This window comes from Pipistrellus hanaki, assembly GCF_964339955.1.
Source record: "Pipistrellus hanaki genome assembly, chromosome: 17".
In the NCBI taxonomy this organism is placed as follows: Eukaryota; Metazoa; Chordata; class Mammalia; order Chiroptera; family Vespertilionidae; genus Pipistrellus; species Pipistrellus hanaki.
Window position 1 is genome coordinate 43,451,249 of NC_140519.1, and position 144,179 is coordinate 43,595,427.

The following is a 144,179-nucleotide window of genomic DNA, read 5'->3' on the forward strand; positions in this document are numbered from 1 at the left end:
GCAAAAAACAAAAAAAACAAAAAAAACACAATCACAACAGATACATTTTTTATCAAAATATTGTCTTCCCTGATGTCATTGCCACAAATGTATAGAGCCAGATAAAGAATAGGTAACATGAACAGTAAAATGTATATTGAAGAGTATTTATCAATTTTGCTCAATAAAGTACTATTATAACAGTACAATAATGATTATCTTTAGATGTTCTTATAGTCACACCTATCATCTGAATAAAAACAACCTTCATCTCCTCTGAGCAATAATGTCTTTGTATTTTGAATTATAATATCAGTAATTACGGAGCATCACTTTTTAAATGTCTCACTTTTACTGCATGCGTGTGCATATTCACACATGCATACAGATCATGTGTCCTCACTTAAAAGCTGTGGCTTCTATAAAATTTAATTACATCTCCGTGCAGCTTTAAATTGTAAGTGGCTTTAAATCAAATGTGTGTCTTCAAAATGGGGGGTGGCTCCTACTACATTTGTTTCCCTGAATATTGCTCATGGAGGTGTCACTCCTCACCGAGGGCCTCTTAAAGGGGCAGCGGGAAGGTAGGGCAAGCAGGAGGCCCTCCTGCCCCTGAGATGGATACAATCCAGTTGTCTTGCCATCGTCCAAGCTCTCTGGAAGCAGCATTAGTAACGCAAGACAAAGCCAAGGAGATTGAATTTGCATGCTTTTTTCCACGTGGTATATGGACATTTTTGAAAAATACCATCTATGTCGATGTTCCAATACATTAAGTATGAATTCAAATGATTAAAATGTAGACAGTCTTTTGCATTATATTTGAATTTCAGAACCATATGCGTCACTAAGTTCAAATCGTACAAAAAGAATTAAAGAGGCAAAGCAGCTTGAAATGATAACTTTCTTCAGTTAAAAAAAAAAAAAAAAGAAAGAAAACTAGGGAATTTTTTTTTTTAAAATCTCCAAATATAACTTTTCTTTTTAAAATAAAAAATTATTTGACATCTCTTTATACTTGTTTGATTTATAAGATTAACTTTTATGAGGGTACATATTTGATCATTTATGTGTTAAATATTGAAAACTGGCTTTTTAAAAATTGGTATAAACAGAGACCTAATGAATGGATCATCTATAAAATGAAATTGGCCCACTGCCTGAGTTTTTAAGCACTTAAGGATTGATATTGTAAACCGGTGTAAATATATATTGCTTAAACTAGGTCTATACAGGTGGAAGCTGAATAAAATGGATAATTATATCTATACTAGAGGCTGAGGCACAAAATTTATGAAAGAGGAGGCCGTCCTTCTATGGCTGCAGGCACCCATTTTCCTCTAGCACCCGGGACCCAGGCTTCCCTCACAGCCCGGCTTTGTTCGAAAGGTCCTCTGGAAGGCTGTCTGGTCTAATTAGCATATTACACTTTTATTATTATAGACTAGAGGCCTGTTGCAGGATGATTCCTGCAATAGGGCTTCCTGCGGTGATCTCCGCTGCCCTGCCTGCTTCCCTCCCTTCTCCGAGCCCCACCTGCTTCCCCAGTATTCTGAGCCCTGCCTGCTTCCCTCTAGTCTCTCTGCAGCTTTGCTCCCTTCTGCAGCACTCGGCTTCCATCTATGCTGTCTTCAGTCTTTGCTCTGCACCTGGATATGCACATTAACCAACATCTTTGTTGGGTTAATTTGCGTATCTGGTCCTGATTGGCTGGTGGGCATGGCTGTCGGGTGTGGCTTGTTGGCTAGTGGAGGTATGGTCAATTTGCATGTCTGTCTTTTATTAGATAGGATGTGTTTTACAATATCTAATAATACATTATTAGATAATTCATCATAAAATTGCTTTTGGGAGAGTGGCAGAAAATTATCTCAATCTTCCTCTCAGTTACGGAATTTTAGAATATGTTACCATTTTGGAATTATAAAACTTAGAGAAGGAGGCCCAATCAGATTGGACATTACTGAAGGTCACGTTGCCAAACTCACTTGATGTAATCTTTTTGTTTTTTTACATTTCCTTCTTATCAGCTGGGATCCTTTCTTAGAATGAAAGCAAAACTAGCTTTTTTTTTTTTTTTTCAATAGCCTTGAATGAAGTAAAATCTCGGCCAAACATTTTTCAAACTTGTCTAGAAATGAAAAGAACTCAATGGGCATTTCTTTTGACACACAGACCTCTGGTCTTGAGAGAGTGCATGCATTGGAGCAGACATGTTTACATGTGCAGCAAGCACAACCCGTGGTAATAGCGGGATTACTCTCACAGCTTCCCTGTTTCCTGAACTGTACAGAAATGTATTGAAGACAAACACTACAAGTGAAAATGATGATTTCAAGCCATCTTGCCATGTATTGGAGATGAGCCTGTCATAACCATACAGAAGTGAGAATTTGAAATGATCATCTAATGTCAGTCATCTTTAGGGTCACATTTTTATTATTGCCTGCTTTCCCTGGATGAAAATAGGATAAAGTGTGATTTTTCAACTCTAGAGATTCTATATGCAACATTACTAGTTCAGGTCGAGAATTCTCAGGGAATTTACACTGAATCCATTGATCCTGTATTATTTGGAATGCATATTTACCAGGACCCCTCACAGGCCATTCTATTTTCTGTTAAGTTTGTCAACACATCACTGCTTAATAAACATTGCTTGCAAAAATCACTTTTAGGTTATTTGTTTAAAGTATGGCCACTGGGCAGGTGGCTAGTTGTTCTGAGAACCAAATAGGTTATAAACTGAGATTTTGTTAGTAAATTGGGGTGGGGGTGGGGGTAGGAGAGGTAAAAACCAGCTAGGTGTATAGAGCTTAGCTGAGTACGGATGCAGTCAGGTAGCAACATCTGTTGGCTACTCCTCAGTCTTTAATGAGGAATCTTGCTTCACTAAATAGCAGTAGAAAAGGTTCCATTTTATGTCATGCGAGACTGTGCTATATGCATCGTGCTGTATATAGGCATTAAACTGCAAAGCTTTCCTCATTCAATTCCCACTATCCCTAAATACTGTAGAAAATAAAATGATTACAATGTCAGTGAAGCCACATGTATTCCATTTCTGTAATAAACGTTTCTCTCCACACACACACAAAAAATGCTGTTTAATTTCAATGTGATTGTGAATTTTGTAAAATGAGGATGTAATAGCATTTTACTTAAACTTACAGTATCTTCTGTTCATATTGTGTTTCAGAATAGTTCCTTCATAATTAAAGTGTCAAAAAACATTTGCAGCAAGAACGATGAAATTCATTCTGAATTAATCCGTCAGCAAATAATAACCTGCATTTCCTACTCTCAAGCAGAATCATTTAATACCTTTCAATCATTTGGTTCTTCTTCTTTTTTTTTTCTTCTCCCCTTTTCTTGTTGTTCTTAGAAAATAACTTCTTATAAAAGCTTGAAAACTATTTTATGGGCTTAATGGAGGTTTGCCTTTAGCTAGAATGTTCTGTTGTTGCAAATGTTTCCATAAATATGCAAGCTCTTCTCTAAGACCCCCCCCCCCCCCCTTATTCCTTCCAATTAGAGCAGTTCCAAAACAATAAACAAGACAAACAAAGAATTCTTCAAAATGACCACAACTTCCGGTTCATTTTACCAATGAAAACAGGTCACACCGAGTGGAGTGTTCCCGTTCACTTGGAGATAAAGTCAGCTTGGTGTTTGCATGCCACACATGCCATGTTTCTGAAAGATTGAAGGAGTAGGTCAGATTATTCAAGTGGGTTTTCTCCATGTAAGATATCTTGTTTCTATTGTTGCCTATATATACAATATATATATATATATATATATATATATATATATATATATATATATATGTGTGTGTGTGTGTGTGTGTGTGTGTGTGTGTGTGTGTGTGTGTTTTTATTTTTTTATTTTATTTTATTTTTTTTAGAGAGGAAGGGAGAGGGATCGAGAATTAGAAACATTGATGGGAGAGAAACATCGATCAGTCGCCTCCTGCACACCTCCTACCGGGGATGTGCCTGCAACCAAGGTACATGCCCTTGACCAGAATCGAACCCAGGACCCCTCAGTCCACAGGCCGACACTCTATCCACTGAGCCAAACCGGTTTAGGCTCTATTGTTGCCTTTTTAAAATGGCATTCATTTTCTATTCATGACTTTAAAAAGATATAAACGAAAACACATCCTATTTGTGTCCTGTATGTGTAGATATATCTGCCAGGGGTTGTAATAAAATGCAAATATGAATAAGCAAGTCATGTCCAAGTAAATAATTTAGCTGATAGTATGAGGACCTGTGCTCTGGTTGGTTTAATATTTTCATACTACACACTTTCAGAGAATTATTGGCTTAGCACTCTTTGTCAGGATGATAAACATACAGTCCATACATCCTGAGTTTTCACAGCTCTCTCGTTCGCATGAAGTTCAGCACAATATTCAGAGTAGGGAAGGCACTGAACCATAAATTACTTGATAACGCAGCTTACAATTTCACCCAACACAGGTCAAGCATGATCCTGGGCGGGAAAACAACAACAAAAAAAATCTTTTAAAATCATTGATTCTTTTAAAGATTCTTGTGCCATCAGCTGCAGCTGCAGAACCATAATGCTTTCATTAAGGACCACATCTGGTCTGAATTAAAACAGGAGCCTTTCCCAGCCCTCAAGTGCTTGTCAGGTTGAAAGTCTTTTTCATTGCTCCTGAAGTCTTTCCAAAACCGAGCGCGGAGACAGAGAGCAGGCCTTGTCACAAGCTGGTACCAGGCCCTCGGTACATTCCTGCTCCGTTATTCACCGTCTGGCTCTCATTTGAGGTACATCTCCCTTGTGTTCACTTTATTAACTTGCATATGAGTAGCTCTTTTGTTTCATACGGAAATAAAGAAAGTAGGGTGTTTTTTTTTTTTTTGAAGAATAGTGCCATAGACTGAGACATATCTATTCACACACTTGTGGGCTTGGGGTTATATGGTTGCTCTTTTAAAACATATATATATATATATATTGTATTTCAACCACTTGCATAATAAAAAGGTAGATAATTAAAGGAACTCAGATAGACTTGGCTTTCTCCTGCGTGTTTTGGAAAGGGAGGGAAAATCTGCACAGACAGTAATGTGTTGAATTTTTTTTATGTTTGCCATCTATTTTAGGACTGCAAAGAAAACAAGTCTATTAGCGTTATCCATAAGCACAGTGGCATAAAAGCAAAATTACCTGAATTTTGGAGGAATTATTTCAATAATACATGTATTGAATAGAATGTCAGCTAAATGTCAAGAAAATCCCGAGGTATATAAAGATGAAATAAGTCATCAACCAAAGAGAAAAAGAGCTTGAACACATTGGTTGAGAATGTTTTACTGATGGCCGGAAAACATGACTGTTCCAGATAATTAATATACAATAACTTATCAATTTAGAGAGCACACACACACACTTTTACAAAACCCCAAATATAGGGGCAAAAGAAACATATAAACTCTGTATAAGCTCAACATATCAAAAGGGAAACAGGTGAACAAATAATGGGCATGCAGTGTGAGAGGTACTGACATACAGGGAAAGGCATGAAGGTGGTAGTAATGAACTCTGCCTGAGGAGGTCACCTTTGAGCTGGTCTTTGAAGGATGAATAGAAGTTCACCAGACTTTAGAAGACTCACAAATTTTAGTCAGTTTTCAACATTTGTTTGTTACCTGACATGACCAATTGATATCCTTTTGGGATAAAGAATGCTCCCCACTATTGCATTAATTTATTTTCCATCCTTTTTATGGATGCCCAAACTGTCATTATTCTGACAAATCATTTTCTTAAGTTCCTAAATAGTATTATAAATCATAAATGTGTTTTTAAGACTTGGCTCAAACTAGTTTTCTTTTTCAGCATATTAATATAATATTTCAGGGTATAATTAAAGGTATATGATTATCTACTTGAGCAAATGAGTGCAGGTTGTTTGACAATTACCTTGGAGTAAAATAGATTAATGGAAAAACACAAATAACAAAGCCTCCTTTAATTTCACTAGCTGCATTTAAATGATTTGTGCATTCCAATGACATTTTTCTCTCGGTGAAAAATCTTGTAAGCTTTCCTAAGAGCAAGGGTTACCTCTTCCATGTAGTTAACAGACTCTCTCTTAGTCCTAGGAAAATATTCTATCCAAGTCTAGGTGTTCAATATGTGTCTGTTGCTTAGACAAAGCCAGAGAGTGTGAGCATAGTTTTGTCTAGTAGGAAAGATGCAGACAGAGCATCTAAGTTGAGTCACTTGCATAAAGACAGAATATGCAAATTGACCATAGCTCTGTAACAAAAATGGCGGTGCCCACAGCCAATAAGGAGGGAATATGCAAATTGACGTGACAAGGCGAGAAGCGGAAGGCTGCTCTGGCCAGAGCAAAGGCAGAAAGGTGGCTCTGGGCTGGAGCGAAAGCAGTGTCGGCAGCCAGGGGACAGAGGGTCCGTTCTTGCATGAAATCTTTGTGCATCAGGTCTCTGGTGGTTTATAAAATGTTAAGCCAATGAACAGAAATTATCAAATGGAAAGCAAATTAAATGCTACAGCATCACTGAGTGTCTCTATGAAATGATGTGATAAGCCTCCCAGTTACATAAAATATAATAAACACTGAGGAGAGGCTTTAGGTTGGAAAGCAGGTTCCTTCGTTCCCATTCGCCGTTCTTTCGTTGCACTTCTTTATTAGACTCTGAAGGCAAAATGACCTGTTTTACTTAACAAAGCCAGCCAGCTGTTTTTATGAAAATTCTTTCTCAGTTTATAACTCATGTGCATGTCAATGTCAAAGTAACAACTGTACCACAGGGATGAAATGGATAAAAGACTCCTGGTCAGGTATAGTTCTCTTTCCATTAAAATGTACCCTTTATGTTTTCCATTAAGTATTGTCAGCTCAGCTTTCTTCATTGGAAGTGGTCAGCTGATGGATGCTTGTGTATAATGTGGTGCAAGATAAAAAAAAAATACTTCTATGTGCTTTTAAAATCCTTTTATGAAGAACAAAATTTGACAGTATTTTTTGACACTATTTTTAATATGTGGATTGTGAGAAGTCTCATATACTTATCTGTAATTTTGGATGCTGTATGTGTGTATGTACACCCACAATAACATTTTAATCTTTCAAACCTTTCAACCTTCTTCATCTTTAACTTGTGTGAAGTGTTGTTCTGTAAGACTAGATATATTTCATAGACTAATAAACCCAGGTGCAGGAGATACATTTTAAGGTGATTCAAATTTGGATTTAATGCACTGATTAATGAGTGAGTGAATTCATAAGCAATGGTAAGAAAATATAAGTCGCCCTAACTGGTTTGGCTCTGTGGATAGAGCGTCAGCCTGTGGACTGAAAGGTCCCAGGTTCAATTCTGGTCAAGGGCATGTACCTTGGTTGTGGGTACATCCCCAGTAGCGGCTGTGCAAGAGGCAGCTGATTGATGATTCTCTTTCATTGATGTTTCCTTCCTCTCTGTAAAAAATCAATAATATATATATATATATATATATATATATATATATATATATATATGTTTTAAAGGAAAGAAAATATAAGTCAGATATATTGTGTCTATACTTTTGATTTTCTTCCTGGGGCCTGCAGGCAGTACTGAGTGCCTAAGTCAGGGGTCCTCAAACTTTTTAAAGTGGGGGCCAGATCACGGTCCCTCAGAGAGCTGGAGGGCCGGACTATATGAACTACTAATTCCTACTGTAACACCTCGGCTGCGTTCACTGCCCAAAAAACCTGGCGGGCCGGATCAGACTCCTCTGCGGGCCGCATGTGGCCCGCGGGCCGTAGTTTGAAGACCCCTGGCCTAAGTGTTCAACATTCAGTGTTATGAACAAACATGTATTTTGGAGACACAAGTTAGTTCCACGTGGCATTTTCAGTTTAAAACTTTGAATTTGATATTTTAAAAAAAAGTCCCATTTGTGCTGTGACTAGCCTTTTCATTTATTAAGTTGTTGTGAGAATGCCACTTAATTGTTTAGGGCTTTATAACTTCCTTTGTGGAAGAGTATACTAATAGTTTCAGATCTCTATTTTGTTAAAATAATGATTAACCAATTAGGCAGTCTGGTTTTCTGAGAAAAAATTAGAATAAAACATCTTTATATATTTTTATAAAATATTTACATAGAATGAAATACCAAAGTAATTACCTTATTTTCTGTCTTGCATATAATACTTGAGGATTTCAGTCAATTTTGATTGACTCTCAGTGCTTTCCATTTTAGTAAAGAGCACAATGAAACATCAAATTGTCCTTCCAGACATGATTATTTATTCTTCTCTTTCATCATCTCTATATTTATTCCCCAAATCTTTGTCTCATGTCCTAAACCATGCCTGTTACCGACTCCCTAAGCTAGGCACCATCAGTTCTCCACGGGACTGACTCATGCTCTCTTCTAAAATATCCTTGAAGCTGTAGTCAGAATGATTCTCCAATGCTCACCCCTCTACCATGTTACTTCGCTACATACAGCCACTCAACGAGGGGGATGGCTTTTGATTTCTACCGAGAGAAATCTCCAGCTCCACCAGTCTAAGCCTCATTCCGGCATCTCATTGTGTACTCCACATTTTTATGACATAAAGCTTCCTTTTGTTCCTTGAACTTTCCATCTTCCTTGGGGAGTGAATTTGGGAAGATGTTGTTTCTTTATTCTGGTGGTGTCCTCTTTCCCGGTCTCTTCATGGAGCAAACTTCTCCTTACTCTTTAATTAGCAATTTAAACTTTACTTCTTCGATAAGGCCTGCCTAGTTCCTAGAACTTAGCCACCCAATATCAGTAAACATCATACTCTCGTTTTTAACATAGAACCTACTTCATTGTAGTTGCTTGCTTGATTTCTCTCTCCCTCCAGGTAAATAACAAGGCACATAAGAACAATGCTCTTTGCAAAAGGCCTGAGACAAGGAGTATGAATCTATCTATCTATCTATCTATCTATCTATCTATCTAAGCCTAAGTTACCATTAAGACCAAATGACTGAACTATTGGTTGACCAGAGGCTGTTGACGTGCACTGACCACCAGGCGGCAAACACTCAATGCAGTAGCTGCCCCCTGGAGGTCAGTGCACTCCCACAGGCAACCTTCTGGGGTGGTCCAACCTCCTGCCATTCCCCTCACTCCCGGGTGGCTAGTCCTGATCGCCCCTCCCACCTCCAGCCGGCCAGCCCCAGTCGCCTCAATAAGGACTGGGTGAGACCCCAATTGGCCCCAATCACCAGCCAGGCCAAAGGACCCCATCTGTGCACAAATTCATGCACACGGCCTCTAGTACTCAATAAAGATTTGTGGGCTACAGTAAATTGACTTCATATACAAATGAGATTCTCTTTTTGGATTTAATAAGTCAATCTAAGCACTTTTTCTTCAGATGATATTATTTACTTGAAATGTAAGAAACGGAAATTTTATTTAATCAAGTATCTGCAAAATTCTTGGTTTTTCAGTAGGAATAATATAGAAAACTGTGAAATAATTAAGAATCTTTGAGTCCCTGTTGCTTAAGATAATAATGAAAAAATGGTACTCAAGACAACAAAAAAGGCATAAATATTATTGTAACTTTACCATTGACTCAGCCCTCAGACAACTTAGAAGATGAGTTTTCTACCTAAAAAGCAATTACGCTTCTGATTTTAAGACTAGCCTGCTCTTTCTCACTAACTTTTAAAAAAATATGTATTTTATTAATTTTTTACAGAGGGGGAGAGAGATAGTTAGAAACATCGATGAGAGAGAAACATTGATCAGCTGCCTCCTGCACACCCCCCACTGGGGATGTGCCCACAACCAAGGCACATGCCCCTGACCGGAATTGAACCCGGGACCCTTCAGTCCACAGGCGGACTCTCTATCCACTGAGCCAAACCGGTTTTGGCTCTTACTAACTTTTTAATCTCACCTCAGTGACCTTGTTACTTTTCCTGAGTTTTGCTTACCCATGATTTTAAAAATGTCAGGTTGCCGTGTTGTGTCTGAATGCTTTCCAGCCGTCCCCCTTAAAATTCTTTTCTTACCAGGTTGCAATCTTGTTACAATCCCTTTGACTGGAGTGATTGCAAATTGCAGTTTGAAAACAACTGACCTCTCGGTCTCCCCTAATATTGTTAGCAAGAAGCTACCATGCCACCTCTCAGGATAACCGCATTAGAACAGCCCACAGAGGGCAGACTCCCGTATACGTAAGTACATGTTTGTACCAAATACATCCTTCCCTGGGAAAATGACAGCCACTCAGATAAAAACGCTTTTGTTATTTACCTGCAACAAGTCTCTGTAAGCGGTGGCCTGACCGTGGTTGAATCATTTTGGTAATTTTGTTATGGGAATAAAAGGACCGGCCTCCTGATGCCTCCTGAGGGGCTGCATGACGGTGATATGTAGATCACGTTTCCGTTCAAACACGCGAGAAAATCGCCAGACATGGCCATCCTAGTCTCTCTTTCTTCAAAGCCCTGATGTGGGCTCGACAAACAAGGCAGGAGGTGTGGAGGGGCACCCTAGCCAGTAGGGACAGCAGTGGGTGCTGTGTAGCATGTTAAGAAGATGAAAGCACCCTTGGAAAAGCTTGATCCTTACCAAAATAAAATAAAATGACTTCTGCAAAGATTGTATCTTCTAACTGTCAGCAAGCACTGATGAGTAATGGTGCTTGGAAACAGAAAAGGACTCTAATTTTTAAACCTCACAGTTTATAGGTATGTTTTGCCATTCAAGGCCCAACATGTAAGTCGTGCAGAAGTATTATATCTACTTAGTATTTGTTACTATTCTTACTAAAGTTATTGTGGGAATTTGAATTCTAATCACATTGACTTCAAACCGATTCTTATTGTTGGTGTTACGAGGGGAAGATGGTTCTTGAGGTGCCGCCGGAATAAGCATTTCCGAAGACCCCCCTCTGGAGGACGCGATGTGGTGGAAAGCTTTATTCCCATGCAGTTACACATCTGGGTTTTCAAAGTCCCATTTCCCTGGGTCCAGTCATAGGACAAGTCAGGGGGTTCCAGCGGAGCTGGGAGCAAAGCCAGGGTCCAGAGTTCCCTTTCCATGTTGGATGGAGATGGGTCCAGTTTGGTGTCAGGCTACTGACAGTCCATTAGTCCACTGTGTGTGGGGTCCCCCAGGCTGTGGGCCACGGGGCGAATGCAGAGAAGCAGGAGCAACAGAGCACCATCAGCCCAGAGTCACACAAGTCCCAAGAGAGCCAGGAGAGGGAATTTATTTGTTCAGGCAATTGAGTACAGTAAACCCTCAAGTTTTTGAACTTCGATTTAATGGACTTCAGATTTAATGACACTGTCGCTCGGATTAGTCCATTATATTAAAGTCTTGCTGTATCCCAAATCTTTTTTTTTTTAATGTATATTTTATTGATTTTTTACAGAGAGGAGGAGAAAGGGATAGAGAGCTAGAAACGTCGATGAGAGAGAAACATTGACCAGCTGCCTCTTGCACACCCCCTACCGGGGATGTGCCAGCAACTAATGTACATGCCCTCGACCGGAATCGAACCTGGGACCTTTCAGTCCGCAGACCAATGCTCTACCACTGAGCCAAACCGGTTTCGGCTGTATCCCCAAAATTTTTTTAAAAAAATATATTTTATTGATTTTTTTACAGAGAGGGAGAGGGATAGAGAGAGTTAGAAACATTGATGAGAGAGAGTCATCGATCAGCTGCCTCTTGCACACCCCCTACCGAGGATGTGCCCGCAACCAAGGTACATGCCCTTGACCGGAATCGAACCCAGGACCTCTCAGTCCGCAGACCAACACTCTACCACTGAGCCAAACCGGTTTCGGCTGTATCCCAAATCTTTGAGTGCTGCAGTGGACATGCCCATTCTGGCCAGCATTTCTGTCTTCAGGTGTGATGGACAGGCAAGTATCTTCCTTCTGTCATCCCAGCTTTCCTGGGCATGTGTCTATCTCCCCTTTGTTGGACCCTGGGAAGTGTAAAGTTGTAGCTTCCTGGTGAAGTTGCTCAAATTGCCATGCCTATAATATCTGGCCTTCTCTTTGCTCCTTGCCTGTCATTAGTTATTAGTTAAGTACAAAGTAACAATAGGATGGGAGGCTCCAAAAACAAGAAGAGATTAAGGTTGACTGAACATACCATTGTTCTATAGAACTGTGGTAGTTGCTGTAGTTCCCATGTATTTCTCACAATATCCTCCTGATGTAGATGTTTTCCCCCTTTATTGATTGGGGAAGAAACCAAGTTCTGGAATATTCAATGGCTTCCCTAATCATTGATATAGCAATCAGCAGAGTCACGTTTGGGCCTATCTCAGGCTGTTTTCTAGATAATAGCAATTCAATTAGTTGGTATAAAGTAGCATGAAATAAGATGGGTTTCGGTAAAAGAGGCACATGGACAGACTTCATTGTGATTATATACATATGTATATATTTGATGGTACATTTATATATACATAAAACTAAAATACTCAACACACCTAATATAGTTAGAAAAATAGCTTATTATGTATACCTGTTACTGAGAATTGTTAACATAGCTTGTTATGATTCAATTATACTGAAAGTAAGGCAAGAGATATTTAAGCTTTCTCTTAGTAATCTCTTAAATCTTTAAGTGACCTCATGATGAAGCGGGGTAATATATATGAGGAACAAATTGTTTTATTTGATTTGAAACATATTGGGTAAATGATTTGTGGCGTAGTTGGAGCCTTGAGGATATTGTTTGGCTCATGGCAATTTTCTTAGAAGGTGCTGTGGCTTTTCAATAGAGTAGCAAGGAAATTTATCAAATTCATATCCTGATCTCATCTGTCTTTCTCTAGGTCATAGATATAGTACTTATCCAAAAATTAGGAAACACAGCCATACAATTTAAGTATAGGGTAGATTATTTAAGTTAGACCATTCCTAATGAATGAAATAAAATCGCTTTCAGCCATCTTCATGTATTTATAGAAGACTGTAATTTCCCCTTGTTGAGAACGTTCAGTATACATTTTCCTAGCAGACTTCCTGACAATACAGGTTGGAAGTGAAGGCTGGCTGAGAATTCTGCAGGTGATGCAATTAGGGTTGGGGGCACTGTGGAATCCTAGCAGAACTGCCAATTAGCATTTAAAAAAATTATTTGCTTCTGGTACAAAAACCAAAGGATAGAACTTACATTTGGGAAAAGGCTGTTGTTACATTTGAGAATCTCATGTTTTTAGATGTTTTGAAGCTCTCAGTGTTGGTCCTACTGTCATATTATTTAATCAAGTCTATGGTGTACATTTGCATGGAATTTATTGAATGTCAAGGTGTGGTTCTCTTTATAGATTATTTTCAAAACTCTTTATGTGGGCTAACTATGATTTTAACCAATTATATAATATGAAATCAAACCTGTAATGATTTCAAGTAGCCACAGATATATCTTCTGATATGCAAATTAATCATTTTGGTCCCTTTTATGACATCCTCTCTCCTAAATACATATATTTTTCCTCTTCTCAAGAAAACATTAAAAAGCTGAACCATTCATGCTCCTAAAAATCTGCTATCCATGATACATTCAAATATAAAATTGAGGCTATGTAGTCCCTGGATCTATCAGTGACTGAAGTGTAGATCTGAAAGTCAGATATAAGGACCGGCTCATTATTTGGTCTCATTATGTGCTTTGGAGGGATTCTGAGACTTGCACATAAGAGTCAGCTTTGACAACTTCTCCCAGAGGAAGGAGTTCACGGGGGCCTTTTCCATTGGTTGGAAACGTGCTAATGAGGTTAGGGTCATTGATTTGATCTCACCTGAGTGCAAGTACGCTTTGTTCTAGCTCTCGGCTCCTAATGGCCTCCGTAGCCAAAGGCAGCCATTTATAAACGTGTGCTGCTGGTTGTACAGGAAGAGTGAGAGAGAGTTCACATTTATCAGAAAGCACTGTCAATAGTAAAACAAAACTCACGCAAAGAACATGTCTGACTAGTAGTAGGTTGATGGTATTGTCTTCTTTCTGAAGCATGCGTAGCTCGTAAACCTCCAAAGCGGGACACAACTGCATGTAAAGCTTAACTGATAATCCAGGATAAGCTTCTCCTCTCAAGCTCTTTAACACAATGATATCTTTCACCCTATAAGGTAGTGTTCACTCCTGCTGTATATGGAAATATTCAAGTGTTCTGGGGATTAGCAATGTTAACATCTCTGTTAAGGGGGCCACCATTGAGACCACTACGCCAGCCTCAAAAAGTTTTGAAAAAAATCCAAGCGCCCACATTACAGTTCAGTAAACAGTTATAAAACCATACTAAGCACCACCATGCATACTGTACAAATTCCCTCACACACCCAAATAAGAATTCAAAACCTACACACACACACGCACACACAATAGTATTCTCTTCTTGCAACCACATGTGGGAATGAAAGCAGAGCCTGTCAGAAGGAGATAGATGGACAGGGCAGGAGAGACAGAGACAGAAGGAGGGAAGCAAAGGCTGCTTCTTGTTCCTCAGGCTGACACTCATCCTTCCTATATAATAAAGAGCTAATATGCTGATTAGATCAAACAGCAGAACGGCGGTCCAGATGAAGCCAGGGCTGCAGGGGCAGGCCGAGGCTGTGAATTTTGTGCATTGGGCCTCTAGTCCTATATAATAAAAGGGTAATATGCAAATAGATTGAACAGCAGAATGACCGATCACTATGACACGCACTGACCACCAGAGGGCAGACGCTCAATGCAGGATCTGCCCCCTGGTGGCAGCGTTAAGGATGTCCTTCAGTCGGACATCCCCCGAGGGCTCCCAGGCTGAGGGATTTTTGTGCACCAGGCTTCTGGTTTATTATAAGCACGGGGTACAGATTATCTCGGTTATCAGAGTGATACATACCCTGTTTCCCCAAAAATAAGACAGTGTCTTGTATTAATTTTTTCTCCCAAAGTTGCGCTAGGTCTTATTTTCAGGGGATGTCTTATCTTTCCATGCGCTAGGTCTTATTTTCGGAGGATGTCTTATTTTCGGGGAAACATGGTACTTCAGAACTGTTTTGGTTTTAAAAAATGGCGACACTATTAACCCACGTGGACAATACATGTACATGTGGGAATCCCATGGATTTGTGAGTAGAGCCTCCTTCACATATTCGGTATTATAGCCTGGTCATTCATTAAACATGTTTTTGACAACTGGTTGTAAATCAGAGCAAGGACCGTGCATCATCAGTGTGGAAGCTGATGTTCTGGAAATTGAAAAGAAGGTTTGTTCATTCTGCCTATAAGAACTATGTTCAGAAAAACACAGCTTTTCTTCTCCTTCTTCGGAAGAGAGCAGGGAAAACTGGCAAAGTTACAACAGTGTGATGGAGTTGATTTCGAGGCCATCCAGCTGCCTAATTCCTGGCAGCATCTCTGTCTCCGAAGAATTTTACTGCATGCCTCTTGAGACACCAGCCTTTGTGAAGCAATAACCCTGCATTGTAACAAAAACAAACAAATTACCACCCCCCCCCCAAAAAAGATAATAGCCAGCAACTTTAAAAACACACACACACACATACACAAAACAAAAAACCTTTTTAAAAGATGCTTTCTTAATTGAACCCACACAAAAAAATCCTAAACTTTCTAAATGGTATAATTCAGCCAAGGATTTTAAGTCATGAAAGACAAAGCAAAAGAATGAGTAGTTACTTTGCAATTTCCTCCTCTAGTGTAGTGTCTTTGAAAAGCCTATTCCATGTGTTAAGATGAAACACTGCTTTTAGACGGTAAACTTATTACAATTTAATCCGGCGAGATGAAAGCTTTAAACGTGCAATTCTCTCCCACGTTCCATTTTGAAGAACAATAGCAGCGCCATGTACATTGTCTCATACAAAACAAAGACACAAAACAAAAGGAAAAAGCAGTGGTCTGATGCAGCCACACACTAAAGATGTTTAAGCAGAACTGCTGTGAAGTTATTTAGCAATTCCCCTAAGTCCGTGGTTTGCAAACTCATTAGTCAACAGAGCCAAATATCAACAGTACAATGATTGAAATTGCTTTTGAGAGCCAATTTTTTTAAACTTAAACTTCTTCTAATGCCACCTCTTCAAAATAGACTCTCCCAGGCCGTGGTATTTTGTGGAAGAGCCACACTCGGGGCCAAAGAGCTGCACGTGGCTCTCGAGCCGCAGTTTGCCAACCACTGCCATAAGTGTTCTCAGCTACTTCTTGTCGAGGATTCCTTAAACAATACGATTAAACCCAAAGAGGAGGTGAATGGGCGATAGCTGTGTCCGAGAAGACACAAATGTGCACTGAGAGACTTATACTGAAATGTTTATTGTACCATATTTTATTTTTAATGTCTTATTATTTTAAAATATATTTTTATTGATTTCAGAGAGGACCAGAGAGAGAGTGAGAGAGAGAAACATCCATGATGAGAGAGAATCATTGATCAGCCGCCTCCTATCCACCCCTTCTGGGTATCGAGTCCACAACCCGGGCCCCGACTGAAATCAAATCATGACCTTCTGGTTCATAGGTCGATGCTCAACCACTGAGCCACACTGGCCAGGTGATTGTACCATATTTTATAATAGCTAAAATCTAGAAAAAGTCCAAACATTCAATACAATAAAAAGAGTACCCAAATTGTGTTATATTCTCAAGTATTTGCGAAATGACAGGTTTCATTTTTTAGATTTCTTGTCTTATCTATTGTACAAATCTATAGGATTTTGTCACTGTAGTGATGAACATTCGTGGCTGAGTATCATTTGGCTTAGGAGCTTGGGTCCATATAGTAACTGCAGATGTCCTCCTCTGTCTGGATAGGTTTCATTTTCATGTAATCTGGCAAAAATCTGAAGGGCAGAATTTCATAACTCACAATTTTTACATCTCTGGTAAGTATTAAATTCAGGACAATCTTATTCCTGGGCGATATCCTTCTTTCCAGATAAAATATCATGTAAATGTTGTTCTCCTTGAGTTAAACTAGCATGAATTCTAATCTTCATAGCTAGGGCACTTTCTAGGATATCAATGTTCTTATTGTGGTTATTGTAGGTGAGCCATCTCTCCAGCATCACATATGCTTTTCAGACTTCGAAGAGCTCATGCTATTAGACTTTTAAGATGTCCACTTACACTTTGAAACAAGGTGTAGTCGGGAAGAGGATTATACTCCTGCCTGAAACAATGAAGGAAACAAACAGAACAAAGAATATTGAATGTGGAGAGGCAGGAAACGACAGAGGTGACCCTCTGATCATCCAGCTTATGGTCCTAAGAGAGTTTCCCAGCTGTGGCAGGGGAAGAGAGAGCCAGGTTGAACTTGGCGTCTTCGTTGAGGAGATGAAATAGGCTTTAGTGACACCAAAGTGGCTATAGTACTTAGGACAGAACATAAGTGAGAAAGAACTATTGAAATATGCAACGGTTCCCCTTGAGTATTCAGCAGCGCACTGATTAGTACATGTATGTGAAAAACTAACCAAAAGAAGAATAACAAATAGAATGGTTAAAGGAACATGTACAGGAAGCTCGAGCAGGGCTGGGATAATGCCTGTTTCCACTAGCCAGACTGGAAAAACCAATAATTCACAGGACGTTGTGTAGAGTCCTCAGATAGCCCATGCATCTGCAGTAGGAAATAATTAGCCCCAGACTAAACACTGCTCTGATTCCACCTATAAATCTTAAAAGCAAGGATGAAAAAACGTTTCCAAGTAACTTAACCGCATATCAAAACCAAAACTCAAGATATTTTCAGAAATACAAAATGCTCAGCTCTCAAAAAGGCAAAGCTCACCACATATGACATCTAACCAAATATTACAGGTATGCAAAGAAGCAGGAAAATAAAACCTGCATTGAAGAGAAGTATTAATATATGCAAACCAACACAAACTAACACAGATGTTAGAATGAGCAAACAACCTTGAAATGGTTATTAAAGTGTATTCCAAATATTTAGAAAGCTAAAGAAAAGATTTAACAGGAATACATATATATATATATATATATATATATATATATATATATATATATAGTAGGGTGGTTTGGTGATATTGTAGGGTGGTTTGGTGATTATATATATATATATATATATATATATATATATATATATAAAATCACCAAACCACCCTACAATATCTGAGATTCAAACTTTAACTGGTTAAGATTAATGACACATTAGACATTGTAGAAAAAAATTAGTAACCTGAGGACATAGGAATTGAAACTACCTAAATTAAACACATAGAAAGGAATAAACGTGAGAGCTTAGAGACTTCACAGTCTAAAACACATGTGATTCAACTTCCTGATGGGGTGTGTAGGGGAAAATACATTAAAAAATGATGGCCAAAAAATTTGATGAAAACTATAAACACAATCTTAAGAAGCTCATTGAATCTCAAGCACAGTAAAAATGAAGAAAACTATAGGAAAGCACTTAATAATCAGGTGATGAAAAGAAAAATCTAAAAAGTGGCCAGAGAAAAAAAGCACATTGCATACTAAAAGAAAAGAGATAAGCAAACAAAAGACACTAGAACAATATCTTTATAGTATTAAAAGAGGTAAAATTCTTTGCCTATTCATTATAATTGTAAAGGTGAAAGTGTTATGGGGACTTCTTGAAACCTATAAACTCTCTAAGAATTCATTACCATAATTCATTTACATAAGAAACTCAAGGTCCGGTGCATGAATTTGTGCACGGGTGGGGTCCCTCGGCCTAGCCGGCAATAGGGGCGATTGGGGCTGATTGAGACCAGCCAGCAGGAGGTTGGCTGTGGGAGCACAACTGACCACCAGGGGGCAGCTCCTGTATTGAGCATCTGTCTACTGGTGGCAGTGCGTTGTCAAAGTGACTGGTTGACTGGTTGTTCAGTTGACCAGTCTTAATGGTCACTAAGGCTTTTATATATAGAGATGTTAAAAGTAATTTCTCAGAAAAAAAAAGGATAATTATACTGGATTAAATATGAATGTACACAACAAAATGAAAAGTCCTGGAAATATTAACTATGGGTAAATATTTATTTTACTATTATCTAAAACCCATTGAAAGATAATTGACCATTTAAACAAGAATAGTAATCATATAGTGTGATTTATATTATATGTAGAAGTAAAGTGTATGACAACAATAACATATGGATGGAAAAGATAAAATGAAAGATTAACAGATAAGTTATATAAAAGCTATATTGATGACCAATAAATACATGCAATGTGCTTAATGTCATTAGTTACTGGGGAAGTACAAATTGAGACAAAAATGTAATACTATGACATACCTATTAGAATGGCTAAAATTAAAAACATTAATCATGCTAAGTGTTGGTAAGAATGGCAATTGGGATTCTCACACACTACATAAAATGGAACAATTACTTTAGAAAAAAAAATTGGCAGTTTATTAAAAATTAGCATATGTCTACCATATGATCCAGACATTTTATTTCTAGAGAAAGAAAAGCATATGTTCACATAATGATCATCTATACATGTTTATAACCACTTTTATTTTATTTATTTTTCCTGTCAGTCTTTTTTTTAATTTAAATTCTTTATTGTTTAAAGTATTACATATGTCTCCCTTTTCCTCCATTGACCTCTCCCTGGCCATTCCCACCTTTCAGCACATGCCTTCACCCCTCTACTGTCTGTGTCCAGGGGTTATTCTTGTATGCATGCCCAGAAGTCCTTTGGTGGATCTCTGATCCCTCTCCCCACTTTCCTGCCTTCCCTCTGAGGTAGGACGGTCTGTTTGATGCTGCTATGTCCCTGGATCTACGTCTGTTCATCTGTTTATGTTGTTCATTATACTCCACAAATGAGTGAGATCATGTGGTGTTTATCTTTCTCCGACTGGCTTATTTTGCTTAGCATAATGCTCTCCAGGTCCACCTATGCAGTTGCAAATGGACCGGATGAGAAATAGTACATATTGTATAATTTCATTTATTGAAAATTCTAGAAAATGTAAACTAACTGATAGTAACGAAAAGCAGACCAGTGGCTGCTTGGTGTTTGGGGATGTGGTGGTAGTGGGGCGGGATTATTGGGAAAGGGAGAAAAAAGAGGCCTTTGGGGCAATGGATATGTTCACGACCTTGAGGTGATGGTTTAAAAGTGTAGCGTATGTCAGACTTATCTAATATTACACTTTAAATATCTTCAGTTTATTATGTTAATTAGATCTCAATTCAGCTGATAAATAAAAAAAGTGAAAATGCTTATGTGGTGGTCCAGAACGGATGGACTCGGATGTGCCCCTATGGTATGCAGGTTGCTTGGAGCTAAAGGCAGGATTGAGAGAAACTCCTGTCCCTTGACTTAACTTGAATGAGGGGCCTTGCCCATAATAAGGACTTGTCAGTTATAACCTTTTGGCCCACCTATAATATATGGCAGGAAAAGCTTTTATTTACTAAAATCTGCTCTTAGCATCCTGTAATGACCTTCTGAAGCCCGCCAGGTGTGTTACCTCCTTCCCAGCTCTGAATGTCCCATAATCCCTCAATCCCCACTTCTGTCTCAGAACCTCTAGTGCATGTGGGTGGTCTTTGACTCTCATGTATGTGGGGTTTGCATACACATATATGTATTGCATTTATTTTCTCTTTATAATCTGACTAGTATCTATTTGATTATTTGACCAACCAGAAAAACCTTGGGTGTAGAGGAAAGTTTATTTCTCCCCGACATGTAATTGAGATAAGTTTGAATTTTAATGTCAATGACCTCTAAAATGAATACATGTAATGCTTAATAATATGCTTGTTCTAGCATTTGATTTTTGTCAAAAATAGACTCTTGCTGGTGTCGCTGGGAATAGAGTGGATTGAGAAAACAGATTTACCTTGAGATCCCACGTATTTTTTTAAGAAATGTATTGGCATCCTAAAAATAGGTGGGGGATGAGATGATACGATAGTTGCTATGGAAACGGCACATTTGAGGCAGAATCACAGTGTGTCAAAGTTGTAAGTTATAAACACTTTATTGAAACGGGTGCCCTGCAGCTCCCGGCACCCATCCTCCTGTTTTGGGAAAGGCAAATCGATTCTTAATTAACTTAAGCATTCTTAAAAGCACCTTGGAAAAAATTTTTATCTGTTAACTGTGACCCTTCCTAGCATTTCCTTAGGCACTGGAGAGGGATCAGAGATCAACTGGTGGCATTTTAAGTGACAGATGACGAAGATTTTGTAATCTAGGACTGTTTACAGGGAGCTAGAGTGGAAAAGTGCAAGCAGCCTTTGCTTAGACATGACCAACAAGTGCAAGACAATTCTTTGGTCGGTCCATTTGTTCGCATGAATAGGAAGGAGATGGGAAAACATTTGAGGGGGTCCATGAGTTTTACTGTTAACTCTACTAAGTTGAATTATGTTCAGCAGAGGTTGAAGAACTAGTTTCCTGGATAGTTTACATGATATATGTAGGAGAGCACATGGGTTTGAGCTACTTAGCGTTGGGAAGAAATTATTTTGGAAAAATTTAACTAATCTTTGCTTTATGACAAATGCTTTTTAATTTTTATTGTTTATTTTTCTTATTTTATTTTGTAATTTGCTTTTTTTTTTTTTTTTAAAGAATCTCACTATTTACTTGGAAATATAAATTATGGATCGACGTAGTCATGTTCATATTTTTTTCTTGTGGCAAGGTTTATGAAACTGGAAGTGGTGAACAAGTCACCATTAATGACGTCTTTATCTATACATGTCCACACAGTTCAATGGCCAGAAAGGGTCAAAAGGATAAAATCAGAGCAGCACCAGTTATATTTTTTAGGCCCGAAATGGCTCGTCTGCTGAAAATGGCGCTTCCACTCCTGAGAGTCCATCAGGGATCTCACTGAAAAAGAAAGAATTCTCTGAGGCCCAATAAAAAGTCCATTGAATTCGAAGCCTGTTGTGGCCAGCAGAGCCCACACACTGACTGTGCTGCCCAACAGGTCTAGTTTTCACCGCTTCTTCCTTGGAGGAATGCAGGGGGCGGGCAGGAGGAAGGGGGAGTCCCCATCGGGCATGTGCAGTAGCTCAGGACAGACCAGGATGGACAGCAAGCAAGGATGACCTGGACTGACACAGGAAGAGTTCCAAATCCCAAAGAGTGAACAAGGCAAGTCTCCTGTTTTTTAAATTTCTCTGAATGGAGAAAAAAAAGTATTTTTAGCATTGACGACCACACACCCATCTTCACCACGTTTGTGGGCAGAATTCACCGTCGTACATGGTTGACTGAAGAACCGCGTATTCCTTATGCTCCAATGGGGTCCGCTTGCTCTCTGCTTCTAGAGCCTGGCTTTATTACTCTGCCCCTCCTCCCCCCTTCTTCTGTGTCTTAGCCCCCAGAGCCTCCTCTTTCCTGGGTTGCTCTCTCATTCCTGTTCTTGAAAAGTGAGCACTGAAAGAATGTTTTGGAGTTCTTGTAGGGCAGAGACTGGTAGCCATTCACCAAAGTCCTTCTCCTTCTTTCTAGGCATAGGGTGGGTGAGATTTCTCTGGTCCCATGAAACTGAATTATGACCAGCGGAATAGGAGGATGGATATATGCCACTTTCAGGCCTTGCTTGCATAAATCTGCCACGTATGGTCCTCCCAGTTTTCCTCCAGGCTGTGTAACTGGGAGAGAGAAGCCATGGTCACCTGGGAGGCACTGGTTTATGATGGCAGGGACTTCTAAGCTCTGTTTCCTGAATGACTGCAGAGTTATGCCTATGAGCGCTGATACGACTGTGTCTGTTAGAAGAACAAGGAAGAATAATCAATTATATATGCAAGCTATCTTATTTTTAGCCTGTGGTTATACCCTGAGACAGTGGTCGGCAAACTCATTAGTCCACAGAGCCAAATATCAACAGTACAATGATTTAAATCTCTTTTGAGAGCCAAATTTTTTAAACTAAAACTTCTAACGCCACTTCTTCAAAATAAACTCTCCCAGGCCGAGGTATTTTGTGGAAGAGCCACACTCAAGGGGTCAAAGAGCCGCATGTGGCTCGCGAGCTGCGGTTTGCTGACCACTGCCCTAAGAGAATACCTAATACAATGTACTATGTATGCTTGTAAATATCTTCCTTTTACCTCCACACTGAGTGATCTGTGTACAGAATTAACTTTTTCCTCAGAAGGTTGACGACATGGCTGCATTGTCTTCTAGGATCCATATTTCTCTTGAGGACTTGATGCTATTTTGGTTCCTGTTCTATAGGTCTAGTAATAATTAATGTCGTTTTCTAATACTTTTTTAAATCGAATTTATTTAAACAATACAACAAAATTTAATCAACAATATAGTTGCCGTTGTTTTCTACTACTTGTGCCCAACGCTCAGGAAGCATTTTAATCCCTCTGTTGTAAAATTCTTGTGATTTTGATGCAAAAAATTCGGTCAATGCATTTTTGAGGCATTCTTCATTATTAAATTTTTTTCCAAGAAGAAAGTTTTGCAAAGAGCGAAACAAATGGTAATCGGAAGGGGCAATATCAGGAGAATATGCAGGTTGAGGGAGAACTTCCCATTCCAACTGGCGCAGTTTTTCAGCAGTGATTCTTGCAGTATGCGGTCGTGCGTTATCGTGGTGAAGAATTACGCCCTTCCGATTAATCAGCGCGGGTTCTTTTTCTCTTAAAGCTTGGGCTAACCTTTCCAATTGGGCACTATACACTGCACTTGTAATGGTTTGGGTAGATGGTAAAAGTTCATAATGAAGAATTCCTTTAAAATTCCACCAAACACACAACATCACTTTTTCGCATGCAAGTCAGGTTTTGGCGTGGGCTGCGGAGCCTCATTTTTGTCCAACCATTGAGGCCGCCTTTTCAAATTAACATACAGCACCCATTCTTCATCTCCGGTAACAATTTGCTCTAAAAACGGCAAACGGTTTTGACGAGAGAGGAGCGAACTGCAAATTGTGACTCTTTGATTACGGTTGTTGTCGGTCAACTCATGAGGAACCCATTTTCCAAACTTTTGGACTTTGCCAAGTGCACGCAATTGATTGGAAATTGTTTGTTGTGAACAATTTAAAGTTGTCGCAAGCTCTTGTTGGGTAATTTGAGGATTTTACACCAAAAGAGCTTGAAGAGCTTCTTGATCAAAATTGGACACAGGGCCTCGACCACTCTTGTCATCTAACGAAAAATTTCCCTCGTGAAATTTCTCAAACCAACGCTGGCATTTTCTGGCGCTAACTGCATCTTGACCAAGAGCACTACAGATGTTTTTTGCAGCCTCACTTGCTTTTCTTCCTAATTGGAACTCAAGCATGCAGTGCCGAATATGCTCTTCATCCGCCATCTTCTTAGCCCTAGTTCTGCAACAAAAACCAAACCAAACACAAACTTTTTCAAGCAAAACTTGTTAATTGTACTTTACATGTTCTGTAGATACCACGTGTTTGAAGGTTATGTCAATACAAGTCAACGCCAAGCAAGATTTTAAAAGAATGTAAAAAAACGACATTAATTATTACTAGACCCAATACTTAGAAGACTTTCTTTTCTTTTCTTTTCTTTTCTTTTTTCTTTTTTTTAAAAACACCTTTATTATGTTGAAAGTATTACATATGATTCCTGTTACCCGCACTGACCCCTTCTGACATGCCCCCCTGCCCCACCACCCCATTGTCTGTGCCCCTGGGTTGTGCAGATATGCACACAAGTCCTTTGGTTGATCTTTTCCCACCCACCAACTCACCCCGGCTTTCCCTCTGAGATTCCAGTCTGTTCGATGCTAGAAGACTTCTTTCTTTTCTTTGGGAGCTTTGCTTTTAGTTCCCAGCATTCGGAAACTTCAAGACAGTCTGGGAGTTTGAGGGGGGGATGGGGTTGGGGGTGGTGGCCCATCTTTTTTTTTTTTTTTTTTTTTTTAATCAGTTTATTGAATACTCAATGAGGATTTTCAGTCTAAAACTGTGTCTTTTACTTTAGATATGTAGTTCTCTCCCATCTATTTTCTCTGTTCTTTTTCTAGAATAATTATTAGAAGGATATTGAAAAAATGTTATTACCGCCGAAACCGGTTTGGCTCAGTGGTAGAGCGTTGGTCTGTGGACTGAAAGGTCCCAGGTTTGATTCCGGTCAGGGGCATGTATGTTGGTTGAGGCCACATCCCTGGTAGGGGGTGTGCAAGAGGCAGCTGGTCGGTGTTTCTCTCTCATCGACATTTCTAGCTCTCTATCTCTCTCCCTTCCTCTCTGTAAAAAATCAATAAAAATATATTTTAAAAAAATGTTATTACCTATTTCTGTTATACTTTTCTTATTTTTGTCTTTTTTCCCCCTATAGTTGGGGAGATTTATTTTTTTCAAATACAATTTTATGTATGATGTATCAATTTTCGTATTTTTTAATTTGTTGTTGTTGTTAATCCTTACCTGAGGGTATTTTTTCCATTGATTTTTAGAGAGAGTGGAAGGGAGGGTGGGGGAAAGAGAGAGAGAGAGAAACACCTTTGTCAGAGAGACACATCAATTGGTTGCCTTCCACACACACCCTAATGGGGGCTGGGAATCGAACCTGCAATCCAGGTACCTGCCCTTGACTGGGAATCAAACCTAAGACCTTTCAGTGTGCAGCCTGACGCTCTAACCACAGAACAGCACTGGCCAGGACATATTTTGTAATTTTTAAAGTCATTTTTTTTCGATTAAAGCATCCACTTCTGTTGCATCTCCTCCTGTCTTGTTGTCCTTCTGAGTTAGTAGCATTTAAAACACATTTACTGTTCTTTCAGCAGGGTTTTTAATAGCGGGAAGAAAAATGCATAATTAATTTGACATTTTGGGAAATGGGGTCTTTATGAGTCCAGTTTAAAGCACAATGCAATTAGGTATTATTTGTACGTGAAGCCCGGTGACAGGCAGGTATTTGTATCCAGGTGATTTCGGTATTTATATTGCCGAGTGCCATTAAGCCATTAAGCCAGACAGATCCCGGCTACGGGAAGAGCCGCCGCCAAGCTGCAGATCATTTCTCTCCGTGTCCCCAACTTTCGGTTTGACATTCGTTAGGCACAAATGACATGTATCAAGTTAAGAGAAGCCGGCCCTGGTGTACTCTGGCATTTTAAAATACAAGCTTTAGAGTCATAACGAAGTAGATGGAAATGCTGCTCCAGACTTATGTTTCTTAATTTTTCTGAGCTGCTGCTCCTCACCTGTAAAATGGTGATTAATTATTACCTCTAGTTTGTAGGCGCCTTGTGAGGACGCGTTGAGATAATGTATGTAATGTGTTTAGCGCAGCCCCAGGTACAGGAGGTGCTGAGGGAGTGGCAGCTGTTGTTTTAATCGTACAGAATTACACATTAACAAAAGCATAACATCCTGCATATGAAGATGGCCTGCAATGAGCCCAGGCGCGCACACACTCCTGAAATAAAGAAATAAAACAGTTATATAAAATATTTAGTTGTTTGTTAAACTAAGTATTTAATTTGTAGTAAAAGAATGTATCAGGGGGGAAAAAAAGAGCATTGAAAGATTTGTTTAAATTTGTAGGTGTGGAAAAAAAGTAAAATGAAATAAATTTATAGGTGTGCCAAAGGTTTCTGGAGAGAAGCCAAAGGCCTTTTACTATATATATATATATATATATATATATATATAATTTATATAACATAAAGACTAAACCTATTGCAAATAAATCATGTTTTGGTAAATCGTTTTTTGTTCCCTTTTATTTTAATTCTTATTAAGCCTCGTTTCATTTCTTAACCATTCAATTAACAGAAGTAAGCAAATAATTCCCTGTAATTTAGATTATTTAAACAAAAGTTTAAAATGTATGTAACTTTTCTCTATTATAAAACTGAAGTAAGTAATCCATTGTATTAAGGGCCTCTGAGTATAACAAACTTAGAATATTTTATTATATTATTATGCCTTAATATATTTTCTCACTTTAACCCCATATTAAAATAAATAAGATACATGTGTATTTTATTTTTTCCCCTTTTATTGAATGTATTGGGGTGGCTCTGGTTAACAGAATTATACAGGGTTCAGATACACAGTTCTGCAACACACCATCTGTACATGGTTTGGTGTGTTAACTGTCCTAAGTCAAGTCTCAGTCCATCGTCATTTACCCCCATACCCTCCTTCATTTCACCCACCCATCCCTCCCCCAGCAATCACCACACAGTAGTTAGTGTTCATGAGTTTTCTCTCTCTTTTGTGTTCCCCCTCAATCCCTCATACCCCCACAAAGTGGTCAGCCTGTTCTCTCTGAGCCTGTCTGTTTTTTGCTTGTTCATTGGTTCATTAGATCCCACATATGAGTGAAATCATATCATACTTGTCTTTCTCTGACTGGCTTATTTCACTTAGCGTAATGCACTCCGGTCATCCATGCTCTCCCAGAGGGTAAGATTGCCTTCTTTTTATGGCCCATCCGTATTCCATTGTGTAAATGCACCACAGCTTTTTTATCAGCTCATCATCTCTGTTCCCTGTACCCATGCCTCTGGTTCTGTTTTGTTTGTCCGCTTATTTTGTTCACTAGATTCCACATATATAAGTGAGATCAAACAGTATCTGTCTGGGGAGCACCTGGCACCACTGGTTTCCATGGGATATTTCCAACAAATCTTTCCCCAACCCCCAACTCCATGGCTTCCACTGTGAAGGAAGGGTTTCAAGGGTGAGGGATCTGTGGCTAAATTATTGATTCATTCGGCCTTGTGGCCTCATACCTCTTGTGGAATGCAGACTTTCTTTTACATGGATTTTATGGTTGCAACTTCTAACCTGCTAGCCAGTTGTAATTTTCCGTCTCCCCCTCAACCATAAACTTCATAAAGGCAGGGACCATTTCCGCTCCGATTCGTCTTATACCTTCTGCAGCAAGCACAGCGCCTGGGAGATTCCAGGCACTCCACAAAATCTTGTGGGTGGAACAGAGTGGATGAAGCCGTTGGCCAGGACTCTTGTAGAGCACACGTAAAAGTGACAAGCTTTTTGGTATAGTTTATCATTTGTCCGTAGCAATATATGTATATTCTTACTTTGTGATACTGATGATGTTATGAATGCAGAGTTGATTATAAAAGATGTGGAAAAAAGAATGGGGTTTTGCAAAAAAAAAAAAAAGATCAGCTAGAAATATTTAACGAGGACATGAAGGCTTGTTTATAGTCTCAGAGTCAGAACATGAAACTCTTCAGACACCGGCACCAGAGTGGCTGGTGGCGGGCTTGCACTACACCCTGGAGCAGCCCCCGCACCCCTCGATCCTGAAACGCTAACCCTCACTCTCTGTGGACTCCCTTGGCTGGAAACCAACAGCAACTGTACAAACACGACGAACACCTGCACACAGGAAAAACGTCACGGTGCCAGCACCGAATAGTTCTTCCAGTTTATCTCCAGGAATGTTCCCAGCTAATCCTCGCGTGGGGACTCAGATTAAACACTCCGAAGCTAACATAGTCTTCACATAAATTAAAAATAATGCAGGAAAGACGTTTTTGTGCACACAGCATTCTGTTACCTTTGGGTTTCTGTTGCCGTTTTGAAGTCTCCTTGTTGAAGAGAAAGCGTTTCTGTACGATTATCCCGAAGAGGCCGGTTACCCCCGCACCACACGCGGTGGGCGATCTCGGCACCTCTTCCTCCCTCAGGAGCAGTGTGGAAACCCAGATGCTAAGCTCTGGAAGGGGTCCCCGCCCCGCACCTGGCTTCTTGGCAGCCAGCAGGTAGCTGGGCTGGTAACTGCTTTTCCATATGGGTTTTTAAAAGTTGGTTGTAGATCAGAGATCTACTTGTGTGAATGTATTTTTTTAAATTCTCCAATGGCCGTCGCCATGTAATATGATATTCGTTTCAGGTGTACAGCACAGTGATTAGACATTATATAACTTACACAGTGATCACCCCGATGAATGCAGTACTCCTCTGAAGCCACACAGAGTTATTATGATGTTATTGACCATGTTCCCTAAGCTGACATCCCCAGCAGCCTTTACATGACTGTTCGGCAACCACCCATTTGTACTTTTGAATCCCTTCACCTTTTCCTCTCGTCCTCCAACCCCCCTTCCATTTGACAAAGGTACAGATGTTCTCTGTATGTGTCTGTTCCTCTCCTTTATTGATTTTCAGATCCTGCATATAAGTGAAATCATATGTCATTTGTTTTTCTCTGACTTATTTCACTCAGCGCAATACCCTCTGGATCCATCCATGTGGTTGCAAATGGCAAGATTTCTTTTCTTTCTTTCTTTCTTTCTTTTTTTTAACTGGGTTGTTCCATTGTACATGTGCATCACTTCTTTTATATCCTCTAGTTCACTTAGGTTGCTTCCATATCTTGACTATTATGTTGCAATGACCGTATGGATTATTTATGTCTTTCTGATTTAGTGGTTTGGGTTTCTTTGGATAAATACCCAGAAAACATCTTTCACAATGTTATTACACATCCATTGTGTCTCAATCACATGTTAAAGTTCAAAGTGACTTAAATAATATCTTCACTTTGATGATGAAATGAAATGTTTTAACATTTCGTTACCTAATTTTTTCGTTACCTAATGTTACCTAATTTTCAGAGTATTGTTTTACTCTCTCAATAGGTAATTGAAGATGGAGAATAGATGTGTCCCCTCCTACCACTAGTGGCCTAGTTTTCATACTAAAAGTTTTGCCATTTAATACTCTCTTTAAACTTGATGTGTTAGCAAGACCCCAGACAAGGCATAATTTTGTGAATAGAAGAGCGGAATCTTTCCAAAAATTGGGACTTTTTTAAAACTCCGCAGGACTCGGGACAAATTGTTAAAAGTCGGCACTGTCCCACCAAAAGCAGGATGTCTGGTCACCTTATATTAATCATAACTTAAAAGTAGAAGAAAAGTAGATATAATTTATACAAGTATGTTACTCTCATTTAATATTTAGTTTTGATGTTTTATTGCTATTATAAATAACATATTGGTGAACACTGACTTACCCAGAGCCCTTTTCTATGTAAGGATTTCTCATTAAAATAGAATCCCAGAAGTGGTATTACTGAGTCAAAGGGTATAACATTTTAAGGCTCCAGGTATATTCCATCAGGTTATTTTCCAAAATATTATAGTAATTTACTTTATCACCAACACTTTATGTCTTTTAAAACATAGTTAATGAAGCATAAATCTGTACTTATAGTTATTATTTTGAGTATCCATTCTTGCACTGTAATACCAGGGATAATTTCAGGACTTCTTGAGGACTATAGAAAGCTGTTTCTTCTTTCTTCAGTGGCACTAATATGCCCCGCTACCCCGGTTTTAGTTTATTTTTTATTGTCTGATATCTTTTTTTTTTTTTCTTTCTTCTTCTTCTTCAGGCCTGATGGTAAAAATGGCAATCCCCAGTTTGGAGAAAATAGTTTCTGATGCACTGGGAATTCACATATGCTGTTGATTAGAATGTAAATGGGGACATTTTGGGGTCACTGCTATAGATTACATGCTTGTGTCCCCCCAAAAGTCATATGTTGAAACCGAATCTTTCATATGATGGTGTTTTGAGGTGGGGCTACTGAGAGGTTATCAGGTCATGAGTATGGGGACCTCATGAATGGGATTAGTGGCCTTGTCCCATCCACTGTGGGAGGACACCACACCTTCTGGCACCATGATCTTGGACTTCCCAGCCTTCAGAACTCTGAGAAATCAATGTTTGTGATTTATAAGCCATCCAGTCATAGCAACCAGAACAGAGTAAGACGGAGGCCTTTCCAAAACAGCTATTCAAAGTCTTAAAACTATGCTTATTATTTAAACTGGAAATCCCCACTTCCAGTGCTTTATAGTGTATTTTCATCCATATACTACAGTCAGAATATAATCATGACTATAGAGGGAAAACTTCATCTTCAAGGATGTTTATTAAATAATATGAAGAATAATAAAAATAATTAGGAAAAGATAGACCAAATAAATTGTATTGCCACTACATGGTGGAATACTACAGTTATTTAGAAAAATCATGAAGAAGAAAATATAATAACAAGGAGGAAATGAAGGATGCACTATTGAGAATAAATGTTATAAAAGGTATGTAGTATGCATACAGTAGTATGTAATATTAATTTTTAAATTTGCATGCAGTTGCCTAAAAACACCAGGAGACTCTGTAGTATAACGTAAAGAGTGTTCTATATGATAGTTTTATGGACTATTAGTAGAAACTTTGTTGCTCTTTCTAAGTTGTCTGCATGCGTGATCTAAAATAAGAGAAAACAATGTTGAATTAGGGTTTAGAATACTCAAGAGTTAAGTCCATTGTTTCTGTTACATGAATTTTATGCCATATAGTTAGACATCTCCAATTTTTCTTTGTCTCCCTTCCTCATTCTAGGTACTTATTGAGGTTGACAGATACATTTACCTTCTAAAAGCTCCACTATTACTCTTGGGTGATCATTGAATAATTCTCTTGAAGTTTTTCTACTGGTCCTCTGTAGTGAATAGAATTGCCAGTTAAAATACAAGCTTTCTTACTACTCATAGTTGATATATAATTTATTGTGTCTCAAACTTAATGCCCTCAAGGGCCAATGAGGTTATGCAAAATAAATAAAGCAGATTAACCAACAGTCAGGTGCAAAGGGAACAGCTGCTCATCACCAATGACTGCAGACATACCTTGTATGTATTGTAGGTATTATAGGTTCAGTTCCAGATCACTCCCATTAAGCAAGTATCTCACTAAATTAAAATGAGTTGTAATTTTTTTTTTTTTGCTAGTGAGGGTCTTACTTTCCCTTTGTAAGAAAGGCAAAACCTAGGAAGTGCAATAAAGCGAAGCTCAATAAAACGAGTTGTGATGGTGTTGCCCAAAAGCAACATTGGCTTTACAGTGTCAGCTCTAGTGATTTTTTTTTTCCCAAGGGAAGCTATGGATCCACTTTTTAAAGTTATCTCTCTATTTTTTATTTCCCAGATATTATTTCCAACATGTTTAAACTTTATAAGGCAGAGAAACATGCTGGCAAGTTGCATTCACCCTACAAGAAGCCTGTTTCTGATTTCTCACATGCCGACATGTCAGCTTGTCAAATCCATGGCCTCCCCAAGTAAATAATTCTGATCTAAAGACCCATAATTTTGCGGTGAATAATCAACTCATTTATTAAGTAGGTGTCAGGGCAAATTGGGACTGCAAGTTGTCAAGGTGAATGAAATGACAAGTCATCCAGTGTTTTTCCGTCTTACACCCAGGATCTTTACAGGAAGGGTTTTAGTTTTCTTACAGATGTGCTTTGTACTAGAGCGGTGTCAACATTCATCGTCCACTTCCAGAATGAATGGGCACCCTAAAGGACTCTGGGAAAAGAAAGGTTTCCCCAATCAGAGCAAAGGATAACCTGATTTAGGATTACTGGGTGTGAGGCTACACATAGAGTGAGTCTGTGTTCCAGAGCAGGGATCTTCCTCTGTCATGATTTCTAAGCTTGACAGGGACACACAGATGACTTGGACAGCAGGAAGCCCAAGTTCTCGGGCTCCGGTCATTGGTAGGCATTGTATAGTAATGAAGGGAGATCATACCTGGACACGCGAGGCTTCGGGGAAAAGTATAACTCCTCTTGGAGTGAGATTCTATGGAAAGCTGAGTGTGGGTGCAATCCCTACATTGGATTAAAGGGTGTGGGGGTCAATTTCATATCATTTCCCCCAGTGAGGGGGCTTGGGAACAATTCCCATTGCATGACAGTCGTAGACCTCATTGCAGATATGGTGGGACTAGAACTCACTGCATCTTAAGAAACATGAAAAGCAAACTGTCATTGAGGATGGGTAGGCTGTCTGTCAAGCAATGTTAGTCCACACCCAGATGATGCTGTCCCTGGAAGCGGCCCACAGACCACACTTTGAGAGATGACCACAGCCTGAGATGAGGCCTATTCTTAAAGGACCCACGGTTGCTGGTTGTTGCTGAAACTGGGTAGAGCTGGTGTGATTAGATGCCTAGTTTTATGAAAGGATTGAGAAAGGCGAGCTCTGGGAGGTCAAGGAAGGTCAAGGAAGGTAAAGATAATGCAACCCAGGCTGGAGGAAAGAGGAGAGCAGAATCTTGTGAATGTCTTCGTCCACACTCCTCGGTGTATGGCGGGGGCGGTCTGTCTGTCTGTAAGGGACAGGTCTGGAGTGAGGTGCTGGACTGAGAAAGGACAACACCTCACTTGGTATTGGGCTTCTACGCTTTTTAAAAAATATATATTTTATTGATTTTAACAGAGAGGAAGAGAGAGGGATAGAGAGCCAGAAACATCGATGAGAGAGAAACATCAATCAGCTGCCTCCTGCACACTGGGGATGTGCCCGCAACCAAGGTACATGCCCTTGACCGGAATTGAACCTGGGACCTTTCAGTCTGCAGGCCAGCTCTCTATCCACTGAGCCAAACCGGTTCGGCATGGGCTTCTACGCTTTATCAGACCCTCAGTCCTGCCATCTCAGGAAGCTGCCACTGAGTGACCTTTAACCTCCTCCCGTGAATCTCAGTCAAGAGGATTTTCCATGGAGATTTAAATTCTGAACGGATTCCAAGTTGCAAGGCCTACCTGACTGCAGATGAGAACGGTGGCCACTGAGAACCCAAATGTGCTGACGCAGGCTCCTGAGGCGCCAGCCCATTGACCTGGCAGCTCTGGTGTGAGGTGAGGTGGAACTTAAATATGCAAATTGGTTCTTTCTCAGGTCTCCGCCATGGGGAGTCGGGCTTGCCTGAAGAGGAGAGTCTTGCCCACCCCTTTTCGGTTGACAAAAGTGTTTGGACCATGGCTGGCCATAGGGAACGATGATCATGTTTATAAGAAGTCACCTTCCATTTGTGTCGCACGCCACACTGAACAACGCAGTGTCGTATCCATTCCTGTACGGGGTCCCTGAAGCAATGCAGTGAACTAGAAACATGACCACAGCCTGACATGAGGCACAGTCTTAAAAAACTCGTGGTCGATAGCATGCATTTAGAATGTGTGCATCTGTGCTCGGACATGAAAATGACCTCCTTTTCATCTGACGTGTATATATGTTCTGCTCTTTAAAGTTTACTTTTTAATATTGCATTTGCCTTTTAAAAATCTCCCTGTTCTCTGACCTTTTGCATCTGTTCTAACATCGCAAAAGCATTAGCAAAACTAATTATTGAGAAGAAACACACATGTGACTGAACTCATCTCGGAATTTTCTGCACTCATTCCCTCCCTCTCTCCCTCCCTCCTTCCTTCCCTCCTTTCCTTCCTTCCATTGCTAGGATAAAGTGTGTGTGTGTGTGTGTGTGTGTGTGTGTGTGTGTGTGTGTGTGTGTACTGGAGAAGGATAGGAATTAAAGGTAAGAATTGAGTTAACAAAGTAAAGAAAACCATGAAGTTCCAAAAGAGATCCTTTCGAGGTTAAAGGCAGAATCTAGATAGGCAGCATTTACACTATGATTTCACGGGACATATTTTTTTGGTGAGACAATGCTAACAGACTCTGGATTGTGCTACTTAAACTATTTCACTCTATACAGTGACAGCTAAAATCAGTGATAATTCATGTTTTTAAATAATTTTATGCTTAGGGATGTATTCCATTCCTAGCTTTGATTTTTTTGGTTTACCAGGTGAATTAAAATTCTCAAATATATGTGTGATAAATATTGCACTGAAATGATCATAATCCTTTCCCTAAACGATTCTGCCTCATATTTTAAGGTCTTTATTTTGCCAGATGGTATTGAGATCACTAATACAGCAATCACAAGTTCCCGTTTGTGTAGAAACGTAACCATCAGAGATGAGTGTTAACAGGGTGAGAATTACATTTTTTTTTATACTTGAGAATTTTAGGATTCTTAGTGAAATGCATATCTTGTATATGTGATAGCATATGAAAGTCTCTTAAACAAATAAGAGGTTAAATACATACCTGCCCCAAGCCATTGAAATAATGATAATGACTTTAACAGACAGGGAATTTTCCAAATAACACGAAACATATGGTAGAAACATGAACCTTTTTGTCTGACACTTTTTGACTTGAGTTAGGCTGAATTTACCAAATATTTTGATAGAGGAGAGGCCACTGAATGTTCTGATTAAAACCTTGGACTCCAGAGTCAGAAAGAGCTGAATTTGACTCTTGCTCCTGATGCCTTCTTAGCTAAGCTTTCCAGACCACAGACTAGTTTTCCCATCTGTACGATGGAGACCAAATTAGTAACTAGGAGGGTTGCTTAGTTATAAAAGAAGATGCAGAACGTATAATGATAAGCACCTCATTTAATAGAAAATCAGTGTTCAGTCAGGAGTGCTGTGGGTATATGATTGCTTATTAACAGTCATAGTAGTTCCGTTATCTTTACCAATATGGGTACATCTCATGCATTCTGAGATATATGTATAATTTTCTCTAAGATGAACAGCAATGTGTTCTGAGTTTATAAATGTCTTTATTACATACTAATTGAGTCACTACGATGTACTGGCCAGAAGCTAGGTTTAGGATAGTGAGCTAAGCAAAATCCTTCCTTTCACAGAAGTTTTAGTATGAGGAATAGATGATAAAAAAAAAAAAAAAAGCTAGCTAACACATTTATTATTTTGTTTTGTTTTTTTGTCTGAGTGCTGGGGAGGGATTGCTTTCTGAGTCCACTGGAAGGCTGGGCTCTCCCCTGTGTCCCTGGGGAAGTCTGGGCGCCACAGTAACTCACATACAACGGCTGCCCGCCCTGTCATTTCACACCCGCCTTCCCCATGGGCATGTCTCTGTGCATGTGCATTTCCTTCCAATCACCTCACCAGTGCACCCCCACTAATGTGAGGTGAGTGCGTAGATTGAGTCATTCTTCATTAAAAAATATAGTTCAAGGACGCTCAGCACCTCCCAGGCATGCTGAATGGGAGCAGGATGGAGGCAAATCTGGGTTCTTACCTTCATTTATTTTCAGGAAAAACAAGTTCTGTCTCCTTTTCCTCCCCACCCACCGCCCCCATCTATTAAAATCTTATTATGTGGAGTCTTCATGGAAATAAGAAAGAACTCTTCAAAGACAGGCTTCTGGAGTGTGGGTGCAGGAATGGAGAGAGACTTGGGGTTCTCACCTGGACTCCTTCTGGGGGCACCCTTTCTTGGTGTCAAGTTCATGAGGCTTCTTTCCCGGGTCCCTGGCTTCAGAGCTCAAGTCCAAGTCTCGGGCCCGCTCCCAAAGACCTGCCCAGAGGCCCCGAGAAGAAAGGAGGAAAGTTTCCCTTCCGGCTCTCCGCAGGCGCCTTCCAAGCTGGCATCCTCTCCGCCCATTCTTAAAACGCGAGGGGGGGCCCGGGCAGCGATGCTGACAGTGTGCCTTCACAGATGCCACCATATGGGGCTCAGAAAACTAGTTGCGCTGATGAGTCCCTGCACATGTAGGAGACAGTTTGCATCGCTGGCACCGTCCCCGCGCAGAAGCGGGCACAGCTTAGCGATGCCGAGCAGATGGCACCGGAGCCCGTGCCAGGGAAGCAGTGAATTAAAGGTTATACCCACCAGGTTTGATGTGGTGCCAGTTTGAATTGGTACAGAAGTTCCAGCCCACCTGCTTATTGGCCTCGTGACATCTGGCATCCTTTTATTTATTTATTTATTTGTTTTTTAAATTTGAGACCGAACTGAAGGCAGTAAGGGGAAGGGGGGAGGGGGGAAGAAAAGACATTTGAAAAGCCAGTTAGAAATCCATGGGTTTAAATCATTAACGGAAAATAAAGGACCACAGGCCCTCTGCAAGGATGCTCTGTATTAATAATTTTTACAAAGCCTCGGGGAAATGACACACTGATATACTGAATTTATAGCATCTTCATAAGAGAGGAGCTGGACCGCTAAGTTGCGATGTAGTGACAACAGAAAAGGCTACTGTCCGTCACCTACATGTTATCATTAGGAATCGTGTGTGTGCGTGTGTGCGTGTGTGCGTGTGTGTGTGTGTGAACGTGTTTCTATTTATTTTAATTATCTTTACATTGTAATAATCAGAAAACATTGTGGAATTTCTCACAGAAACCACGCTGGTGGTTTCTAAAATACTAAAGGTGTTTTTCCATCTTTAGTTTGCTCCCGAAAAGTTTTCGTCTGTTTTCGGTAGCAGCGCATATAGTGATGCTGTCTTTTAGCTGTATCCCCACTGGCTCTGCACACATTCTTGTACTGTGTACACTAATATGCAATGTACCCGCTCCAGGCTAGCAGTGTGTGCCGACTGAAACGTGTGTGTGTACCTCCTCCGTCTCGGATGTGAATGCTTGCTCCCCGGTGTGAAATGAAGCATACAGCAGAGTTGCACTCTGAGGTGATAGTTTCATAACCAAGCCTTTGGATCCAAAGTGTATATGAAACCTGGCTTGGCGCGGCTATCATTTATTGATTTCAAATAGACTTTCCATGGTATTGTGTTCAGTCCTAGATCACCGTTCTAGAGGCAAGGGAATTCATCGTTAAGCAAATGTATTAAATATTTAAAATAGCATCACCTTTCACCCCAGGAGTCTGACATAAATACCGACTTTTCCCTCCGAAATAGAATTGGCTTTATATTTTTCGTATTTTAGAGATTATAGCAGCTATGAAGGTTTGTGGTGGCTTCGTCTTTTCCTTTCAGAAAAAATGCCTAGAGAAGAGCCTGACTAGGAAAAAGTAGTAGCAAGTATTTCTAAGTTCTGCTCCAAGGAGTTGGAGAGAGGGAGAGACAAAACCAGGAGCACACCTCTATTTGTAAACAGGGAAAATGAGGCTCCATTGAGCCAGGCAGTTCTTCTTGTTTGAACTTTGAAGACAGGCCACAGGCAGAGGCAGTGAAGAACCTTCAGAAGATGTAAAGAAACGGAAGGTGTCTGGGAAAGTTACATCCATTCTGTTAACTCTGAAGGTAATCTGGAAATTCGCTGTCTGCGTTGAAGCCTTAAATAAAATGTAACACTGAGTGGCCAGATGATGATGATCTCTGAACGCATAATAATCTGGCCACTCAGTGTATGTCCTATATAATAAAAGGCTAATATGTAAATTGTCCCCTCGACCAGGAGTTCAACCAGCAGGCAGGCAGGCCAACCGCCCATGTCCCCTCCGCCTGGCCAGGCTGGCCAGACCCCACCCATGCACGAATTCATGCACCGGGCCTCTAATATATTGTATATACACAAGTATATACACTGAGTGGCCAGATTATTATGCGTTCAGAGATCATTATAATATGGCCACTCAATGTATAATGACCTTTTAAGATTAAACATACTATGAACTAGTAATGTTAAAGTATGAAGATGCATTAAAATAAGCTTAAACTAGTACACAGTTATTAAGTATTAATATTAACGTACCAATGAACTTGCTTTTCAAAACCGAATGAACCACAACTATATCTTTTTCCAAAGACAAATCTGGGGGAAACTCTATTTCCCAGAGAGAGAAAGGTACTTTAGAAAAAATAAAGTTAAAAAATATCTCCTAAATCACATGGCTGCAAATGCTGTTGGTGGTTTTGCAGACCGATTTGTTACCCAATCCTTAGCTTCATCTTAAACTTAAGAAGGGGAAACACATTCTCACATGTATTTGATCTCCTTTAAAGGGTATATTAGTCAGCATTTCACAACAGAATAGAGACAGGAAGGAATCAACCCCCGGTGCAGAGCCGCCCTAGCTCGGGCGCCACTTAGAGCTCCCTTCTGTTCACGTAACTGACTCATTTATATTTGATACTTCTTCATAATCCTGTTAGACTGGGATTCCTTTCACAAGCTTCTAAGGTGTTATTCCACAATAATGCTTCTTCATTATTGCTGTACAAAGACATCCAAGAAATGCATGCATTATTCAGCGTTGTGATAAATAATTCTTGTTTGTTATAGACCGAGCACTGAATTGCTGCCTTGTATTTATTGTAGGGAGAGAATCGAAGTTGTCCAGATAAATAGGTAGCCCCAAATATTCCAGAGGAAATAAAAGAAATACAGGGGGGGGGGGCAAAAGGAGATTTGCGACAATAATTAATAAATGACAATCCAGGAATAAACTCTGTTTCAAGTATTCACAACCATGACCCTACTTTTGCCCCACCCTGTATGTTGTGCTTCTTCAACTGAGCAAGGATTTTTTTTCCTTTTGTTTTGTTTTATTGATTTTTAAAATTTATTTTAGAGACAGAGGAAGGTAGAGGAAAAGATAGAAACATCGATGAGAGAGAAACATCAACATCCATAGGCTGCCTCCTGCATACACCCTACTGGGGATTGAGCCCAAAACCTGGTCATGTGCCCTGACTGGGAATCGAACCAGAGATGTAAACTGAGCCACACCAGCCAGGCAGCTGAACAGTTTTAATGAGACAGTGGTTTAAAAAAAATCCCCTGCCCTGGCCATGTTGCTAAGTGATTAGAGCATTGGCCTATGCATTAAAGGGCCATGGGTTTGATTCCTGGTCAAGCGCACATGCCCAGGTTGTGCGCTCAATCCCCAGTGGGGGGTGTGCAGGATGATTGATTCTCTCTCATCATTGATGTTTCTATCTCTCTCTCCCTGTCCCTTCCTCTCTGAAATCAATAAAAATGTATTTTTTTAGAAAATAGTCAGGTCTTAGTAATTTTGATTTCTTTGTATAAACATAGATCTTTAAATGTATTAGAATATTAGGAAACCAGTATATTTTGAATATGTGTCATATCAATTTATCAGAATTATACTAAGGAAATTTTAATTTAATTCATCTTCTTCGGGTAATGTAGAATCAACTAGAGGCCCTGGGCACAAAATTTGTGCGTGGGGTTGGAGGGTTCCTCAGCCTGGCCTTCATCTTCTTGCAATCTGGGACTTCTTGGGGGATGTTGGGCCTAAACCGGCAGTCAGACATCCCTTTTGCAATCTGGGATGCTGCATGCACCAGGGACCATACTTTTCATACAGGTGAAAGGCATGTTGCTGTTGTAAGGGCAGCTACATTCTTTTGCCTGGATTGTAAAAAAGTAGTACATAACACAATCCTTCTGAGGCAGTAGTATCATTTTCCCCATCTTATGGGTGGAACAACTGAAGCAGAGAGAAATTAAGTAATTGGCTTTGTCACACAGTTATAAGTGTCAGAATCAGGGCTGACCACAAAGTGTGCAAGCCAGAGTCCATGCATGTCATCGCTGCATCATCCTATTTTTTCAGTGTTAGAGTAAGCCTTGCCAGGTTTTAATTTTTAAATCTAAGAGACTGTTCCCAATATATAGGGTAGGGCTCCTAGGCTTGGCCGGCGATCAGGACGACACAAGACTATAGATATTAAAAGTATGAATCATCAGGGGTCACCTTGGAGGTTGGCTATCCCTGAAAGTTCATTCTTTCCTGCAAGATGAATTGTGGACTAGCTTTGCTACTGCTGCTGCGATAAGGATTAGAGAGCATGAGGTATTGAAAAACAACATTTTAGAGCTGAAAAAGTCCAGAGATTATAATCTAATTCAAGTATTCTTGAGTCATAGATCTAGAGGTGGTTTTAAAGCTTAGTTAATTCAACCATTTGGCTCAGAGTGGGGGCAGGGGCGGGGGTGGGGGGGGGGGAGAGAAAGAGAGACTCCAACAGGACATTAGTGACAGAGCTGAGAGAGTGGTCAGAATTGATGTATCTTTGGTCAATAAATGGTCAAATGGAGTTGGCAGACACATAAAATCCTCTGGGAAAGTCTAAGGAGGAACACCAAGCATGCTCTTTTGATGTGTAAAAGTATTCTGAACTCGACATTACAAATTGCATGATTTTTATGACTAACTACCATGCACTACAGTTGTGATTTCCCTTATTGGGAAAGCGTGCTGCACACTAATTTGCGGAAGTTTTAGTTGCTCACGACATTATGTTCTATTGGCATGTTTCTAATTGTGCTAATTTACTGATCATACAATGTGGTCACTTGCTCAGAAATTATAATTAATGGAAACATTATCCATATATATAAATGTATTATATATATAGAAAATATATATATACTAAAACTCTATATCTTAAACTAAGATATAAAATAATGAAGAAGATTTTTTAAAAAAATAATTGAATAATTTAATCTTTGGCATTAAATGAAATCTTTAAAGCACTTAATTCAAAGGTATATTGTACAGAATAGAATGTCCGGAATTCCATTTTTAATTCCCTAGAAGTCAAATTTAGATAAATTTTATTCTTAGTGTAGTTTCTTTCAAGAATGAAGTTCTTTTACTTACTCTAATGAAGGTCACCGACAAATCTCTTTTTAAAGTTCAGCCATGCCTCCATTATTTTGCCAACATGAATGGACTGTCACAAGCTACAGAGTTCAACTGTTTTATAGACTTTCTTTGCAATTGGGATACAAGACAAATAAAGGTAGACATAAAAAGGGTCATTTAATTTTGAGAGTTTTACTGCCATAGTTACAGATGAGCATACATAAGGATAATGGTACTGGGCCTCGAATTACTAGCTCTGCTGTATATTTTGTTTTGGCTCCTTAAGAGACTAGGATGTGACAAGGGAGAAATATACATTTTCAACCTATTTTTTTCTTTGGAAAAATATATCTTATATCTAGGATCTAGGATCACACTGCTGAAACAGAGCAATATATCAATGCGGTGTGTACCTGGGCAGTGTTTCAGCTCACACCCAGGATTGGGGTAGTCTGATAATTTATCTACATTCTATCCACATCTCTAAGTACTTCCCCATGAAGGTTTCATTTTTAATGTTTTTGAGACGAAATTAGATATAGTCAGTTAATTATTTAATCTAATTTTCTTCATTTAACATATACACAGATGACTTTAAATATTATTTTCCTGTAGTTATAATCCTAATAATTAGCTATTGTCGTTACATAGTCAACTAAATGGTGAATATCGCAGGCAATGCGCAGAGTCCAAATGGGACTAATCCGTTAATTCTATATTATTTTTATCCTTGTGTTTTAAAATAATTTCACATAAAAATGTTAAAAGTATACTTTACATATTTGTTATTTAATGACTCACTCTGCTGGGTCTAAGTCTACTGCTGTTATGCCTGCAAACCACCCAGAGTATTTTCTGTGTGATTGAAGGCCCATAGCACACTTTCTGGGGCTATGAGAACTGTCAAAAAGTAAGTCTTTTCAGGGTGAAGAAAATGACAATAAAAAGAATTAGCAGCTCTAACTAAAACTCGCATTTGGCTGAGGGATGTGCATAAGAAAGTTTTAGAATTCATGTTTTTTTAATGCTCAGCATGGACATGGGTTTAAAAAAAATACTAAGATGGTTCATCTTTAGGTAAAATCTCTCATGGGAAAAATACACATCCAGCAGAAAATCCAAAATTATACCATCTATGCCCTTTACAATCCTTATAATTCACACGTGAACAGTACCATGTCTCTTGCCTCTGAGTTCAATGGTCTTTATTTTTGCTTCCTTGCCTTGTGACTGTGAACTGCGTAGCATCAGTTTGATAACCGTTTTAAAACGATAAAAGTGGGGCATTTTTCTGTGCTTGTTCTAAAGTATCTAATGCTGCTATTCCTTTTGTAAAATCTCCAAATGCCCTTTCACCCCTCTTGTTTACGCATTCTTTCTTTCCCTACCTCCATGTTTGCTTTGGCTTACAAGCTTATTTCTGCCAAATGAGTCAGTTGAAACGGGAACATTAATTTTTATGCATATGTGCATGTCAGCTGCTCGGGGAGGGAAGGCAGAGGTAGGGATGGCAGAGTCAGGTGGAACAAAATCTCTGAGCATATGTATATTGCCCCAGGCTGTACTGTCATGGACAGGCTACAGGACAAACATAATGTATAGAGGCTTTTTACAACTAAGATGTCAGTGAGCTGTTCCAGCTGGTTTGGCTCAGAGGATAGAGCATCAGCCTGCAAACCCTTGGATCCCAAGTTACGTGCTCCATTCACAGTAGGAGGCATGCAGGAGGCAGCCGATCAATGATGGTCTATCATCATTGATGTTTCTATCTCTCTCTGAAATCAATAAAAATATATTTTTAAAAAATCAGTCAGTGAGTCTTCTCAACATTAGGTCGTTTAGGTTGTTCACTTAACCTAAAGCTTACTTGATCCTTGTTTCAAAGCCCCATTATTGAGATGTTTTACAGGAGAATTTACTAAAGAATAGACAACAACAAATATAAGGAGATAGACAAATTTAACATTGCAAGAATACAGAATACCCTGTAGTTCTTTTAAGTTCTTTACAGTTTTAGGGGGACAAAATAACCTATTTCTTCTGGCTCTCCCACCAGTTCCCATTGGTCCTGCTATTCCAGAAATGCTGCCTGTTGGCTGGCATTCTACTCTGTTGAAATTTTTGTTGAGTTTGACAGGTAAACACATTGGGTCCTGGAGACAGTACATTCTTTGGAGACAGAAATATTGGGTGTGAGCCTAGGCTTAAAAAGTAACTACCTATTTGCCAATGAGACATTTTCTAAATATACTCTGAGTGGCCAGATTATGATGATCTCTGAATGTATAATAATCTGACCACTCAGCGTATATCTTATATAATAAAAGGCTAATATGCAAATTGTTCCCTCATCCAGGAGTTTGACCAGCAGGCAGGCTGGCCAACCACCATGTCCCCTCCCCCTGGCCAGGCTGGCCGGACCCCACCTATGCACGAATTCATTCACCGAGCCTCTAATATATATATATATATATATATATATATATATATATATATATATATATGATAGAGATCATTATATATATATATATATACACACTGAGTGGCCAGATTATTATGTGTTCAGAGATCATAAGACAGGGGAAGGCGGGGAGAGAGGGGTAAGAGATCACCCAAAGGACTTGTATGCATGCATATAAGCATAACCAATGGACACAGACAGTAGGTGGGTAAGGGCTTTATTGAGGTAAAAATTATACCCAATGAAATAAAGATCTATATACCTGCAGTCACAGTGAAGATAGAGCACATTTCTATTACCACAAAAACTTCCCTCATGCCCTTTCTAGTCAACGTCACCTTTACCCCACACTTCAAGCAACCCCTGACCTCCTTTTGGTTACCAAAGACTTGTTTTGCCTTCTTAATCATTAGCTTTTATTAAGGCCGTTTCCATGTTGTTCCGAAATCAGCTTAATAGTACGTCATGTGTATTGGACCATCATTGTGAAAGCACAATTAGGCATTCGCTGGCATTTGCTATTCAGTTATGAGCTACATAAAATTCTAGAAAGGTCTGCATACTGATCGACCCATCCAGCAGTTACAGAACAGCTGCAGGGAATGTGGTCTCTGTCCCTAACATGGAAATGGGTTGCATCTAATCATAGTCTCCTAACTTTTCCCATACTCAGAGTTATACGTTAAGTCTCATATTAGAGAGAACCACTTCTTGATCTTTAGGTTCCAAATGTATTTTAAAATGTGACCCTGCTTTTAAAAATCATCAGAGAGCCGAAACTGGTTTGGTTCAGTGGATAGAGCATCAACCTGCGGACTCACAGGTCCCTGGTTCGATTCTGGTCAAGGGTATGTAGTACCTTGGTGATGGGCACAACCCCAGTAGGAGGTGTGCAGGAGGCAGCTGATCAATGTTTCTCTCTCATCTATGTTTCTGGCTCTCTGTCCCTCTCCCTTCTTCTCTGTAAAAAAAAAAATCAATAAAATATATTTAAAAAAATAAAATAAAAATCATCAGAGAGACTGTCCATAGTATATCAGGAGAAGGAAATTTATGATCAAATAGAAAATGCTACTGCCTCCCTCCCCACTTCTATTAAAATATTGCCCATTCGTTTTCAAGATTTTTCCTACTGCGGCAACTTAAAAACAATTTGTATAACCATTTTTTTGTTTGTTTACTGTTGTGTTGTGATTCTTTCTCCTGTTGTCACAAGTGTGAATATCCAGTAATGGGCACCATTCATTTCTGTGCTTAGTGGTTTTCCTGGGGTGCCCGTGACAGGGGAAATGTATGCATTAAAACAAATGTAATACAAAGCTGCTCTCTTTACAATGTCGGCCCAGCTGTCACAGTGATGGATACACTCTCTCGCACATGCTCCGGGGGGCGTCTAACGCCCGACTCCCCACTGAAGCCTCTATATGCACATCTTAAACCACTTATTGGATTTGTACAGGATTTTTCAGCCTGAGTGCCATCTCTGTGTTCACGTGTGTGACATGTATAAATCCTGGCTTTGCATGTCATTCACCAAACCATGGTCAGAAGGTATATACCCAAGTCTTGGTGCATCCCCGGTCCTCTTCTTTGGATTAGACGGGGTCCATTTTGTGTAACTAAAAAAGTGTATTGGTCATTGTATTTCCCTCATTGCCAGCATGAACAACAAATTTAATCCGTCTTTTCTAATGGGGCATGCCTTTGTCTCTCAAATTCATATAAAATTACCTAAGACTCTGTATTCAAAGTTAACAGTGTTTAACTTTTTTTTCAAAATATGTATCTCAAATGTTCAACTCATTGGCTGTTGTTTAAAACTCTACTTAACTACGGTGTCAGTTGCTCTGAATTATTGAGCGTAAGACCCTGGTTCGGTGTGGTCAGCACTTCAGTGTGACACCTGTCAAAGCTTTTGGAGTGATGGATGGGAGCAGGAGAGGACTCAAGCGGGTGCCTTTCTTGGGTGTGAACTGGAACACAGCACAGCAATCTCCAGGCAAATCAGATCCTTTCTTCTGCCCATTGTTTGCAAGTAACAGAGGTTTCACGAGTTCCTGATATCACCAATGCTGCTCCTCACATATCGACATCACGTGACCCTTTCATAGACTTGATAATACCAATGAACAGGAACAACAAACAACTGTGATCTTAAGGCAATGTACATGTGACTATGCTGCTAAATCCCAAAAAGAACATGATTTCTTAGCTGTACGCCACTGGAGTTAACTTCACGTCAGCATATTCGTTGCCCTGAGCCTCTGGATTTCTTTTAAGGATTCCTACCACCGAATGGTTGGGCTTCTTGCCTCTAAAGCTGTTGACCTGGTGAACACCATTGCTATTCGGAAGCACCAGAGGTCACGTGGGCTGACGCCGGGCCCCTCCGTATCCTCTGTGAGGGATAAAGACATGAGCATTCCCTTGTTTGGTGGTGCTTGTGAGTTGGTATTCCAGAACAGGTGGTTTGAATTGTGACCCGAATCCAATTATGTGTGTGTGTGTGTGTGTGTGTGTGTGTGTGTGCAGTGTTGATGATTATTACAGCGGGGACTCTGAGAGGTGCTGGGGGGACAGAGGAACAAGAATCACAACCTACGGATTGCATTTAGCTGGGGAGTGGGCTTCCATCAGCGTTCTTCGCTGAACTCCCCAAGGCACAGGAACCAAGCATGCCCGGGTGGCCGTGGGCTGGCCATGCGGCACCGAGGAACCGTTAGACATCTGCGGGTCAATCACCCTTGTGCTGAGGGGGGTTTGCATCCCAAGGAAAATTACTCCTTCACCAGGAGCACCGTCTGCCAGGTTCAAAGTTCACTCTCTGAAAGATACTGACACATAGCCTACTGTGTTCATTTTACATGTTCACAATCGTCGGAATATCCATTAAGCACATAAATCAAGGATACTTCTACATACGTGTTAGGACCTTCGGGGGTTTGGTGGGGAACCAACAAATAAAGCGTAAGGCAAACCAACAAAGAGAGTAGGAAAAAAGTAGGCAGGACCCTTTTTACTTCTATAAAACCTTCCCATTTCATAGCAGGAGCAGAGTGGACATGGGTATGCTTACACCATAGGACTTAGCCTTTCTAGTGACCATGTTCATGGATATGTCTCTCCGCAAAGGTCAATGCGCAGGGTGTGGCAGGCAGAGCTCCCGAGGGCGGGGCTGGCTGTATCACTGAGAGCAGGGTTTTCCCCTTTTCCTGAGCTATGGCTTCTGAAAGGGGCTAGCACATCGTAGGAAAAATGGCTGTTTCAGTTTTGGGGGGGGGCGGATGGGGAGTGGGATCGACTCCAGGTCTCCCCCCAATGCTTCCTAGTCTCAGGCACCTCAGTCTGCACCAACCCTCTCTCCAATGAAGCCTCAGGTGACTAGCAGCCAATGAAAACCCTGTGTTCTGGGGAGGGCGGGTGAGGGGGAGGTAATTAACCAAGGACCTTTCATACACATGTGCAGGGCCCATGGACACAGGCCATGGGGTGGTGAGGGCCTGGGCAGGGGGGTGGGTTGGAGGGGGTCAATGGGAGAAAAATGGGGACATATGTATAATAGTACTTTCAATAATAAAGAATTATTAAACAAACAAACAACAGAAAAGCCCTGTGGCTTTATCTCCAACAGGTTCCAGATTCCCAGGCAGCCAGAAGCCTGCTGCCATTCACGGCTGGATGTTCCATGGGCCCACTGGCTCTGGGCCTCTGTCTTCTTAGTGGAGAGCTCCCTCCTCATGCTTGGCCTGTCCCCAAGGACGCTGGGTCAGCCCCTCTCACAACCTCGTCTCCAGGTATTTTCTGGTTTTCCTTGATACGCCTCCTTCTCATGGAACCTCAGTTGGCCATTATGGATGAATGTTCCCCAATTTTACTTGTATTTCCAGTCTGGCCATACAGTAGAAGCGTTAAAACATTATGACAATTCCCTACACAAGATTGGCTCGGTGGGACTTGTGGCATCTAGCCCCTGAAAGCAATCCAAGTTAAACATTTTTGAAGTGTTACATATTTAGAGACAACCTATTCAAAAAACCTTAGTTTGATTCTTGTGGTCTCATTCACATTTGCCTTTAAATATCGTGATTGAATATTTGACGTGTATGAATCGAAGATTCTGAAGTGTTTGTAGACATGTCCTATCATACTGAGTTAGAAGTAGACATAGGAAAGCCCAGCGCTGAGAGAAGCAAGCTAAAAGTTGGAACGAACCTTGATATCATATAAAATGTTTAAATTGTGTCCCTTGAAATTTAACCACTCCATAGTAAAAATTCTTCATAATATGATTAACTGTTTAGGTTCGTGTAAGCCTTCTTCTACCAGTGATATAAAAATTCAACCATCCCCACAACACACAAATCCAAGAATCTTAAATTCCTTGAAATCGTGGATTTTCTACCTCCTTGACTACCTCTTCAAAGCCAGTTATGAATTAATTTTATAGTAAACTAGTTACCGCGTGTGAATTTCAGCTACCATGTTTCAGAAACAGGCATCAGACATAGGTCACAGCAACTCCTCCTCCTGATGTAACAACAGCAGAGCATGAGCCCAGGGTTAGTAGTGAGCACTTGATCCTCCTTAAGTCACTCCCCATTATTGTATAAAAGAGAGAAACTCCAATTATTTCTTTGAGGAGAGAACTAGAAAAAGCTTAAGGATGCTTGCTTGCTAAAAATAAAATCACCCAACTTAAAGGAGGAAAAATACTGAACCTCTAGTGACTCTTCACTTCACCATTCCATTACTCCAAAAGAGGGAAATGGCAAGAACAGCAGTCTTACACGTTTCTGTTTTGCCTTAACTTTCTCCCCGTGATGTTCTTATTGTGTTAAGCTGGCAATTAATGATACAGATTTCCCAGCTAGGAAAATTCAAATGTAATATAAAAAGAACAGGCTTTAAAAGAAACATGTTATCTAAATAACTACTTGGTAAAAGAAGGAATTTCTCTGTGGAACAGTTTCTGCATTCTTTGGTTCAGAATTTAATTTCTTTTTTAAAAAAACACACAAGTTGCATTTCTGTAGTGGACATTTGCCGTTTGGTTTTTAAAAATCAGTTATAGTGTAAGCCACTGATTTATGAACCATTCAGAGAAGTCAACCTAAGTTTTCCACGAATGACAGCAAGAGCGGGATTCTCAGAGGAAATGGCAATGTGGCTTATTTACCTTGGAGAGCATCCTTGTCATAATTTTTACTGTGCACATATATTTTTGGGGGCCATTTTCTTTTCTGTTTTTCCTATTCTTGGGTAGAATTTTAAAAAAATATCACCACCAAAAAAAAAAAAAAAAAGCAGAGAGAGAGAGAGAAAGAAAAAAGACACTGCTCGTGGGTCCTGGTAAAGTTATTAAAGAATTAAAATCCTCTCCATGCGGAGGTGCAGACATGGTTTCCATCTTTACCGGGGACATGTTCCTTGAGCAGGAAGGGAAGAAAAACATTCACCATAATGTTACTCCTCCCTCCTCGCCCCCACTGAGTGCCATAAACCAACAAGCTCTTTACCAGTGAACTATGAAAATGACTACTGGCCTTCCTTGCTCGAATAAGATTCTGAAGAGCATTACCATGCCAGAACTGAGCAACCAGACGTGGCATGTGCTGGGGTTCTTTTCCCAGCCTTACAAGGGGTTCTCAGCAGTCTGCAGAAAGGGGCTGGTGCATAGATTCAAGAAGGAGTCCAAAGACGAGAGATAATTTTGAAAGGCATTGGGGGTCAGAGGATCTTCAGCTAAAGGAACTGAACACTACCCCTTTGACTAAGGACCTGTGCAAATTTATTAACACAATTTGTCCTAAGGCAAGGTGGAGACATACACTTCGAAGGGTAGGGTATCAAAGGATAGTGTACGGAAGCATTGTCCATTTGGGGAATAGCCCACAGCTGTCCAGGTGTTTGGCCAGCAGGAGGCAATAATATGCTCTGAGCTATCTGGCAGTTAACAATCCTATTCGGGTTTGGGGGAGATGCTATTTAGCTGTTCCCCGATGATTCAGCCCTGCTGACATGCTGGAATTGGCTTCCGGCAGGCATGGGGCCATGCCAGCAAACACAGGCCCATGTCTCTAAGTCTGGCCCCAACGATGGGAGCTACTGGAGGACGAGAGTCGGGATGGCACAGAGCAAAGGATGTTTTGCCTCTCACTCAGGTGCAAGGGATTCGAGGCAACCCCCAAGGTCTGAAACTGACCCTGGCTGATACAACAATTCTGCAAGTCTGGCCTCCGGCGTAGTTAAAACCACAGGACTGTCCCTAGAAGGGTTCAGGGCATTGGGATGAGACTGTGGCAAGTTCACTTTTTGAATTGCTTTGCTTTCATGGAACATGGCGCTGCTGCTACATCTGAGCAGGGTGATGCCCAAGGAAAGGTAGAAATGACTTTTCTCACTAGAGAAATAAGGGCTGGGATGGACTGAGGGGCTGTACAAAAACTATAGTGGAGAAAAATACCCTGTCTTCACGGTCTGAGGGCTGAGGTTCAGACCCTGTTTTGAGATCAGGGTGGTTATAAATCTTAGTCTGTAAAAGGGAGATACTTATAACCCTGCCTTCATAAGAACAGGGGAAGGCTGTGTCCAATCACGCGGTGAGCATTTGTTATAAAGAGGCACGTGGAATGGCAAGAAGCGCATCCTTCAGTCATAACACGTGAGTGGGTTTTGCTCCTGAAAACCCTGACCTCAGTTCTGCCATTCGATGTGTAGGCAAATTAATCCAATTACTGAGACACTCCTTGGGTCCTCCATCCTTCTCGGACCTATTTTGTGTATGTCAAAATAGATACTACTTGTACATTTCTTTAAGCTTTCAGGAAAGTTTTCCCAAAATGTCAACACCCAAAAGCACCTACTATGTGAAAAATGCAGGCCACCTACTAGTGCTGCAAATTTTAAAAATTCCTTTCAAATGGCCATCTTCAGACAAAACATTTCAGGGTGTTTTTTTTTTTTTTGTATCTCTCTGAGAAAACATGAATACTTATAGTCTATTGAGTTTATTTCATTTTTTAGTATTTTTAGGAGCAATTAAAGCATAATTTTAAAAAAGAACAAAGACAATTTTCTGTTAGAATCATTATTTTGGCCATCATTATTTTAAAAATATATATTTTATTGATTTTTTTACAGAGAGGAAGGGAGAGGGGTAGAGAAATAGAAATATCTATGAGAGAGAATCATCAATCAGCCGCCTCCTGCACACCCCCCACCGGGATGTGCCCGCAACCAAGGTACATGCCCTTGGCCGGAATCGAACCTGGGACCCTTCAGTCCGCAGGCCGACACTCTATCGACTGAGCCAAACCGGTCTCGGCTGGCCATAATTATTATTTTTTTAAATATTTTTCAGCATTACTACTGCCAAGTGTTTTGTATAAGGAAGACCTAATTTATATGTGGTTTACCTTCTTTCTTTACTTGATTATAGAGATAGAACCAATACAGAATTTACTTACTATAAGCTGCTAGGTTCCAACAAGATTTAATAGCTATATGGATTTCTTTCCATCACCAGATGAATTTTCTCATTTAAAATGTTTATCACACAAAACAAAGAAGCTGCAAAGTATTAACATGGTGTGGTATTATTTTTTCAATTTTAAATAAACTGCTTTAATTTTTTTTTTCTTTCAAGTTTTCCTAGAGCTCAGAATTTTCCTGTTCAGTGGAGAGAAGTAATAGTTGTCAACTTAAGACCAACTTAAATCACTCCCCCCCCCCCCCACCCGTGTTCATGAGCCGAGGGAGGATGACAGACCTCCATCTCAGTTCTACTCGCCAAATTTGAATTCTTCAACAATTCTACCAAGAAAACATTGTGATGCCATTGCGTATCTGTTTCATTTCATTTTCAGAAAAAAATTACATGTTTTTGGTCTACATGGAAAACAGGGTAACATGGCAATAATTAGAGCAAGTAATCAGAGAGGCAGCACCGCAGTGAATATAGGTTGTTCTGGAGCCAGATGCATGCGTTTGAGTACTGGTTCCAACATTTGCTAGTCAATGAACCCTCCTGTGTCTTTTTATTTTTCTAAATATATATATATATTATATATATATATATATAATATATATATATATATATATATATAATTGATTTTTTTACCGAGAGGAAGGGAAAGAGATAGAGAGCTAGAAAGAAACATCGATGAGAGAGAAACATCAACCAGCTGCCTCCTGCACACCCCCTACTGGGCATGTGCCCACAACCAAGGTACATGCCCTTGACCAGAATCGAACCTGGGACCTTTCAGTCTGCAGACCGATGCTCTACTGCTGAGCCAAACCGGTTTCGGCTCTAAATATATTTTATTGACTTTTTTACAAAGAGGAAGGGAGAGGGATAGAGAGTTAGAAACATCGATGAGAGAAATATCAATCAGCTGCCTCCTGCACTCCCCCTACTAGGAATGTGCATGCAACCAAGGTACATGCCCTTGACTGGAATAGAACCTGGGGACCCTGGAGTCTGCAGGCCAACGCTCTATCCACTGAGCCAAACCGGTTAGGTCAACCCTTCTGTGTCTTGATTGATTTGTCTGGAAAATGCAGATATCCTTTCTTTTTCATAGGGCTATTTAAGGATTGAGTTAACACAATGCATGTAAACTTGCAGAAGGATATATGGTTTGTAAGCACTCGGTAAATATTAGCTATTATTAATAATTTACTTCTAGCAGGCATGGGTGCATTGAGACTGATCTCAGATATTTAAATTCCATTATTGGTCCTCTCTCTGCCAACTAATTATTTCATGGGTTTAAAATCGGGTTTTGAAACTTGGGTTTATTAACCTATCAAGTATGTAATCATTGTTTTTGTTTATCTGTTTACCCACTTGCTGTGAGCTGCTGTGTACCAGCACCTACTATGGCCCTGGGAAGACAGTAAGAACTCTAAAAAAAAGTTTGCTTAAGAGCAAAAGCTAGTTAAGAAAACCAAGAATGAGTGTCCATAGATTTAGAGAGAGAAGTGGATTATGTATTTGAATAAGAAATAAAATATTTTATTCATGTGTCATATTTTACTTTAAAAATAAATACACATTTTTAATATATATATTTTTTCATTGATTTCAGAGAAGGAGGGGGAGAGAGAGAAAGAGAGAGTCATTGGTTGGCTGCCTCCTGCACGCCCCACACTAGGGATGGAGCCCACAGCCCAGGCAAATACCCTGACGAGGAACTGAACCATGACCTCCCGGTTCATAGGTTGACACTCAACCACTGAGCCATGCCGGCTGGGCTAAATACACATATTTGGGAAAGAGCATGAAACTACAGTCATAAACCCAAGTTTGGATAGCAGAAATGAAAATGGCTTCCAGTATTTTCCTGTACCTATAGGAAACACTTTTGGCAGCTGCTGTTACAAATGGAAAAACACATTGTTATGCAGAAGGCTTATGTTCTTGTGACTGATGGACATTTACTTCCGGAAATATGCCTACTTACAATCACAAATAACATTTCTCTTGTCTCATAAACAATCAATAGGCTACGAGGCATCTGAATTTGCTTCCAAGAGTTACCCTCCTAATTCCACTTGACAGTAAGGATAAAACTGCTGCTCCGCTGTGATCGATAATCCTCCGCATGGGGCGGTGAGACTGGAAGAGCAACAAGGAGGCAGGGTACTGAGGACATCCATCTTGCCACGTAATTTATGAATTGAACCTGAATCCTTAATGTAGCTGAGGGTGAGTCGATGTGCTAATGCATACTTGATTGAATTTGGCTTAAAACGCAAAGTTAAAGTGTGCAGGTGTCTTGAGCAGGTGCACAGCATTCTGCTAATAAAAAGAAGACATTAAACCTACCCAGGGCTTATTTTGCTGCCTTACAGAAATTCCACAGGCCTACAGAAACCACACGAAATATTGCTTTCGGGAGAGCTATTCAGTCAGTGTCTCCTCAGACCCTGCAAATCAAGAAAACAATGTGCTAGTTCAAGTTTGTGCCATGAGGATTTTTCTTTCTTAGACAGGAAGATGAAATATATTCAGAACCCTCTCTGTTAGAGTATCATCTTATGTATATAAGTGGGTCTGAAAAATGTTATACTTGAAACATCAAAAAAATATATAGGGAAATCATATCATGCTGTATTTTTTTCTCCCTGAAACACTTATAATAAACACAGTGGGAGTCCCAGTGTCATAATGGAAAATGGCTGCTAATTTTCGGTTTATGATGTGAAGAGCTGGGAACTCGGGTTGCCCTGGGAATTAACTGGTGCAAGCTGCAAAGGTTCATTACTTAGGGTGTGGTGACATTTGATGTAGCCTAGCCACTCAAGGAAAAGGACCAACTGGCAAAAGGGTGCTTTCCTTAGGAAGTGGACACTTTCTATGGAAAATAATTCCATATGAGAAATGCCTGTGAAGAAATCTGACGTAGTTTTCATCTTGCCTCAAACAGGTTTGAATAAGTTGTCATTTAATAACTTTCTCACACAGAATGCTTTCATTTGGACGTCTACCCTTGTGGTATTTATTAAAATATCACAGGAGCAAGAGGATGTTTCATCATAGCGCTGTGTATGAGGCACCGGAACTCAAGTAGAGGTAGCATGTCTTGTTCAAGAATAACTTCTGTGCTCCCTCCAGGTCGTGCCATAATTTATTGTGTATAAACTGAAGCATACAAGGGCCTCTTGTGTGTGTTCTATTAGATGTGAATAGGTTTCATTTATCTAATGCTTCTCTTGGAGATGGATTTTGTGAAGGTGGAGAATTTCCTGTGCATGATATAGAGGTGATTTTCTGGTTGACGGATAAGAATCTCATGGCACTTGGGTGTGCCTAGGTGCCACAACTAGCTTGGAAAACAATAATTTAACTGCCCCTAAGAAAGGTGTATAAACCAGCTTTATAATGCTCCCGGCTTGTGCTTTCAAGGCTAAATCAACACTTTATTATTTTCTGATCCCTCTACCATAGCCCCTAATGAAAGGGCAACCCAGAGTTGATTCACTAAATCAAACATTCTGCCCCAGACTTCCCAATAAAACACAAAAACAAAGGCCAAAATCTAAACTTTGGTAAGAATTAAACACCTCAAATTTTATCACATTAAAACTATCTCATTTAAATGCTGTCATATTAATAATTTTCCAGCTTTATTAAGATACTAGAGGCCCAGTGCACAAAATTCATGCGAGGGGCTCAGCCCTTGCAGCACATTCAATCCCCAGGACTTTTTCATCTCACTGACTCGTTGTCGACTTGCCTAATTTCTATTTTATCCTTAATCTGGGGCATTATCTAGGAAAATTATTGGGGCACTAAATCTTGGATCTGTTGTTGCAGGAGGGAAGGGGAGAGTAAGTTATTTCTTTCATTTGATTTGGTTTCATGTGCCACATTTTTTAACTAATTATTATTATTATTATCATCATCTTTAGTAGTAGTAGTAGTAGCCCTGTGCATGAATCTGTGTGCCAGTAGCTCTCTGTGGGGGTTGGCCACTCCATACCTGTTGCCCAGAGGCTCTCCGTGGCCCAGAGGCTCATCTGCACCCCGGTCTGGCCAGAGGTCCATCCACAGCTTGGTGCAGAGCTCTTGCCTCATCACCGGGGCGATGACACAAGCATTTCTCCCTCCCCCTGCAAACTTCCAGGCTCTCTGTGCCCACTGCCCAGGGGCCCTCCATGGCCGGGGTGGAAGACTCACACTGCCCACTCTCAGCAGCCATCGCCCCCGCACCAGGACTGGGGGACTCCAACAGGGCTGAGAGGATTGGGTGCCGCCCTCTTGTGGCTATGGGCACCACCATATTTGTAATGGAGTGATGGTTAATTTGCATATTATCCTTTTATTAGATAGGATTACTATTGATGGTTCTGTGGGGATGACAGGGAGAGGAAGTAGTCTATCAAAGATCTTGATTTGATGAACTTGGAATTTGTTAAATATGGCAGAAGATGCGAAGATCAGAATTTTGTTCATGTTTTACTTTCTTTTTGTTCCTTTGGTGGTTTTGTTCACACAGCGTGTTTTAGTGATTAAAAGTGGGGTTAGTCTGAAGTGATTTTGCACTGGAAGAGTTACTGTCATGTTGAAAGCTTGCTCATCCGACCCTAAATTATTTTTTCCCAACAGAAAAACATCCCCAAACTGGTAATATTTTGTCTGTTCCTTTTTACTCTGTGCTTTCGGGAACTAAACTTGCTTTGAAGTGCCTAACTCAGATATTCACCGTTTTGCTGATAGTACTGCTACAGATCACCACAGGCATCAGGTTCAGAATCACTTGAATGCAAAGTATTTGATTAGTTATCATTTGAGACATCTGGCGCCATTTGTTAAAACATTCGTTTCTAGTGCAGTTCAGTACCCAAAACCCAATTTAGTAGCCTCGGTAACTCTTCACAATTTACATCCCATATATATATATCGTGTTTCCCCGAAAATAAGACATCCTCCGAAAATAAGACCTAGCGCATGGAAAGATAAGACATCCCCTGAAAATAAGACCTAGCGCAACTTTGGGAGAAAAAATTAATATAAGACACTGTCTTATTTTCGGGGAAACAGGGTATTTTCATTTTGGAAACATGGTCATTTTTCAGATTAATATTATTTGAGATCAACATTACCTAGCTTAGTGTTATTCTGAAGCAGTGGTTCTCAACCTTACTAATGCTGAGACCCTTTAATACAGTTCCTCATGTGGTGGTGATCCCCAACCATAAAATGATTTCCATTGCTACTTCATAACTATAATTTTGCTAATGTTATGAATCATAATGTAAATATCTGTGTTTTCTGATGGTCTTAGGTGACCCTGCTAATGGTTCTCAACCTGTGGGTCATGGTCCTTTCTACTTATATTACGATTCATTAACAGGAGCAAAATTACAGTTATGAAGTAGCAACGAAAATAATTTTATGGTTGGGGGTCACCACAACATGAGGCGCTGTACTAAAGGGTCGCGGCATTAGGAAGGTTGAGAACCACTGCTCTAAAGCTTAAACTTCCATGTGCCTCAGAACCACCTGGAAGGCTTGGTGAACCCATATTTCAGGCTCCACCCAAGAGTTTCTGTTTCAATAGATCTGAAACGTGAGTTGGTAAATTTAACAAATTTCTAGGTGATGCTATTTCCAATCTGGCGCTTCCCTCTGATATCCACCGTTCAGCATGACGCTAAGAGAAAGCATGAAAGTGATTTAAAAGTCAATGCTGCAATCTAAAGTGGTTTTTTTTCCTGGAAAATGTTTCTTGATAGTTTTAAGAAAACAACTCGGTTCTCTTCTCTTAGTTCCAGAGCCAGCACTTTCACCGGGCTTTCACATTTTCCTTTGCTTGTCTCTTCCCCTAACTCGATGCATATTACTTGCGGACAAGAACTGTGTTTTGTTCGCAATAACATTCCCAAGATGCATTAACTTTCAGCAGAGCATAATGTATAACAGGTTTATTGACATATTAGAAGAATACAAAATGAGGGCAGATTTCTCTTTTGCACTCTGCTTAGACAACATCTCACCATTTGGTATTGTCATTTGAATGCTAGGGTGATCTTAGAAAGTGTCACAGGGAGCCAGAAAAGTAAAAGAAAAAAAAAAATGCAAAATTCACTCTGATGTCACTTAGTATCTTAAGAGAGCCAAGGAAACAATAAAAAAACAACAACAACACAACAACAGCCCTGCCATATGAAGACAGTTAGCTAATGGAAGGGTGGGCTGCCAAATTCTTTAAACAAAGAGAAGAATTTAGTGAAGTGTGATTTTACTGGAGACCTAAGCCAGATACCACTTTATTTGCAGCTCTGTCTGTCCTTAATGACCTTGAGAATTATGTTCCCAGGTGTCTGCATCTTCAGCTCTCACACGGGCCACAATCTGTGATTGAGAAACAAGCCTGATTAACTAGGAAGACCATTCTAAGAATTTGTCTTGAAAGGGAATTCCAAATGATGTAGACAGACATAATTGGTTTCTTGAGTGAATTTCTTTTTATAACCCTAGGGAAAATCTAGAGTTAAATGAAGAAATAATGAACCAAATAGAATTCATAAGTTTAATATTTTGTGATAAGGGATTACCTAGGCATTCTTGATAACTTAAGAACTTGTAATAGTATAAAAGAGAATTTAACTTAGTAAGTTACTTAAAAGAGATCAGCTTAAGCATGTGATTGAGTGATGGATTTTGGTTGCTGTTTTTATTTGAAAATTATAGAATCTGATGTATTAAAGAGTACTGTAACATTTAAGATAACGGAAGACTCACCATATCCATGAATTTAATGTATTGGTTGTGCAATCATTATTTAACTACTGGGGTAAATTTTGTTAGTGTGAAAATTTTAAAAATTCTGAATTTATAAAGGCAGCTCAAATGGTTAAATAAGGTGAATTGCTCAAGTTATGAAAACCCTCTTAACAGTGATTTTAAAAAAATGTCAATTCTCTGTTTATCAGTTTATGACAATTCAAATAAATCAAATTAGGCATTGGAAAGTTCTCATTAACATAATTATTGTAGTGGATCTATGTAGAATATATTAAATTAATATTCTATATGAAAAGTAAACATCCATCTTTCATGTGTTTATAGAAAAGTCAAAAGTTTGACCATTTTATTAGGCAATAGAATAAAACCTCAAATTTCCAAAGTAAGAATAATATAGACAAAATTATTTATTTAATATGGAAAAATAGATTTCAATTTAAAATAAAATACCACTATATGGGAACTATTAAAAAAATTTTCAAATATCTAGTTAGAATTAACACAACACAAAATTGGACAGTACATAAAGAATTAAAACACTGAAACATAAGAACCAATGGAATGCATAAGAACCAATGATTGGACAAAATAATTAGTTTAACATAATTTATTAAGCAATAAGATTAATTTTTGAATGTCCAAATTAAGGTTGGCATTTAAGAAGTTATATTTATACCAAAATAATTCCAAGGAAGAGATAATAAGAGAATTAATGAAGGGAATACAAACACTGATAATTAAAATACAAAAAAGGATATAAAATTTAACTTATTAAGAAAGAACTAGGTTTATGAGTTTATACAATACCTTTAATAAATTCAATGTTAATTTCAAAATGGAAGTAACTAGTGAATAATGTTTTTGTTTATAAAAGTCACCTGTTAAGAACACCAAACACTTTATGCTTTGGGAAGTCTAGCAAATTATGGTTGTACAGGTGTGGCTGCATAGAGTGGCCCTATTAAAGGGATTGGCTGGAAGAGTTGGGGAGCATTTCTAACTCTTGGCCATTAGGTGACTGATCCAAAGAAGAGTCAGAACCTAGCCCTGGCCAGGGTGGCTCAGTTGGTTGAGCATCATATCGTGCACCAAAGAAGGTTTCTGGTTCCATAAAAACACCTATTATTATATGGCAACACTTTCAAATACATTCTTCTTTTTTAACTCGTGAAATATTATTCAGCAATAAAAAAATAAAACCTTATCATCTACAACAACACGGATGAACATAGAGGGTGTTATGCTGAGTGAAATGAGTCAAACCGATAAACACAAAAAACATACGATTTTACTTATATGTGGAATCTTAAATGTCAAAACAAACAGACAATACAGCACAAAGTGATGATTGCCGGGAGGGGAAGTGGAGGTGCAGGGGGAGGAAGGTGAAGTACAGATCTCCAGGCACAAAGTAAATAGCCCTGCGGATGTAATGTACAGCACAGGGAATATAGTCCATCGTATCATAACTTGTACTGTGGCAGATGGTCACTAGACTTGTCATGGTGATCACATGATAAAGTATATAAATGTAAAATCACTCTGTTCTATACCTGAAGCTAATATACTATTGTATGTCAACTGTAATTTACTAAAAATATATTAAAAATAAATTTAACACACACACACACACACACACACACACACACACACAATCCATTTCCATTGGGAATGGGTTGCAAGTGAAGTGAACACATCTAAATCACCCTGTCCTTGTCCAGGCTGAGGCTTGCAGCCCCTGTTGGGACTTAGGTATGAATGCTTTGTAACTCACCTGCCTCACATGGTGCCTGAACATCCCAGCCGTCACTCTGCCTTCAGCATTGTTCTTCCAGAGACCTTGGAGGACCAGCACATGAATGGATAATGCCAATTTTCATGTCAGAATGGATTTCTGAAATTCAAATCATCCACCTGTCACATTGTTGTTGTGAAAATAATCCCGGTTTTGGAAATGAACAGAACTGAGTTTGAGTCTTCCTTTTCTGCTATTTAACTATGTCATACTAAGCAAAGTACCCAACCTGAGACAGAGGGACAATTTAAAATACATACGGAAAATGCTTAGCAAGCATCTGATACATGTTGATGCCTAAGAGATGGTCATTTTCTTTTGGTTTCTTGGAAGTTCAAAGGAAAATTTGAAGTATCTATAAAAATAAAAGCATAATATGCTAATTAGACCAGATGTTCTTCTGAAGGAAGCTGATATTGTGAGGGCAGAGCCTCTTGCATGAATTTTGTGCATTGGGCCCCTAGTGTTTTAATAAGAATGGGACAAGTAGGCAGATTCCAGCAAGGACAGAATACTTCCTCTCATTTCTTAAATATCTCAACAGTTGAACAAGAACCATTTTCTTTTCTCTCTCAAGATTGAAGAGACAAATTATTGAACTTGTGTTGCTGTTGTTTTTTTCTTATTTCTCTTTTCTCCTCACTACCCAAGTCCAAATAGGGTTTCTGAATATCCCACTGCTACTTAAAATTCAATATGCCTAAAATGAAACATAATCTATTCCAACATGATTTTTTTTCTCATGAATTCTCCATGGCTATCTTGCAGTCTTCTACTATATTCAAATATTAGTTAAAATAGACTCACATAGTTATATAGGTATTGTGTGTGGAGTGGTAGATGGAGGGAGTCTCAGAAGTCATAATCCTCAAGGAAAATTTGGAACTATATGGGACTTTTGGATTATTCTAATGAGTAAAAGATATTACTCAAATTTAGTGGGAAGAGGCCAGAGATGCTGAAATATTTATCATTCTAGGTATTAATACTTCATATAGAAGAATTGTGGAACCTAAAATACCATTATAGACCCCATTAAGAGATGCAAACAAAATCTGCCTCCGCAAATGCCTCCTGCTCATTTTCAACTTTCCATTCCTATCTTCATTGGACCAATAGTCCAAGCTTTCTATGACTTTGAATCATAGAATTTATTGTTTGAAGGAACTTGAAGATTATCTAGATGAGGGAACTTATGTAACTGCTTTCTTAACAAAGCTTAAGTTTGATCTCAGATCTGACTGTCACTCTATTTTCTGACTGAAATCGTAATACTCTCTAACTGCTCTCCACATTCAAATCTAGCCTCTCCAGGAGAGAGCTGACCATTAAATCTTTTTTATTATCTGCTTTTATTTATTTGAGAGAGAGAGAAAGGGAGAGGGAGAGAAAAATAGAAACATCAATGATGAGAGAGAAACATCGATTGGCTGCCTCCTGCATGCCCCCTACTGGGGATCAAGCTCACAACCCGGGCATGTGTCCTGACCAGGAATCAAACCAGTGACCTCTTGGTACATGGGTTGACACCCAGCCATGGAGCTACATTGGCTAGGCTAAATCTTTTTAAAGAACCATTCTCAGAACATCACTTTTCAACCCCAAGCAACCCTCAGAGTTTCCCATCGCCTATTGCGTACATCCTTAACCGGGCCTTGTAGACCGTCCATGATCTGAGCCAGCCAGCCCAGTTAGTGTGATTTCATCCTCCTCACCTGCCTTTTCCAAGTGACAAACTGTCCCACTGCTTAATTTCCAAGCTCTCCTTGGGCACTTTACATCTTTCCTCAAGCTGTTCCCTTTGCCTAAAATATTCTCCACATTCTTTCCCTGTCAAAACTCTACGACATGCAAATGTCTCCTCCTCCATGAAGCTTCAAAAAATAATCTCCTCAATCAGATATAGTCTTTCTGTATCACCTTTAATCCTTTGTAGCTTTTATTAGAATTATTATGGTATTACATTTGAATATTTTGTTCTATTTGAAACAGAGACTAATATGCATAACATTATGTATATCATTTTTGTTTTTTAATCTGTACCATATTTTGCACAAATAAGGTAGACTGAAAATTTTGGAGATACACAAATATCTAGCACCAAGTGTGGGGAATCCAAAGAAAATTAAAAGCTTTCCCCTCATCTAGTCATTTTATAAAATTTTTAAAGGGCTTCTCATCTATAGTTTAACACTTCTTTCAACACTAGAATTGAAATTCACTGAAAATGTGCTTCAATTTCAAAGAAAACAGAAAAGAAAGATACCATCCCTGTTGCCCTCAATAAAAGCCTCATTTATCTTTGTCATCTAGCCCATGCTTTCAGCAGTCAGGATGGAAGTCTCATTAATAAAAATCAGAGCAGATCTTCTACCTTGTAGATAAAAACTACTAAAGGACCCTAAAGACAATGACACTGCAAATGATAGCATGGAGAATAAAGATGCTAAATTGGCACAATTGGTGGATTTCTAACCAAAATGTTTGTAAAAATTATTCTGTTGTTGATACCATTGTAATTAGCTAGTTATTAATAGCAGGAAAGGAGCAGAGGGAAATTCAGACGTTATAGGCATCTTCCCTGCAGAAGACTAGGGGAGGGATCCAACAAAAGGAAGATAGACGCATGCCCAGTAAAGTTGGGGTGACACAGGGAAGGTGCTTACTGTCAGTCACACCTAGGAGCAGAGGTCATTGGCCAGAATGGGCATAGCCACTGCAAAGGCATGGACCTTTGGGAAAATAGAATCTCCTAAGCAAAGAAGGTCACTCCCTTGCAGCATTGTGTTTAACTCCTGGCTGGTGGGGCCCTTTTGCTCCTCTTCTTGGCGTTCACCAATTTGGCCCAAGGCCATGCCAATTCCACCCACAATGGACTAATGGGCTGCAGCTAGCATGGACTGCAGCTAGCCTGGTGTTTCACTGGACCAGGCTCCAACATGGAAAGAAAACTCTGGGCACCGGCTCTGATTTGAGCTCTACTGAAAACCCAGCTCCTATGACTGGACCAAGGGGAACAGGACTCTGGACATGCAGGGATTGAATTCCACACGAATAAAAATCATTTGTTCTCTTGTGCGAGTCTGAGAACACCCCTTTCGTCTGGAAATCAACAAGGACTCCATCCCCAACAGCAATTGGGGAATACAGGCATGTTCTTCTCCAGTAACATCATCACTGTGTGCCCTGAGCTTGGTTATACATAGCCAGGAAGGTAGAGCTGGGGATTAGAGTCTAGTTTTTTGTTTGTTTTTTAATACTAATCACTCACATAATGAATATGCATAAAGGATTCCATGCTATAATTTAATATTTTCCTAAAAAAAAAAAATGACACATTCATCTTTGAAGTTACTGTACAAAATTCAGAAAGCTGTGTTGCTTTAATATGCAATTTATGGTAACATACCCTCCAAAGCTTACTCTCTGAATTTTAGAAATTTTTGGTGTTTGTGTCCTACGTAGCATGTTATTTTATTTATTGTGCCATGAGATATTAGGTTGCCTTGTTTGTGTTGCCTCACGCTTAGAGCTCAGCAGCAAACAGTTGATTTGAAGAATTATTCTACACGTCGCTAATAGCTCACGTTATTTTCTGCATGTTCTTTTTGTAGGAAAGGTTACAGCACTTCCCTGCTGGATGCGCCATCGAGTCTTGTTTACTGTAACCAGAAGAGAGAATTTCCAAACAAGCCCTGGTTGTTGACAGCACTCAGAGAAGCATGTGGCCTGCCATCCCGGTCTCTGTCAAGCCCGGGCCCCACCTGCCTCCTGGCTCTGGCTTACACTGGTGAGTTTGGCCACAACGCAAGTGTGAGAGCATGAGAGTGTGAGATGCCGCAGGCCAGGTGACATGCCAGTGCCGCAGCGCGGGTAGATGGCAGGGCATCTTTGTGTACATACAAAGGCCACATGCCACACCAAAATGTGGCAGCCACTTCTCCCAAATCAAATGGATAATATTTCTTTCATTATGTTCTCACAAACGTGTTGTAAAACAATGAGACTTGAGCTACACTAAGTCAATATTTCGGGATTTCAAATGAATGGCGAGTGAATATTCATGTTTATCTCTGAGTTGATTGACAGGTAGGACTTAAAAAAAAAATGTTTGCCTTGGTCAGGTGGTTCGGTTGGTTGGAATGTCCTCCTTTACACCCAAAAGGTTTGCGGGTTCCAGTCCAGGTCAGGGCACATACTTAGGTTGCAGGTTCCATCTCTGGTTGGGTTGTGTACAAGAGGCAACTAATCCATGTTTCTCACATCAATGTTCCTCTCTCTCTCTCTCTCATCCTTCCCCTCTCTCTAAAATCAATAAAAACATCTCTTCTGGTGAGGATTAAAAAACAAAACAAAACAAACAAAAGACCATACTTACCCTGGCCAGGCACCTCAGATGGTTACAGCATTATCCCGGTATGCCAAGGTTGGGTTCCATCTCCAATCAGGGCACATACAAAAAGCAATCAATGAATACATAAAAAGTGGAATAACAAATTGATATATCTCTTCCTCCCTCCCTCCCTCCCTCCCATCCTCCCTCCCTGTCTCTAAAATCAATTAAAAATACAACATGCTTATGTATGATTTAAGAATTACCTTTTCAAAGCAATAGAAATCATCACATAGCCAAGTGCTTCAGAGCAGCAAGTAGCTTTTTTATTTTTCAATCTAATAAAGCAGTAAAGAACTTACTAGAAAAAACAGTATAGGATCTCATACAGTTCCTCCTAGTTGCCTCAGAATTTGTACTTCTATATGCTATCACCAGGTCCATGCTGCTAATGTGACTGTAGTTGAATTTATTTCAAGTGTTAGCAGAAAAGTGTTACACTTTAAAAATTCTGTTGAGTCTAGTGTGGGTTATAGCATTCATAAATGTGCTATATCAGGAAACTCAAGGTGTTCTCTGAGTCCTGACTATACTGTTGAATAAGTATGCGATCATAAAAGTTAAATAAAATTTCTATGGTATATATTTTTCATCTTAAAAATGGAAGACCCAACCCAAGGCCAAAATACTTCCGAAATTTTTGAAGAGTTGCTAATGAGGAACTCAGAAATCCTGAAAGACGCTAAAGGGCTTTTGCCTCTGCTATCCAAATTTTAAGTAAAATAATTGTGAAATGTGTGACGATTAGCATTTTTTCCAGCATGATATATTTTTAAACTTACATTATTTAAATCTCTTTAATTTTTTAACTGTTTAGTTGCAAACCATGAACTTCCTAGGAGCAGAATACATCTAGTTATATTCTTTATAATAGATTTTACAGATAAGAAGTGAAGCACAGAGGGATTAAAAAAAAAAACCCAAAAAGTATATTAATATGTGGAGAGCTGTAAGATTTCATTCTGTAATTTACACTTACATCCTACAGTTTGTGACTCTCACAACTACTCCCTAATGTTCCTGAAATAACCCACCAAATTTCAATGTGGGAATAAGAGTATTCTACAGGACCGTAGTCCAGAATTTATTGTCCTATAAATTAGAGCACAATAATTTATAGTCCAGTTTTATATCAATGGACTCCTGGTGCTTTTGTGGCAGCCAAGTCCTTTTCCCCTTCACCAGGAAAACAGCATCTTCATTGTTCGCATCAAAGAAAGGCCACTGATACTGCGCTAAGTACGCTTACAATGTTGTGCGGCCCAATAAATGTCCTTCGGGGACTTTATTTATTCCCATCCTGTGTGCCTAGTAGATTATTGCTTATAAAAAGTTATGCTTCCCCCGAGAACAATAGAGAAAAGCCCCAGTTATCTTTACCCAAATTCTGGGCCATTTCGAGCATCTTTTAAGCCCAGTGTTTGAATAGGAATGTCATCTGTTTGAAATAGCCTGCCAGAATAGATTTAAATCCAGGCACTGCCTCTTGAATACGCAGGCTCAGAGAGCAGGGAGGGGAATCTTGAGACCTTGTGGAGACAGCTTTTATTAGAGCGTAAGTATTAGTATTCAACAGGGTGATTTTGAAGACTGAATCTCTAAGCAGAATATTCAGATGTGGCTGCTATACTCTACGTTTGTTGTCTTTTTTTTTTTTTTTTTTTTTTTTTTTTTTAAGTTCAACACTGAGAAGGTGTTCCTCACTGCACTGTATATATCTCAGTAGGAAATCTACAGAAAGAAGTACATTACCTGGTTTAAACATATTGATTTTCTATGCAAATACCACCATTTGGAGGATGATGATACCTCTAAAATATTTTACTGGTACTACGGATGCAAAATTATAAACCAAGAAAAAAATAACTCGCAGATAAATAACAAATGTTCCCTGGCATTTTCTTCCCCCTCTTCCTTTGTTCTTGATTTTATATTAATTTCAGGTCCTAGTTCTATAATTTTCAAAGCGGTGCTCTGGATAACACTGGCACGATACAGTGTGATTACAGTATTATTGACTCTATTCCCTGTGCTGAGCCTCAAATCCCCAGGACTGTTTTGAAGCTACCAATTTGCACTTCTTAATCCCTTTACCCCCCCCCCCCCCCCAGGCCTCTCCCTACTGGCAACTCTCAATTGGTTCTCTGCGTCTCTGAATCTGTTTCTGTTTAGTTTGCTCGTTTATTTTGTTCTGTAGAGCTTATATATAAGTGAAATCATATGGCATTTATTGTTCCCTGTCTGACTTATTTTGCCTGGTGTAATATCCTCTCACTCCATCCACGTTGTCACAAAAGGTAAGATTTTACTATTTTGCATTTTTAAATGTTTAGTTTTCAATTACAGTTTACTGTCAATATTATTTTGTATGGTTGTAGGTAGGTTTGTGGTTCCACGGAGTGTATAAGGCCCATGAAACCAGTAGGTCTGGCCCTGCCAAGGCATTAGGGGTGAGTTAATTAAGTATTTGATTAAATACAGCAGGCTAATGTTTAAGTTGATAATTTTGTATGACCCATAAATGATGTTATAAATATCCAAATAGCCCTTGGCAGAAAAAAGGGTCCCCACTCCCCCGGTTTAAGGTGTCTATGATAGCGGTTACACAAACATACTTTGCCAAGTGCTCCCCCTTATATTGTCAGTACCCACCTGGCACCATACATAGTTATCACGTTATTGATTATATATTGTCTAAGATTTCATTTTTTTTATGGTTAGATAACATTCTATTGTATACATGTACCACAGCTTTTAAATATATATATATATATTTTTATTGATTTTTTTACAAAGAGGAAGAGAGAGGAATAGAGAGTTAGAAACATCATGAGAGAATCATCGATCAGCTGCCTCTTGTACACCCCCTACTGGGGATGTGCCTGCAACCAAGGTACATGCCCTTAACCAGAATCGAACCTGGGACCCTTGAGTCCTCAGGCTGATGCTCTATCCACTGAGCCAAACCGGTTTTGGCTACCACAGCTTTTTAACCCATTTACCTATTGATAAAAACATGGGTTGCTTCCTTATCTTGGCTATCATAAATGACATTGCCATAAACACAGGGGTGTAGATAGTCTTTGAAATTTGCATTTTGGTTTTCTTCAGATATGTACCCAGGAGTAGAATTGTTGGTCCTAAGGCAGTTCCATTTTTAGTTTTCTGAGGAAGCTCCAGGATGTTTTCTATAGACCATAGTGTACCCTGTTCATGGGCGTGAGGGTTCTTCTCCCCACAGACTCACCAAAACTTGGTTGTTGATTTGTTGATAATAGCCGTTCTGACAGGTGTGAGATGGTTCTCATTTTGGTTTTAATTTGCATTTCTCTGATTATTTTAATGCCATTAAACATCTTTTCATATGTCTATTGACCACCTATACTTCCTCTTTGGAGGCCTGTCTATCCAAGTCCTCTGCTTGTATTTTAATTGGATTGTTTGTTTGTTTTGGTGCTGAGTTGTATGCGTTCTTTATAAATTTTGAATATGACTCCTATTATTTGATGTATCATTGGTGAGTATCTTCCTCTATACCCAACCCCTACCCCACACTTGAGAAATACTCTTAATGAAATATGAAGTAAGATAAATTGATTGTACCATATATCAAGCACCCAAATGAAAACTATTTAAAATGTAGCAAACATTTAAAAATGTAGATAAAGATGAATCGGAGAGATACTTTGTTTGAGAAATGAATACTAAGGAAAAATCAAGTGATCTGTGATAAACAGGAAATTGATACCAATATGAAACATAAAGATTTCTAAATCAAATTACTCCATCAAAAAGACAATAACCCTGGGCTTTCATTTGTTGTGTTGTTTTATTTATTTTATTTTATTTTTTAAATCTTTATTGTTGGAAGTATTATGTCCCTCTTTCTTCCCCATTGACCCCTTCTAGCCCATCCCTGGCCCCTGTCAAGGCCTTCACCATCAACATTTCAGTAATTTTGAGAATTCTTTCTGATTCTCAAAATTTAAAAAAAAAATTGTATTATGCTCAAAATACATATAAGTAACACTTAGGAGACATTTATAAAGCACCAAGTAATAGTAAATTTCCTACATTTCATTAGAAGACTGTTTTAACCCAGTTCACAGGACATCAAGATTGATAAAACAAACAAACAAACAAACAAACACACAAAGATTGTTTTATATAAATATGTTCTTACATTAACTCTATGACTTGCTAAACCATACATGGAGTTCATTATTTATTTTTTTATAAATCCTCACCCAAGGATATTTTTCCATTAATTTTTAGAGAGAGTGGGAGGAAGGGAGGAAAGGAAGAAGAGAAAGAGAAAGAAAGAGAAAGAGAGAGAGAGATCAATTTGGTTGCCTCCCACACTCACCCAGACCAACCAGGATGAGGGATAGAACCTGAAACCCAGGTATGTGCCCTTGACCAGGAATTGAACCCCTGACCCTTTGGTGCATGGGCCAATGCTCTAACCATAGAGAAACACAGACCAGGACCACATAGAAATTTAAAAAGAAAAAGATATTTTTCTTTGTTCTGAAAAGATGACCACACATGTACTTTAGTGAATTGAAAACAGCTGTGAAGTCTTTGGCATAGGCAAATTTTTTGAAAGATTATATCTATACGATCTGGGTTTTGATCCAATTATCATTAACCATTTGCATATAAATATAAAAATATGTTGAAATGCTTCAAAATATTTTTAAAAGTTGAGATATTAACCCCTTGAATTGAGTGTTCTTTCTCCCCCACATTTTCTTTCGTTCTACTAAGTATACAATTTGAATAAAACTTTTAAAATGTAAATATTGACTATTGCAAACCTTAGTAAATATGAATTCTATCCTTGACTATTGAATTTGTTAAATGATACTTTAAATGATTTAATTCAAATATAAACTCAGATTTTAAAATAAGTTTATCAAAATTAAATGAATATTGAGAAAATTTCTATATTTTTATATTTTTATATTGTCTATAATTAGTTAATACTTTCTCTTTTTGTAGACAATTTTCAGAATAAGTTGCAATTCCTGTTTTTGTTTTTGTTTTGTTTTTTCAAAAAATACTATAATTTATTTTATTTAGGTAGCAAAACTTGAAATTAGTAAGTACTTAATTGAACTTACAAATGAGATACATGGATCATATCAAAGATTTTTACTTTCATTTCTTATTTTTATTTTTATAAGGCCCTGACAAGTGATAACTCAAGGCAGCATGTGGTTATTTTTAACCACAACATAATACTCATAAAATATGTATTTATAAGAGCCCATATCAGGCACCTTCTGTAAATCTAACCCAGAAATATAAAGCAGTAACCTGGCAATAGTTATAAATATGTAAAGATGCAGAAGTGATTTTCAAAGGTATTTCTAGCTCCACATTTTTCCTTAGAAAGAAACGAAAAGGACTAAATATATCAATCTGATAGATGTATTTTTTCCCAGGCATCAATTTTCTGGGATATACATTTGAGAAGTAGAAAAAATAATTTACTCTGTGAGGGGATATTTGCAGAAAGGACTTCCACCATGATGGAAAGGTAATAGGTTAAGTAGGAGACATGCATCATTGCTGTAATTTGTAAACCGATGTGATAACCTCATGTTTAATATTTTTTGGAGTAAAAGGTGAATGCTAAAGGGAGAAATGTTACTTGGAGATAAGGGAAATCATATGCTAGGCATGCATATAAATATGACTGAGAATTAACTTGGATGTTTCTTTATTAATTGATAGACGGGTGTAACATGACGATGAAATAATGAAGGTATCCTAGCAACCATATTTCATAACAACTGTGGATTGTAAGAGTGTGATGACTGTTAGCCACATTTTATTAATTCAGGAAGGTAAGCAAAGATAATTTCAAGTAATAAAACCTTTCTGCAAACAAAGCATAATGTAGCTTTGATTATACCTATTAACAGAAATTTTTAATTTATAAAAAAATGCTATACTTAGAAGAATACATTATTATAAGTTGATAATATTCCAGCTCTGAACAGTAGCAAGACACTCTATTATTTATTTAGTTGGTATACAATCTGAAAAAAATATTTAATAAATCCACAGAGACCTGTATCGTTACTATAACTTTTCCCATGCTTTTGAACATCCTTATAACCATTATTCTGAACTCTATATGTGATAAATTGCTCATCTCCATTTCATTTAGCTCTTCTTCTGGAGACTTCTCTCGTTCTTTCATTTGGGGCTTGTCTCTGTCTTCCCATTTGGCTGCCTCCTCATGTTTGTTTCTGTATGAGGCAGATGTGCTGTAATGGATCTCCCAGTCTTGGCCTGGTGGCCTTACGTAGTAGGTGACCTTGGGACCCAGTGACACAGTCTTCCTCATCACCAGACCTGGGTTCTCTAACAGTGTACCTTTTGAAGGTTGGGCAGGCCTTCCTGTTGCACTTGAGTCTTGAATGCTATTGGCTCATTTGTGCATGGGCTTGCCCCTCAGCCTTGCTGACAGTGGGGCTTAGCCCCCGAAGGAGCATGAAGGCTGCTGGCCAGGTGCTTACCACATGAACTGGAATTCACTCAGCTGAGTTTGGATCCTGCCAATACCTCCCTGCGGAGACAGTGCTTGTGAAGCGTCCTGGATCCTGCTCCATCGTTTTGTGAAGCTGACCACCGGGTTTATTGGACGTGGGCCTCTTTGGAGGGCCTCTGGTGCAGGCCAAAGGCAGATGTTGTTTGTGACTGGCCCTGAGGGCCCTGTTTGGAGCTATTAGACACCCCCGGCTGTGGCTCCCTCTGCCGGGTCTGGATGGGAAGAACCAAGTTGCATATCAAGGTCCGCTTTTCCTAGCTCCGGGTCCAGAAGCAGCTCATGCAAAGACTCAACACCCTCCGAGATTTGCCTCTGCCCGCAGGCTGATTGTTAGTCTCAGTCATGTAATGAGCCTCAGGCTGTGGACCACAGGGTGGGACCCAGAAGGTTTCCAACAGGTGGGACAGTTACTCCGCCCCCCCCCCCCCCCCCCCCCCAAGGCTAAAGCTGCCCTATAGCAAAGGTCTTTTTGATAAGTCCTCTGCAGAAGGGGGGTGGGGTAAGGGTTGGGGGGGAGGGGCAGGAGAATGACTCAGTGGAGTGCAGGGATCCAGGCAGATGTCCCCTCAAGCTCCCTCCCCAGAGCCACCAACCCTGAATTCTCCTTACACAGCTCTATTCCACTCTGCCCAAGGTGAGTGGTTGCACCTGAAATTGTGTGTGTCTTGGCCCTTTAAGAGAATGTCTGCATTTACAGCTGTCTCTCTTTGGCTGAGAGAAACCCTGCTGCTTTTCACAGCACCTTTCCAGTTCTGGTTCTCCGGGATGGGGAGCCCAGGTTGGGGTGTATACACCAGCATTCTCAGGGGAACCCACCACAGCTGAGATGCTCCTCTAGAACTACAGCTGCTGCCTGTGGGGTCCTGGCCAGCCCTGTCGAGCCTCTGCACTTCCTACCAGTCTTGGTATGACCTTCTTTTTGCATCCTTGGTGATCAGTGTTCTCTCCAGCTAGTATTCAGTTGGCTGTTCATGATGATTGCTCTCTATTTTAGTTGTAATTCCAGTTTGGTCCTGGGAGAATGTCAGTGTAGCTTCCACTTAATTCTCTGCCTTCTTGGAACCTTCCGTTGTTTGATATTCTAAAAACTCATTACATTGGGTTTAGGTTTCAACACATGAATTTTAAGGGGAAACAAAAGTCTATGGAAGCCCTGAAAATTTTTTAGATAGATTAAAACCTGGTCTTTTTTGGAGATATTTGTTATACTACCTCTAGAATTTAGTGAGTTAACCTCAAGCCATCTGGAGCACTCAGCTGTTCAGAATAACTCATTTCTAGGGAGTTGTGTATAGCTGAGGACTTAATGTATGAGTTTTCACATAATGTGAATAGAAATGTGATTATTTGTAACAGTTCAACATTCGATTTCCATAAATGAAAGAAAGGTAAGCATGAGATTTATCATGACTCAGGGGTGTGTGTGTGTGTGTGTGTGTGTGTGTTTAAATCTTTCCTCAGAATGGCACTTGCATATTTCGGGAGCTTTTGAATAGGTACTTCTACAAAATTCAGTAGGTGACAGTTGAATATACACTTTAGCATTTGCAGAGGGTGAATCAAACTGTTTCCCAATCATTTGGCTTTTCAAGATCCCTCTTAAAGAAGAGTTGCAAAAAATCTCTTGTGATATTTTCATCAGCCACCTAACTCGTGGCTTTTAGAACACATTGGTTTTGAGAAGCTTTTTATGAAGCACCTTGAAACAGCTTGCCATGAGAATGGAGAAGGAAGGCAGATGCCTGGAAAATGATTCCCCCCCCCCCCCCCCTTAGCTAACATATGACAAGGATGGGCTCTGTGCCAACACTGGAGAATGTTCATTGACATCAAAAAGAGATGTGCTTTTTGTTTGTTTTTCCTAAGATTGCTGGATTAGGTCTCAGATTTGTATACAATTTTCATTCTTTTTTGTTTCTTCTCTCTCTCATCTTCTGTATCCTTATTTTGTAGGCCTTTTCTTTGTAGAGTCTGAATCGTTCTTTTCATGTTGAGTAATTATGTCTTTCTGGATATTTCCAGAGAGGTTAGATCTAATGGGTTTCTGAGAAAACACATGCCATAGTAACTTTCTTATCAGACGTAAAGTGGTAGAAGACAGACTTAGGACTGTCTTTCATCAAGGTAATATTTATAGCTAAGCAAATCAACATTTCAGCTCTGCAAATCTTAAATTTGTTGCCAGACAGACTCTGGAGATTGTTTTGTATGTTTTGATTAAATACAGATTCCTTGAGCTTTTTCTTCAACAAAACCAGAACCTCGTGTTAGTTTTTGTTCTTTGTTGTTTTGTTTTTCTAGTTAGTACCTGGGATAATTGAAATGTCTAGTTAATGACATATAAAATGTCCAGAATAGACAAATACAATGAGGAAGAAGGTAGATTGGTGGTTGTGAGGGTGAATTGTTGGTGTCCATTTGACTGGGCTAAAGAAGGCCCAAATAGCAGGTAATCATTGTTTCTGAGTGTGTATGTGAAGCTTTTCTGGAAAGATATTTGAATTGTTAGATTGAGTTAAGAAGATCACCCTCACCAATGTGAGTGGCCAATATCCCACCTGTTGGGGTCCCGAATAGAGCAAAAAGGTGGAGTTTGAGTTCAGGCATCCATCTCTGTTAGGGTAGCCCAAGGAGAAAGGTTTAGAATGAAGAAGAATTTGGTGAGTGGTACAGTCCTGACAGAGAGAAGGGTGACTGCAGAGAAGAAAGAAGGCCTTGACATACGGGATCTCTGACCATTCTCCACTGTGGTGACTGAAATTGTTTAAGTCCCGGAGAATATTACAATGCAAAGTTCCATTCCTGGGCCAGTGTGAATCACCGTCTAAATGATATCGTGGACAAGGTGCTTTGTCTGGACCTTCATGGCAAAGACAAAGGAGACATCCCAGAGGAGTGTGTTTTGGCGGGAAAAGAAAAATAATTCCTCCTGGTGTAAGTTAGAAAGAGGAAGTGAGCAAACAAAGGGAGACCTAGGAAGCTAGTTAGAGAGGGTCCCTACCATGCAGTTAGGCTCCAGGGAGAGGAGGACAGTGTAATTCAGGTGGCGGGTGTCCCCTGTGACAAGGAAGACTGTGGGGCCTGGTCCTCGGGCCGAGGCTGGATTGGAGAGGATTCCTGGCCTACTCTGGCTAGGTCTTTTGTTTGAAACGGCAAATCAGAAATCTGGAGGGGTGATCCGATTGTGTCTTAATGAAATTAAATGAGCCAGTGTTGAGTGTGGGGTCAGCAATGAGAAGGAAAGGCCCTCAGTCTGGATTCCTCCTTGGCTGGTTCTGGAGGGCCCATAAGAGAAGGAGGCATAATCGAGGTTGGTGATCATGTCACCCAAGCAGGATTCAGAGGTAATCCCAGGCCAGGCTGCCACTGCCTACTGCTCTCCAAGGAGCAAACTAGGGTGACTGAGCCAGCACGATGGCTCCCCTTCCCTGTGGAACCCTCCCGGATTTCAGCACCAAACGTTAGGGTCACTACAGGAGGAATGCACGAAGCCAAAAGGGGTAAGGAATTATGAATTTTTCAGGTAAACCCAGATGGGCTGAGCCTCCTGCCCTTGGTGCTCCTGCTTCTCAGGCCTTTCCATTCAGACTGGAACTCACAGCATCAGCTTCCGATCCTCTGGCATTCAGATTTGACCTGGAATTTCACCACCAGCTTGCCCAGGCCGCCAGCTTGCAGATGGCGGATTGTGGGACTTCTGTCTCCAAAAATGGTGTGAGCCAATCTCTCATAATAAATCTCTCTGTATATTGTTCTGTTTCTCTGGAGAACCCTGACGAGTGCTGTTTGGTAGAAACTGGTGGGAGAGAAAAAATGAGTGACAGCTAACAAGTACAAGACTTCTTTTTCAAGTGATGAAAATGTTCTGGAATTAGAAAGTGGTGATGCACAACCTTGTAATTATACTTGGCTGGCATAAAGCTTGTTGAATTGTATACTTTAAAATGCTAAATATTACGGTATGTGAATTATATCTCAGTAAATTAAAAAAAAATTTTCTCATGAAGATCTTAATAGTATTTGGCTCCAGATATGGATTTTGCATCAATGTAATAAGGCTTTAGCATGCTTCACTTCCATGAGCTCATCTTAGACCTCATAAGTAAACAATGCTTACACAGTCATGAATTTTTGTAAAGTTTGCAAAAGTGAAATATTTTAACTGCAATCAGTTAAGAGCAGTGTCCCTTTCCACTCCGATGCCCCCTTGTTGGGTGGCATTAGCCTGGCTGAGGGGATCTGGGAAATATGCCTAAGAGGAAATTGCATTAATAAGTGTAACTAGTTTAGCTAGAGGTTGCAATTGACCTGAGATCTAGAGAAGAATATTAACATCACACTGAGTTCTAGGTAAGGTCATTCTCATCCCCGTGGTGTGTGAATGGCTTCCAGGAACACTCACGTTAAGAGCTGCCCAATTCACCCTGTGCCATGGCCCGAAGTGGGAGTGGATTTCAAAATGGAAGTGCTCTATGATAGAAGGAACTGGATCATGGATGAGCCAGAAGCTCATCAGTGAAAAATTCCACATCGTTTAGCTCATATATGAAATAAAATGGATAGAGGTTTTCTCCCAAGGATTTATATAATTTTACTATGATTTTGAACCTAAAAGAAAAAATTTTAAATGATCAGTGACATAAAAGCATTACCAACAAATTTCAATTAACCACGCTAGAAGAAAAACAGAATTGGTTTTTTTATTCTCTCTGAAGAAAAGGATAGCACATTGTCCTATGAGGGGATGCTGGGGGGGGGGGGGGGGAAATGCAGCCAAAAATATAAAGGGAAGGAGTATTATGGAAATATGACAGGCCATTAATTAATAAAAATGTATGCTATTTTTTTTCTAAATTGTGTGGTGTTTGTGACTTCAAAATGCCTAATTCATTGTGATTTCTTTCTATGCAAAATAAAAAGTAACATTAATTATTAACTTTGCAGTATTTTTGCAATATTTTTTCTCAAGGAGATTACCACCAACTGCATAGCTTAAGAACTCATAAAACCTGGATCTGCTCCTAAGTGGCACTTAACATGTAGTAAGTACTATATTAGAGGAAGAGGAAAACAGGCTTCTTCTGGAATCTTCCAGGAAGATTTTAGAAACATGAAGTAATGGCCAGCTGGGCCATTACTTGAATCCTTTTTTTTTTTTTTTTTAATATATTTAATTGATTTTTTACAGAGAGGAAGAGAGAGGGATAGAGAGTCAGCTGCCTCTTGCACACCCCCTACTGGGGATGTGCCAGCAACCAAGGTACATGCCCTTGACCGGAATCGAACCTGGGACCTTTCAGTTTGCAGGCCGACGCTCTATCCACTGAGCCAAACCGGTTTCGGCCTTCCAGGAAGATTTTAGCTTCATATCTCACTGCCCTCTCATGGGAGAAGGATGTCTATTGGGGATGGTGGGTGTCACCATATGCACGTGGAATGAATCAGGTCAGAGAGGCTGAATGACCACTCACCTACCCAGGTAGTGCCTTTGCCTCTTCAAACTTGACTTAAAAAAAAAAAAAAAAAGTAACAAAATCTAAGCAAAGTAGAATATTCCTGTTCTCTGAGAATTGAAGACCTGCTCTCTCTTGCCATCTTTGCTCCAAATCGGGGGTTGGGGATGGGGGGTAAGAAACCCACTTAGGTAATCTTTTTTTTTTTTTTTTTACTTTGCATACCCCTGGACATTTCACCAAGAATTTTGAATTTGAAACCTCTCCCCTAAAGTAATACATTGGGTGCCTAAAATGATCTTGTCATTAAAAATATTTTTAGAGCTCTGCAAAATAACCTTTCCAATGCATCAGTGTCTCTATTATAGTTGTCAAAAGCTTTGTAGTTGTCAAGTATTTAATAACCCGAATTAAGAAAGTACAGATGGAGGTAGGAGGCTTACCTTGCATGTGGATGCCAACGCTATCTGAGGAAAGAGAAGGGAACCAGAAAATGATTCCATATGAACATTTCCATATTATTCCAGATGGTTCCCCCAAAAGAAGTTTTGTTAGGGAAGTTATATTTACATATGAGAGGCTTTTAAAAGGGATATCTATAAAGGTAGAAAAAGAAACGTGTTCCTATATGGCTCATTGCTTTGGACCTTCATGTTAGTGAGAAACCCTTTGGAAGACACATCCTTCATCCAGAGGATGAACTCCATGTTGGTGACGATGTGCGAGACGCCGGTCTAAATGTTGAGAACATGAAGCAATGAGGCTTTCAAAGGGACAGGCAGTGGTGTTTCATCCCGGAGGCGAGCGTTGAAGGACAGATCTTCCAAGGCCAACGGTCGTCAGAGCTCATATCAGCTCCAGCCGAGAAGCTACAAAGTCAAAGGAGAATCCTCTGAACTTGGGTCCCTGAGTATTGAAGCGTTACTTCAAAGCTTCCATCTTCATCACTCAAACAGTCAATGCGGGGTGCAGGGGAAGAGCAGGGACGAAGCCAAATGTTATAATGATATTCCTAAAGAGAATATTCCGTTTTTCTTGCCTGCTGGCATCTGTCCAAGAGAAGTTCAAAAGGAAACATGTCAGAAGTTTAAAGCAGGATCGATGCCCGGGTGACCTGCTGGCTTATGGCACCACCTCCACCCCTAAGTGCCCACTTCTGTGCTCGTGACCTTGGAATGCGAACCTCTCCTGCCTCTTCTGGGCGGCAGAGTCAGCTGCAGGGGAGAAGAAATGAAAGGGAATTCTAGGTAAAAATTATACACAAGGAACCGGCCGTGACTTTAGAGGATGAGGGCACACCTCTACTTAAGTGTCAGTGACAGAAGAGAAGGACACGTGGAAAGAATAGTTTTAACACTTACATTCCAAGTCCTACTCCACTGTGCCTTCTTTGCACGTTAATATAACACAGCGTTTGGCACATGAGTGTCACTCGGCGGTTATTTTTACTTATGTGATTATTTTTGTTAAATGCATTGGGTTGGCATTGGTAAATACGATTACATAGGTTTTACATGTACAATTCTATGATGTATCATCTCTATGTGTATTCCATTGTGTACCCACAACCCTAAGCCCCCACATATTGGACTCCCTTTACGCTTTCCTACCCTCCTACCCCCTTTCCCTTTGGTAACCACCCTACTGTGTTCGGTGTCTACGAGTTTTTGTTTCTTTGTTTTGTTGGTTCATTTGTTGCCTTCAGTTTCAGAGCCCACATGTGAGTGGAATCATATGGTTCTTCTTGGCTTTTTCTGAATGCCTTATTTTGCTTAGGGTAATATTATCAAGGTCCATCCATGTTGTCAAAAAGGACAGTATTTCATCTTTCCTTATGGCTGAGTAGTGTTCCATAGTATGTCTGTAACACCTCTTTATCGAATCCTCTAATGGAGGACACATTGGTTGCAATGAACATAGGGGTGCATATGTCTTTGTGAATAAATGTTTTTGAGTTTTTCAGGCAGATACCCAGAGGGGGGTCATATGATAACTCTATTCTTAAATTTTTGAGGAACCTCCGAACTGTTTTATACAGTGGCTGTATCAGTTTACTTTCCCACCAGCATTGAAGGAGGCTTCCTTTTTCTCCACAACCTCGCAAACACTTGTTATTAGTTGTATTCTTGACAATAGCCATCATTCAGCACTTTTTAATCTAAAGATTGCAGCAAAATCTAAGCATTTAAGATATAGACAGGAAAATTCTCTGATAGTTTTGATCCTGGAAAACAGCCTTAACAAGTCAGTAAGGTTTTTTTGCTTTCACATTGCGTACAAAACAGACACACTATTCTTTTTATTGTAAAATAATGCAATGTTCTTCTTTTTTGTTGCATTAGATACAAAGATGTCATTTCATTTCAGAAAGACAAAGGTAACGATGAAAACAGCAGGTTGTGTTATGCTCTTTAATAATGTGACCTCGTTTCTCCATCTATGGTGGGATGGGGTTATAGTTCAAGTTCCTACTATTTTTATATCTATATATCCCATAATTTAAAACATATGTTTCAAACAAGTCAAGCAATGATGTCTGGAGTGATTAGCCTGGAATTTCCATTTCTTGAATTCTCTTGGCTGTGGATACTCACTTCTTCTCTTTTACATTCCCCAGGTACTGCCCATTTCCCAGGTCTAAGCTTTACATCATTCATGTTTATTTTAGCTTGTTTGCATGAAAGTTGACACCGTACAGTGACAAGAATCACATTCTGAGCCTAAATGCTTAACATTTAACAGGGATTTTAAACTAAGAAACTCAATGATGTTGACGGTAAAATAACCTGTCACTTCTAGATGCTTCCCTTTGCTTTATTAAAGGTCAGAAAGACCAAAATTATGTTTTAAAAGAAATCATCCCACAATGCAATTTTTAGAGACGATTGATGAAATAGAATATGGAAAAAAAAAATGATGACGGTAGAAAAAGAAAAGTATTGTTCAGTGAATAGACCTTGTTTGTTTGTTTTTTTATTTTATTATATGGCTATCCTTTCCTCATGCTGGGTGGGCAGGGGTTATGGAATTATTTTGTGACAGTTTCTAAGCAGACATGAAAGGGAGCATTTTATGATATGAAAAATATGAATACCAAAAAATGCAAGTTAAGAAAGTTAATAATTGTATTGTTTTAAATAAAATTAAGGCTTTTTTAAAATTTTTTTTTTATTCCTAGAGCAATTGATTTAAATCTTCAAACAAGGTTTAAATGTAAGATACAAAGTGAATAATACAAAGGGTACAATTCATTCTGGCACATAGAAAGCACACGGGTAATGTTTGCTCACCCTTTTATTTTGCATTATGATACCAAACCCATCTATCTAGGCAGCTCAGTTCCTGGGTCAGAATTGTGCTGTCGGGACTACCGGAGTCAAAGAATCTTTTACTAGATTTCTCACTAAAATCTGAGGAAGGTAATCATCTCCTCAGACATATTTTGCTTGAGTGTCCTGTATCCCAAGTACATGTCCCGATGTAACCTCAGACTATGAGCCAAGCATCTTAATGGTCTTCAAGCCCATGTTAATTCACATAGACACAAACATGACAGCCCGCTACTGTGGGTTTCCTTTGCAATGAGGAGCATATTCTGCTCAATGCGGGGGAAAGCCAGGCGGCAGCCCATTGTAGTATAGCAGTTATCTCTGAGTGAAGAGGAGGAATTGCTTCCAAATGTAATAGAGAATTACTCGACTATTGTAGCATTTGACCTGTAGTGCGCAGGCCCAGTTGTCTCCTCCATTGCATGACCATGATCTTGGAAGTTTTCATTTTATTCCGATAATGGAGATGCTGGACAACATACTGAGTCAGGGAAGTCACAAAGCCTGCTCTTAGACAGTCCTGGGCAGGCCATCACTAATGTCATAGCTGAGGACTGCATTAGCCACAATTCAGACGAATGAGATCCAACACACGCTGCTCATCTAATTGGGTTGCAGTGGGAATAGGGACTTGATTCAGAAATACAATAATGCAGCATCAACAAATGCTCTTGTTCCACGTTGTAACAAAAAGCCCGGGCACTATTCACTGTGGCCCGTAGTCTTTTGCAGCCAGAGACAGCATGCCCAGCTCCCAAACACTGGGCTCAATAAGAAAAATAAAAAATTGTCAGCTTAGGAACATACGTATATGCATCTGAGGATGAAAGAGCCGTGGGACAGCATCATTGTAGCATCCATTACAATGGCAAACACGTGGCTTCTTAAAATGTTTTACTTAAAATGTGAAAAGGGATTGTGATTCTGTGCGGTGCATGAGGAGCCTATAGCTTCAGCTTTTAGGTGAATGCACCATCTTCCTTTATGTGTAACCACTAACGTGAGGTAGCACCTTGCTTGAAATGCTGATAAATGTGAGATCAGATCAAGCACACTTAAAAGTTGAACAGACTATCAATGCACCCTTTTGATGTACAGACTGGGAAAGAATGATCACTGTACGTTAGGCTTGATGGGTAATAACCAAATCGTTCTACCCTCATGAGCTTCTAGGGAAAATAAGAGTCAGCAGATGGTAGAAGATTTGAAATATTGCTAAGAAACAACCTTCAGAAGCAATACAAAAAAAAGAAAAAGCTTGCAATCCTTTTAAATTTTCCAAAAAAAAATTCCAGTAAAACAAGTAGAAAGGTTATTAAAGAATATGATCTTATTATAAACCCATTCCAGTTGGGATCTAGTCATTCCACACTAAAAGGGTTTATAAAAAGGAGGCTTAGGAATTGAACCAGATTAACCTGCCATAGTAAGTGAGAGAATAGATAAATTTTTATTTTTTTGAAGTCTTAAGTAGGTAACTTTTATTTTTTTAAAATCTTTATTGTTGAAAGTATTACATATGCCTCCCTTTTTCTTCCATTGACCCCTTCTACCCTGCCCCTTCCCCAAGCCTTCAACACTCTACTGTCTGTGTCCATGGGTTATACATAGATGCATACAAGGTCTTAGGTTGATCTGTTCCCACCCACCCCACCCCTTTTCCCTCTGAGATTCCACAGTCTGCTTCTATGTCTCTGGATCTATTTTTTTTATCTGTTTATTTTGTTCATTAGATTCCACATAGAGAACAGGAATTTTTTAAATGTGATAACCTCAATATACAAAATATGATTGCCTATTTTGTGTTATTGTGCACAGAGTGCGCTCAATACATATTTGTTTAATGGCTAATGTAATTTTAGTTATACAGTTCTGTAAAATTTTTATGACTCAGGCATGGTATTTTTATATTTAACTCAATTTATATAGCTGCAATATTAATGATAGAAAGAATGAAGTTCTGAAACTAAGTGGTTTTAATGCCAAGAGTTTTATACACACATACTCACACATCTGTATAAAACTTTGTACATAAAGAAACCTATATAAAATATTAAATAATGCAGGACCTTTTCTTTTTAACTAGCACCCCTTATTCCTAAAATAGAGTAAGTAATGCAAAAAGTTTACACTAAGACAAAATTTAAATTGAAGAAATGACACAATAATTGATTTTTTAAAGTTTCTATAAATTAACATATTGCATAAGTAATGGGAATAGAATAAGCAATGCCTACTGCTTCATTTAAAAATAGTTTATTACAGAATTAATTATCATTGTGTCAGCAAATGTATCTTGGATAAATATGTGAGTTAAATTATTGCACTTGTTTCTTTGTCAATTAAAATATATATTGCAAAACTAAAAAAAAAAATAGTTTATTACAAGTAACTATAGTATAGATTAAATTTGTCCATTCCAAATGTATAAGTCAGAGTGCACTCTCAGTGATTAGCTATTAGGGCACATGTGCCCACAAGTCTATAACAAGAGTCCCTTAGGAAATTATATACTATTTAACTTTCCCAAAAATATCCCTCTCTTTTTTTCTCTCTCTCTGTTCTTCTCTTCTATCGATTTCTCCTTTTCTTCACTTTGTACCTAATCGTAAACAATCCTTTTCTGAGTTGCTAGAAACATTTTTCTTGGCTTTTTTTCTTCCTGTTTCTGATAGGAGAAACTGTCTTTTTTTTCTCAGACACACCAGAGACCAGCACACAATAGGATGAAGACATCTGAGTTGTGTGAGCTTTCCTGTTTTTGGGGGGTGTTTTTTTTTTTTTTTTTTTAAAGAAATATGTCAAAGTCTCTGAAATATCCCTTAAACATCGCTCCTACCAAAAGTGGCAATGAGGAAACAGCCTGATAGGTTCACGGTAAATGAGTCAGAAACATATGTGTTAAATTCCCCTTGTAACACACAAGAGTTATAATTAAGCAAAATATTACTGAACAAAATATTTTCCCATCCCCAATATTTGAAAAATGGTTCAAAATGCTTGTTGAATCTGAAATGGGTCTGAGTTACTCCTTCATATTCAATTCAGGCAAAAAGGATTCTCAAACCAGCTAGCCAGTAAGTTTAACAAGGAAAAAATTAGTAACAACATTGAAAACATTTTAATTTAAAAATTTTGTCCAACGTTAAGATATAATTGACATAAAACGTTGTGCAGGTTTAAAGTGTGCAATGTGGTGATTTGATGCACTTATGTATTCTAAGTTGGTCACCACTGTAGTGTTAGGGAACACCAGCATCAGGTAACCAGACAACCAATGGGTCAGGGCTGCCTGTCACTACTTGAGCCGATTAAGCAGAGAAGTTTATTCCAATGCTGTCGCCAGTATGGGAGAGCAGCAGGTCACCCACAAAAATCTCATCCCCCTGAACCAGCTGCTTACATAGGGTAGGACAAGGATTACATGGTGGAGTAGGCATTGTGGGTTTGGGGAAGTAGGTTATTCAGGCCAGGGTGGGACTCCATTGTCTGGGCAACAAGGTTGTTAATCTTTCCATGATAATAGGCAGATCTTGAATGAGAATGAACTGCATTCCTAGGTTAACTCCCAGATGACACCTCTTCCAGCCAAGTTAGAATATCCTTTAACCAGAACAAGGCAATCATGACTAACAGATTAATAATTAATATTAATAATTAATATTTCCCATCACCCTAGCTAGTCCCCAATATTCCCAATATTCTATTTTTGCCCCAAATAATGTTATGTCATTGATATTTTTTTGTTGTTTTTTTTGTTTTTAGATCTACTCTTTTAAAAATATAATTATGCGCCCTAAACTGTTTGGCTCAGTGGATAGAGCACTGGCCTGTGGACTCAAGGGTCCCAGGTTCGATTCTGATCAAGGGTATGTTCAGGAGGTGTGGAGTGTGCAGGAGGCAGCTGAATGGTGTTTCTCTCTCATCGATGTTTCTAGCTCTCTGTCCCTCTCCCTTCTTCTCTGTAAAAAATTAATAAAATATAAACAAAAGAAAATAAAAATATAATTATGCAAATTCAAAATCAAACATCTTTGCAAAAGTCTTTCTGAAGAATGTGATGACTTCATTCTGGACTTTCCAGGCCAGGCAAATCACACTGCATATTATTTTTTGATAAGCTATGCAAAAACCCTCCCAACTGCCGCCTGTGAAAACATACATCCCTATCCTTCTCTGATTCCCATTTCCTTTGGGAACATAGCCAAAGGTTGTTGCGGGATGGTGGGAATGATCATGTCAAGGGCTTGTTACTAAAAGAACAGTCTCTTCCCAGAGTAACTTTTGCCTTTAGTGATTATAAGGATTTCTGTGTAGTTACTTCAGCCCCTGGCCTTGTAGGTCTGATAAAGGATTTATCCTATTTTAACAGATGGGTCCAAGACTAGGAAGCCAATAAATAAGTGTGTTTCCTGAAAAGTTAAAGCTGATAGTAAAGAGTTGGTGTGTACTGTGTATCAACATACTTTTCTTCCCAAAATGCTTTTTCTAGATACATAAGTCTGATAAAAGCAAATGGAAGGAGAGAATATAAAAGATAAATTGTTAGAGAAGGTTAGAAGGAGAGAGGAGACTCATAAGCAAAGTTTTAGTTTGGGAGTCAGTTTAGTTTGAGTGTATATATTTTGATGGGGAAAATAGAATTTCAAAATACGAAGGGGTTTTAGAAATTATCAAGGCCAGAGAAACATTCTCATTTTTCAATTTTACTCAGTAGCTTTATTTTAGAAAATTCTATAATAATTACTATATATTCATTTTCTATTGCTGCCATAACAAAGTATCACAAAGTTCATGGCTTAAGACCGACTGGACCCCACCATGCATGAATTCATACACAGGGCCTCTAATATTACACTGAGTGGCCAGGTTATTATGCTTTCTGAACACATAATAATCTGGCCACTCAGTATAATTGTTTAAATCACCCAGAGCTAGCAGTAAATTCAACACCATAGCTGAGTCTAGCCTTTTCTCTCACTATTGAGAACAAACTTTTTGCTTGGCCCCTGTTTGTCCTGGTGCTAAGACACATATGCTTCAGTTCCTGGTCTTCGGTTCAGGTCATTAGAAGTTTCCCCATGCCTGATACAGTTCATTCGCAAATTTTGGTTAGTCTTGTTGCCTTCGATGAAGCAGATCTTGAACAGCTTCTGTCATTTTGTTCTTATTCTTCAAGATCGTAGCTATGGTGAAAGGAGATGTGCCTGACTGGTGAGCAATAGCCACTGCTGATGTCCCTCTTTCATAGTCTTAATCACTTTTAACTTTATTTCCAGGTTACTCACTCCAAGGGGTCTCTTATTGGCAACATCAGCAGTGGATTTTGGATCCTTAGGGACCATGATAAATAAAACAGAATGAGATTAAATAAAGTACCAGAGAAAAGTATGCAATCAGAGACACAGTAACCATGAGATGCATGAGGCTGCTGCTGGAGTAACATGGTATACTGTTTTACATCAAACTCTTTTTATAAGTAGAAAGAATATGCTCTAAAATGACAGTAGAAAGTATAGTATCATATATATGTAAACCAGTCATTTATTATCCAGTATTATGCACTGTATGTAATCATATTGTTATACTTTCATATGACTGGCAGCTCAGTAGGTTTGTTACACCGGCGTTACCACAAACATGTGAGTAACATGTTGTACTATGATGTTATGATGATTACAATGTCCTTAGGTGATAGAAATGTTCAGCTCCATTACAATCTTATGAAACTACTGTTGTTTATGCGGTCTGTCATTGACTAAAATATTGTTATTTTATGAGAAACTGATTTCATCTCATAAGGTTAGCTTATGAGAAACTGATTTCATCTATAATATTATATGTCTTTGTAATATAACATAACATGCTTACAGCCTCCAAATACTACAACATGGACATTTTGGGGGAGGGTAATTATGGGAATTATTTTGGCTACCACACACTATAATTTCATTTCTAAACAGAACTCCATAAAACAGAGGAACTAATGTGTTTATGGCAAACTCTTTCTCCTCCATGTATGTGTGGGAGTTGAAGGACACAATGATCATGTAGCACCTCTTGTAATTCTGCTCAACGATATCCGAAGCTAGAAATGGGTCTTATTGCCTGCTTAGAACCCAAGCGTAATTTACTGTGAGGCCTGCTCAGGCTAGTGCAGAAACTAAAAGAATCAACTAATTTGAAGTTACTGAGTGGCTACTGTGTGTTTACACTCCCAATATCCTTCTTCAAATCCACCCTTCATAGAGTCAACCAAGTGAATCTTTCAAATCTAAACAGGACCATAGCACTTCCCAAAGGGTTCTTTATTGTCTCCAGAATGAAGTGCACGTTCCTTAAGAAGGGAGCTAAGACTCTTCGCAAGGCGTTCTATATACCCTTCCAGAATTTCCCCTTGGGCAAAATCAAATCGCTCCCTTGAGTTCCCTAATAGGGCACTGCTTCCTAATGTTCTTTTCCCCCTTGAACTGGCTTAATCCCATTATAAGATTCCAAGACTTAGGATAAGTGTCACCTCTAACTGTGTGCTTTCCCTAAACCCCTTTCTATACCCCCACCTCCCACCTGTGATGAGTTCTCCTCTATGTTCCCCCAAACTTACTAGTATACACTGAGTGGCCAGATTATGATGATCTCTGAACGCATAATAATCTGGCCACTCAGTGTATTTGTATCTCAGATGGGTACCAAAAGTATTCTAGATTTTTGCTAGAGATCAACCACCTTGAGCTTTCTATCAGCCAGGGCAAATAGGAAAACTGACCAGATGCACAATTTATAGTATCTTTGATATCAAATAAATGAGGTACTGGAGAGAAGTACACTGAGTGGCCCAATTATTATGCGTTCAGAGATCACCATAATCTGGCCACTCAGGGTATGTTCATCATTACAAATGAGCACTGGTCACATCGCCCCTGAGCATGTCTTAAGCAGAATGCCTGGAATAGCGGAAGTAGCTGGTATTTTTATTTTAGTGTTTTGTATTTTTAGGCCAAGTGTAAATGTTATCAAGTTGAATGACTAGATAAAAAAGACTAGAACATAAGCATTTCTTTTCTTTTTTAATCTTCTTTTGCTACACCATGCCATCTCTGATGCTAATCCTATCTACTTGAAAACTCAAATAAGTACTGCAATTTGGGTAGAATAGAAATCACTAGTTTGAAATGTTACATTTTCATAGTTTGATATAATATACAATAAGTATAATTTTAAGTAAAAATTGATTGATCTGGTAAAGTGTTCATATTCTGTCTGCTATTTTCACAGTTCTGGATCCAAAATCATTATAATAAAGCTTCTCCTTTAGCATTTATTAAAACCATGAGAGAAATTTGCCATTCATGAATGTATTTAGTGCAACAGGGCCCGGTGCTGCTTTCAAAGACTATTTTCTTATCCGGAGACATTTTATAGTCAGGCAATCATCTCGTTAAACATTTCCTATAAAATTTTAAAAATCATTGCCTGGGAGTCTATCACTATGGCAATCACACCTCTATAATTAAGCTTATTTCAAACCCTTTCTCTGTGATACTTTTTCTTTAATCAAGGGTCTATTATTGAACTGTTAATGTGAGTGTTGAAATTAAAAAAAGTAAAAGTCTCAGTTCAGGAGTGAATTCGAATAGCAGTTACAGAAAACCCTGAGAAATGTTTTTCTTTGTGGTTTACTAGCATGTTAGGAATAGGGCTTAATTCCATCATCCCCCTCTTTTATTTTATTTTTTTTTTGTCCTGCAGAATTATTTGCCTTAAAGGAAACTGAAGTTTTCCCTCGTGTCTTTAAGGATACCCTTTATCTACTGTATTTGGGTTTTCCTTGATGTAAACAGCAAAGCACAATTATCTTACGAAGCTAGCAGAAGCAAATACAGTTGGCATGGAGATTTTTTTTTTTTGGCTTTTCTATATCACTAAATGGAAGTGTAGCTTTGACTCCTGTGAGGACAAATGATCAGAAAGTAATTTTTTATCTTGCCAAATGAATCAACCAGTTGTGTATCTCCAAGAGTTTCATTAATGGAGAAGAAGTGTAAGTTCAAAGACTACATGCATGTTAATAACAAGTTAGTCAAATACTGACATTAACATGCACTAAATTAATATAAAAAGTAATTTTAAAGAAACTTCACATATATAATTGAATTTGCTACACAGAGTCTCTGAATAACCAGAGCCACCCTAAACCTCCTGCCTCTTCGTTCTCCACGAGCACCTCAGCTCAAATGAATCATCTCTCACCTCGATCAATAACTTTCCATCACCTCACATCATCTCTTGCCTCCTCCAATCAATTTGCCCCATGCCAGCGGAGAGATACAGGTTTTTTAAAAGTGATTATATGGTTTTAAATTAGATCCCTGATGGCCTCACACCTTTTGTTTCCTTACGATAAGGAATAATGACTTTTGCATGAGTGGCAGGCATTAAGTTTGCCTGGCCCCATACTGGTCTCTGTCTGAGTCCTCCCTTACCACCTCCTCTATAGATCTGGCAGAGCCATACACTCACTTCTTCAGTCTTGTGTTTTGTTTTTTTTTTTTCTTTTTCTTTGTTTTTTTTTTTCTGACCGGTGAGGTATAGTCGGGAATCTGCTGAGACAACTGAGAAGACTTCTTGCTTTTTTATGAGACAGATATAGCAGATGCTGCCACATTTCCTTCACTTCTTTCTGCCTTGAATACAAATACGGTTGTGGTTCCTGGAGCTCAGCTGTCCTCTTGACCATGAGATGGCAATCCACTCTTCGTGGACAGAGGCAAATCAGAATAAATCTGGGTCTTCAGGGGAAGCAATGGATGAGACAATGCCAGGAATTGCCTATCCATAGAATTTTTGTTACTGGGCCCACATTTTTTAAACCACTATTAATAGGATCTTATATTACTTGAAATTAGAAGCATTTCTGACAGAAATACATGGCTTAAATGCCTCTCATAATTCTTCCATCTTCCAGCAATAGTGGTTTTCTGAATTCCTGAAACATTCCTTGCTGCTATGTGACTCCCTATAACACCATCCAACCCCAACTCTACACACTTGATCTAATTGACTCCTACTCAGTCTTCAAATCCCCATTGATATGTGTCTTTCTCCAAAAGGTTTTCTTTGATGTCTAGCTAAAATCATCTCCTTCTGTGTATATATATAAGAGTAGATAAGAGTTAAATACATATAGTTTCTAATGATTGATTGTCTTTTTGGCACATATTATATTGGGAATACATATATTTATGTGAGTATTTAATAATGTTGTATTTTCCAAGAGACTATAAGATCTGTTAAGGTAGAAACTGTGTTGCTCACTATTGACTGCCCAGTTTTTAGCAAACATCATAGCGCTGAATGAGCATTCAATTACTTTAAGGAAGGATGAAAGGATTAAAAAAAGAAGGAAGGAAAGAAGGAAGGAAGGAAGGAAGGGAGGGATGGAGGAAGGAAGGAAGGAAGAAAAAGAAAGAAAGATAGAAAGAAAGAAAGAAAGAAAGAAAGGAAGGAAGGAAGGAAGGAAGGAAGGAAGGAAGGAAGGAAGGAAGAAAAGAAGGAAAGAAGAAAGGAAGGAAGAAGGAAGGAAGGAAGAAAACTTATGAGAACTAAAATTTTAAATTTGAAGTTAAACTTGGGCTGTCCTTTGGCTGTACAGTTTTCTATTTCACATGTTGACAACAACAACAACAACAACGAAGACAAGCCCACAGTGAGTGGTCCATGTTTTTTAAAGCCAATATTAGAGCATCGTGGTGCACTTGTTGCAGAAAGTGTCAAGAGAAACATTTATTATTTCTTCATTATTTTAGTTTTCTTTTAGCTCATTTAATTTTGTCTTTACAAAAATACAAGGTGAGTTTATATGTTCTGCGGCAGATAGGTATTGGTTATCAATGCAGCATTTTTTAAAGACCCAGAAATAAGAAGAGTGACATTGGATTTCATGGCTTGCTAGGGATTCAGTAGACCCCAGAGTTCATGCATTGCCTATGAGGGACCATAAAACCATTTGAAATGATATATTTTTATGAACATGTGTTTTTCTATGGAAAAAGTCAAGAGGGGGAAAAAAAGAGCCAAGAGCTTTAATGTGATATTCAGTAGGGTTTTGTCTTTAAAATAGGCTAAAAATCACTGGGTCAAGTCAATAAATAGTGATGATATTAGAAATCAAAAGTTATTCCTTCTTAAAAGAGATTCACTTATTAGTATTTATTATATGTATGTTTTGGAGAGGTGTGCTTGCAGTGTAAATAAATTCATGTCAAATTAGTTAATTTGTTAAACTGCCTCTGCAATAAACTAAGGTAACAACAGTCTATAGAAGCCAAACACCATGCTTAACTTATTACATTATTTAACTTTTAAAGAAAATCTACAAAACTATTATTACCTACCTTTTCCAGACGAGGAAACTCAGTCTCTGTGATTTCTAATAACATGGTCACTATCCCAGCTGAAAATAGGAAAAAGGTAAAGTAAAACACACTTTCAGCCATCAAGAAAACCAAGATGTGTAAATGAGAAGATTATAATCATTTACATATTGTACTAATGGTGATCAGCATTTTAGGACGTAAAGAAGATTCTTTAGGATTCTGTCTGGACCATGATTGTTGATCAAGAGCTGTGTTGGAGAGAGAATCCAAGATGGCTGCACAGGTAAACATCTAGCCGCAGCTGTACACAACAATTTCAATAAAATACAACTAAACTATAAAATGGACATTACCCAGAACTACAGGAAAGTCGACTGACTGGAAATTCTACAACGAGAAGCAAGGAGAAAACCAGAAGGAAGAGCAGAGGAGCTGTAAAAGCCTAAGGTATGGAGACACGCTGCGCACGGAGAGGATGGAGCCGGAGAGGAGGGAGGCCGAGTGCCTGGCTGGCATTCCCTAGCAGGAAGGAGATAAAAGCTCCGACTGTGCTGGGCCCCAGTTCTGACTGCTCTGAACCCCAGTTCTAGGCCAGACCCCGGGAACCCAGGCTCAAACAGAGGGATCTGGACTGTAAGGCAGAACCCCCTGTGGAGTTACTGGTCATGTTCAGTGTAACTTGGTCTCTTTAAAAACAAGTTCTTCCCTTACAAAGGGGGAAGCCACCAATGAGGCACACATCTGCTCCCAGGGAAATATTAGTTCCTTATATCGCATCTCCCTCCATTTCCTTTCTACTTTTCCTTTTTGTTGTGTGTGTTGACTTAATATCCTCCCCCCCCCCCCCTTTTTGTTTCTCATTCCTTCCTTTATTCAGCCAACTTATTTTATCCCTGTTCAAGACCAAGTGCAGATCTAATGCTGGAAGTACAGCACTAAGTGAGAGAGACTAGGCCTTGGCCAAAATGGCGCTTACATTCCATTGTTGAAAGATAGTAGCCAAATAAATAAGCACATCCACAAGGAAAAGGACAGATAGTCGAAATGAAGTGACATAATATACAATGACTAGGGGGAATTCAGGCAGAGTGTTAAAGCAACCCTTCTGTTGAAGGGACATTTAAACAGAGACTTGAGTGTCAAGAAGCAAACAGCTCTATGAAATATTGGCAACATTTTTTTTTTTTTTAATGTTCTCGATATAGGATATAGCCACCACAATGGCCACAGGACAGAAATTCACTTGGCTTGTTCCTGGACCAAAAAAGAACCAGGTAAGCCAGAATGTGTTCATAAGCTATTTCTAATCAACAATAAAAAAGATTCTTGGGGGGAAAAATCATTTGTCCTTTCTAAATACGTTGTGAAAATGTTTCTTTGAGTTTTATGAAGAGAAAGTTCAGTCTTATTTCCTATGTAGACAACGTCTGGGAAGGCACATGGGCATTCTTTAATGATTGTCAGCTGAACCCAAGGCGACAGGCAAAGCCACGTCTTGGATGTACATCTTACCCAAAAGGCAGATGTGTTCTCAGCATTGACTCTTATTTTTGCCCAGGTGTTGAGGAGTATGTTTTGATATGTAAATCCAGTCAAGCACCAGGAATGCTCAGGCCTACTCAAGAATGCAAGTAATCTCCTTTGTCTTGACTTTTGGTGAAACTTCCTGGTATTTGGGGCTATAAAATAAACATGCTCTATCGGCCTTGGCTCATCATCTCTCCAGCAGAAAAGAGCAGTGGTCCCACCCAGTTCCCAGCTTTTTCCTTCCATTTTGTGTCTTGTCTCTTTCTTTTATATCTCAATCCCCAGCCGCCTCTATTCGAAGAACCGGTTCATCTCTCTCTCCGTGCTGGACACAGAAAGGAGAGACCCCGCCATATTCCTAAGCAGACATTTGAACATGACCGGGATAAACGAGGAAAATTTGGGGGGGTTATGGCAAGTGTTTCAACAGAGATGCTGACCTAATTGGTTATTTTCAGTCACTTTCTCACAGAGGGCAGACACTGCTGCTCTATGAAGTACGGGAGCTAGATACGTGCTGTGCATGCAAAGTTAGAAAAAAATAAGAAGGCACCCTCAAGTTCAGGAGGGAAGTTCATTTTAGTTTTTAAACACACACCTTCCTATTTTTGTTCCTAAAACGTGTATTCCGGTGACAACAGCCATAAGTCTACAGCAAGATTGGGTCCCGAGGTCCCACAGGAAACCGCAGGAAAGTCTCTGTTTCCCTACTCATGCTCAGCACAGAGAATCTGGAAATCTACTAGGTCCTGGCCCCACCTTTTCTTAACGTATGGACCACCGGACTGCTTGACAACCGATTCAAAACGAATCCCTTCCCTGTGAGACTTCTGTGAATCAGGTGTCCCGTTTGCTCAGAGGCCAGAAGCCCATCGATCAGGCCCACTTGTGCCTGTGCGCAGATCGGCGCTTTATGGACTGCCAGCCCACACCGCTGGCTTAGATTTGAGGAATTGCCCTCTTGGAGAACAAGGCAGGCTCTATTTTTGACATCTCATCGAGGAGACCACTTGTACATGACGGCCTGGTTTGATTTACCGTAAGAAAATAGGGGTGCTGTAATTTGTAAAGGACATTTATTACATGGGTCCAAAAATTTAAAAAAAAAATAAAAAAATAAAAAAATTTGCTTAGCGTCTCGGGCCATCCCATCTGGTTTTTATTTTAATCGCGCTCTCGGTCACATATGAAATTTTGCTCTAGCTGTCTTCATTTTCGGAGTCAATCTTGATTAATGGCCTTCAAAGTAAAAATAATTGGCCTGCATCGTGGGCTGTTTTATAGCTCTGATTCGCGAAGAATGCGGAGGGCTGGGAAGTGAGCCTCTGCAGAAGGAATGCATTAGGCCCGGCGTTTGAGAAAGCGCAGCCCTGGCCGGGCCGCCCTGTGTATTTGTACAAGAGGCGCCTCCCGGGCCGGCGGCCGATGGCAGGGACGCGGGGCCAGAGGCTTATGTACGCTCGGTCCCGCTGACCGTGGCAGCCCCCCGGCAGCCACACATGGAAACGGGAACTCCCTGCGGCCCGCTGGAGGGGCTTGAGGATTTCAGGAGTAAATTACCTGGGCAAGCCAAGGCCATGAAAGCCAGGAGTTAAAAATAGACAGGGGGCTAATTGTCTCTGAAATGGAAATGGCTTGTTTGGAAAGGGCTCCTCCAGCCTGTGTGCGTGCCCCTCCCCCTGTTTTTTTGGAAGCGAGTGCTCAGCTTGGAATGAGTTGGGGGGAACTTGGGCTCAGAGTGACCCTGGTGGGTTGAGCTCTGTTTCTTCTCAAGGCCCCGTCTGGGAGAGCTGTCAGTTAAAGGGGGTCAGACATAGATTTGAGGAAAAGAGAAGAGAAGAGAAGAGAAAAGAGAAGAGAAGAGAAGAGAAGAGAAGAGAAGAGAAGAGAAGAGAAGAGAAGAGAAGAGAAGAGAAGGAAAGAAAAGAGAAAAGAAGAAAAAAGGAAAGAAAAGGAGAAGAGAAAAGGAAAGGAAAGAAGAGAAGAGAAAAGGAAAGGAAAGGAAAGAAAAAAAGGAAAGGAAAGACTCGGAGAAAGTAATTCCTTTGTTCATGGACATAGGATGCCTCTTTAAAAGCGCGCCGTAGTATGAAATGCTGATTTAAAAAATTAACATCAAAAGCTTTCCAGCTTTTCAATAATCTCAATATTCGTTAGGCTCCATTCCCCAGCCCCAGTGGTTTTTCGGGCATTTCATATGTTTTTTACGTTTGGTATTTTAAAAACAATTAAACGTTCCTCGGGGACTCGCGCTGAGTATAACTGGATACACACTGGCCTGCAGATGCCAAAAGGACACTGTCCAACCACAGAGCCAGCATCCAGCCATCGCCCAGGTGGGGATAATTATTCCTCTTTCCCACAACCGCAGAGGTGGGCTGCTGTTTTAGGGGAGTAGGCAGAAAGGTGGGAGAGGTGTGTGGGGGAGGGTTGGGGAAGGTAGGGGGGAGGAGGGGGGGGGCAGGGGAGCAGAGGGAGGCAATTTCCTGATGTAGAGAAAAACCTTTGGCAGCTCAGAATCACTACAGAAGAGCTTTGGCTGAACACCTATTGTGTTCCAAGTATTTTCATAAAAGGAAAGTACGCTTGTTGTTGTTTTCAGTTAGGAAGTTTGGATCCTTCTATCATCAGGCTTTGGCCAAGATAAAACTGGTTTGAGCGTTCCAACCCAGACTCCTCTAGTCTCCACCCACATTTGCATCCCTTCCTGGCAGACGTTCTAGGACCCCCCCACCTTCACTCCGGTTCCTCAATCTCTGCCCTTTTCTCTTAGCCGCCTCTGTCTTCTCAGCCCCTGCTTAATGTGTCTCCTGAGCCTTCTAGTCCTCAGTGTTTCTTCCCGGTCCCACTGACCTCTTCGGAGATGTGGGTGGGATTTTCTTGCCCTTTGCACATTATCATCAGACGGTTCCATTTTTTCAGGATGATGGGAAAATGAGAAATTGCCCCAGTTTAACATACTCTTTAACCCACTCCTAACCCCTCCCCCACACACGCATAACACACACACATATCCATAATCCAGTGTGGACACTATGTATTTGCAGCAGTGCATTTATTTATTTAGAAATGTATCAAAATTATGTCTCATACTTATTTGATGCTTCCTGAGTGTCATTGCATTAAGCACTTCATGCTAAACTAACAATAAGTATTTCAATATACGATCTCTCTTGATTCTTGTAACAGTACTAGGACATATGTATGTTTATTCTCATTTTCTAGGGGAGCAAATTTAACCTTGATTCCAGGCTTAGAAATGATCTATGGACTATTTTAATCAAAAACCCTTGTTCCTAACCTCTCCATCAGGGTTTCTAAGTGTGGCACTACTGACCTTGGGGAGCAGGTGATTATTTGTCATTGAGGGCTGTCCTGTGCATTGTGGGAAGATCCATAGAATCTCTGATGTCCACCCACTAGAGCAAGGGTCTTCAAACTACGGCCCGCGGGCCACATGCGGCCCGCAGAGGAGTCTGATCTGGCCCGCCAGGTTTTTTGGGCAGTGAGCGCAGCCGAGGTGTTACAGTAGGAATTAGTAGTTCATATAGTCCGGCCCTCCAGCTCTCTGAGGGACCGTGATCTGGCCCCCACTTTAAAAAGTTTGAGGACCCCTGCACTAGAGGCTCATGTCAACCAACATTGCTCCAGACAGGCATTTCTCCTGAGGAGAAAACCACTGCTCTGCATGCTGCCACCGCACAGAAGTTTCCTCAGCTCTCCGTACCATGTAGCCGATCTAGACAAAGCTCTATCCGTTCACCCAGGCTTGCTCGACACCAATAGGATCTCCATCACGGCCAACCCCAAGGAACGGGAAGGAGGCAGCCTGAGGAGAAGCCCAGACAGGGGAGCTTCCACCACCCATGCCCGGACATGCTTCTGAGAAGTCGGTAGGATTTCTGAAACAGAAAGCTGACCGTGGGTGCACTGTGACACAGTCAAGTTTACAAATACAGTGGAGGATGACAAACTGGCACTCCCCTTTCCAAGGAAGGGGTGAAGCCACAGGGGACCCACTGCATGGGTTTTGAATGGAGTGCAGAGTGACTGGCAGCTTCCTGATCCTGCTCTCAGTCTGTTCCCCGTCTGAGCTGTGTTGACGCTTAAAGAATTCTGCCTCTTCTTAGATCAGGACTGGAAGCATCAGATGCCAAGCTAACGTTTTTTAAATAAACCTTTGTAACTCTGCTTTCTATGGATTCTAACTCCCTAGTTATTGTTTTTGTTTTGTTTTGTTTTTAATCCTTGGTTTGTATTTTCACAAATGCAATAAGTGAGTCCACTTTCAAAAAGGGGTTCGCTTATCAAATAACAATCTGAGGCCTTGATTTACACATATCTAACTCCATGGAGCACTTTCTCCATGATCCTCACAGGCACATGTTTCAGCTTCCTAACTATACCCTATTGTCAAAGAGCTTGTTAATATGATATGAAAAATGGCGCTCGACACTGGTTTAACTTGAAGCTGACCTAGACTTTAGGATGAGTAGAGCTCCTAGGAGGAAAGAAAATGTTAGCTATGACCTGGTTGGTGACTAGTAGTATAAATTCAATTGCATCCCCCGACGCATATTGAAGCCCTAACTCCCAATACTACTATTTGGACATAGGGTAGGCCTCTAACATGACAGTCTGGTATTCTTATAAGTAAAGGAAAGCACACCAGAGACGTCTTTCTCTGCACATGCACAGAGGAAAGGCCATGGGAGGACACAGCAAGAAGGTGGCTGCCTGTAAGCCAGGAAGAGAACTCTCACCAGAAACCAACCCTGAAGGTACCTGACCTTGGACTTCCGGCCTCCAGAACTGTGAAAAAATAAATTTGTGTTGCTCAAGCCACCCAGTCCATGGTATTTTGTTATGGCAGCCCTAGCCGGCTTACGCAACTAGAAATGAGACAGATACAGGAGGAGCGAGAGGGTTTGGGCTGAGGGGATGGGTGAAGAACAAGCCCGGAGCAAGGATGGAGACTGGTTCTCTCCAAGTGAAGACTTAGCAAAACTTCCTCTCACACATATCATGTTATTTCATGCAACATCTGCCAAGCAGACCCACATTCTCATGTCATGCCCACCATGGTTCTGATGATAGGATAGAAATGTTTTTTTCTGGGTCAAAAAAGGAAGTCTGATGTAAGTGGTGAATACCTAAAACCCCTCACATAGGTGTGTCTCCAACCTCAGTGGTCTAGTGTGTTTGATTGCTAACACTGGACAACATATTTAACATGGAACAGGCTTTGCAGAGAACAAGTGCCTTGTGAAGGGTGAGGTGAGCAAATGAAACCCATAGCCTAATTTATTTACGGGGAAACCCTGTAAATCATATTATAGTGCTAATAAGTTTTAAACTTACAGAAATTCTATTTCTGGGTATTTACCTGAAGAAATTCAAAGTGCTCATTTGAAAAGATATATCCACCCCTATGTGCATTGTAGCATTATTTACAACAGTCAAAATATGAAAACACCATTAGAAAGAAGGGGTACCTATATTCATAATGGAATATTATCTGACCGAAAAAAGAATGAAATCCTAACATTTGTGAAAACAAGGATCGACCTAGAGGGTATTTTGCTAAATTAAATAGGTCAGACAGAAAAAGACACATAGCATATGATTTCAGTTATATGCGAAACCTAAGGTCCAAAATACAGAAACAAAACAGACTCAGAGACACAGAGAATGAACTGATAGTTGCCAGGTTAGTGGGAGGCATGTTGGGGGACTGGGTGAAAATGTGAAAGGATTAAGAAGTACAAGTTGGCAAAAAAAAAATAGTCGCAGGGATGTAAAATGCAGCCCACGGAATACAGTCAGTAATATTGTTAATGCCTACGTATGGTGCCAGGTGGGTACTAGATTTATTGAGCGTTACATAAAGGCCTACCCACTTCGTAAGTTATATAAATGCCTAGCCACTGTGTGGTGCACCTGAAACTAGTATAATGTTGAATGTCAACTGTAATTGAAAACACATTCACAGAATTATTTTAGAGAATAAATATAATTGTCTCGTTGTTTCAGAGTTAACACCTTCCTTGCTCCAGAAAAAGAGAAAATAATAAAAACAAAGGAACATCATCCTCCTTATTTTAATTATGGGCATGCTTTTTTTTTATAGACAACTTGATAAATGGTTGATATGTCCAATGATTTTGACAACTACACAATTTGAAGATGAATAATAAGTCCAAAAATCTACTTTTTTTTTCACAGGAGCTTTGTTTTGCTTAGTGGCCTAAATAAATTAGATGGTGTCCTAGGCCCTTCCCTACTTCTTTTTGCTTTTTTTTCTTATGCCCATTCTTTCTATAGTCATCCAATTCCTACTGAGGAAATATGCCTTAGTCTTTTCATACAATAACAGGTTCATATTCTTTCTTACACAAACATGTTGCAATTCAATGGGGCTTGCTAAGCATGCTTGTTCTCTCCAAGTGAAGACTTAGCAAAACTTCCTCTCACACATATCATGTTATTTCATGCAACATCTGCCAAGCAGACCCATGTTCTCATATCAGGCCCACCATGGTTCTGATGATAGGATAGAAATGTTTTTTTCTGGGTCAAAAAAGGAAGTCTGATGTGAGTGGTGAATACCTAAAACCCCTCACATAGGTGTGTCTCCAACCTCAGTGGTCTAGTGTGTTTGATTGCTAACACTGGACAACATACTTAACATGGAACAGGCTTTGCAGAGAACAAGTGCTTTTGCGATGCATCTTGCATGCTTAGCAAGCCCCACGGGAACTTTCCAGATTACCGCCTGCCTTGGGATTCCAAGTTTTATGCATAATCAATGATCTATGCAAATGTAGTCCTATTTCTGAGCAGACTGTGACGTGAGTATTTTCTAGTTCATACAAGGTTCAGCTATGCAGCCTACTAGCTAGTCCTAGATCCTTCATCTCATCCAGTTCAGACTATATCATCTCAGCTTATAATGTTGTCAGTATAAAATGTCATAATCTGGTCAATGTGAGCAGTATGTCAGATATTAACTTCAATGGTTTCTGTTTACTGCTGCAATGAGGTTGTATAATGTGCAGCAACATTAATATGTTTGGTCATCTTTGCATCGTACATACATGCATAGGTGGTAAACATTTCGGTAGGTCATATTCAGTCTACTCATTCTCCTTGATCTAGAGTGTTTATACAACTATAGTGGTACAATAAATGTTATAACAATACACGTAATAACATATTTAGGAAGACAAAAAGCCTTTACAAAGAACAACATCATGAAATATAATGATAACATGCCTACTTACACAATGATAATGCACATGTTCACTGCCCAGCACATTTGTTTTACATTTCATGTAGCAGGGATAATAGAATCACAAAAGGACATTTCTAGTCTCCATGGCTATAGTGGAGTGGTTATTGGCAGTGAAGAAAGAAATGGAAACACCCGTTTTGAGTTTAGTGAAGAAAATAAACAATGCTAGTTAAGTTCACATTGTGTTTGCTCGTTTGTTTGGATAATCTCACCTGAGAATATCTTTCCCATTGCTTTTTCAGAGACAGTGGAAGGGAGAAAGGGAGAGAGGAAGAGAGAACCATCGTCTGAGAAAGACACATTGATTGTGTTGCATCCAGTCTGCACCCCTCACACCCCCCCCCCCACAAGGATGAGGTATGCAAGCTGATGCTCTAACCACTGAATCACACCAGCCAGGGCAAGTTCACGTTGTTTCTGAGTACAAATACCCCTGTGCCCAAACTCTACTTTTCCCCCCCGCTATCTCTCAGATATGGTGCATCTTAAAGCCAGTAAAAAAACAAAAAACACACGTTTGCATAGATTTTATTTTTGCAGCAAGCACCAAAAATTAAATACATAAGGAATAGCTCCTTTGGCTGTGTGCATCCTTAATACACACATGTTTAAGAAAAGCCACCGTTGGAACCATTAACGCCAAGATACGAAAATCTGCATCTTTGCTTTTGCATCCAAAACTGTGAATTTCATTATGCTCTGTCTAGGAAAAGCTTGGAAACTTGCAATGGGGGTGGTGAGGGGGGTGGGGGCGGGGAGAGAGAAGAAGTTGGGAGATGTTATTTTGTGATCTGTCATATGTTCTGTGAACTTTTCATAATAGAAAAGAGTCTCCGAAGACCCCTTTTCCTCACTCCTTTAACAAAGGCATGTCCCAGTTTATTAAAAAATCATACACAACAGCACTGCTTGCCAGGTTTTGTCGTCCTAATGGAAATTTGGTCCAGCACACAAAAATTATCTGGAAAGATGCCTGAAATTTCCCTGCCACAGATGTTTCAACAGAAGGTGCTTGCATGCCTTTTGTTAATATGGCACCATACGGGACTCAGTGTGACCACTGCAATATAACCAGTAAGTAACACACACAGCGGGCGCGGGCTGCGCCAAGATCTCCGTCTGTTGTGTGGGACTCGTCTCCCATGGATTGAGACGTACCTTGATGAAACTGCATTGTCATGAAATGCTAATATTTGTGGGTCGCCACGCACAGAAAACATCCTACAAAAAACGCAGGCGGCCCATTAAAATGTTTCAAGTATTTCTTGGCATTTTTTTTTTTCTTGTCGTGTGCCAATTTGTAGGAGTAACCCCATTGAGGGGGGAGGGAGGAGCTTCAAAGAGCATTCGTTTGGGGTAACATCATAAAAAGGCCAGGTGACCATTCTTTCATTTGTATATGGAAGGAAAATGTATAGGCTGCCTTGCAGATGGTTCTTTGCTTTGGATTTAGAATAGATAGGACTCCATGCTCAGTTTCAAAAAGAAGAAGGATTTATTCCCCCCTGCAGAGCCTGGTAAAAATAGAGACGCATCTAGGATGCTTCTCACATATGCTGGTTCTTTTCTGCTGAACCCAGTCAATTCCTGGGGATAAGACTTTGTGGAGTCGCATTGTTTTCCATGCTAAGGAGCATATTTGCAGCCACCCAATGCTTAGTCCGTATTCAAATCTGGCTGCTACGCTCTGAAAACAATGTACAGATGGTTGGTAAAAAGCAGAAGAATCATTTGCCCCAGTCATGAAGGGTGTTGATGGAATTTATATGCAGAATCACTCGTTTTTTGTTGTTTCCTAAATTATTATTTGGCTGTATCCTAACACCTAAAATATACTAATTGTTAATTCTCACATCAGGTTATTTTTTCCATTGACTTTTATTTATTTATTTTTGAGTGAGTGAGTGAAAGGGATGGAGAAGGAGGAAGGGGAGGAGGAGAGAGGGAGAGGGAGAGGGAGAGGAAACATCAATGTGAGAGAGACACATGGATTGGTTGCCTTCTGAATGTGTCCCTACTGGGACCAGGGATGGAACCTGCAACTCAAGTACATGCTCTAGACTGGGAATCAAACCTGAGACCTTTTCCTGTGTGGGCCCATGCTGTAACCACTGAGCCACAATGGCCAGGGCACAATATACCACAATTTTTGTAACTCTGCTTGGGCATTCATAGTCTCTTGGTATGTCAGAAAGCCTAAAAATATAAAAGTGAAATAGACTGCTCTCCAACTCTGAGGAACTATATGCTTAAGTTGCATTGTGTTTTTCAAAACAATAATTAATGTATTTGATTATGCTACTCTCTTTGCTTCTTATCATTCTTTTTAAAGAAGGGTGCTAACATGTTTTCTTTAAATATTTTCTTTTTTTGGGGGGAAAGAAAATAAAATATAAATAATGTTAATATCTCCATTAAAAAATTATAGTAAGCAACCATTAGTTGAAATTTGTCTTAAATTCTTACTTCTCTTTATAAAGATGTTGACATCAATAGTAAGCATTTTTGCAACAGGGTGGGAGTTGAAGACATTCTTTTGACCATGTTCCTTAAATAAAATAAATCATGGCTTATTCTTAGCAATGTGTGTTTATGTTATACTAGAGGCCCAGTGCACAGATGCATGCACCTGTTGGGGTCCCTCGTCCTGGACTGTGCCCTCTGGCAATCCTGAACCCCTCAGGGATGTCAGACTGCCGGTTTCGGCCTGATCCCTGCAGGGCCAGCCTGTGTGGTATTGAAATCCATTGTTTCTCAGGGGCAATCTCTGCAGTGAGATATCCCTCTGGGTGCAGGGCTAGCTCATTTTTGTTGATGTTTTCTAAGATTTTTTTTTTTTATTGATTTTTAGAGAAAGAGGAAGGGAGAGGGAAAGAGAAACATCAATGTGAGTGGAACATTGATCGGCTGCCTCCTGAATGCCCCCTACAGGGAATCGAATGTGCAACCCAGGCATATGCCCTGACTGGGAATTGAACCAGCAACCTTTCAGTGCATAGGATGATGTCTAACCAACAGAGCCATACCGGCCTGGGCAGGGCCAGCTCATTTTTAGTCTCTGCTCCTCCTATCAGTCTTCACGTTGCTTCCTCTGTATATCCTTAGTTATAAGGTTTCTGTTCAGCGAGTCCTCATTGGCTATCCAGGTTTATTGTTCTATAACTTATTTGTAATTTTGATGTTGTCATAGAAGACTTCAATGCAGTTTCCTTTTACTATGCCATCTTAGACCAAGTCTGTTTTTATTGATTTAACATCATATTTTGAAGATTAGAGAAATTGTTAGTCCTCATGGGACTCAGTTTCCCATTAGAAAAGCTTAAATCTAATTGCACTGCAGATGTTTAAGAACAGCTATTCATTGACAAATTGTTCTGCTGTCTTTGGTTAAAAACATTCTGTGGGATTAAAATCTAATATGAAGGCTCCAGATTGGCCATTTTTTTAAATTTGGCTTCAAGAACTCTGTCTCTTTATTTCCTTCATGCTCTTTGTAAGGACATTTGCTGTAAAATAGCTCATTAGAATTATCATGTGGTCTTTGCAAAAAAATTATTTTTAGCAAAGGTGGCTTAGTTCATTAGCCATTTTATTTTGATCACCTCAGCAATGAGAGCTACTAGTTACATAAATGTTAATGAATGCATACTTGTGGAAGGGAACTAGGGAATTGGTAAAATGGCACTCTGGTGTAGGAATTGACTTTGACTTTTCATATTGGACACAGTTATCCTAAAAATGACAATAGGTATGGCCTTTCCTTCCTCTGCACATCAGGACACTGAGTCATCTATTTAATGCTGTTAGCCATTATCCCCTGGCTGTAGTAGTGTAGGAAATGCACTTTATAGTCATGCAAACTTAGGCACACACCCCAGCTCTACTGTCCACTAACCTAGATATGCTATAAGACCTCCATGTGCCTCAGTTTCCTCATCTGTCATTTTAAAAATAGGATACTTATCCCACATAGTTGTTGTGCATATTAATTAATGTAAATGAAGTATGTATTTATGGGTACAAGGAATAACATTTAATACTATAACGTACTTTGTAATCTTATGTATGCATCTATATTTTTTTAACTGTATTATTGATTTTTTTGAGAGAGAGAGAGGAAAGGAGAGAGAGAGAGAAATAGAAACATCGATGAGAGAGAAACATGGATCGGCTGCCTCCTGCATGCCCCCTATTGGGAATTGAGCCCCAAATTGGGAATCGAACCAGTAACCTCTTAGTCCATGGTTTGATGCTAAACCACTGAGCCACACCAGCTGGTCTGCTTCTACATTTCGATTTGGGAGTAGCCAATGGGACTGAGAGGATGTGGGAGAAGTGCCAGGGGAAGAACCTATGCTTATAAGGTCTTATTCCTCAGTAACCAGAACAGTGTCACAAAACATTCATTAAATGATGGGTGAAAAAAAGAGTTAACAAACAAGCAAACAAAAGTCTTTTTCTTCTTACTAAAGAAGCTTTAAGTTAATAACAATAGCTTCTTTTATTGGTTTTTGTTACATGAAAAGCACTTTATTTTTTTAGTTACATTTATTCCCATTTTAGAGATGAGGAAACTGAGGCTTAAAGAGGAAAAATTTTTAGGTTCATAGAGCTAATAATTATCCCAGTTGCACATCCTTTTGGGGCATAAGCTCAAAAAAACAAACAAACAAACAAACAAACAAAAAATACTAGGCTATTCTTCATTTGCTATTCTTTATTAACTAGCTGCTTTGATGTCAGCTGTTCTGATCACATGACCCGTTGGGAACCTTTCCTGATCATCCACACTTAAGGTAAAGTCCTGAAGTCCAAAGAAATGTCACAGCCTTCCACCCTGCCCATCGATGATAGCAATTTTAGGGATGTTTCCAGTAATCAAAAGACCTGTAATATTCAGACCTTTGTCTGTCCTGCAATTTTTCTCATCTCTTACAATTTCTAGTGTAGACAACAGAACACATACTATCCCGTTTCTTAAAACCCATCGTGATTGACCTTGGACCTTCCATCCACAGGAATGCCTTATTTTCCTCCTAATAGGTGGCTGGTCACAAAACCAGCGTTCGCCAAAGGAAACACGAGATGGCTGTTATTTTTGGAAAACAATGTCAAAGCCCAGACCTGTAATTGCCTGCTCGGGAACAGGGCATAGTCCCAATAACATAACCTTGTGCTCCCCTTGTGAAAGCATCACTTATATTCTGGGTCAGAAACCATCCGTGTTGGTGCTGGCAACATATACAGCGGCAATAAAATGCAATCAATACCAAGGATTGTGGAATGGGGTCAGAAAGCTGAATCCCAGGAGAGCTTTCTCATTGGCTGGCAATGATGTCATGGTGAAACAAGCCCCGAGTTCTAGGCACATGAATGTGACCTTTCTTCTTCTTCTTTTTGGCTTAAACATTTTTCCATGGCATCTGAGCAGCAAAAACTTTCACGATAGTCACAGTTTTTCCTGGCTTTCACATCGTTCCCTGAAATCAAATTCGCTATATGTTTTATCTTTAAAAGTTGAAACCAAAGGGACATTTAGTCCTTGTCAAGAATGGACTAATGCAACTTAGATCTGAGTGTTAACTTACTGTCTGTCTTAATAAGAAGATATAGTCATATATGTTACTCTATCATTAAGTTATTTTGTAGAACAAATTAAAAATCATTTCAAATGTAAATGTGATCCAGACAAGTTATTGAGGTATACACAAAGAAAATGCATTAGAAATATGATCAGTATTATGATCGAGTATTGTCTCTGAGATAGGGGTTTCTGATAAAATCCAGGATTCCCAGTTAAATTTGAATTTCAGATGAACAAAAAATATTTTTAGCACAAGAATGACCCAGAGATTAAACAGGGCATACTTATCCTACAAAATTATTCCTTGTTTATCTGGAAATAAAGTTTAACGAGGCATCCTATATTTTTATTTGCTAAATCAGTGCTGGACAGGATGATAAGTACTAAAGGAAGTTCAGTTGTGTTAATGATGATGATGGAGATGATGATTATACTGTCACAGCTTATTATAGTTACTTGAATATTATTGCAAATATTATTAGAATTATTGGACTATAAGCTTCTTAATTACAGGAACCAGTCACCTCTTTATAGTACTTCCCAGTACCCAACAGAGTATTTTCATTCTCACTTTTAAGGGAAAACATTTTTTTATTCCCATTTTTAGAGCTGGGGAAACTGAGGCACTTATAGGTTGTTATTCATCAGGGTAGACAAGATACTAAGTGGTACACCCCGTGTGCTATATGCCTTTTCTGTAGACATACAAAGAATGTGCTGTGGGTCCTTGGACAGGAGGACAATTAATACACATCAGGGAGGACTGGGTAAGACTTTCTAAGAAGATGAGCTGAGACTGGAAATACGAGTCACACTGCAGAGGTAGAATTCCACACACAGTCAGGATTGGAAGGTTATTCAAAGCAGAAGAAATACCATAAGTAAAAGGGAATAAGCAGCTTAAGAAAAGCAAATGAGCTCACAGAGCTATACGCTATGAGGATGGTGTAGGGCCAGAGAAGGGAGTCAGACACAATTTTCTACAACTGACCATGAGTTGGGGCAAAGTCACTATGCAATGGGGCTGAAGAGATAAGAGACCAGATGGTGAATATGGGGAGTGGGAAGAACTACTAGGATGGTGCATGGGTAGAGTTTCTACAAGAGAAACTAGAAAGGGAGGGTGAAGATCAGGATCAAAGTGCCCTTGTTAGGCCCTGGTCCTGTAGCTCAGTTGGTTAGAGCATCGTCCTGACATACCAACATTATGGGTTCAGGGCACATACATAAGAAGCAACCTATGAAGGCATACTAAATGAAACAACAAACCTATGTCTCTCTCTTTCTCCCTCTCAAATCAATAAGTTAAAAATGTGAAAGAAATAAAAAATAAAAGCACCCTTTTCTCTTCAATGAGCTCTTCAGTCTAGGACATATCAAGTTGAATTTGCCGTCCGATCTTCTCAGGTGGGTAAATTGGCAGGAAGTTGGAACGTGGGTCTGGAGCCCAGAAAATCATTCGGAGCTGTGGAGGCGGATTTCTCAAGTCATCATGCAGTTGCCTTGGGAAAGAGAAGGTGTGAGAGGGAAATAATTGAAAGTGAGACAGGAGACTGGGTCTACGTTGGAAGTGTGAGCACAGAGAAGACAGAGAGGGAGTAGCTCGGAAAGTGGGCCGCTCCTACAAAATCTGATCAAGTCCTATTTATTTAAACTGCCTGGTTAGAAACTGATAATTTTGTTTTTCAAACAACACAGTGTTCCCTGCTCTTTCTTCTACCTAACTCCATGAACACACACACACACACACACACACACACACACACAAACACACACACATATCCCACCTTAGCTAAAGGCACTCTGTTCTACATTCTACTTTGGAAATAAATACTTCCCAGAACTGTCTAGAAAGATTCTTAGGAGCAGAAAACCAAAAAGAGGATTTCAAGAGCCCATTTGGTCCATCTCCTTGCCAGGAGGGGCATTTCCTAAATCATCCAAAGAAGAAAATTGTCAATTCCATTTTTAAAATACCTCCACAGATGGCGGTTCCATAAGCTTCCCTGCTAAATTGCTTCAGTATTTAATCAGTCTGACACACAAAGTTCTTTACATCTCTAACTCTGTGCTCTCTTGCCATGATGTAGAATCTATTTCCTCCTCAGAGATGGAAATCTAAAACAATCTAATAATCCCGAAAACCCTCAAGTCAAATGTTCTCAATCGTAATGGCTGGAAAGATGCATGCGGTATTTTTTCCCCTGTGGTTCATATAATGCTATTTAGTGCCAATGAAAAATGAAGACACTGATTGAATGAATACTTAAATGTATTTTAGCTCTGAATAATAACACGCATTATTTGGAATCATTGAACCCAAGTTTTTCCATAGAAAAAGATCTCCATATGAGGATTTTTATGAGTCTTTTGTGGGACCTCTTAAGTTTTGTAACTGTCATCTAAGCCTTTCATACATGATAAAAATGCCCACTCTTCAAATGTTCACAGCTTATTTGTAATAGTATGAGCATTATTTTTTGGTTACTCTCTAAATAATGTCATTGGACAAATTGCCTATTCTTTAAGCTAAAAACCTACATAAGAGTGATTTTAAAATTTCTTGGATGATACCTTCAGGAGAAAAGAGATCTACTAAAATAACTTAAAAAGAAACAGGACAAAATTATTTTTTAATTTACTTTTTGACATTGGTTTTGCACCAATAGGCCCAATAACAGAGAAGGTCACACCAAAGTTAGAGACATAATGATCAAGAAAGCATGCAATGATCTTCTCTCATAGGTGGGAACAAACGAGAAAGAGAGAGAGAGAGAGAGAGAGAGAGAGAGCGAGAGAGAGAGAGAAGAGAGAAACATTAATTCAAAGATATTTAGAGAGACCAACTTCCAATATTGCTTAAAAGAGCCATGAAGAACACTTGAGTTCCCTGTTGTTACAAAAACACAGAGAAAGATCTTTCCTCTCCATTTCATGATGGATAAAACTGCTATGCTATCTTTCACGCACAAGTTTAACCTCTAAGAAATACGCTCTTGTACCTGCCTGGAATTTTCTCCGCACTCTCATTTTTTCTCTACTGTCCTGACACTTGTGCTTTGTAAGACCTACAGTGGGTGACATCTGCTCAGAGGAAGCTGTTCTTGAACTTCATGGGGGGAAGGGCGCCTGTCCTCCACACTCCAGCTATATCCTATTTTTTAACTCATCCTCAGAGGAATCACATTGTATTCTAATGATTCCCCCCCTTCTCCACCTCTCCTAGCCCACATGAAGGGCAGGAGAGAATCTTCCATCTGACTCAGGCCTATATATCCAGTAGCTAGCACATTGTGTCAAATACGTGAAAATTAAAGAAATACATACCCGTGTTTTCCGGTGTATAAGACGGCCCCCGAATTTTACAGTTAAAACATAGGTTTAGGCCTATATTCGCTGTATAAGACTACCCCCCACTTCAAAGAAAAGACTTACTTTGCCGTCAAGATCTGCAGGTAATTTTTGTGCAATTTTGGTCTTTTGCCCCCAATTTTCGGTTGACTTTTTTTCTTTTCAAAAGTCGTCTTATACGCCGGAAAATACGGTATATGGCTGCTAATGTCCTCCCTGCTGCTCTCCTTGTTAATGTTCTACTTAGTCAGGATTTCCTGGCCTTTCCACTTAGGTCAGTGTCACAGACTGAATTGCTTTCCCTCCTCAAATCCATATGCTGGAGCCGTCAGCCCCCGTGTCTTAGAACTGAGACAGGCTCTTTAAGGAGGTGACTGGGTTACCGTGAGCCACAGCAAAGGAAGAAACCTGTGGTGAAAGTGGTGGGTTGGGTGTCAGCATGCCTCGGAGCTAGGCATGCAGAAAAGCCTCAGTTAGTAAAGAATGTGGGCCCTGTCCTTGCAAGGTGGGGCTATTCCAGTGCGTTCAGACTGGAAAGCAGGCAGGTGGACTCATCCTGGCCATCCCCCTCCAGTGACCACAGAACGCTAGCCCTACCTTCCATCACACGTACAGCCGCCCTTCCCAGCCGCTCACAGGGAAGTGCATTCCCTCCCTCTGGCCGCCCTGGATGGAAAACGCCCCGGGTGCTCAGACCTGACACCTCGCCTCGTGAACATGAGCCAGATCCCGCCCCGAGCAGCTCTTTCACATGTGATAAGCTTGGCAAGCTGCCCTGGTAAGTGTCAAGCCCCGAATGTTTGTGTTTTTGCCCCGGTGGTCCTGAGGAGTTACTGGAATACTTTCGGGGGCCTGTTCTGTGTCAGACTGCCGGCCCAGAGTGACATTGAGAAGAAGCAGGTGGCGTTGGAGAGAGGGGCTCTGGACTGCGTCCTGTTTAATGCTGATAGCAGACGCCCCGGCTGCCTGGCTGCTCCAAGCTTCCTTCCATTTGCCTTTGGCTCCTTCCCCTGTGCTCCTTGGTGTTACAGGGCAAGCTTTTGTGTGTCTCTCCCCTTTGCGCCCCTGTGGGGCTTGTCAAAACATCTTATCTGCTGACCAGTGAAAGGAATGTCTCCAGTTCAGGCAGGACCTGGTCAGGGCAGCTCCTGCCAGCCTGGGTGAGCCCCTGGGGGAAGGGGACTCCGAGGGATGAAGTGTCCTGAGAAGAGCAGGCATTTTCCCCAAGCAAGGCGAGAGGCCAGGGAGAGGGGGGCAAATGGTAGCCATCTGTGATGGGGAGCGAGACACACCACGCCAGCCGGCCTGGCCTTGGGTATTCGCCACTTCCTTCCCACACTGATATTCGAAAGCCTGTGTTTAGGAGACTGACTGTATTTTAAAGCTCAACAAGAGTTCGTTCAGTTTCTTCTTCGGACTCTTGGATTATTCTAACTGAGTTTCTGTTTTTGTCATTTCCTCCAACCCTCAACCATTGGAAACCTTTCCAATGACACAAAACAAAAGAAACGTATATCCGTTAGCATACACATTCTAGGCTGCCCAGTTATGTGCCTCAGACAAGGACCTGTAAGGATATTGGGTCATTTAATATACAGCAAATGATTTAGTTAAGGTGTCAATGAGTGGATCTCTTTTTGGTGTACACAGTACCACTGTCCATATAAACCCCAAGAGCAAACTGGGAAGGAAGGAAGGAAGAAAGGAAGGAAGGAAAAACATGAGGAAGGGAGAGAAGTAGTGAGGGAGGGAGGAAGGAAAGTGTCTTATTTCTAAATGTGAGGTAAAGGTTGGGGAGGAGAGATGTGAAGAAGAGATGGATGGTCAACCAGCGATTCTGCTCAGATATGCGTTATGTCTGTTTCATTCTCATGACTGACATACTGAGTACATGGAAGTTGGAAGTTGGACTAGGATACATCTTTCTAAACACATTACATCTGAATAAAAGCTGCTGGGAGCATAGAGCTTACAGTTAAGGTTGGAGTTTAAATTCTAGCTTTGTTCCTTATTCTAGGTGACCGGTTTCAATTTACTGAACCACAGGAAACCTCCAAATCCTCATTTGCAGAACGAGTCTAGGAATGGTAGCTGCCTTTCCTTGGTTTAGACAAGTTACCTAATTTTGTTTTGCTTTAAAGTTGTCCAATCCAATCACCCATTTTCCAATATGGATTTTTACACACATATTCTTGGGTTCAAAACAGTTTACTTTATTGAACAATAAAAAATACTTTCAAAAATCAAACTTCTGAAAGAAATAACTGTGCCTATTTTTATTTGGGGAAATAGAAAGTTCTTATTTTTTGTTTTATTTGTTTGTTTGTTTGTTTGTTTGTTTATTTATTTATTTATTTATTGCTGCAAAAAGCGTTCTTGTTTCATGTGGCCCAGAGCATGGGAGCGGGCTCCAGGGCGGGTAGAGGAATGGCTGGTAGTTTGGGGCAGAGGCTCCGGTAAAAGCCAGGCCCAGGGGAGGCAGAGGGGCCCTCAGAGGCCTCGGGGCTCCACAGGCGCTGGTGGTGCTGGAGGCTGAGCCTTTCCCAGAGACACTGGCCCAGCCCAGCCCGGGGCCGCCCTGCGGAGGGAGCCAGGTGCCCCCTCTTTCTGATGAGCTGCCTCCTGCCCCGGAAGTGGTTCTGCCGGAAGTCCCGGAGCTGACGGCCTGCGGGGAGGCCCAGGGCCTGCAGCTCCCCAAGGCCTGGTCAGGCTGCTCCCCCAGACCCCGGCTCCATGGCCTGAGGGCCCCTCCCCTGGGAGGCCTGGCCGTCCTGAGAGATGCCGCCGGACCCTCAGAGCTGCACGTCTGGGGAGAGGAGGCTCCGAGAGAGGTGGGTGCGGGCGGAGGCTGGGGAGGGGCTTCCCTCTCGGGGGTTCCTCTGCGGACGGGGAGCTCCTGGGGGTTCGGCAATGAGGGTGAAGGGGAACCCGATGGTGGTGAAGGGGGAGGTGGAGGAGACCAGGAGGGGTGGAGGCTGGAGGCAGGGGGTCTCTGGGGCTGTGCCCCCAAACACTGTGGAAGCAGGAGGCAGAGCCGGGCTGCCTAGGGCGCTGCTAGAAAGTTCTTTTTCAGAATTCCACTTGTCCAGAATGGGTTGTTCTTCTAAAGCAGGCTGTTGTCTATCTCCTGGTATGTGGTCTACTGAACAAAACGGAGGACATCTAATTGCAATGCATTTATTACCTGAATGACAGAATAGTCTCATCATGTGACTAAGGATTTAGTGAGAGGTGGTCCAACAAATACCTTAGCTAAACATAAAGTCTATGTATTTCTGCCCTTTGCATTTAGAATGATGCTCTTGGGAGGGATAAAGAAGTCTAAAGACTCTTGACTCATCCTCCCTTTCATGCTCCACCCCTTCAAACCTGACCCTGACTCTATTGGTAGACCTTGGATTTGTGTGTTCCTTTGTCTCGTTGGCCCCTGAATTTACAATCTGAGGAAATACCTTCCTAAAGAAAAAGGTTTTTTTTCTGGGGACTGCTTTCTAACTTCTTAATTTTGTTGTTGTTGTTGTTGTTTTGGCCAACTCCCTTTCTGATAGCTGACCCTGGCCTAGTTCTTTTGCTTGTCTTCTGGGATGTCATAAAGGCGTTTCAACTTACGTCTTTGCCTGTGACTGTCCTGTTTCAGTTCAACTTTTAGCTGCTCCTGGTGCATTTGCTGCGTTCTCTCCTCCCAGCCAGGCCCGAATCCCAGGGCGCTCAGACAACTACCGCTGCAATAGCAGACGGGCCACTGCTTCATGTCAGGACCCAATTTTACATCTAACGTGCGGATACGCGGATAGCCAGAGTGCTCAAGGCATCACAGGCGACAAAGACCACCTATTCTGTGGCCAATAACTGTAATCAATGGACAGGCTTTCTAGCCACCTCACTTTACAGACAAGGAAACTGAACTCTAAAGAGAGGGGGAGTCTGGCAGAGGTTGTAGATAAGAGTTATTTATGCCCTGTAAACATAAACGTGGTACTTAAAACACTAATTTGAAGTAAAACAGATTAAACACACACACACACACACACACACACACACAGAGAGAGAGAGAGAGAGAGAGAGAGAGAGAGAGAGAGAAATAAACAGAAGGAAAGGAGAAAAGTTGGACCCAGCAGACGGAGATTGTGAAGGAAGTAGACAATCTTTGTTTATGTGCTGGGAGGGAGGCATAGAAGAGTAGAAGCAAGGAGTGTTAAAAAAAAAAAAAAAAAAAAAAAAAAAAGTCTGAAAAGAGTTTTAAAAGGTAATCATGAAACCTAAAGAGTTTAATAGGTTAACTAAGGCGGGAACGGAAAAGACCAATTTCATAAATGATGTCAGCTGAACACCATGAAAAGCCAACAATGAAACGATGTCTTCTGGGATAAGAAAAGAAAGATCTAAAGCCCGGGGCGTCAGGGATGACTTCAAAGAACAATTTGCTTGAAATCTTGGAAGTGGTTGTTTTTTTCTTAAATGAATCAGATGTATCAGAGACACATTTGAGCTGAACTTAGTGCATACACAGTATGTAATCGGCCGTAATAAGACCCCTTTAAACAAGGTAGTGCTAACTACGTGGTTTGCCAGTTTTCTTCTGGCAACAATAAGAAATCCACTCTCACACTTCCAGATTAAGGCTATGTTTTGAATCCTAAATAACTGTATGAGTGTGAGATTTTGATGACTGTGCCTTCTTGTGTAGATCGTTTTTCCCATATTTCTAGCTGTTGTGGTAGATGGTAGTTTATTACTGTGAGCTTATTCCCTAGCAAAATTGATAGCTAGAAAGAACTGTTAATCATTTGAGTTTTACGGTAGAAGCAGCATCAACAATAGGTAGCCTACATGTACTTTCAATGACACCAGAAACTTCAGGGTCATGTTGAAAATGTTTATGGGTAGCCTGCTCATAGGATGAGTAGGCTTCGATGGGAAAAAATGTACAGAAATCAGCTGTGCTCCTGATTTCCCCTTAAGAGGAAGGCATGTGAAGAAAGGGATGTTTACTATTATGCAAAGGTTGAATAAATATTTGTGGAGTATCTACATTTTATAGGGGACCATGGAACATTCAAACATCTATATATAAAAGCCTAATATGCAAATTGTCCCCACGGGAGTTCGACCTGGAGATTGATTGCTCGCTATAATGTGCGCTGACCACCAGGGGGCAGTGCGGAACAAAGGAAGGCGCAGCCAACAGCCAGGGAAGGGAGGCCCTGCCCAGCAGCCAGAAGTCCTGATTGGCCTTGATCACTGGCCAGGCCTAGAGACCCTACTCTGCACAAATTTTGTGCACCAGGCCTCTGGTAATTAAATAAAGTGGAGTGAGTTCACAGTTTTGGGTGTGCTTTCTAGACTTCAGCTGTATGTACATGCTTGCAATGCTGAGCTGGACTTCTACCTCAACCTGGCAGCTTTGGGAGTTTGGGGATAAAGCAGGATCACCTGAGGTTGCTAATTTAGTCCTCAGACTTCATTTACTAGAACAAAAACACACACAGAAATAAAGAATGCAGTAGGTAAGATCATATCACCGCAAATCATAGACACGAGAAGCAATTTTTTGAATGAAATATTTCATTCATAATAACGATTCTAAAACCTCTACACAGCAAAGTAAATATAGGCCAGAGATATGGGGAACTCGGATTTATTAAGTGTCATTTGAAGATTAACTCATTAATTTATTAATTTAATTTAGCTTATTTCATATCTATAAAGTGTTTGACAGTACAAAATAGCAGGTCAAGGTGTTTAGCCTCAAGAATGCTAAAACTATGGCAGTGAAAACTTTCTTCATAGAAATGCCTATGGCACAGTACTTGTTGCAATAAAGTTGTAATCAGAGAAGGGAATGGAAAGGCGAGAGACATCTCAAAAAGGAGGTGACATTTAAACTAGGATTTAATGGAAGAGTAAAATGTTTGCAGGTAACCAAGGAAGAGATATTCGAGAGAGATAATAGCTTAGACAAACTCATAGAGGTCTAATAGTGTATTTCTAACTTACATATACGTGAAAACTTGATATGATGGAGATGTCATTTAAAATTAGTGTAGAGAATGTATTCAATGAATATGGCTGAGAAATCAGAAATTGGAAAAAAAAATAAAATTGAACCCCTTCCACACATTATACACAAAGAAGTAAATTTCTGATGGGAAAAAGAAAAGCTTAGATGAAAATATTGAAAAATATATGTATAAATCTTAAGATAGAATAAATAAAAAACAAATGCACACACTATTGAAAAAGTATAAAGTAAATTTATATTTAAATCCCTGTTACATTATAGACTCTATAAATAAGAAGTTTCCACAAATACTCCACCACATTGGGAAAAGGCTTTGGCAAAGTACGTAAACAAATTATTACCCAAAATTTTAATGATGCTTACAAATGATAATAATTCCTCCCAAAATAGGAAAATAGGGAGAGGATATAAATAAGCAATTCACAGAGAAAAGAAAAAATTATTCAATAAGTATATGAAAGTTTATCTATCCTCATAATCTGGGAAAATCACAATTAAATATACCTTCTAACTTAATTTGACAAAACATAACATGTTTGATAACAGTAGATATGGGCAAGAAAATAGAACAGTGGAATACTGAGATGGAATTAAAAATTGTTTGAAGAACAATCTGGCAAAATTAACAAATTTCATGATACATATTTCCTTTCTCTCATCAGTTTCACCCCTAATTGCATCAGATTGTGAGCTCCAGTAGATGTGCCCAAGGATATGTATAAAAAATGTAGATTGCAGCATTTTTTAAAGTGAAAAGTCAAAACAGACAAAATGTCCATTAACTGCAGGAAGGCTATGTCATTAAAAATGAATAAGTTAGATTTATAAGTATTAATGATTAAACCTTAAAAAGATACAAGTGACCAAAAATGAAGTTTCTGGTTGACGATACCAAACATGAAATGTGGAAAGGTACAAAACATTATTTTCTTTAAGGAGCAATACAAAAACAAAACAGGCATGGCTGAGTATAAGAAATGCCAGTTCATGATTGTGCCTGAGGGAGTGTGACTTTAAAGCATTAATAAAAGTCCTAGCCGGTTTAGTTCAATGGTTAGAGCATCCACCTGCGGACTGAAGGGCTCCTGATTTGATTCTTATCAAGGGCGCTTGCCCGGGTTGTGGACTTGATCCCCAGTATGGGTTGTACAGGAGGCAGCCGATCAATGATTCTCTCTCATCATTGATGTTTCTCTCTCTCTCCCTCTCCCTTCCTCTCTGAAATCAATAAAAAAAAATATTTTTTAAAGTTAATAAAAAACACGAAAGGTCAAGAGAGAGCCCAGAAGAAAGAAAAGAGTTTCATGTTAGTACTTTTAGCAGCACACTTTCCTGATTTTTTTTTTTTAAACAAGGGGCTCCCAAACTTTTATTTTGTGCTAAATCCTGAAAATTCTTTAGTCAGCTCTGGTCCCGATAGATGGTTGAATTTTCTTAATTTCTTTCAACTCTGGGCAGAGGCGGAAAGGAAGGAGGGTGCAGTGTATGGACTCGCTCTCCCTTCCACAGCTCTGGAGGTAAATCAAATATGGCTCAACACTGATCTCCACCAGCTTTCTCCAGACAATCTTCTCATTGGCCTCTGGCTGTCTCCAATTAAAATTCCATCCTCATTCATTTCTGTGGCTGGCTCTAACAAACCCTTGGCACTTCCTTCACTGAAAGCAGACCTATAATTGGTTAAAACTGGCGTAATAATTTTATAGATTTTTTTTAAAGTTCTGCTCACTTTGATGGTGTCTTTCCCCCCCTTCTTAATAGCTTCTGCTTATCTTGTTACAGCGGTGATAATGAAATAACCTCTCTCATGTGTACTTGGAGCAGTTATATTTTAAGACCCAGCATCTGCCCCCAAATATTCTGTTCCTCCCCTCAAGGCTTTTTCCTATGAATAGCCTCCTTCTTCAGGTTTGAAAGGACAGTGTTACATGAGTTGCTTTTCTGTAAGATTTTCATGTTATTCCCTAGGATCCAGATGGGAAAGAGTGTAAATTCCCACAAAAAGAATTTTGTTTCAGGTAGATGTCTTTTCGGCTCCATACTGGATCCCTGCAAGGCGATAAGTATCACGGGGTATTAAATGACACTTCTTTCCCTTGTATTTTAGGTTCTTAAAAAATCTTAGCAAGCTTTGCTTATTAAATCACACATGCTTTTTCTTCATTTACTCAACTGTATTAGCTACTTGCTTTAGTGAAGGAATTACAGAGTCATACAGTTGAACTAAAAGTTCTGGAAATCCTTTTATAAAACTGGAAATGTTATGTTTAATAACCAGGAGATGGTTGCAATGGAGACAATAATGAGCAGCTGGAATAGGGGAGGGAGATAAAGATGACAGGATTTGCTAGTACAGTGGTCGGCAAACTGCGTTGACTAATGAGTTTGTTGACCCCTGCCTAGTAGCTGAAGCATGAAGAGTGAGAGAAAGTGGGCAGAAGAAAGACTCGGGTGTGAGGTGTGAGCAGTTTAGGTAATGACAGGTCTACTCTCTCAGGTGGAGAAACTCTTGGAGGAACTGGTTTGGTGCAGGGGTAGATCAGGGGTTCTGTTTTGGACTTGATGACTTTGAGATACCTATTGATATCTTAATGGAGAAATAGAGGGTGCCATTAGGTACAGAAGTCTGGATCAAAGTGGAAAAGTCACAGCTAAATACACAAATGTGGAGGTAACAGACTGGAGGTTTTATGTAAAGTAATGAGAGCTGATGAGATCGCCTGGGGCCAGCTTGCTCTAGAAAAGAGCAGTGGGTTTGGGCCCACCTCTGAGTAATCTCCACGTCTCACAGAGGAGACAATAATCTCCCCATCTCACAGAGGAGACAATAATCTCCCCATCTCACAGAGCAGTGAGGAATCTCCCCATCTCACAGAGCAGTGAGGTATCTTCCCATCTCACAGAGCAGTAAGGAATGGTGACTTAAAGGAGTTTTCAGTCGAAAACGGTTTGGCTCAATGGATAGAACGATGGCCTGTGGACTCAAGGGTCCCAGGTTCGATTCTGGTCAAGGGCATCTACCTTGGTTGCAGGAACATCCCCAGTTGTTGTTTTTTTTTGGGGGGGGAGGGCAGGAGGCAGCTGATCAATGCTCCTCTCTCATCGATGTTTCTAACTTTCTATTCCTCTCCCTCCCTCTCTGTAAAAAATTAATAAAATATATTTAAGAAAAAAAATTGAAAAAATATATATATAAAAGGAGTTTTCAGAGAAGTTGGAGGAAAACAAGGAGAGTGTAGAGTCATGTACACCCTAGGGCAGTGGTCGGCAAACTGTGGCTAGCGAGCCACATGCGGCTCTTGAGCCTCAGTTTGCCGCCCTGTTGGCTAATGAGTTTGCTGACCACTGCCCTAGGGGCTTGATCTCCTTAGATCACAAGGAACAACAACAGCCTGTAATTATTGGAATCGAGAGTCTGGGTCAGTGGTAGGCAAACTTGTTAGTCAACACAGCAGCAAACTTCGGCTCATGAGCCGCAGTTTGCCAACCACTGCCCTAAGCCAACAGAAGAGGGTGCTGCAAAGAGGGTGTGGTCAACTGTGTCCAATATGTAGAGGAGTCAAGAAAGGAGAAGGGAAGAAAGAAGCCATGGGATGAACTGCTTAGCAGCTGGAACTGACCCTGAAAGAGAATTTTAGCGGAGTGGTAGGAAATAAATTTAACTCGAAATGTAGAGAAGAAAGAATAGTCACGACACTTTCAAAAAGATTTTCTGTGAAGGAAACATAGAAGTTAATGTTAACTGGAGTTGAAATCAAATTTGCTGTAGTTCGTAATTGTTTCTCCCCAAAATTATATGTGAAAAACCTAACCCCCAATGTCACTATCTCTGGAGAGTGGTCCAGTAAGGTGGTAACTAAGGTTAAATGAGGTCAGAAGGGTGGGGCTCTACTTCTGTATCACTGAAGAAGAGGAAAAAAACACCAGATTTCTCTCTCTCTCTGCATGCACAGAAGAAAGGCCAGGAATGGACACAGCAAGCAGGCAGCTGTCTGCAAGCCAGAAGACAGGTCTCACCAGGGCCAGAAATCCTTATCTGGCATGTTGACTTAGTATAGTACCTGGCATGGAAGTAGTGTTCAATAAATATTTGTTGAATGGCCCTGGCTGGATGGCTCAGTTGGTTGGATCATTTTTCCCATACACCAAAAGGTCACAGGTTCAATTCCTAATCAGGGCATGTACCTCGGTTGCAGGTTCAATCTCCAGTTGGGGTGTGTACAGGAGGCAAATGATCAATGTTTCTCTCTCACATATATGTCTTTCTGTCTCTCTCTCTCTCTCTCTCTCTCTCTCTCTCTCTCTCTCTCCCTTTCTCTCTCTCTCTCAGACCAATAAAAGCCTATCCTTGAATGAGGATTAAAAAAAAATTGTTGAATGATTGAGCAAATAAAAATAACTTCCTAGATGTTAAATTAATTTCTTTTTAATTTTAGAAAATAAAACAGATGATTAAAGGTCGTATCATTATTAGATGTTTAGGGTGATCCTTGAGAAAAATCTCAAAATGAGACTCAAGTTCTCAGCAGGTCTGTGTACTTCCTCGCCCTTAGTAAAATATAAAACAAATAATGAGAGTAGCTTTTCTACAAACACTGTTGTCTCACTCATTCTCAGAATGAGAACAGTCCACTGTGGAGTGAAGAGCACTCAGAAAACGAAGAGTATTACCTTCAGGAAGCAGTTCAGGAAGTCCCAGGTGTATCCAGATAAGTTGGGGGGGGAGGGGGAGGGAGGCTGTGGAGGCTGCAGGAGCAGCTAGCTACTTAGTGTACGGATGCCCACTGGAGTCTGCTCATTTCCCAAAGGTGAAAGGAGGGAGATACATAAAGTCTCAGGCCACTTACATAGTTCAGTGGAATGAATAGCTAGCTCCTGGATGGGAATTTTGTTGGCAGTATTTTCATGATTACAGATGCTACGGGTACCCTGACATATTCCCTTGCCTTGGCACCCTGAGGTGCGGCAACTCAAATAACAACTGCCAGCACCTGGTGATCTTTGCCGTAGGGTTTTCTCTAGCCACTGGAGCCTGCTTGGCCACCAGCACAGACCAGAAATACAGAGGAATGAACAAATGGCAGGAGTAGAACTTACACCAGTGAATTATAGAAACTGGTACTACATAAATACCCCAGCTTCCTCACCCTCGGTAGGTTAACACGGGGATGTGTGTTTTACACAGACACCCCCCTCGCCCCAAATAGTTTTCCTGGTGAGATCAGGCAGCAGACACCTGCAGTGGTGGCTGGTTTGATAATGTGACATTTATTGGCTGTCTTCACTTTTCTGTCTTATTTCCCCCACAGCCACCTTCCCTGGTATTTTCTTTCAGTTCCCAAATAAACTGCTTACACTCAAGTTCTTGTGTCAAGGTCTGCTTTGGGGAAAACCTAAACTCAGAAACATGCTTCCTCAATTCATACTTACCTTGCATTCCCTAGACTAATGTACATGTGTGTGATGAACTTATCTATTTTTTTTTAATAATTTATGAATTAATTTAATAAAGAATAACAGTTTAAAAACTAATGACTTGAACATTAGTGTTGAGCCTTTCTCTCTTTTTTTTTTTTTAAATCAATCTTTATTGTTCATATTGTTACAAAGGTTCCTCATTTCTTCCCCCCTCCACCAGGTTCCCACCCCACCCTCCGCCCCCTCCCCATCCCCCATTGTCCTCATCCATAGGTGCACAGTTTATGTTCAGTCTCTTCCTCCCTCCCTTTCCCCGATAGTAAATCCTTTTTCAGATAGTAAATCAGTTACTTAGCATTTTCTCATATCAATAATACCTCCACATGCCCAATGATACACTTCACACAAAAGACATTTCCAAATAGGTCAACCAGCCTCATCCAGGCCCCACCCAAGGCGCTCACAGAGCAACACCCCAGCGCTATACTAACTCAGCACATCCAGATCTAAGCCTTCATCACTTGATTCAGCAGACCCTCAAGTTATTTTGTTTTAAATTAGGAAAAACATATTCACCTTGAAAAGCAACATCCTCTACTTTAGGAGTAGATTAAACCCTTTTAGGAACATTGAATATTAACCTTTCTTATTCTTGGTTATAGCGGGCATGTATTGCAACCTGCAAGATCCATCAGTATTTTAATAAAATAGAATATTTTTAGATATTATAGTGTTTGTTTGTTTTTTTAATAAAACCCAAACCCTTTATTTTATACTAGATGCCTGGTACATCAATTCATGCACCTGTGGGTCCAGGGAGGGATACGGGAGGTTGGCCAGCTGGGGAGGGACCACGGGAGGGCTCCAGGGCGTGTCCAGCCCATTTTGCTCATTCCTTATTTGCCAGACCCCAGCAGCAAGCTCACCTACCAGTCCGAGCATCTTCCCCCTGGTGGTCAGTGCACATCATAGCAAGGGGTTGAGTTGTCTTAGCATCTAATTAGCATATTATGCTTTGATTGGTTGAACAGCTGACCAGATGACTGGACACTTAGCAATTAGGCTTTTATTGTATAGGATATGAATACTCATTAGGTAGTATAAAGTTTTGGAAGTGACTTATTTAAGGTTTCACTGCTAATTGGCTTCACAGTTAAAGTCATTAACTGCTATTGTCATCAGTTTGGCTTCAACAAACTCATAAAAATCCTCTACAGTTTTGAAAGGTTCTTCCATTGACAAAATCAAATTCAGATATTATGTAAAAAATAATGCCATTTAACACCTAGTCAAGTGCTTTGTGTTCATTCTGTCTTCTAGACTTCCCCAGTTATACTTGTTTCAAGTATTTTGTCAAGTATGTATCTGGGATTGTGTAGGAGAGGGAAATCTGTCTTGATGTCTTGGGTCTCTCTTCTCTCCCTTACAAGCAGGACGGTGCTAGTGCCTTAACATGGAACAGCCTTCTTTTTGTGATTTCTATGTTTACTGGAATGCCCCCAGTTAATCCTTCCAAGGAAGAGAAGACGAGCTTACCTTTCCTGACAGTTTCTGTAGCCACCACTGTGGCGGCAGCCATCCTCGTGTTGATCTGCCTCCTGGGACGAGTGAGACTCCTCTTGCCACCTTAAGTATTGATACTAGTAAATGCATGTGGCGGGTATACCTGGACCTCTTTGCTCTATCCCTGGAACAGACCCAGTTTTCCCACCTCTCTAGAGACACTCAAGCCCACCTGTCCCATGGGGCTTGAGTCTGTGGTAACTGTTACCTATAAGCATGGATGTAGCCTTTGGTGCAGTCCCCAGGCAGCTGCTGCTGTGGCCTCATCTTGTAACACCCCAGGTCCCTCAGCCTCCTGCAGGAGCCAGGGCTAGGCTCCCTTAAGCACAGTTGCCTCATCAGGAGCCCCGGAAACACCTGCCTTAGGGACTGACCTCGCCCTGATTGTGGAGGTTCTGGCTTCCCAGAGGGTTGGTTAGCATAATCTGGGGTGTTGTTATCATGGATTGGGAATCAAAGTAGTTTTTTAATGCTTTGATTAAGATGTATAGAAGAAGTATTTTATCAATTCTAGAGATTGGCCGTTGATACAGAGAAAACTTAGTCACCTTCCTAGAGTTACTGTACCATCAATAGATTTGAAAAACACCAAATCTAGCCTCTTCATATTCTTATCTTGAATGTTTTTACTGCCCAGTCCCTTTTTGTTTGCCTTTCCCCCAAGTTTATCTGTAGGGAAATGTATAATGGTTTAATTTCTTCCTAAAGAATAATTCATCTAACAGCAATAGATGCTGCATACATCTGCAAGGCTCTTAAGTATCTCATACATTATGAGGTCCAAATGGCTATATTTGAAAAAAGAAAATTAGGGAAATTTAAATATGGAGTTTCTTTGAATTGAAAGACTTCTTTCATACATTGCAACATTCTGATCAGTGGCACTAAAAAGCAAGAGGTTTCTCTTATTGCTATATATTTTTATTTCCTTCCAAATAGCAATGCCACATCAACTGTTAATCCGAAAAACCTCATTTAATGTCAGCTTGCTCACAGTTATGAAAATTCAGGTAATGTATTCGTGCTACTAATTGTATTTGAGAAAGTGTTATTAATTTCATATATCAAGTTCGTAGTGGCCATCTGTTCACTCCGAACTGCTGCGCCTCCCTCCATCTGCCCTGTTTCTCTTCTGCTAATCGGGTGGCGAGGGCTCAGATGATCGGGAAGTTTCTCTCTGACTTTTGATTTGTCACTCATCATCAAGCCAGCTGTGCATTTGAAACAGGCTCCTCTGATGGGTGGTGGTGAATTTAAATGTCTGGTTTTCTTTTTTTTTCCTTTTAATAAAACTTTTTTGTGTGTGTGTGTCAAAAAAAAAAAATGTTTAAAGGAAGCCAGATTGTATTTTCTACACTGTAAAATGTGCTTTGCTGCCACTAATTTGGCTGCATCTGCGCACTCATGAATATAGATGAAGGTACATGGCCAGGATATTATTAGGGACTGAAGCAAACAGGGGAGAATTTTAAATGTGGCAAGAAACCAAAGTTTAGATTTCTGAGAACATTAGGAAGAAACTAGCATGGAACTGCTGACATTTCTAGCTTTAAGTTCGCGATGAGTTTTTGAATCTTAACCACAAAGATGCTCCTTTGGATATTTTTGCCTGTGTGTGGTTGGGCAAGAGAAAGTGGTTATGAAAAGGATTCTAGGAGAATATTAAGTCAAAAATTTCTTCCTATCAGATTTCTTCATCCTGTCTCCCAGAAATCCTGGATCAGAGTGAGTGTGCTAGGGACTTGTTTGAGTTAATGTATTGTAACTGATCAAGCTGGGGGGCAGGACACTAGCTAACATCATAGCTTTCAAGTACCTTGGATACCCTGGGGGATAAGGTATCAAGCTGACAGACTTGGAAACTTGGAGATGAACCTAGAATACCAATTCTTTATTATTTGTGTGTGTGTGTTTTTAATATATATTATAGTGTTAAAAACAGGCTATCCATAATACATGTATACATAGTAAAATGTTATTCATCTGTCAATGTAAGAAACATTCAAACCTATAGAGAATTTTTGTGTTTTTATTTGAACCAAACTGTTGACTATTGATTGCTGGGAAGCAAAATCTCAACCGATTGAGATAATGCTCCAGAGAATAGCAGCTTTGCGTGTTATTTTATACATTATAATCAAAAGAGAAGATGCTGTTGGTTACAGGAAATCCATTGATAGATTAGAGAGGTAGGAGAAAGAGAAGTGAAAAAGGTGGGAGGATGGGGTAATGGGGTAACAGGGGGGCCATAAACCTTTGAGATTGAATGAAAAGTAAAATGGCAGACACATACAACTTTTACTTTGGTGTAACAATTAACAGTCAACAATTAACATGGTAATAAATAACAATGAGAGGACTTATGGCATCTATCCTGGTACATTGGTTGTGCCTCAAGGAGTGTGGAAAAGGGGGCATTACCTTGACATTTCAAAGGAATATTATCCTAGATGCAAAAGACACTATGCTTAGTTAAGGTAAAGGTTGACTTTGGTCAGGAAAGGTTCTAGTCTAGGATATGACTACCCACCACAAACTGGTTTTAGTGAAAAAGTTTTAATTTCAGACCATCCTGAAATGAAAACTTGTGGTTAGTTTAGGTTTCTTGAGTTTGCAAGGCTGCCACCCAGGCCTTCTCTGAGTTTGCCAGGTTAGCAGGTGGCCACTTTTCATCTACAATCTTTTCTAATAAGGATTTTTCCCGAAGTTGTTTAGACAATAGCATCACTCATATATTAATGATAATTGAACAAGTCTTATTTTGCCTTTGAAATGATTCAATGTAATTGTTTCAAAAAATCAACCATATTTAATGAGTATATATATATATATATATATATATAGAGAGAGAGAGAGAGAGAGAGAGGGCATTTTTTAAAACGAAAAGGAAATCAAAATAATGGGACAATATCTGTCCTCCAGAAACTTATATTAACTATACAATGTAATGAAGTCCTCTACTACATTTCCAGGTGTCGCTCTTAATAATAGGTATATTCCAACTCTCTCGTGTCAGTTTTTTGTTAATGTTAATTCTCGGTAGTTCTAAAAGGCTATAGGGTAGAACTGCCCTAAAGGTTGCCTTTTCCAGACAACATTGCTAACAAAATGTGGCCCAAGGACCATCAGCATCCCCTGTAAGAGTTAGAGATGCAGACCGTCAGGCCCCTGAATCACAGACAGCATTTTCCCCAGACCCTCCATGTGATTAAAATGTACAGGAAGGTGTGAGCATCTGTGCCACACAACACGCTATTGTTTTCCCTGTCAGCTTCCAAAGCAATGTTACACAGTCCTGTTATGTCCTGCACGTGGACTGACTCTCTTTAGGACATGCTAGTTTGTTCCTGTTTTTGATAACAATATCCTTCTCCCTTATTTACGTAAATCAAAACCCTTTAACATTTAGGGAATTCGCATGTGAACCAAAAGGGTAGAAGGAGACCCCAGAGCATGGGCATGTGACACAGTACTGCCATCAATGCTTTCCTAATGTGCCATGTTCGCTGACACTAACACCTGGGACATCCTTAATGACATTAATAAAATATACATTAACGACACAGAAGGGGAGACCAGGCCCGTCGGAGCTATAGTTCTGTCTTCTTTCCCTAGGTAGATAATAAAGTAGATTTTCTTTTCCCATGATACTGGGCTGCCTGATATTTTGCTGTGTTACATGATGTGCTTTAGCATGACTAATACATGCCAGCTGGTCTCAACAGCAGGAAATGTGTTGTGTGGGTAGGGGGGTGTGGTGGTGGTGACATGGGTAGGCAGAGGAAGATCTGTTGTGTCTATGATTAGAGTTGGGGTGGGTGAAAAGAAGCAATGAATGAAAGGGGGCCAGGGGGTGGGCGGGGGAATGAGGAAATCCCGGGAGTTCTGGAGACTTTAAATTTTCCAAGCTGTCATTTACCTTGGAGAAGTTGTGGTTGGTGACTGTGTTTACAGGCTGTGGGTCTGTAAACAGCACATGTGCAAACCGTTAGCTATTGTTTTGAAAATGACAATATGGCCAATAATTTTAATTTCAGTGTGGAAGCATGCACCAGATGATGCTGGCTTGTATTTAAAACTGGGCATGTATCGTGAAGGGTGGGAACTTATACCTTTTAAACACTTTTCTATTGTGCCAGATGTTGTCTGCTTTCCGGTTTTTAAAGTGATTTCGGACTGCCTCAGGATGGTTTATCTCAAGATCCTAATCCACATCTTGCTTGAGGGCAGGAATGAACCCTTTAATTTAATGGCACACCTGTGGGATTGGTATAAAGGTGTCAATTCTACTCGTGATTCCATAAGGATTAGTGTGAAGGGTAGCTTGGTAAGGAAAAACAGTAGAGAATCAACATGAAAGGTAAGAGGCCATATTAGAGATTGGTCACCCTACTTTTAAGTTGTCACCCCCACCATCAAAAAAATCCAAACTGGATAGCTAGCTGAAGACATGTCTAACTTACAGTTATTTTTAAAATCTTAAATTACAAAGTGGACCTTATTTTACAACTTCATATGGAAACCCATTTCTTGTTCCCTATTTGTTCTCGACAAAGACAAGGGTGCACACCAACATTCGCTCTGGATGTGTATGCTAGTTGAATTTAACTTTGATAAGAGGTAGCCCAGTAATTTAATAAAAGATCTTTGCCATCTCCGCCTGCTTTTCCAAAACACTTACCTGATATTCAGCTGAGTGGGAGTGACACCTCGCTCTGAAAGGCTATCTCTCGGTTAAATGTTACTCGGTTGTGTGGTCCTTGACCCTTTAGGAATGTGAGACCTGGCGTTCTGGCTGGTGGAGGTGGAGGCAGGGGGAGAGAGGTGCGGAGGGGAGGAGCTGCCCCCTGATTTGATAAAGGTCACACACGTTTCTGTTTTCAGTTAGAGGAATGTCTCTCTGATCCTCCAGGCTCCAGGGCCTAAACTTCAAGATAATTGTTTCCTCTGGGCTGACTGGTTGGTTTCCCAAGCCTTTTGCACCAGAGATGACAGTCCTGTCTCTCACGGAGGCAAACGTTAGCTCTCTTGTAATGGCTTTACCTCACTAAGCAGTCATCCAAAATACTATTACCTCTTCATTTGTTAATATTAATATCCATGTTGAAGCAGCATCTTTTTTTAATAAAAAAGAGTTTATGACAAGATTTATTATCAGGTAATAACTCTCTAGATTCCTTGTAAAAGCCCTATCTGGTTAGCCTAGTAAACCCCAGCGATGACAAAAGATTGAGTTTTCCCCAGGAGGGGGCTCAGACAGTTTCTTCTTTGTGGTTTGTTTCTTTTCTTTTGTAAAATGTGGATCAGCAGCCTGCAGGGGAGACCCGTGGGGGAAGAGATTAAGTTCTCCTCGGCTGGCCATCCCAGGGTGTGGCTCTTTACCATTTCGGCTAACAGATGGTGGCAAGCCAACAGGTGCACCCAGATCCGGCACCGAGCCTCGTACATCTGCGGGGCCCACATACAGCGTGCTCGCTGCAACTTACCCCACACCAGCTGGGGCCTGGCTGCTCCCAAGCCTGGCTGAGCCAAGGTGCAAAGAGATGTAGGCCTGTGACCTTCCACTATGAACTTACTGATAGAATGTGGTTTAGGTGCAGTGTTTCCCAAAGTGTGGTACGTGTACCCCCAGGGGTACTGGAAGAGTTTGGTGGGGGTACGAGTTGCACCAGAGTTTGGTGGGGATATGCACTGCATTGTGCTTAGCTGTGCCTAATTCTACGTTCTCATGAGTATGAGGGGTCCTCAGCGTTACAACAATTATAGAAGGGGTACACATATGTCAAAAGTTTGGGAAGATCAGCAGGACAAGAATGCATTGATTGGAATGATTGTGGAGTGAAAAGAGAAATAAAGAGTGTCTACTCGGAGGAGAAGTGAGGAAATGGCGGACGGTGCTGCTACCAGAACCCTCTGGGGGATTTGGCAGCTTTTCAGCAGGGCTAGGTATTTCACGTCTAGCCAGGGCGCTGGCCTGTGTCTGTTGCCTCTCTGACAAATTGCTTTTGGATGGACTCAAAGTTGTTGAATGAAAACAACCCAGAGAACTCTTGAGAGAGTCTCCTTTGCAGCAGCTAATCTTTCGTGCCCTTGTGGTGTGGAATATTCCTGGGACCCCATGTCGTTTTACTCATCCTGATCTTGAATTTTATGTACAACCTAGGATTTTTAGACTGACTAGTAGAATTCTCTCTCATACACGTTTATTGTTAGAGATGAGGAAAACTGCTCACAGAACTAGCTCCTTGGGTCACGTGTTTATGTAGTGTTAGGTGGGCTCTGGAGGCTTTCTCGATGCAAGCCACAGGTTGTGAAAGAATTGACAGGGAAGAGGAACTGAGCACACAAGGTTTTTTGTTGTTGCGTCCTCATTACAAGCCTATAGAGCGGGCGCTGATTCTATTCCCATGTGAAGGCGGAGGAACCAAGGCACTGAGGGCTCTTTATAGTTGGCAAAGAGCAGAGTCACTACCTATGGACTCACCGTTACCTAAATGCACATTTATTTAGTCTACTGTGTGCCAGGCAGAGGCCCAGAGTCAACTCACCACACCAAGTGGCCACGACCCCAAAGCCCCTGTGCTGAACAGGTATGTGGAACGGTCAAGGGGCTCCACGTCCCTGCAGATGTAAGAAGAAAAGGTATAGCTGGGGGTAGACCTTGTTAAGTTGCAACTTCATATATTTAAGGTCATCTTGTAAGGATGGGTTTTGTTTTGGTTTGTTTGGGTCTGGTTATCAAGATCTTTCCGTCACATAAAAGAAGACCATGTTGTTTTACTATTTCTGATCCTGAATCTTATGTAAAGGATTTTGGACTTTGTATTCTCTCTCGTTCACTTTTGTTTTTATGGATGAGGACAATTACAGAACTATCTCCTGGGGTCATGCAGATATTTAGTGTTAGGTGGGCTCTGATGGGTTTCTCAATTTAATCCATGGGTCGTGAATGATTTCACAGAGAAGAGTAACAGAACAAAAAGTTTTTTATTTATTTTTTATTTTATTTATTTATTTTTTTTTTTTTACTTTCCAAGGGAGGAAAGGGGCCGAGAGCTAGAGAGAGCACCGGCTGGTCAGCAACATACTTTATATAATCTTAGACAAAAGAGGCTTCTTGCCCAAAAAGAGACATCAGCTTTTGGGTTATAGAAGGGCACGCTTGCATAGTATATAGTAAGATTGCTGTGTCCTTGATTTTGCACTTGCATCTGGGAAATTGGCCTTGGCCTTGGCCTTGAACATCCGGTGTACTCCAGACAGGGCCCTTTCTCCCTGAGGCACTCAGGGTCGGGGGGAGCAGGAAATCAGGGAAGCTGAGGCGGAGGATATTCTAGGCCTGTACCAGCAGTGGTCACAGTTCTTCCATAGTCATACTCTTGAGCAAACAACAATCACAGATGCTAATTCTCAGCATGAGGTTGAGGCCATTGTCCATCATGGTCCCTTATTTTCATAGGTCTGTCAGCATTCTTGTATAAAAGGCAGGCTCACTCTATCTGCAAAGTGAATAAATAAATAGTAGGATGCAGCAAGAAATGTGGATATTTTAACACCAAGCACTTTCTTCCTATAGGATTTTCAATAGTGGTCATAACAGCAAGTTATTAAAGTTGACAGCCATCAATATCTACTGTTCAGAAATCACCAGAAGCATGGCTCTTAGTGTTCAAGAAACCAGTACTAATGCCCTAACCAGTTTAGCTCAGTGGACAGAGTGTTGGCCTGTGGACTGGAATCCAGGTCCAATTCCAGTCAAGGGCATGTACCTTGGTTGCAGGCACATCCCCAGTAGAGAGTGTGTAGGAGGCAGCTGAATCGATGTTTCTCTCATTGATGTTTCTAACTTTCTATCCCTCTCCTTCCTCTCTGTAAAAAAAAAGTGTCAATAAAATATATTTTTTTAAAAAAACAGTACTAGTAAAATGCCTAGATCTTTTAAATAATAACATGTCTTACTTTTGAAAGGATTAAGGAATTGGAGATAATCATTCAAATAATCTAGAAAATGATTTTTGATTGAGGTGAAGAAAGAACGATTAGTTTGAACATCACATATTAAATTTCTTTGATTATTCCTTTGTCATGACCCAGATATTAGTAAATACACAATCCTAGTTTCAATTTCCCTTTCTATGAACAAACACATACTCTGCCAAGAGAGATTAGTCCCATCAGAGAATACACTGGTATTTACACACACACACACACACACACACACACACACACACACACACACCCTCTCTCCCCTAACCCCCCTCTGTAGGCCTGGCCTGCTTGGGACATAGATGTCTGTGAGGTGAGCAGACGCCCTTCCCACAGAGTCTGGCCCAGCCTCAGAGCTCCAGGTACATGGGCGGGACTGGTGCTTTCTCCTTAACTGCTGCTCCTGGGTTTTAGATACAGTGGGATAGAAAACTCAGTTCCTCGTGATGCAAACTAAATGCTTATCTATCAAGTTGCAAGTCCCTCTGCTCTGTGTGCGCACTTACAATCAGGAAGGGCACAGCAGCTCACCTCGGGCTATACAAGAACGCCCGGGCACATTGCCAGCCCTGGTGGAGATGGCAGCTTCCAGGGCCTAGACTCGGGGAGCCCCGTTTGGAGTGTTGGATGGATCTTTGAGCAGTGCAGTCTGCACAAGAAAGAACCCCACATCTGTACTAACCTCGCAGCTAAGAAGAGCTGAGAATGGTTTTCAGTCTTCACTCTCATCATCTGCTCCTCAGGTGGGAATGGAGCACCCAGTGCCAGGACACAGTGAGAACAGGTGTACCGCCTCCACCTGGGTCTCAGGGAGGGGGAGCCATGAGCTAAGAATGGCCAAGTCAGAATTTCCCAGGAAGGTGAGCTCTGAAGCAAGTGTGTCTGGGCTCACAGTGCTCGGAAGTGCCCTCTTCGGCATATATAACGCAGCCTCACGGGAAGAAGCGCTGCGGACAGTGGATTTCAGGAGCACAGTACCACAGACAGATGCTCTGTGAGGAAGTCACATGCCTTATCTCACGCTAGCACCCGAGCCTGTAAAAACTCAGAAGCATCCTGTAGCAGAACACGCTGTTGAATGCAAGGCTCCGACTTACTTGACCGTAAAACACTTTGTACGCATTGCCTTTTAGGATCTTTCAGAATAGTTTTCCGTTGCACACACTTTGGAAAACACAATGCAAATGTCGCTAGTATCTCACTGAAGCCAAAAGGCAACGTTTCTGCTACCTCCCAGGCATATTGGAACAGAGGTCCGGCCTCCCCTAGGGCAGTGGAATTTGATATTCCCTTCTTATTCCACTATTCTCCATTTTTTTATTAGCTTGGATCAAATACATACATAAATCAGTTGAAGTTCTCACCCATTTCACTAAAAGGCACTACAATAAACACACTTGAATTTCTAGTTCCTTACCTTAAGGTCACACCAAAATCCATTCATCAAAATGCAATAGCCGACTTGTGTTAAGAAGCGAGAGAGGGGCATTTAAGACTCTTGCTGGCCCTAACCAGTTTGGCTCAGTGGATAGACCGTCAGCCTGAGTACTGAAGGGTCCCAGGTTCAATTCCGGTCAAGGGCATGTACCGTGGTTATGGGCACATCCCCAGTAGGGGGTGTGCAGAAGGCAGCCGATCGATGTTTCTACTCTCTATCCCTCTCCCTTCCTCTCTGTAAAAAAAACCAATAAAATATATTTTTACAAAAATACTCTTTCTTCTTTGAGAAAGTATAACTCGTACTGATTAGTACTGCTGGAACGCAAGTGAGCATGAGAAGCTAAAGAGAATGCACTGACCTACAAAGAGATCTTCTCTGCCAAAGCTCCTTTGATTGCTCCTCCGCAAGACGGGCATCTAGCTTCACACGGCCCACGTGGAAAGCCGGCTTCCCTGGCGTGCCCCCTGACTAGCCCACAGGGCCCCCACTTAGAAGGACTGCCTTTAGTTTAATGCCCTGCTGATACTTTATTGAAATTCTTAATGACTTTTAAAAAAAAGGTAAGTTTTTATTGATTTTATAGAAATAGGAAGGGAGGAGAGAGAGAGAAACATGGATGAGAGAGAGTCATCTATCAGCTGCCTCCTGCATGCCCTGACTGGGAATGGAACCGGCGACCTCTTGTGCATGGGACAATGCTCCACCAGCTGAGCCACACTGGCTGGGCTTTTAATGATTTTTTGAAACAAGGATTTTACATTTATATTTTGCACAGAGCCCTGCACATTGAACAGCTGGTGGTGCCCACGTGGGGAAGGTGAATCTGTCTTTTGGGAGGGTTCTTCAGAAGGGCTGCTTTCTTGTCCTGCCCCAGTGTATTAACTGCAATGGTCACTTCTATCGAGCAGCTCAGATACTCTTTAAGAGTAAATTCTGAAGTCATTTGAAGATGTAGTCGCGTAGTAGTGAAAATACAGAATTTGGAGTGGGAGAAAAGTGGGCTCAAACCAAAGCAGACCCATGAACTGAAGTTTGGACCCGAGCACTATTAACATGCTGCTTTGGGCTGTAGCTCTGGGACCGGGGCAGGCAGCCGTGCACCTCCTGCTCTGCATACAAGCTTATAGCACAGTCACGGGCCAACGTGGAGTGAACTAAACCCTTTGTTGCTTCGCTGAGCCATCTGTCTTGGCACGTGTGTTTGTGATGTGCACCACGGTGCCACCGAGGCTGTCAGTGGCCCTGCTCAGCCTTCTCATTGTCGAAAATGAGAACAGTGCTTGCTGGCTACAAAGATTCTGATAACACATGAAGTGTCTAATTTAGGAATCACTCAAGATGCATGAAACCCTTTTCCTAAAACTAAGTATTTACACTCAGAACTTTGAAGAGACAACCAACCTGTTAGCTAATATTTAAACTCACACAGTGTTCTAATATGAATTAACTAGTTAAGCACACGTGTCTTTGTTTATACCTATGTACTCATGAACAACATACACATATCTGAAGTAATAAAGTAGCTAAGTTGATTCACAAACTTGTGACAGAAACCATGGTTGCTTTCTTTGCATTGTTTTTGTTCTGCGCTGAAGGCTCCTCTACTATATATTTCCCACTGGGACCAGCGTGCATCCAAAAGGTTATTTCTTCTGTAAAGCTCCTATGATGATTTCACTGAATAATCAATTTTCTTACTCGTATTTGTCAAAAGTCCAGCTTTTAAGTAGTTTTTATTTAATATAGTGTTTTAATCAAAGCATACATGAACTCCTAAGAGCCAGGCAGTCCTGGGTTTAAATTTCAGCTTTTATTAATTTCCCGGGACTGCCATAATCAATTGCCACAAACCAGGTGGCTTCCAACAAAGAAACTTATTCTCTCACCGTTTTGGAGGCCAGAATTCCAAAATTAAGGTGTCGGTAGTGTTGATTTCTTCTAGCAATCCGAGGGTGAATCCGTCACGTGCCTCTCCCCTAACTCCTGGTACCTACCGGCAGTCCGTGGCATTTCTTGGCTTATAGATATATCACTCCAATGTCTGCCTCCATCTTCACACGATTTCTCCTCTGTGTCTGTGTCTCAAATCATCCTCTGCCTTTCGCTCATACTTGTCATTGGATTTAGAACATTCAAATCCATGCTCATCTCATCCTCAGATATTTAACCTAATTACACTGCAAAGAGCCTTTTCCAAATAAGGTCATGTTCACAGATCCCAAGGGTCAGGACATGGGCATATCCTTGAGGGGCCACCATTCCACCCACTACTGTCCATGTGGCCTTGAGTAGTCACTTAGCATTGATCAGTCTCAGCTTTTACCATTTGTAAAGTAGAGATGAGAATACCTGTTGTGGAATTGTTATGAGGATTAGAGTGCCTTAGGTTAATTGCACAGTGCCTGCCATGTAATAGATTCTAAATGAAGAGTGGCTGCTCTTACTATTGTGTAGAGTTGTGTCTACCTCAGGACTTACACAATGCAATAATTAAATATAGGTTTCTTTTGATGAGTGCTCTACCCTGTTGATAGCTTCAGCTGCCCGCCAATAACTTAGCATGGCATCATCCCTTCCCAGATGAAGGTGGCAGAGGTTTTTATGCCAATTTGACTCCAGTTAGAAAAAAAAAAAAATTGAGGCTGAGAGCTACTGCAGGATGTGTATCCCCAATACAATGAAAATCACTATCTGTGGTCTCTTCCCATATGCTACTTCCCCACATCTCTCCTAATGGCCCCACTACAGCATCCTGGAGCCTGGAGGTGAAATATTAAGTAGCCATTAAACAACACGAAGCAAACATTTATTCTGACAACCCTTTATGTACCTGTTTAATGAAAGGAGAAACAGTTCAAGAAGGTTATTGGAGAGCAAGAAAGCAATCATAGCAAGCCTGTCAGTTTGGGGTTCTTATTTATAGCATGCAAGAGGAAACTCAAGTCTTATCAGCTTAAACAATAAAGGGTATTTATTCCCTAATGTAACTGGAAGGTATGGAGGTAGGGTGAACTACATGATTCATAAACTCAACAGTATCAGAAAGGATCTGAGTTCTTTCATTTGATCTGCTCTGTCTTCCACAGTGTTGGCATAAGGCAGAGGAGGCTCTGCTGTCTTGATGGCAGGAAAGTGGCTGAAGCAGCCTCCTCTGCACCTGCGATTCCTGTGCTCCAAATGGGCAGGGGGAGCAGGAGAATGCGGTCCCGGAGGCTCTCTGAAATAAGTGAAAGCTACGTGAAATTTCCCTTTCTACCTCATCTCCTAGAATTAATTGTATTTCATGCCCATTCCCCAACCAGTCCCCTTAGACCATTTCCACATTCCATGTGATGTCGGCCTGAGTCACCTAAACTGGTCCATTGTAACACGGGAAGGATGGCAGTTCTGCAGCTGAGTATTAATTGGATACTTTTGTTTCCAAAGTTCGAGTCAGCCTAGTTAATCTCCAAAAATATTCAGCAGTTCTGTCAGGTACTTAGGTTGGAGAGAGAGAGAGAGAGAGAGAGAGAGAGAGAGAGAGAGAGAGAGAGAGAGAGGGAGAGAGACTATCAAGGGAGTTAGTGTTTGCAAGGAGATGAGTATAAAGACAGACCATGAACTGTTAGCTGTCTAAGATAATACAGTAGATTAAAAACAGTGATGAGATAATAGCTTTTATGACTTGAATGTCTCAGTGAGGCCAAAGAAATATTTATAGCTGTTCATGATGACCAGGCCCAGTGGCCATGGGGGTGCAGAAAAAGATACCTGGGTGTGAGCTAGCCATTCGTGTGCAGCCTGGGTGCTGGCTGACCCAATCCTTTGTGGCTCTCAGTATTGCAGAGCAGTGAGATGGCAAACTGGTCTAGAGAGAGTCTAACCTGAAGGACCAGAAGTTGAGATGGTCTCCTACCTCCCTTAACTCCCAATGGTGAGATCTGAAGAAGCAGAAAAACCTTGAAATTTCTATTTTCCCCCCTCCCCAGAGGTGTAGTCAACAGGAAATATAGCGTTGCCTGAATCTACACCAACTATTTCAGTTGGACAGTAGCAGAATTTAAATGATAAGGTCATAACATTTTAAAAACTTCAGAGTGTATGTTTTCTTCTTCCTGGATGATGATGATTGATGGGTGACTGATTAGAGAATTAAAAATATAAATAGAGAGATAATATAATTGATAAATTGTAAATACCAGGGAATGTCAGAAGCACTGAAAGCTCCTGGGTGAATTTTGCATGTCTTATTTTTAGCGAGTAAAGGAGTGGAGGAGAGAAAGGAGAGGGCAGAGAAAGAGAGGCAGAGGCAGTAGGGTGATGATGCCCAGAAGAGGCAAAACAACATTTCCATTTGGAGTTTGTGCTTTTCTGAGTGCTGACTCATTTTGATAGATTATTAGAAAACTCATATTTCCTCATGAATGTGAAAAAAAGCAAGTGTAAAATTTGCAAATTTATTCCTAAATGTAGTTAAATTCATAAATATTTAGACATTTTCTGTAAAGCTTCTAATTTATAACCTTTACATGAATCTGTAATTTGGTTTAAAAGCTCCTAAATGCAGTAGTAATGTCACAAAGCCTATAAATATTCACATCTCTTTTAAGAATGTTCTTCAAACCAAGAGAAGAAATAGTGAATGTAAACCATTCTTTTTTTCAGGTGGATGTTTGCCTGGGTGAGTCAGGACAAGGAACAACAAAAACCTTTTAGAGATATTTGGGAACTATGATTTCCTTCTATTGGCTGTATAGTCAAAAACTCTTCATTAATGGTAATTAGAAAAAGTTATACTTAAAACTAAAAAGAAATGAACAGATTTAAATACAAAAATTGAAAATCAAGACCTGAGAAAAGTTAGACCAAGATTTCTAAAGGTGCAGACAATATTGGGTAGAAGAGTAAGTCCTTAAATTAATCTTCTTGAGGCTGTTTTTTCATCTGTAAAATGGTAATACATTCTTCATAGTTTTTATTATTATTATTAACAGTAAAGACTACATAAGTAACACACTCAATTAGCAAACTCCTTCCACCCCCCCCCACATACACATATGCACACACATGCTTGAATGCTCTCACTTTTATTCTCCTCAGTCCTACTTTCTCTCCCAGCCTCTCAGCTCTGCTTTTCCAGACTCATATCACCCCTACATATAGTGAAAGGAAGTTTGTTTCCCACAATTATTCCACCAGTGCTTCCCTGACAAATTGTTATGAACTTGGCTTGAAACATTTGCCTATCCTCGAACCTGTCACCATGCCCAAAGTAATGAATTATCACCTACCCCCATTCTCACCCATGAACCCAGGGGACTTGGGGTCATGTAAATGGGGAATAGAAAGTATTGGGTCTGATATGGTGCTGGCATCAGAAGAGGAGGCGAATAAATACTACACAGGGGAGAGCTGGAGACACTCTGTCCAGGTGGTCCGTGGATAAAAGGAAGCGATACATGAAAGGCCTTCCCATAGCATTTGTGATATGGCCAGTTCTCAGTTATTGCCACCATTGGCCAATACTCACTCTTACTCCTGCACTTTCCACTGGAGAGGGAAGACAAAAGGGCTTCAAGTAGGAAATGGAGACGTTTTGAGCAGGTGCTCCCTCTGAACACTGTCCAGAGAGTGTGAGGAAACCAGATTCTCCCTTGGATTTCACCAGTGGCACCCTCCTTCGTCACACATGGCCTGGCCTCTCAACCCAAATCCATGAGACTCCTACATGTCCGCGGTGCCCGGAAGTTAGGGATGGGTCCCCATCAGCATGTTGGCCATTGTTAATACACAACCATAGAGCAAAGGCTTGGTCTCCAATGGTTTCTCTCTGTCTGTTACAGATTTCCTCTTTATGGAATCAAGTTCCATAGTTCTTGGGTTTGGTAACACTGTAAATGCTATGTAGAGGACATTTTTATGCTTCAAGAGGTTGTTTGTAGGAAATTGGGGAAATATTCCTATACTTTCTTTAAAATGTGCTTAGCTGGGTGCTAGATCCTGCTACCTAACTCTTTTGGACTGATTTGCTTTTTCTTTAATGCTTACTCATAAAATATATCTTATGTTTATTTGTTGGTTAAATTAGCAGCACAATTATTTCAGCTTCCCCCCCCCCCCAAATATATGGGTGTGATTGTTGTTTTTCACACCTCAAGGAGATTCTTCTACTGCCAATAGTCCAGAATTTGGTAATAAACCCTTAGCCCATAAAATTCACATTTTTCATTTTCAAAAAAAAATATTCCTGCATTGCCTTTAGCTTTTTGTACTGAAAGTTGATCATCTTTTTAGTCTATTCTCTTAAGAAATCTTCTAACTCTTTAACCATTTTACTTGTTCCCTTGATTGTCTTGGCTGCTGGCTCATTTTTGGTAAGGTGTGGTGAGCACAGTCTACACATATATATGTGTTGCTGTTATTGTTGGAGGTATATGCCCTAAGGCAGGCCATAGGTTTACCTGTTGACTCTCAACCCCAAATAATCTTCAGGCTTTTAAAATCTCAGCTGCTATTTCTAATATATCTTCTTGCATTCTATTTATATATATATAAGTGTACCACTTTCTTAATGTTCCCACTATTTCTTTGGAAAGTAAGGTTATGGTTGATGCCTACCAAATGGGGTTATGTGGAGAAAATATTTAGAGAATGTTGAATAGGTTTTTTGTTGTCTTGTTTGTTTGTATTGGCATGTGGAATAAGCATTTAATAACATTATAATTTTGATCATTATTATCATAAAAACTCAGTTGAAGTTTGAGAATCCTCATGGTGAAATCAGTTTTTTACTTGGACACTGGTTCTTGATTCTCAGATTATAGCCTTAAAATTGGAAAATTTTTGATGTGCGAAGTGTTTGAATATAAAAGTAATGAAGTGTTTTGCCGACATTGATTTGGCTGAAAAAAAATGACACATAATAAAAATTAGGAGTCAGATTTTATTGAATTTAAAGGAGTAAATAATTCAAAAAACAGAATTGTAGAAGCAACCAGTTGAAAGTCAGTCAAGAAGCTGGCATCGATAACAAAATATTGGTCTTGCATTTAGACATGTAGTTTCTTTCATAAGATAAAAATTGTCTTTTAGTCACAATACAGTCTTGGAATCCTTATTTCAATTTTGTATCATTCACATTCCTGGAATAACAGCAAATCTGTCGATTACTTATAAAAGCAGGGGAAATTGCAATTAACTAAAATTAAAGTTATTTTCTAATCTCATGTTTATTAAGGAGTGAGAAACTTTATAGTCAACATAGCACATTTTGAGTGTCAAACACTGGATTTTTCTGTGCAGATTAAATGGTAACCTTCAGTAAAAACAGTGAACATTTTACAGAATTTTTATTATTTGACCTGTTTAATATAAGTTGAAATAATCCTCTTGTGTAAGTACCATTGCATAATGCTGTCTGCTGAGCTATTAAGATATATTTAGTAATTCCATTAGAACTGCACCATCGAGCAGGGCAGAGCATATGGAAAGAAGTTGGTGGAAAACTGATTAAACATTTATATCAAGTACATTTTGATTTAACTCACATAAATAATTCATTTTTATGTTTTCTTTCTTTCAAAATAAACCTTTTTGACACCTGCTGTGCTAAAAATAATGCTAGCGTGGTTGTAATAAAAAAAAGTATTAAAGCTCATAGCAATGACATCATCTGGTACACAAGCAGATACTAAATTGTCAGCACATAGTAAAGTAAGACTTGGCATTACTTATTATTTATTTAGTGCCTTAAAAACATGCCATGCTTAGTGGAAAGTAAAGCACCTGGCTGAATTTGAATATAGAGCTTGTCTCAAGAAAAGCTAAAAATTAAGTCTCATAAAGACACACAAGAAAATATATGAGAGAGACATAACATACTGAATTCCATTTTTTTTCCATTGAGCATAAGAACTAAGCTGAAAGATGAGAGGGAATGAGCTTAAGCAAAGACCCTGAAAGATTTTAGAGTTCTTTTTTTTTTTTTTTCCTGCTGAGAATCAAATAAGTGATTTGGGCTCTGAGGAAGCAAGAAACACCCAATCAAAACAGCAAAAAGAAAATAAAATCTAAAACTATGAAGATAGTGTAAGGAGACTCTGGGACAACTTCAAGCATACCAACATTTGCAATGGGGATGCTGGAAGGAAAAGAAATAGAGTAAGAAATTGGAAACCTATTTGAAAAAATATTGACAGGAAACTTCCTTTACTTGGTGAAAGAAATAGACATACAAGTCCGGAAGAACAGAGTCCCAAACAAGATGAACCCAAAGAGGCCCTGCTCAAGGGGCAGACTCAGTGAGCACCGAAGCCCCACTGAAGCAAGTCCTTCTCCACAGGGCATCTCCTGAACAGCAGCTCTTCTGTCGTAGTCGCAGCTGGTCCTCACAGCTAATAGGCCTGGGAGTCATCCCCTCCCAGTGAAGCCAACAGCAATCAAGGCTCAACCACAACAGGGCAAAGCACACAGCCCACACAGGGGCACACCTGGAGCGCCCAGCTCAGATGACTGGGGAGGCTGAGCCACTGGATCCTTCAGGGCACCTACTGCATAAGGCCACTCTATCAACTCAAGGAGACATAGCAGCTCTACCTAATCATAGAAGCAAACCCGGAAAAGCAGCCAAAATGCAGAGACAAAGAAACAGGTCACAAATGAAAGAAATGGAAGTAAGCAAACTACTGGATATAGAGTTCAAAACAATGGTTATAAGGATGCTCAAGAAATGTAATGAGAACTTCAAGGAACTTAGTGAGAATATCAACAATATAAAAAAGGACCATTCAGAAATGAAGGATACACTAACTGAAATGAAGAATAATATGCAGGGAATCAACCTAGAGTCCTTTTAAAATGGGAAGGGAGAGATATAGGCAAGAAATCATAGTTAACAACTACATATGCATATGGTCATGACATCATTCTAAAACAGAATGTGCCCCCCCCCCCCCCCCGCAACAAAAAGGAAATAAAAGCAAACAAAAAATGAAACAAAAATTCCTTTCCTAGCCAGTTTTTTCAGTGGTTAGAGCTCAGCCTGTGGGCTAAAGGTTTGAAGGTTTGATTCCAGTCAAGGGCACACACTTCAGTTGTAAGCTTGATCCTGGGCCCTTATCGGGGTATGTGCAAAAGGCAACCAATCAATGTGTCTCCTTCACATCGATATGTTTCTCTCTCTTGTGTGTCTCCCCCTCACTTCCAATGTCTCTAAAAAAAAAAAATGGAAAAAATAACCTCAGTTGAGGATTAACAATAAAATAAATAAACAATTCCCAAAGTAGGAGACACATATCACTGGAAGCACAAGGAATCTCGCTGGGTGATTCACAGGCATGGTATTGAAGAGCAGTGAATCACATCGTCAAAAAATTATCCCCTTTCAATATTTCTGGGCAAGTGTAGGAGTAAGTAGTAAATTAGGGCTATTTAACCCTTCCTAGCCTTTCCTATAATCCCATTCTCTCTCTTTTTACAAAGATGCAAGCAGCTTTTATGGGCAGTGGCCCAGTGGATAATATCACCCAACCAAAATTTGGTAGCACTCCTTTATTCTCATTTTACCTACAAAAAGTAAATACGTTTCTATGTACATCATGATACAAAAATAACTTAAAATTTTTTTCCCAATCATATGAGTCAATTTAATGAAAATAAGAGTGGGCTACAGAGGAAGGCCAGAGGGGATATGTTTAGGCAGAATTATAACAATACTTGCAAATCCAGCCCCTACAGCTGGCTGATACTGGCATGTTCTACCGAAAGGAAAGCTGTAGGGTGAGTGAGCAGAGGAACTATTCTATTTTTCTTCATTGTAGAGTAAGAATATAAGACTATGGCAATGACTAGCCTGTCCGACTCTCCTTAAGGCAACCCTCCCCACACACGCCAAAAAGGCATAACTTATTTTAGAGTTGTTTATTGGTTATATCACTTTAAAGAAAAATTTTTTATTCTGGGGGCAAAACACATTGAAACACCATGGTTAATATTGGGAAAGGAGACCTCCCATTTGGCCCTTGCTAACTCAGATAGCATCTACATAACCAAATATTTTAATGAGCTCGTTTTGTTGTGAGATATTCACTTAGAGACTGATTTTCCTTCATAATGTATACACTTTCAGATATTCACATTTAAAATTCTGCATGATCATTGTCATGTCTCTGAGGGTCTGGTACTGGCACACAGTTTCCTGTGTTAATTCAGCTGAAAGAGAATGACCAGAATCAGGGCCGCAGATGCATTGCAGATCTTTTCCTCTGATGCAAAGAAATGAGCATCAGGGAACGTGTGGGAGCACCACATGTTAAGCAGTGCTGGGCTTAGAAAACATTTTTTTTTAAAGGATGCATTTATTATTTAAGATGACTTTTCACATTTGCAAAGTTAAAGCATATTTTTTTAAACTTGCAAACTATAAGAGAGAGGAAGAAGCAAGTGAGCTATGATTCCACTAGTCAAAGAAAAGCATTGTTAAATATTTTGTTATGCATTTTCAGATGAGGTTGTCTTTCCATCTTTCCTGTACAACTTTATAACAGCCTATTTTTTTTTTAACCTCACATCAATTAATATTCTTCCTTAGCAGTCGTTAACTGTGAACCATGGATGTGGGAGACATAGGATTTCACATAAGATTTCATTTTGTTTTAAAAATGAGAACATGTTTTCTGTGATCATGGTTTTCATGGCTTCATAAATTTCCATGTTCAACCCATTCTCTACTTTTAAATTGTGGTTGTTTTTAAGTTTTTTACTATTATAGATAAAAACTTCAATGAACATCTCCTCTATAAATATTTTGGAATATAAATACTATATTGAAATGAGATTTTTTAGAGAGTATGAATGTATTAAGGTTCATTTTCTTAGAACTGAAATACCAATGTTCTTTCCTACTAGCAGTATGTGTGTATTTACTAGTTTATATTCATTGACTATTGTCTGTTAAATCTTTCATTTACATTTTACAATAAGAAATGTTCCAATTATTTGTGTTAAAATGTAAGAACAATCACAAGCAACTGTAAAGGAGCTTAATATGATACATTAATTAATGCTCACCCTTGAATGGGATCTGAAGAGCAAAATTACAATGACGGAGAAGTCATGCTTTCCTAGTTAGTACTTCTGTTCCATTATGTACGGTTGTTTATAGAATGCCTTCTTTTGGATTATAAAGTAAATGTTCAAAGTGGCATTCTATCCTCCAATATATATGCTGAAAGTAATACACAATGTATTCTGCATCAGCCATCTAGAAGTTAGTGGATTACACACTGTCTACAGATCTCCACACAAGCTAATGAGTGTTTACATAATGAAATCATTCTGTCTTCATTAGTGACCAGAATTAATTACCCTCCCCACAAATAATTCCTCCTTAGTTCTTATATTTCTACAATAATAGTGATGGCATTCTGCTTTGCTGGCTAGTTCTTTGTGAACATGACTTATCGCTTCTTAGAAATCCTATCTAATTTACCTGTGAATCCCTCACACTGGTTAGCACGTACTTGATGGACATTTAAGTAAACTCTTTTATTTACTCAATACATATTTACTGAGCACCTATACCAGAATTATGATAGTCACTTTATAGTCATAGGAACAAATAAAAGGAATTTGGCTCCTACCATTGTGGGCTTTCAGTACCATGGAACAAATACATATTAATTCACCATATAAATATTTATAGATTCCAATGGACTCAGTGTTATAAAAGTACCAGCTGCAATGAAAACATAGAAGAGGGCAGGCATGGTGGTACAGCAGCTATGTGGTTGTGGGGAGCCAGAAAGAGGAAAAAACATGTGTGAAGGCTGTTGCTGAATTAAAAAAAAAAAAAAAAAAAAAAAAAAAAAAAAAAGGGCAGTGGCATTGAAACAAGAAAAGTAATTGAATTTGCTAGCATCTCTATGTGAACAGACAAATAAATATATGCACTGAAACAGAATTATCAATGAAGTAGAGTTACCTGATTTTCTTTTCGTTAATATTTAACTAGTATATACGTAAATTCTAGTTGTACAGTACTTGTTATGTATGAAGAACTTTGGCACACGTGTGCACACATTCAATTACTCTTCACAGTCCTACTCAGCCATGGCTCTGTTTTTCCTGAAACGGGAGCTCCTCGCCAGAAGTATTCTCCAGATTCAGAGATCTCTCCAGATTCTAACTGCATTCTCCTGGGGAACGAGAATGGCGGCTGATCAAATGGCCCCATTTTGTTGGGAGTCCTCAATTGACAATCCCAAGCAGATCAGAATCTTCAAGTCGGGAGGGGACTGGAAACTGTGCATCATCCCCAGAATTCCTCTTGGGCTTTATTATTTGCTCCTTGACAGTTTCAAACTGACACACAACTTGGAACTGTGTGCTAGAATGGACTGCTGTCTCCCCCGGCCCCTTCCCACTCAGCTAACAAAACGACTTCCCCGGATTAGAAAGCAGCATCCATTTTATTCGCACCAATTCATCATGCCATTTTGGTTCTAAACAACTTTGGCTTAACGCCCAATCATGCCCTCTGTAAGTCTACGCATCACTCTGTGACGTGTGCTCTGACTTTGCTTTGGACATAAACCTTGCCCTGAATTAACAGATGGAAGGAAATGGGAGACTTGAAATAACATAACTCTGATATTTGAGGGGAATGGTTCCTCACACAGTTTTCTATGTTATATTTTTAGGTTATTGCTAGGTGTATTTTTCCTTCACAAAGTAAAACCTGCTCTTATTAAAATTGTATGCAGAATATACCTTTGCCCTACAGCTTTATGCATGTTTATTTGATTGTACAACCTGTTTTTTCAGGGAAACACAATGGGGGGACCATTACATGGGAATGTTAGCTTTTATGAAGTTCCTTAAATGACTGTGAGTAGAGAATCAGGAGAGAGAAAATTTGGCAGACATCTTACTACAGAGACTGAAGTTGCTGTCGAGTTCTACAGAGGGTCTTGCTAGTAGTTAATTTTGTCTTGAGAAATATACTATTCACTGGCTGGACAATCTTATTTTTCCTTCATTACCAATGCATGTAAAGCAGTATATTTACCTATCAATACATCATTGCATTTCTTTACAGGGGAAATGTCTGTCGAGTCATTGTATATTACCACTGATATATGTCAGGCAACAGACATCTATAGATTAATCTTTATTCTCTGACTAGAAATTGTATACATATCACTATATCATGGCAAATAAAAAAAATTAGTTCTTCAAACGTCAATCCTGTATTGAAGATGTTTCATTTCAGGCATTTTTGCATGCATATAGTATATCATGTAAAGTTAATTTCAGCTATTAGTAAGAGAGAAATTTAATGGAGCAATACCTTTATTAGTATTACAACTTTCTTTTTCAGTGACTTTAAAATTGTACAATATTCGAAATACTGTCATTTTTATTTTCTTCCTTGAGTCCTGGAACAATTGAGGAACTATGTGAGGAGGAAGTGGGATGAGCATGTGTTCACAGTCCCTCATTTGTACAGTGAAGATATTTTTGACCTGTATTTGACTAAACCTTATGCTGCCATTATTGGTCAAAGTGATTTCAAAAGCTCCGCCCACGGGAGCTGATTGATATTGATATTAACATATATGGGAAAGCTTGTACCTGCAGATAGTCCCATCTGGAAAGGGTGGTGAAGTAGAAAGAGGAGAAAAAGCCTGGACACAGAAACGTGCTCTTTGCTGTGTGACCATGGACAAGTTACTTAACCCCTCTGACCTTTAGCTCACAGGACCATGTTCATCTGAGGGGATAATGTCTGTGAAGGAAGCTAGCAAGTGTTTGGCAGTATGAAGGCATTCGTTAGAAGATAACTATTATTCAAATGAGGCTAATTGGATTCTAACTTAAAGAAGTTAAGGGATTCCAGATGTAGCCAGAGAAATAGCAGAAAGTTGATCTATGAACTTTCATGGTTCGATTCCTGGTCAGGGCACATGCCCAGGTTGTGGGCTCGATCCCCAGAGTGGGGCATGCAAGAGAATGATTCGCTCTCATCATGGATGTTTCTCTCTCACTCTTCCTCTCCCTTCCTTTCTGAAATCAATAAAAATATACTTTTTTTAAATGAGGGGAATAAATGTTGTTGTTGCCATAACACTTACGTTATGTTTCTGTCCCTGTGTTTAAACTCCTCCTATGCTCTACCA